Here is a 113352-nt window from a genome sequence, read left to right as displayed (position 1 = left end):
AACCTAGAGAAGAGGCCAAGGTGGCACGTGCACGCTCCCAGCGCCGGCGAACAGGCTGGCCCCTGAGAAGGCACCACTGTGGGTTGGTTGGTTACCATGAATTAAGGGCACACTCTGAGAAGTTACAAGCGAACTTGTTCATTTGTGTCCAGCAGGAAAGGACGTCGGCCCCAAAGTGGCTATTTGTTGCTCTGGAAGACGCTCAACGGGCGTCAGAGGCAGCAGCAGGCTGAGTCCAGGCACACTGGCTTCAGGTCCCGGAATGTTCTGGGAACCGGCCTCAGCACTGGATGAGATCGAATAGAACCTTTGACCCCTGTTCATCCTATAGTAAGATGCGTGTTTTTAGCTTCTGAATATTACACTTTGGCACTACCTACTCCCCACCTGCACCCCGGAGACTTGCAGAGGATGACACAGGGTCTCAGCGGTCGAAAGCCATGGCCTCAAAGCTCAACGTGCCCAGATCACGTGAGGATCGTGTTAAAATGCTACTCTGGGGGATCCCTGGGTCGCTCAGCGGTTTAGTGCCGCCTTCAGCCCAGGGAATGATCCTGGAGACCCGGGATCGAGTCCCACGTCGGGCTCCAGGCATGGAGCCTGCTTCTCCCTCTGCCTGTGTCTCTGCCTCTCTCTCTCTTTCTCTCTCTCTCTCTCTCTCTCTCTCTCTCTCTCTCTCTCGGTGTGTGTCTCTCATGAATAAATAAATAAAATATTTTAAAAAAATGGGACTCTGACTCAGAAGTTCTCGGAGGGGGGGACCTAGCCTCTGCAATCCCAAATCGTCCCCAGGTGCTGTCGATGCTGCCACCCGAGGACCACACTTTGGGTGGCAAGGGCCCCGGCAACCTCTCAGCGTTGTGTGCAGGCCCCTCCCCTCACCATCCCGACAGGTTGGAATAAGATCAGGGGAGAGCCTAACCTACAGCAGGGGGCTCCTCCTGGTGGGATTTCAGGCACAGTGGCAGGCCGCTGGGGGTACCGGGGAGCTCCCCATGCTCTCGGCTGTGTGCACGAGCTAGGGGCCACGGTACGACTTGGGAGGGGGGGAGGACCACGGTGAGGAAGATGTCCTCCTGCTTGTCGGTCCCCTGGTGAGACACAAGGGCCTGAAGCCTGAGCAATCTGGAGTATTCTAGGAAAAGCGGAAGCGCGTGTCCCCGGAGTGCGGGGGAGGAGTTAGGAGCCTCAAGCTAGAGCCCGGACGCAGGGAAGAAAACAGGCTTGAGGACCATGACAAGGACTTGGCTTTCATGCTGAAGTGCCATGGAGAAAGCTGCAGAACTTGGCCAGAGGAGTGGCTTAGGATTGAAAAGGACCTTCTGGGGGTGCCTGGGTGGCTGAGACAGTTAAGAGTCTGACTCTTGGTTTTGGCTCGGGTTGTGATCTCAGGGTTGTGATCTCAGGTTGGTGAGATCGAACCTTGCATTGGGCTCTGCGCTCATCGAGTCGGCTTGAGATTCTCCCCCTGCGCCTCCCCCTTATGCTCTCTCTCTAAATACATAAATAATAAAAAAAATTAAAATAAAAAAATAAGAGGACCCTCTGGGCGCAATGCAGGAGAGAGAAATACTCTTCAAGGTGGGCTCTGCTTCGAGTCTGGCGTACCAGGGCTCAGGTGGGCCTGGGAACCTCTATTCTAAAATACCCAAGTAATGGACTCTCTGTGGGGTCCAGAGACCCAGCGCCACCCCTCACACAACTAACTCCAGGGGCCCATTCACATTGTTCTCTAGGTAACTGGTGCCAATCAGCTGGAGCGCATGGTGAGCAACATCCTGGTGGGCAGCGCAGTGCGGCAGCCCCGCAAAGGCCACCCTTGAGGGTGCCCCCACTTCAGGTGCTTCCAGTCTCCAGGAATGAGGGTGCCCGGGTCCCTTGGCTGTAAGAATTTGGGCGTACACACGTGGTGCTTCATGAGCCCAGGTTGGCCCCAAGCCAAGGCCTGGAGGGCCTCATCATCCCCAGTCATTTGGTGTCCTCAGAGGCCTGCAGCGGAGCTTGAGAGATCCCCAAACTATGAAGACAGAGTGAGCGGGGTGAGGGGGTGGGGGGGTGATGGTCAGTGTCCCACCAGCACCCAGATGTGCTCCAGGCCTGTGCGACAAACAGGGCGGCACCCAGTGCCCCCATCCACAAGAGGTTCTTGGGAGTAAGGGCTGTGCTCACACCAGGCGGGTGTGCCAAATGGGCGTGATGCTGCTCACCGAGGGCTGCTTACCTGCATCGTCTGCTGTTAACCCCCCTCTGGTATTAGGGAAGGCAGGCAGTGGTGGCGCCCATTCCATAGATGAGGAGAGTAAGGCTGAGGGTGAGCAACATGTGAGCTGGCGAAAGCCGTCGTTTCTCCTGTTTGAGCTGGCCTCTCGGTTGTGACCCCAGCTCTGCTCCTTCCAGGCCCCTGCTAACCATCCCTCCCCCCCAACCCCCAATAACCCTGTTTCCACATCTGCACAGCGGGGCACTGCTAACAGTAAAGAGAAATCTACACCTGCCTGCCCAGTGCTGCTCAACAGCAGGAGCTCAGTGGAACGTTCTTGCTCGGTCCTAAAGCAGCTGGGCTCATGGCCCTTTTCTGAGGAAGGGGTCCGGCCCACCTGGCCCTGAGACACAGGTCCGCAGCCTGGCCTGGCTGCTCCTGGGCCCCGAGTCACGTGCTGTTCCAGGCCTGCCCTTCTGACCTGGTATTTCTCAGAGACTGAGAACCAATACCCCCTGTGCATGGTGAGGGACGGTAACCAGACTTCCTGGGGTGCTCTTTTCACAGTACACGCATGCACTGAATCACTCTCTTAGACACTTGAAGAGCTGAAGCTAATATAATGTCATGTCAATTATATCTCAATAATCATTAAAAAAAAACCCAACCCTCTGCTCCCACACTGCACACTGTCTACACTGCTAACACTTGGTTATATCCTCGTCTTCTTCAGCGTAAGGGCACCATTCCAAAAAACTCTCGCCCAGGAAGTAATAAAAGTTGTAAATACCTTTATTGTTCATTCTGGGTGCTTTGAGAATCATTTAAAGGAAAAAAATGGCTCAGCTCTTTAGAAAATACCTTCAAAAGAGAGTGTATAGCTTAAGACTTCGAATTCCTTGCCTCAAAATGCCCCCAGGCTGCACCCACCCATCCTAAACCAGAGGATAGGGATCCCCGGGTGGCTCAGCGGTTTAGCACCTGCCTTTGGTCCAGGGTGTGATTCTGGGGTCCCGGGATCGAGTCCCGTGTCAGGCTCCCTGCATGGAGCCTGCTTCTCCCTCTGCCTGTGTCTCTGCACCGCACCCCCGTGTCTCTCACAAATGAATAAATATCTTTTTTTTATTGGAGTTCAATTTGCCAACATATAGCATAACACCCAGTGCTTATCCCATCAAGTGCCCCCGTCAGTGCCTGTCACCCAGTCACCCCCAGCCCCCAAATAAATAAAATTCCTTAAAAAAAATAAAAATAAACCAGAGGATAACCTTCATCCAGTCTTGGTGAAGGCGTCCATCCTCCACTGCACTGAAAGCCCACGCAACCACACCCAGATATTTAGCTACTGTGACTCCGTCCTCCCACAGGGACACGCTATTCGGACTCTCTGGAGGCAGGGCTTCCTTTGCCATGAGGAATCTCGAGTTCTGTCTTAATGGGCCAACGTGGTGCTATTTTGGAGAGCCAGGGTTTGACCAGAAGAAACAGAGTCCTGTGCCTGAGCTTTGGGGTGAGGGTGAACAGCCTGCGTCCAGGCTAATCCGCAGGGGCAGTTACAGCAGGGCCCCAGATTCGAGAGACAGGGGTCTTCGGGGTTCTTCTGGTGCAGCCCCTTCACAGACAGGAAACGGCCCGAAGAGGGAAAGGGATTTGTCTAACTCAGCACTAGCTAGGGTTGTTCCAAGATTAAAGGAGTTAAGCTGTGCCACAGGCCTAGGCACTGCCTGGTGCCCACTAAACTGTTCGGTACACGAAGATAATGGAGTGTGTGGCCTAAAACCTAAGACAAACTCGGCTGGCCCTTCAGATGGAGAAAACCAAACCTGACTTAAACTCCGAACTCGAGCAGGCGTCGACCATCCAGAGTGCTGGTCCCACCCGGTGTCTGATTCTGCAGAGCTGGGCTGGGACGGGGAATTTGCACGGCTGACCAGTTCTCTAGGTGCTCCGCGGCTGCTGGTCCAGAGACGTCTGCCTGAGAACCACAGACCCTGAGGAATCCATTGCTAAGGTGTAATTTCTGGCTGCCCTGCAACGGCAGGGTTCTAGGGCATGCAGCACTTTACCTGCAGCCCACCTGCGAATATTCTGAGTATCACCCCAGAGGGTGCCTTTTGACCTCAAGCTTTCAATAAGAGAGGCAGCCCCTCAGGTGTGACCCCCAGGCTCCTGGAGGTCTGTGTGGAAAGAATGAATCGAACACCAAGCAGGCAGATGAAACCAATGCGTTCTTTATTGCAGACTGAAGCTAAGGGCTCATTTACACGGTGGGCTCCGATCTGGGGGCTTCTCTCACTGCCCAAGCTTCCCCAGACAGGCAAGGGAAAACTCCCCAAGCAGAGTAGAAAACAACTTCCAGAAGCAACCCCTTCAGAGAGCCTCACGTGAGGACCTGGGGAAGCAGGAGCTGGGTGTGCAGAAGGTAACCAGAGAGCCAGTGTCCCGAGGGCCAGGCAAAGCCAACCCTCATCTGGTGACTTCAGGTCACTCCCTTCACTGCAAGAGTCCTGCAGACTCTGAAAAGATTTAAGAGACCCAGGGTGTCCTGGGGCTGGTTTAGGGAGAGGGGTCTGGAGTAGCAGGGGGAGGGCTGAGAACCTCCATCCTCTACTCCAAGGATATCACCTGGGTCAGCCCTAGGCCCTGGCTTCTCAAATGGTAAAGTGCTTCTAGGAATTACCCAGGGATCTTGTTGAAATGCAGGTTCTGATTCTGGAGGTCTAAGGTGGGTCCTGGATTCTGCATTTCTAACAAGTTCCCATGGATGCCAGTGCCACACTTTGAGTTGCAGGGCTCTGGCCATACAGTGCCTTTGTGCAAGAAAAGTGCACCTATTCTTTGACAAGGAGTAACCCCACTCCGGGACACCGGGTGGGTGGGGCCAGGCCAGCCTGGACTGGGCCATGGTTCCCACTTGTCCACAGCTGAGCCCTGGAGCACTGAAGATCCATCCTGACCTCCCTGCCCTGCAAAGCCCTTTCCCAGAGCTTGGTGAGCCAGGCCTTATGACACAAGAGAGTAAACACAGCATCTCTTGGGGCACTGAGCACTCAGTGATGGGCCAACCAATGGTCCAACCTGTCGGTCCTTGCCAAGAGACAAGGCGTCTGGGCAGGGGCAGGCTCCAGGGCTGGGGAGGAGAGAAGGAACACAGAATTCTGATAAGGGTCTGGGCTAGGAGAGGCTTAACCCTGGGAGTAGAAGAGTGGCTACTGGTGCATGGATGTAGGGTTGGGTGGCCTGGCCTGTCCCATGTCCTGGGGCCTCAGGTATCTCCCACAGACCAAGACGAAGGTCCAGGCCAGGTGGGTTCTAGGCTCTGAGTCCGCTTGCTCCACAGATGAGAAGGTGGGAGGTGGATACTTGGAGGGATCAAGAAGTCAGGAGTTCTCCAAACCCACAGATATTATCAGAAAGCAATAACCCTAGGCCCTTTCCTCATAGGAAACCAGTTGTCCCAGTTTGCCAGGTACTGTCCCAGTGGGAGCACTGAGGTCCCATGTCCTGGGAAACCCTCAGTCGTCCCAGTTGAACGGGGATGGTTGGTAGCCCCATGGCCTGGCCACATCCCAGACTTCAGATGGAGGGCCCAGAAATGACTAGGTCATCAGGGCTTTGGGTGGAGGCTTGGGAGCTGGCCAGCCACAAATCCAATGGTCCAAAGTGCCCCCAGCTGGACCAATAAGGAGGCAGCCAGGCTGCGGCCAATCACCTGTCCCAGAGCCACAGGCACAGTCGGCTTTGCTTCTCTTGGGCCACCTCTCCCTCGGCTCAAGGGGTGATGCAGGCACACCTGGTCTGTCCTGAGGCGCACTCAGAACTCTTTACCCCGCTGATATCTTCATCTTGAGGAAGGACAGAGCCGACCTGATTTGCTCCTCTGGTTTCCTGGCCTGATGGGCCTTGGGCTCCTCTATAAACCTTCTCAGCCCTGGCTAGAGCACAGGGCCACACTCTCTCCACAGCTTTCCCACAACTGCTGGTTCAGGCTCCTGCCAATCCAGAGACCCACAGGGCCGAGGATGGGGCCCCGTAGAAGGCCTCATGCGGGTCAATTCTCAGGAAGCAATAAACAGATGGAGGTTATCTTCTATTCCTCTCAGGCCAGTGGCTGGCTTTCGGCACCAGAAACAAGGCCTCGAACCCCACAGTGGCCCAGAAAGCGCTTGGCAATGGCCATCTGTGAGCTCAGATGGTGCCTGATGGTTTGAAGGTAACTTGAAGGCATGTGTTGCCCAAAAAGCCTCCAAGGAGCTCAAAGGAGGCAAAGCCCCCCCGCCCCCACTGCCCCTTTCCCCAAATAACAAGGCTCGGAGAGGGTGGGGGTCTGCCCAAATGTGCACAGAAACTGTGCGTGCCCAGCATCCGGGCTCTGGCCCCACCTGGCCCCCTCCTCCTGGGCCCCCTACTGCTCTAAGCTATCTATCTCGGACCAGCTGCACCCCCTACCACCACGTGTGCTCTTTGGCCCACCCACCCCCAGCCACCCCCCCAGGCTTGGCCTCCCATGGGCCCGTGGGATGCCCTCCCCTCAGGGTGCCAGCTCAGGTGGCCTCTGTCCCTTGCTGGGTGGGCATGAGGAGGGAGGCCTAAGGTGGGGGGGCCCGGGCGCCCTCAGGAGACATGAGCATGTCAAACTTGATGAGCGGCGGAGCGATGACGCGCACCTCAGCGCTCAGGGGGTTGAAGCGGAGATTGATGCTGCGCAAGGCGGGCATGGCAGCCAGCTTCTCCACGGGCACATCTGTGGGGGAGAGAGGGCAGGTTGGGGGGCCAGCAGGCAGAGCAGGACAGGGAACAGGAAGACGCTGCTACAGCTCCCCACTGCCCACTGCATGTGGGGCTTCGCTGCAGGCACCCAGCCCCGGGTGGGGGGGCCCTGGGGACCACTGCACCACTATAACCACATTCAGGGAAGCATCCCCCCAAATACAGCTAACCGTGGGGATTGCCATTTATCCCAGCACGGCCACTCCTGGGTAGAATTGGAACAAGGGAAAACAGGTTCTGGAAGACTTGGGCACAAACATCCCCCACAGCGCTACTCCCAGCAGCCACATGTCCAGCCACAGGTAAGCGGATAAACTCAGTGTGGTTCTAGCCAAACAGCAGAGTATTATTCAGCCAGGAAAGGGAATGAAGCCTTGGTACGTGCCCTGGATCCCAAAAACATTATGCTGAATGAAAGAAGCCAGATCCAAAAGTTAACACAGCGTAGGATTCCATTTGTAGGAAACGTCCAGAACGGGCCACTCCATGAGGCAGAGGGTAGATGAGCGGTTGCTGGGGCCTGGGGAATGGGGGTGGGGTCCCCCTTGGGGTGAGGAAAGTACTTTGGAACTAGGTAAGGCGATGGCTGCAGAACACTGTGAATGCACTAAATCCCATTGAACTGTACACTTTAAAATGGCTGGTTTTATGTTACATGAGTTTTGCCTCCATTAAAAGAAAAAAAAAAAAGAAAAAAGAAAAAAAAACAGAACAAGGCAGCAGCTGCGTGAGGTCTTGCTAACACTGTACAGCATCTCATACCTAAACTTTAGGATCACTCAGTCTTTGGGTCAGGTCCCTCTAGGTCACAGTAACCACTGTGAGCCTAAAGCAAATTCCTAACCTTCATCATCTTACAGGCTAGATCTACCTCACAGGGTTGCTCAAGGATGAATGGGAGAGTATAGGCACCCTGCACAGTACTCCGTGGCCATCGGATACGACGACTGAAGGGAACCGAGGCCAGAGAAGTTAAATAACTTGCTTAAGGCCCCAAACTCATAATGAGCAGAGCCCAGGTTGGAATCCAAGTTTTCAAAAAGAGTGCAAGAGTCCACGGGGGGAAGGGGCCAGGCTGGACACAGAGGGGGCAGCTGGGCTAGGGTTTGAAGGGTGGGCGGGATTGAATGAGGGGAGAGGGCACTTGTGGCTGGAGGGAAGTAGAGGCCAAAGAGTAGGGACAGGATGCCAGACCAAGAGCTGGGGGCAGCAGGAGAACTGGAAGGTTCTGTCAATGGCATCTAGAATGGCGCCGTCCAGGCCCAGATCCTGAGGGCGCAGTCGTCTTTTTTTTTTTTTTAAGATTTTATTTATTTATTTATGAGAGACACAGAAAGAAAGAGTGGCAGAGACATAGGCAGTAGGAGAAGCAGGCTCCATGCAAGGAGCCTGATGTGGGACTTGATCCTGGGACTCTAGGATCACGCCCTGGGCCAAAGGCAGGTGCTCAACCGCTGAGCCACTCAGGTGATCCCCATGAGGGTGCAGTCTTGCAGGGAGTTTAGAACACCAAAGCCTGGAGGACCTCTCAGCCCATCTGGGCCCGGGGAGACCTGTGGGACAACCAAGCTGTGCTTCTGTTCCCCACTTTGGACCACCGTGTGGCGGAGTCTCTACTTAGGAGTGTGCATGTTGTGGTTTAGAGTGTTCTGGGCCACCTGGATTCAGATCCCAGTTCTGGCATTTTCTCGCTGTGCATCCTTGGGCAAATTAATCCAACTTTCTGTGACTCAGTTTTGTCATCTGTGGAATGGGGGAGGTAATACCACCTATCTAATGGGGATATTGTAAGGCTCAGAGGAGTTAATTCAAGGCTCTCAGAGCAACGGCTGGACACAAGAGCAGACGCCAACAACCAGGAGCCAATGCCATGACACAGAGGCTCAGGGATCAGCTGCCCTGGATGCAAACATCCCCTGCACCTTGATCCAACTCTGCGAGCAGCCCATACAGCATGTGACCTCCCACCCCACCCCAGTCCAGGACAGGGCCAGGGCTTCACCCCTGAGTCCTGCACAACCTCCAGCCATCAGTAATGGCAAGAACAACTCCTTCCTCTTTTGGATGCCTTGCATTGGGAAGATGGAGGGTTTTCTGTTTTTGTGCTTGTTTTGTTTTTAATTTTTGACCACTTTGGCATGTTATATGCATATTTTTAACTTAGGTAAATGGTACTGTGTTATAGATCTCATTCTGTTTTTTTTTGTTGTTGTTTGTTTGTTTTATTTAATAAGCACTGAAAGAAAATTTTTTTTTTGAGATATACGTACAGCAACATGCCTCAAATAGGTAAATTACAAATAGATAATACAGATAGGTAAATACTCCGGTGACCAGATCAGGCTATGATACACTTCAAGGATTCCCCTAGGGCTCTCTTGTGCCTCTTTCTCGTTAATCCCTCCTTGGTTTTTCTCACCACTGATTCACTTGCCTGTTCTTGAACTTAATACAAGTGGAAACTACTTGTATGTCTCGCTTTAGACCTTTAGTTTAACAATTTTACACTTGGGGACATTTTAAATATAATTTTCTCAAGTTACTCTTTTTACCTTTTTACTTGGAAATAATGTCTTATAAAAAGCTGCAAAGGTAAAACTCGTACAGAGAACACCACAAAACCTTTCACCAAGATTCACCAATTGTTAGCATTTTACCCTCTTTGCTTTATCATTTGTACCTGCTGCGCCTTCTCTGGACACAGACACACAGACACAATTTTTTCCTGAATTATCTGAGGGTAATATACATATGTCATGGCCCTTCATCCTTATTTCACTGTGTATTTCCTTTTTTTTTTTTTTTTTTTTTTAAGATTTTATTTACTTATTCATGACAGACAGAGAGAGAGAGAGAGAGAGAGGCAGAGACACAGGCAGAGGAAGAAGCAGGCTCCATGCAGGGAGCTGGACATGGGACTCGATCCCAGGTCTCCAGGATCAGGCCCTGGGCTGAAGGCGGCACTAAACCCCTGAGCCACCAGGGCTGCCCTCACTGTGTATTTCCTAAGAATAAAGACATTCTCTGCTGTAACAACCACAGCTATGGATTTTTAAGTTGATAGAACCCTTACCTAACATATGGCACATATTTCAGTTTTCTCAGGTGGCCTAATCATGTCTTTTCTAGCAACCCCCTCCAGTACAGGATCCAGCGGTCACATGTTGTCCTGTCTCTTTGTACTCCTTTCTGTCTTTTGTGACACTGACATTTTGGAAGAATATCAGGACCATCATCTCTGTCTTTTTAATAGAGTCTCATGTTTTGGGACGCTTGGCTGGCTCAGTTGGTACAGCAAATGACTCGTGATCTCAGGGTTGTGAGTTTAAGCCCCAAGTTGGACGTGGAGCCTACTTAAAAAAAAAAATCCTACGGGCAGCCCAGGTGGCTCAGCGGTTTAGCGCCACCTTCAGTCCAGGGCATGATCCTGGAGTCCCGGGATCGAGTTCCACGTTGGGCTCCCTGCATGGAGCCTGCTTCTCTGTCTCTCATGAATAAATAAAATCTTAAAAAAATAAAAAATAAAAAAAAAGAGCCCCACATTCTGTGGTTGTCGGGAGCTTCCCCATGATGAAAGACTGCCGAGGTGGTAGGTCTAGGGGTATCACACCCGAGGCACACAGTATCCCATCCCTGTCCCTCCTCATACGTGATGTTAACTGTCATCACCCAGTCCAGGCATTAATTTCTCCACTGTGTAATTACTGTTTTGTTTTTTTCCTCCTTTGTAACGTAAAAGAAGTCTGTGGGGACACACTTCAAGAGCGTGTAACTATCTTGCTCCCGTCAAAATTAAAATCCAACACCCCTAGATTTAACTCCTGCTGATTTTTGTCTAATCTGCTGCAAATTGACCTTCCAACTCCTGCAGCACCTTAGCATTTTACTGTAGGCAAGAGCCTTCTCTTCTCTCCCATTTATCTAATGGACTCTCATATTTCTAGCGGCTTATAGTTCCTTGCTGTATTTCATCATTTTAGTGCTCAAATTGCCCCTGATCCAGCTAGCAGGAGGCCCTCTAATCTGGCTCCAGGGTCTTGTGATGAACCCCGCTTCCCCCCACTTTAGATGCACTTCCTGACTTTGCAATAAGGCTCATCTCAAAGCTTTGCTGCCCCAGCCCCTAGCATCAGCCATCAGGAAGTCCTGCTTCCTCTAAGTGAGAAGGGTATAGGGCCAATACTAACAGTGCTGGTGACCAAACCGTGTTTTACAAGCCACCCACGAGGCCCCAGTGTACATCTGATCTACCTGCTTTGGACTGCTGCCTAGAACACCATCCTGTGTCCTCCCACACTCTCCCTCTCTACTGTGCCAGTGATGGACAGCCAGGTGGCCTCTGTCCTTAAGGGTTGGTGTGACAATGTCTTTGGGTGTATGCCCAGTAGCAGAGTTGATTGCTCTGTCAAAGGATATGCTTCATCTAATTGATCTCTAGAGGGACACCTGGATGGCTCAGTGGTTAAGCTCTGCTTTTGGCTTAGGGCATGAGCCTGGAGTTCAGGGATCGAGTCCCACATCGGGCTCCCTGAGGGGAGCCTGCTTCTTCCTCTGCCTATGTCTCTCTCTCTTGCTCTCTCTCTGTGGGTCTCTCATGAATAAATACATTTTAAAAAAATTGCTCTCTAGAAACCATGCTGAGTCTATGAGGAGCTCTAGCCGCCCTAGTTTCAAAACTTTCAAATGAGGCTGCCCCAGGTCTGCCAGCCCCAACCTCCAGGCTGATGAGTCCTTGATCTTCAGCAAGAGTTCCGTGTGTTCTCTTCCCATTGCCCTGGAGTTGCCCAGTGAGGGGTGGGCAGTACCTGGGGCTCTACGGCCCAGGGAGAGGGTGAGCAGGACCCACATTGGGCTCTGCTGCCCCCCCCTTTGGAAAGCTAAAGTGCTTCCACAATGGAATCCTCTGAAGACATCTATTCCCCTCCTTTGTGGACTTGGTGACTGGGACATGGCTACCTCCTTGCTCTTCCAGGAGAAAGGAACGGGAGGCCTGTCACTCAAGTTTACAAAGCACTTCCATATTTGATCCTTCCCAGAGCCATGGAGTGGAGCACCACAGGGGCTCCTCAACCTACTTTACAGATGAGGCAACTGATGCCCCGGGGCTGCTTGCTCATTCACAGCATCCCCCCAGCACTTAGAGTCCAAATGGAGCATCAGCTGTTGTGGGAGGGGAGAAAGCAACTCAGAGGCCTTAAACCTGCATCAGTTGGTGATAGGGTACCCATGGTGGCGGGGGGGGGGGGGTGGGGGGGGGGTGGGGGGGGTGGGTGGGTGGGGGGGTGGGGGCTCTTCCCTCCAAAGCCATCTGCCCAAGGTGCTCCTAGCAAAGTGGGAGTTTGCAGCCATTTGGGATCTCTGCCAGTGGGTCAGTGGTTTTTGTTTAACCAGTGAGCATTGAGGGCTTGGTGACCTAAGCTCTTTAAGTTTCTAGATCCTCACAGCAGTCCTGTAGCTGAGTACCATCTTCTCCCCATTCTATAGATGAGGAAAATTGTGGAGAGGTTAGGTAGCCTGGTCGTGGTCACACCCATGGAAAGTGCTAGAGCTAGGATATGAAGACAGGGCCGGCTGGCTTGAGTCTGTGCTTCTCATGCACCCTCCCACTGAGTTAGGGACAAATGGAGCTAGGCAGGGCTAGGTAGGGGGCCACGGAATCAGGCTCACGACAATCCCAAAAATGTGGAGATGAAAGGAAACCAGAGATAAATAAACCAGACCATCCTGTCCCAGGTGCCAGAGGTAGGAGGTAGGGTCTTGTTACAACAGCTACTTGTGACCAACAAAGAATTACCCAAAAAGGACCTTAAAAAGGAAGTAAGCCATTAAAGGTGTTATCATTAGTCCTTACTCAATGGTGATATCAATAGATATGTTAAAAGTTTAGGTTCCCTGGTTGGCTTTCAATAGAAGACCAACCGTACAAGCCCTCAGTGGCAACCCTGTTAGGACCCATCTCACTTCTGAGAGCTTTCTCTCTATCTTTGCTTAATAAAGTTCTATTGCTTTATTCAATCTCCTTTGTCAGCGAGATTCATTCTTCACCTCTGTGAGAGAAGAACCAAGCTCTCCTGTATCACCACCTGGCCCTCCAGCCTGGAATCCCATCCCCCCAGACCCCCACCAGCCAGGAGAACCCTCCAGATTCCCTTAGTAACAGAAGACAGAAAACAGCCTTCCTGCAGGGCTCCCGGGGCTCCAGCAGGAGTGGGTGGCTTTCCGATCCGGGGCACGTCACCCACAGCTCTCGGGGCCACCCAGCCAGGAGCAGCTCCCTCCCACAGCCCAGGGGAAGCCAGGGGCACAGAATTTCTGAGCTCCCTAAGGCCCCCTTGGCAGGTGTGGCATTTTTGCTGACCTGCCCTGAGAGAAAGGGCTTCCTGGAGATTTCTCGGATTCATTCCAGAATCTTCCACGCCTCCTTGTTCTGCTCTGGGTCACAGTGCAGAACAAACCTGTCCCTTCTCGTTCATGATGACGTTTCTGAAACTTGTTGCCCAAAATGTCTTTTGGGGTGAATGCAACCCCAGAGCCTTTACTTCATGTGGTTAAGTGTCGGGGGGCGGGGGCAGTTGGGGTAGGTGGTGGTTAGGATGCTGAACAGAGCTTTGGCATCAGAAAGAGAACTTTCCCGGTGCCTGATGGTTGCCCCAGGTGGGATCTCTGAATCTGGGCTATCTCACCTGTGAAATGCAGGGAGACCGTGAAGGCGAGGGGATGACGAGGGGGTGACGCGATGCCCTGCACAGTGCCCTGGCCGCCCTTGCTCCCTCTCACGGGTCTGGTCCCTGCACTGAGCCCCGCAGCCCAGCACCACCTCCGTGCCCTGGGACAAGCACCCCGGCTTCGGCTTCGGGCCCGAGGGCTGAGCTTGGCCAGCCTGGCCAGCAGGGTCGCGGAGCTCACCAGATGGCAATGGATGGAAGACCCAGTGCCGCAGAGGTGCTGAGCCCCAGACCTCCCTGCCGGCCCCACGCTCCCCGAGCCCCTCACTGATCTGGGAAACAAAGGCAGAAGGAAATGCAGATAAAACTAAATGTTCAGATAACCTGCAGCCCATTGACAAACACTTGAGGCCAGCAGAGTAGCCGTTCCTCCAGGAAGCTCCTGTCTGCTGTTAATGCCTTGCCAGAGGGAAAAAGAACCTGGGCTTGACAATAGCCAGGCCTCAGCTTTCCCCAGAATCTTCTCTAGCATATGAAGATCCTTTTGAAACGTCCCTTATCTTTACTTCCTCAACCCCCAAGTATGTAGACTCCTCACAACCCTGGGGCTGCAGCTCCTTCTGCCACAGGTCCTGTCTCTCTGCTTTAATAAAACCACCTTTGTACAGCGAAGACGTCTCAAGCATTCTTCCTTGGCGCCTCCGGACCCCACTGACTTCACCGACAACCCCAAACGACATCCCCCACCACTACTCAGAAAAGGTCAGAAGCCCAGGACATGGCCTCCGTGGAGAAAATCAACCTGAAAGGCCCTCAGGTACTTCCTCCTTTTCACGGCTTGCTGGTCTGGGGCTGCACAGATTATGGCAGAGGGGCATTCAGGGCTGGGCGGCAGCCAGCAACTGAGGCACAGTGGGGGGGACAAGTTTGACCCAGGCCCTGGGTGGCCGGGCTGACGCGGAGACTGAGGCCTGCTTGGTACGCAAGGGAGGCACCTGCAGGAGTCCTGGGGCTGGAACAGGGGGCCCACCCTCATTGGCACTTTGGGGGACCAGGCTCAGAGCTCCCTGAGGCTCAGCTTGCTTTTTTTCTGGGGTTCAGGAAGGCAGGGGCTCTTCTCTGTCCTTGAATTCCTGGGGCGGCGGGCAGGGGCTGGTCAGCACAGACCGGGAAGGAGGTGGTGCCAGGGACCCGGAGCCCAACCACACCGAAGGGTCTGGTGGAGAAGGAAGTAAAGCCAGGCTTTTCCAGAACTCAGGGTTGGGAGCCGACTTCCTCCAGGGAGGGGAGCAAACGATGCACCGACCCCAGTCCCCACCTGCCACCCAGTGCTCTCCCCTGTGCTTTACTGTCTGCTGATGTCACGGTCCCCCCTGCCAGCAGCCTCCTCCCTACTGCTCAGTGGGCTCAGTGGGCCGGGCACGGCAGGAGGGGGGCTCGAGGGGCTGCCCGCCGCACTTTAGGGCTTCCACGTGAGCTGGGCCCCCATTTCTCCTGCCCCACAGCTGGGAACAAAGGGGCTCCTTAATTGGAAGCTGTACCGTCTACACTAATTGGCAGCAGCTCTGTAAAGGTCATGGCCACCAACACAGCCAGCAATGGGGGTAGGGGGGTGGGGGAGGTGACACCAGGCTTTCTGCCCCAGATCACTCAGATAAGAAAACCCCTTTGCATTGGGTTTTGAAGAGCTAAAGTCACTTCACAGGGTATTGTAACCCGCATGTGACACAGAAGGGCATCAAGGCCCAGGGGGGTGGAGCACCTTGTTTCTAACAAAAACCCATTTTGTAGATAAGAAAACAGGCTCCGATTCTTGGCGCTGACAAGGATTCTCTAGCTCTACTCCAGCTCCCCTGAGTTTTTCAATTCAAAAGAAAAGCCTGACTTGGGCTTCTATGTTCGACTCTCATGGTCTTGTTTAGAATCCTGCTAAATGGTTTAGCCGGAACCCTCCACCCTTGATATCTGATTGGGTTCTTCGCGCTCCACCGTCCCCCAGGTGATGTCCGCTTACCCCAGCCTCCTGCTGCAAGAAGCCTGTGAGGTCGGTTCAGCCTCACTCACCCCCCTTTGTAATTTCCATCCACTGCCGCCCATGCTGCCTTTGGGATTGAGCCCGGTTCTGCACTGAGGTCTCTTCTCCTCTGCTGTCTTGCTTTTACAGCTTTCCCTACTGCCCAGCTCTGTTTTTTCTTTGACAGGTCACCAAGACCGTGAGTGGTGAAGGCCGGACAGTTCCTGATCCCAGAGTCCTTGTGCTTCATCCTACAACACTGAGGGGCAAGGCCAAGGCCAGAGCTAGTCTCCATCCAGTGGCCCCTCCTCACCCCACAAAGGTAATCACGATGGGCAGGTTTTGCTGAGCAACTCACTAGGGCTGGACCCCGGGCTGAGGGTGACATAATCTCAACTGTCAATACAGCCTCAATTCAGAGATGGGGGCTGAGGCTCAGAGCTACTGTCACCTCATCTCACCTGCCACTGGGGACAACTGGTCCTGACTCAGTTTTTCCAGAGGGGGTTGGACTAGGACATTTCTCTCTCTGGACTCCTGACTCCCCCATCCCCAAGGGGGAGAGTGGCCAGTGACCTACAGAGTGGCCAGGGAGGCCAGTGGCCTACAGAGTTGCTGGTGTTCATGAGAGCAGCTGGGAAGGGGCGGGGGGTGATCTTTCTGTGAGGTCCCTGCAGTAGGTCTGCTGGATGTGACATGAAGACCAGGTGCGGCCCTGCCTTGGAGCAAGTCCCCACGACTCCAGGCTTAGAGACAGCAGTGCTACCTGAGTTCCCAGCTGTCATTCCCAAATCTACTACCAGGCGGGCCTCTCCAGGGTCTGCAATGCTCTCCAAACCACTCTGCCACAGACAGTGACGGCTTCTCGGGTACAGACCTGGGAGTAGGTGTAGCTCTTTGCCCTGATGTAACTGCTCAAGTCACAGACACAGCTCGGAGGAAGAAGCAATGGGGCCACCAGGCTGTCAAAACCAGTGGACTCAGTGAACTGGAGCAACCAAGCTAGCAAGCATAAGCCCAAGAGGCCAAATAGAAGTTTCTGGATAAGGCTTAAAAGCACAAAATTTACACTCACAGCATCCTGATGAGAGAGAGATGGCTGGAGGGTGGAGGTGGACATGAAATGACCTGCATTTTGTGGATAGGGAAGCTGAGGCTGGAAAGGTTAAGTAAGCTTCCCAAGGCCACAAGACACATCAGCAGCATGAAAGTAATAGAAGCTAATCTTTGGACTTTGGCACATGTGGAGAAGAACAGGGCCTCCAATCTCCCTTCTCCCGAGGGCTACACCCCAGTTACCATCCTTATCACCCTCATATTCTAGCACTAAGGCTGCCTCCTCCATCATTCCCTGTGGTCCCCAACCAAATGCCCAGAACACTTTACACCAGACACGCATCATGCATCGTGCTCTGTGCCGTCAGTGTGCTTGTTCACCCTGTAAATGCAACACCTAGTGCAGTGCCTACAGGGGGCTCAATAACTCTGTTGGGTGGATGAATGAATGAATGTTTTGGCTCCTAAACTAGATTATAAGCTCCTTCAGGCTTGGCACCACTTGCCTAAGCAACTCTGACCACAGCACATTCAAGAGTTGGGGCCCTTGCCCCAGCCTGACTCGCTCTGTGCCCATCTGCCAGTCGGAACCAGGTGTCTGTGCACCAAGGTTGTGATAGGTCACAGGCCCATTAGCACCAGTCAGTCAATTCAGAAAATGAGAAAACACTGATGTGCAAAACCAAAACCACCCATGTCCCACCATCTAGAATCAACCACTGGTAGTGTGCTGGCATATGGTCTTCCCGACTTAGCAATCTGCATGTGTGCCTTGGTCCATCTAGATTTGAAAAATGGCCTCCTTGATTCTATGCCATCATGGGCTTTTCTCAGTGATGTATCATAAATATCTTTTCAGGCTGGAAGTCCAACATTTTCATGACTGGGTCGTAGCCCATGGTATCCAGAGGAACATTCAGGTTTCCAATTTTCACTATGACAGATGATGAGGGGCGGAGTCCACCAGGCTCTGGGGTCACTTCATCTCTCAGCCTGTGACTGGAGAATGTAGGATGGGAACTTCTAGAATCCTTTAATGAAGCCAGAGTAATGCTCCTCCAACTTTCTCAGGGCCCCAACTGCATGATTATGATGATGATGAACTTCCACAGTGAGGCCACACAGAAGCCCATGGTAGAGAAGAAGACCTCCCCCAACCTGAGCTGGACACCATGAATGCAGGACGGATGGGGGCACAGTCCCCTGCATCATCCTGTCACCTCGAGGCTGCAGCTGGGGACCCCATACCCTGCCTGACCCCTCCTCACACTGCAGACAGCCAGCCCAGGCTCTTGCCTATGTCTGGAAGCTTCAAGTAATCAATAATAGAATCAGAGTGGGCAGTATTTAGAGGAAATTACTTCCCTGAGGTCAGCTTGACCTTATCTACCTCACTTGTCATTAGCACTACTGCCTAGCAAACCTGTTTTGTGCCAGTGGGATCTCTGGAGACAGGATGATCAAACGATCACTCCAGAGAGCTAGTATTCACATGTGGTGCCCATGGTCTAAAAAGACCCTGAGAAGAGGAGGGGTCTGGGCCCAGGGAAGTGGTAAAGGAGACTGAGGGAGCCTCCCAGCACAGAAGACAGCAGAGACCAGCCCTCTGATTTCTGCTTTGGGTGGGGCCAAGCCCCATGACCTCTAAGGTCCCTTCTGGAATTAGGGTCTGAGGCTCCCCACGCCCAGGATGCAAGTTGTCTGGCTTCCCTGGCAACACCATGGCTCCCCATACCCTGCTGCAGGCTGGAGTGCACTAGAGAGTTTCCACGCAGCTGGCTGTCCCACCTCTGACCTGGGCAATCTCCTGTGGCCAGAATTCTTGGTTTTGCAGGACTCCGGGGAGTGTGGAATCTGAACCTTTGGGACACCTCACAATGGCACCTGGAGTGCTGGATAACGATGCAGGGGTAGCGCCCCAGGCCTGCTTCCTGAGGTTTGTGGACCTCTCCAGGTGACTGGACACGCAGTCGAGAATCCAGGCTGTCCCCATTCCTCAGGCTTGATGCAACACTTGATGCCTGGAAACCTAACCAGCCAAGATCAAGGATGCTGTGCTAAGCTGAGCCGAGCTTCACGTCACCACTCAAAATGCCACAAGAGACAAGCAGACAAACTATGGTAACCTAGCAGGACAGAGAATCATGCCTATAATAGGAAAGCTCCTGGGGCACACTCATTCACATCCCTCACTCATGGTTGGGTCTGTCACTCTCGAAGGCTTGGAAGGAGCCAGGCGGGGGCAGTGGCTGAGCCTCCCCTACCCCACGGAGCCCCGCACTGGGGGTGTGAGGTGGGAAGGGTGGGGCAGGAAGGACATGGAAGTAGCCCTTGCTTTTGGGAGGCACAGAGGACAAGGCATGCCCCTTATAATCCTGCAAGCTGAGTCCCACGGCCCTCAGGGAAGACTGGATCAGCAAGCCCCCTACTGAAAGAGAGTCCATGGGGGTGGGGGGAGCAGACAGGGTAAAGACCCGGTCCTTAACCTCTGATCTGCCATTTCAAGTTGTACAATCTAGGGGCACCTGGGTGGCTCAGTGGTTGAGCATCTGCCTTTGGCTCAGGTCATGATCCCAGGGTCCTGGGATCGAGTCCTGCATTGGGCTCCCTGCAGGAAGTCTGCTTCTCCCTCTGCCTCTGTCTCTCTGTGTCTCATGAAAAAAAAAAAAAAAAGTTGTGCAACCTCAGGCAGGCCCCTTAACCTCCCTGGAGCTCCACCTTTCATCTTTCAAGGGGTCCTCTGCCTCATGGAGACACAGGGGCCATTATGGAGGGGCCGTGAGGTGCACCCCTAAGGAGGACGGGGTTACCAAGCTATGGAGAGTGCAGCGGGCGCCCCAGTGAGAGGACAGGGAGTGCAGAGTGTTAAGAATCCACAACTGGAACAGCAGATGGTGGCTACCCTGGTGGTGGTGAGCACAGTGTAACATGTAGATGTATGCATTCGCTATGTTGTACACCTGGAACTAAGGTCCTATAGTGCGTCAACCGTACTCCAAAAAAAAGAAAGAAAAAAAGAAAATCCGTTAATGAACCTAGAGACACTTTTTTCCGCCCTTCAAGCTTCCAGGAAAGGGACGCCCGGGTGGCTCTGAGGTTGAGTGCCCGCCTTGGGCCCAGGGTGTGACCCCAGGGACCTGGGATCGAGTCCCGCATCCGGCTCCCTGAATGGAGCCTGCTTCTCCCTCCGCCTGTGTCTCTGCCTCTCTGTGTGTCTCTCATGAATAAATAAAAATCTTAAAAAGAAAAATTAAAAAAAAAAAAAGCTTCCAGGAAAGAAGAACAAAGGAGGAGAAAAGTGCCTGCCGAGAGCCCTCCTTGCCATGTCCGGCTTGGCCAGCAAAGGTGGGTTGCCAGGCGCCTCCTGCCGCGTGTCCTCAGGCCAGGCTGATGGACAGTCAAAGACGATCATAATAATTTTCTTCATAAATGACTCAGCCTCGCTGGCCGCTCCGGAGACAGCTAAAGAAGTAAATGAAATTGCCTGGCCCTTGCCTGGCATTTATCTTCCCAGTGATTTCCGGTGGTCTCTGCACCCCCCCTCCATCCCCGTGCCTATCCTTCCTCCCTGCTGAAGTCCCTGCTCTTCCCCCCACGGCCCCCTCACTGGGCCCCTGGAAGGCGCCTCCTGAGCCTCCACTTGGCCCCCAGCGAGGTCTGGGGCGTGGGGGTGGGTCATGGGACTTGCAGATGGAAAAGTGATCACCTCCCCTAAAGGTTCTTCTCCCTGGGGTGGGGGACAGAAGTGAGAGTGGCACCTTGGAAAATCCTTCTCTGTGCCTACAAACTGAGGTTGCCAGGCCTAACTCTACAAAACTTTCTGCTCAGATTTCCGACCACTGTCAGAACTAAGACTTCCCTTACTGTTGGAAAAATAAGAAGCAAGGCTCTGAAGATAACCACCAGGTAGGAATGAGCTCCGCAGCCTCCCCTACCCCCGCCCCCAGGGAAACCAGCTTCTGGGAAACAAAACTTGGGTTGAAGGTGGTAGTTGGGGCAGCCCGGGTGGCTCAGTACTTTAGCGCCGCCTTCAGCCCAGGGTGTGATCCTAGAGACCAGGGATCGAGTCCCGCGTCGGGCTCCCTGCATGGAGCCTGCTTTTCCCTCTGCCTGTATCTGCCCCTCTCTCTCTCTGTGTCTCTCATGAATACATAAATAAAATATTTTTTTAAAAAAAGAAGGTGGGAGTTGGAGAGAGTGGTCAAGATGCTAATGACAGCAAGGAGGTGGAGAGAGCTGAGCCAGCGGCATGCAGCCTAACAGCTCACAATCTACTCCCCGAGGAGGAAAATACCCCACATATCCCATGTGTAGCATCTGCCGATGCTTTGTGGTGCAAATACTCCCACCAGGGCCAATTTCCAGCTACTAACCTGACTGAGCACCCCAGCAGGCCAGGGGGGAGCCGAGCTGAGTAGCCCACCCCAGCAGGACTGCAGGCTCCTGCATGAAAGGTGCTGGTGCTCAGTCCAATTCCACACTTAAACTAGGATTCTCTGGCATAAACTTGTGCTCTGGGAACCAGCCCACTGTTTTATCACCCCTATGTTCTCAGTTGCCTTTGGCTTCTAGAAGTTCCTTGAGAAAATGTTAAGTAAGCTTGCTGTGCAACAGGGAAGAAAGGATTTTGTGGGCACTTGGCAGCAGAGCACCATGCCCAGGGTCCAGTATGGTCAGTGTAGAAGGGGAGCCCCAAGGGAAAGATGCAAGTCCACAGAGCTCACTCCTGCCACCCTTCCAGCCAAGCGTCAGCTGTCATGGCCAGGCTGTTGCTTTTCTCATCCTGATAAAGCTACAGACACACATAGCAGACAGACGCTGGGAAGAAGAGGAAAGTTACAGCTTCTTCAGGATGGAATGCTGGTGTTGCTGGAAGGTCTGGGTCTAGCTTAATGGTTCTTTTCTTTTTTAAGATTTTATTTATTTATTTGACAGAGACAGCACAAGCAGAGAGAGTGACAGGCAGAGGGAGAGGGAGAAGCAGACTCCCTGTGGATCAGGGAGCCCAGTGTGGGACTGGATCCCAGGACCCTGAGATCATGATCTGAGCTAAAGGCAGACACTGAACCAACTGAGCCACTTAGGCGCCACTAGCTCAATGGTTCTATCACGCCTGCTCTTTCGAACCATCTGGGGAGTTTAAAAAATCAAAACCTACCATCAGAGATTCTGATTTAATTGGCATGGAGTGTCGTCTGGACATGAGGGCTTTTAAAAGCTCTCCAAATGATTTGAATGTACAGCTAGCTTGAGCACTGTCGGTCTTCCCAATGTTGTTTAATGGGAGAATTTGGCAAAAATATGCACATAGCACTTCCATCCTGGGATGCTGCCCACCTGTTCTGCTCTGTGAGGGAGAGCTGTCAGGAGCGAGGCAGATGGCCCACGTGGCCTAGGGAATCCTGCCTCACTACCTAATACCCTTCTCTCACCCCAAGGGAGCTTCCTTCCAACTAAAGTTATTTGCTTCCACTGTGACTTCACTGTGGCTTTTTTTTTTTAAGATTTATTTATTTATTTATTCATGAGAGACACACACACACACACAGAGGCAGAGACACAGGCAGAGGGAGAAGCAGGCTCCATGCAGGGAGCCCAATGTGGGACTCGATTCTGGGACTCCAGGATCATGCCCTGAGCCAAAGGCAGATGCTCAACCGCTGAGCCACTCGGGTGTCCCTCACTGTGGCTTTCTATCTCTCTACAGCTCTATGCAAAAATCTCTCCCTACACAAAGCCCTGTCCCAAAGAGCTGGAGTTCTGGAGCAAGACTGTTTGGGCCTGAACCCTGGCTCTGCCTAGGAAGCGACCTAGACCCATGGCCTTGGCCAAGTCACTCAACTTCCCTGCGCCTCTGTTTCCTTACCTGGGGAGGAGGCCAATACCTGTCTTCCAAGGTTGTCATGAGGACTAAACAGGAGCACACTTGAAAAATGCTTAGAGAAGATCAGATGTGAAGTAAATGGTCACTGAGTATCAGCTAGTATTAACGGACCATGCCACAAGCTCCAGGACCCCAGAGAACGTGCTTTGTACATCTCTGTCTCCAGCACAGCGCTTGGCACACAGCAAGCTGTTCAATCAAATGAACCACTGGTGAATGAACGCACATTTCCAATGCCTCGATTTGTTCCAATGCCTGCAAGCCTTGTTCCCTGAGTAAGGCACCTGGCAAGGCTGAGCTCTGAGGTTCAGAGCCTAGGGGCTGCTCTCCAGCACTCTGGACAGGGACAGGAGACTGGCTGGAGACTGGCCGGCTGGCCAATGGAGCGTGCAAGTGTTTTATTTTAAACAAACGTCAAATAACTTCTTTCTTGCTGTTTCCCTGTGTGCTACCAACAGAATGCCAAGAGCATCCTGGATAATTGGAGGTTCCGAGTAATCAAGGCTTTACCACACAGTGGTTGGCACAGAGAATGTCATTCCATTTGGGCAGAGACCAAGTGTGTGAGAGGTCTTCTGCCCAGAGACTCACTTGCTCACTCCCTGTGGGCAGACACACATGAGCTCCTTTCCTCCCATGTCAAAGGGGGGCATGTCTAACTTGCACTAATTGCTATTAAAGCCTGTTTGTTTACTGCCAGCCTCTCCGTCATCCAGGCTCCGCGGGCGGTCAGTGCTCCCCGTGTTGTGTGTCTGGTAATTACCTCCCAAGCCGCCTGCCAGCTCGAGGGATGCCTGCACCGACTGCTTGCTACCCATGGCACAGCATGGTACTCTGTTGTGCTGGACAAGGGCATGCCGGGAGACAGCATGCATCTGCTGTGGCACTCTGGCAGCTGCCACGTGGAGGGCAAGTCATTCTCCCCTGGGTCCTGTGACAGGGCAAGGCTCAGACTGCTACAGGTGGCCGTGCTCAAGAGAAATCCAAACCCAGTGCCCAAGGAGGGGACTGGCTCTGTTTCTCCCCAGATAGGTTTGGAGCTCCAGGTCTAGACTCAGGAGAAAGGTGCCAGGGGTGTGACTTTGGCCTCCCAAACCTGCCAGCCTAGTCAAATTCTTGCCAGGCTTAAAGCTACACATGGTGATTGCTCCCTTTTCTCAGCTACTAAGTACCTGTCTCAAATATCTTCCTCACCAGAAGCAAGAGTGGTACTGGGAATGGTATAGCAACCTGCTTCAGGGTGCTGGTGGGGGTAAGTGGAGTGGATTTCAAGGGACCTGGCTGGGTGCCACAATTCTGCAGGGGCTGGCCACTCAGAATCCTCTGGAAGGACGATTTGGGCAAACCTTCCTTGGCTAGTTGAGCCCTGTCCTGGATGCTGTGGCCCACTCTGTAGTCTCTATCCAATTCTTTAGCTAGGTCCCTTGGCTCCTCTGTCCTGGTCCCTGGGTAAGTGCAAGTGGCCCAGCAGGTAGCATGTGGTCAGGACCCCAGGCTGGCTGAATGGCAGGAGGACAAGCAACTGGTGGGGAGCGACCGCAGTGAACCCAGTCAACCCAAAGGGTGGAGCCGTCCTCCCCAGCAGGGATGAAACGGGTGCACAGAAGTGAGGCGACTTGCTTATGCTAATGATATAAGTGGGGCTTCGGGCCTATGCCTTTCCTGCTAAAAACAGACTCTGCTTTTGCTATCACCACGGGGGGCTCCCCTTCTGTCCAGAGTGAAGACAGGCAGGCAGGCCTGGGAAATTCTAAGAAGCCTTCCCTGCTTGTGGTTCAAGCTGCCTCTTGGGCCCAGAGGAAGTTCGGAAGGCAGCTGGTGAACAGTCCCACTATGCCCCTGCCTGGTCTAAGAGGAGGCAGGGCCTTGCGTCCAGAAGCATTTGCTTTGGCCGAGATTCTCCACTTGCTGCTTCCTCACCCTACTGAGCATTGGTGGGTCTGCAGGGTGGGCAGCAAGCCTGACTTCTCAAAGCCCTTGAGGCCTTGACACAGCCTCTTCCTAGCCTGGCAATTCAGATCACCCAGGATCAGAGCCTAGCTAAACCCCAAGTGGTACATGGTGGAAAATGGAGGAGCTCAAAAGATACAGCCAGCTGATTCCACAGGTTACTTTTACAGCTCTGGACACAGGCCGCTGACTGACGGAGCAGTATGTTGGCATTGGAGGGTTCAAAGCACACCATTTACTCAACCGTGGTCAGGTTAGACCAGCCTCTCCCCAAGCAGAGCCTGGAAGCCTCATGGCGAAGGGTGAGGAGGGCAAGAGGCCGGCTTCTCAGCTCTGACCTGTCTTAGGGGCTGACAGGCCTGTCACAGCAGGCAGCGAGCTACAGGAGGTCTGTCTACTAACCAGCCTCTATCGAGCCACCAGCAAATGAGGCCTTGCAGCGTGCCCTCTCCCGGAGGAGCTTTCTCTGCAGCTTCAGGGCTCTTTCAAGGGCTGGGCAAGGCTAGTGGGCAAAAGCTATCGCTTTGTAACCTGCCAACTTATTGATGGGTGCCTACCAGACAGGTGGCACCTGCACCTGTCACTTCATGTAGCTCTCCCATCAAAGAAGCATGGGATAGGCTCGGGGACACTGAAGATATATAGGCTTGGATGACCAGAGACCTGGGTTAAAATCCTGATTCTATCACGTCCTCGTGCAGGCTGCTTGACCTCTGTGAGCCTCTCTTCTCAGCTGTCAAGTGGTGATCATGCTTCCTATCCAGAAGGGACGCTTGGGCAGGTTAAACAAGATCATGGCAGGAGAGCTATGCTAGGCACCTACAGCAATCAGGTTTTGAAAAGTCTCTGCACTTCTATCTTTTTAGGTCAAATAGGGTATCATTTCCACCTCTGCTTGTCCAGTTTTCTCTGTTTAAAACAACATTTTCTGGGCCCTAGTGAAAGAACTAGGGAGACTCCCCTCCCATTCCACCAGAGGGACAAAGGGCTGTGCTGTGGAGAAGGACCAGTCCCACCCATTCTGCCTCCTCCAGGAAGTCCTCCTAGGCCTACCTCCAGGTATGCTACTCCAAGACGCAGAACTCAGTGCATCAGCCTTCTCGCCACACAGGTGAGTTCTGAGAGCACCCAGAGCCTGCAGAACCTCTCACTATGGGTAGAACCCCCAAAGAGAAACAAAGCTGCATTCCCTCTGCCCCTGTGACACTGATCAATTCATTCTGTGGTACCAGGTGAGGCTGGAACAGCCATGTGAACATCCCAGGAGGGCTATATGAGGTCCTGGCATCTGTGCCCTCAGGCTAGGACAGTGGAGGCTGCATTCTGGTGGATCTCTTCTCTTGACAGAGGCCAGAGTGAAGCTGCGGTTCCCTGGAAGGATCTGCCCTACCTTGCCTGCTGGAGAAGGGCGAGGATGGTACGATAACAGGGCCCAGGCACCCTGTGATACACTGGGTCATGGCAGGAGTGTAGGGGACCCCTGGGCCAGCCATGCTCCCTCCAAGTCCCCACGGTGCCCCCATTCCCATCTTTGTATTGCAGGGACAAGGGTCCTGTACTGACGGATAAGGGCTGGCGCCACGGCCCAGGTAAACTATACCAAAAGACTGAAGCCCGGGGTGAGGGTCTAACACAGATTCTCAATCAGCACACTGCTGTCTCTGCCTAGGTCGCTTGTTAGAAAGGTAGGTTCCTGGGCCCATCCGCAGAGGTTCTGATTCCATTAGGTCTGAAAAGAGAACCTGGGAGGCTTCCTCTCTAGCCAGCACTCCCAGGGGATTGGGATGTGGGATCTACGGCCTGTACCCTGTGGCATTCTGTGAGGCTTATAGAGCAGTTGTGCTTGGGCGGGAGGGGTGGGACAAGAGAGAAGAGAGTAGCCTGCAGCCCGGAGATGCACCTGGTTATTTAGGAAAAGCCCCCACCCACCCCCACACACCTCACCAGCACTTCCCAGCCTGCAGTGTGCACAGAAATCACCTGGGGACCTTGCTCAGTTGCAGATTCTGACCCTGGAGGACAGAGGGTAGAGTCTATGGCTCTGCATTTCTAACAAGCTCCCAGGCGATGCCCATGCTGCTGGTCTGTGGATGAAGCTTTGAGAAGCCATAGCCTCGGCGGGGGCTTCAGCATGGAGCCGTATCACCGGTGGGGGCAGCTTGTTAAAACAAATCGCCTCCTCCCAATTTCTAACTGAGGAAGGGCCTAGGAATGTGCATTTCTTTCTTTCTTTCTTTCACCCAGCATGGAGCCCAAGTCAGGGCCCTGAACTCAGGACCCTAAAATCAAGACCTGAGCTGAGATCGGAGTCGGACACTTAACCAACCAAGCCAGCAGGGTGCCCTGTGAGAATACATTTCTAACAAGTTCTCAGGTGCTGCCCCTGAGGCCCCACTTGAGGAGATACGGCCTTTCATGGTAAGAGGCGAAACAGTACGGAGCAGGATGAAATAGCATCCCCATGTGACTTAGCTTTTTCAAAGTGCTATTATCTATTAAATTCTTAGCAAGAGCTTGTTTTCCTATGATCTCTGGCTCCCTCTGGAACACTGGGAAAAACCCTGGTGAGTTGAGGGTTATGGAAAATTAATTCTAGATTAACTGAAAGAGTCCCCTGCTTAGCAAAATGAAGTCTCCTAAGTACTTAATTTTCTCCTCACCCCCCACACATTCTGGGATACGGTGAAAGACCATGCAGGATCGAGTTCTAATGAGAACTTCATGTGGCTCCTGCTCAACCTCCTTCAAGTCACATGTGGCAGCTGCCAGGGTGAGAGACCTGGCTTCTGGGTTTTTTCAGAAGACGGGTGATCCAGCATATTGTCATTGTCATTCAGACCAAATACCTCCACCTCCTCTGAAACCCCTCCTGGGCTCTCCTGGGAACCCCACCTCACAGGGACACATGGCCAACCACAACTGTGTCCTGGTAGCTTGTCCCCAGGACGCCTTCCACAGAGGAAGAGGCAGAGGAGTGAGACGCCTTGATCTGTGCTACTTCCCGTTCACCTGAACCTGGCCCAGACCCACAGACTGTGGGGCGGGGGCCAGGTGTGTGTGTGTGTGTGTGTGGCCATAGGCAGAGAAAACGGTGAGACACAAGGAAGGACTTTCAGACTGCGCATGCAGGCTGGCAGCATGGGTGAGGTGGGATGGGCAGGGATAAACAGGTGGCACTGACCCTGTCGTCTACCTGATTCTATAGTCAGGTGGGTGGCAAGCCTCCCCTCAGCCAAGGCCTCCCTGCCTGTCCTCACTCCACCCCCACCAGTTACCAGGAAGGTGCCGAAGGTTGTGGCCATGGATGGAGAAGAGAGGAGGGAAGGATGTATTGTGTGGCTGGCAGTGTGAGCTGGGGGAAGGGGGGGCTAAGGAGCTAGGCTGGCCATGAAAAGACCCCTCATCTCTTCAGGGCATCTTAAGGGAGTGGCTTCTGATACTTCTTCATGGTGACCCACCGTAAGAAATACGTTTTTACATCACAAACCAGTACGTACAGCTGCGCATGTACATAAACCTGAAACGAAAGTCACAAAGCACTAGTACCATGCTACAGGTGTACTTCATCACACACTGGCCTCAACCTTCACACCTGACTTTGTGACTCATGAGTGGGTCACAGCCGGCAACTGGAAACAATCCGCTGTATTGTGTGTCAGTCATTTCAGAGGGCCTTTGGCGCTTAGGAACTTCTGCTTCACTCAGGTCTCTGAAGCACCCGAGGATGTGCTGTGGGGCAGACAGCACGCTAGGTGCTGGGTGGAAGCAGGGAGCAGGGTGGCTCCTGGGATGAGGCTATAGAGATCATGCGCGTGGACCGGACTGTCTATACCAGGAATGGCAATGAGGCCACCAGGGCCACCCGGACACACGACCTGAGGACATTCAGCTATGAGTGAGCACCGGGGTCCAGCAGCAGCACCACCACCTGCTGACAGCTGGCATCACAGTGCAGACCAAGCATCCCCAGCTCTGTCAGCCTACGTACCCTATTGAGGGCCCCCTCCTCCGTGAACTGGAGCCCCACTGTGGCCCAGAGTGGAGGAAGATTGGGTGCAGCACTGCTGAGAAGGCAAAAGATGACAGAGCTGTCCTTGCTCTCCCCCCCACCCCCCGCAGGATGCTTCCTGGGGCCAGGCTGGGGGCATCCTTAGGGGCTGTCCCTTCAGACTGAGACTCCTTCTGACTTGGGGGCTTGCTTTGGAGCTACCTGTTGTCTTCTTGCTGAACTAAAGCTTTAGAGCAACTCATGCATCTCAGATTTATTTCTCAGAAAAAAGAAAAATGTTTCCAACACCTTCTGTGGGCTCTGAAGGGGAAAAATTAGCCACTCTTAAGACATCCTAAGCTCCTACTACAATTTTCCTAATGAGATTCTACAGGAGATGAGAGCTACAGCTGGCGACAGGTGCAGAGCTACTTCCATAATGAAGAATGACGCAGTCCTCACCTTCCTCACCATGATCACAGCCCCCTCCGTGCAGCTGGGCTATGAAGGTGAGGGCCCGACCTGCCATGGCCTCGGGAGTTAGAGGTGATCCAAGTAAGCAGGATGGATCAGGAGAGGCAGAGAATGGAAGACAGGAGACTCCAGCAAGGGAACAGGTGCTGCCTCCACGTGCCCCTTCTGTCCACGTGGGGCATGTGGGAGAACAGAAAGGAGTCCCCAGTGTCCTCGGAAAGCCCTCGTGCAGTGGCGCAGGCCCTGAGATCAATGGGCACTTCTGGGAGCCTCTGTGCACTTGGCAGAAAGCAGGTGCCTCTGCTGCACAGGAGTGGCCCCCGCATCCTGGGATCCCCTGTGCCTGGCCCCTCAGGCTGGCACCAGGAGGCTCTGCTACAGGTGGAACTGGCTGGGAAATAGCCCGGGGGTTGACTGACATCTCTTTCCTGGCTCACCTGGCCAGGTGCACAGCAGACACTTGGCCATGAAGGTGAAGGGAAATCCCTTAGAGCCTAAGTTTCTACAGCTATCAAATGGGCCTTGGGCCTGTGCATGAGCATTCTTGATAAACTGTAAGAGGCTCCCATGTGTCGTTATTGCTGTCCCTCAACAGAAAGGAAGAGATATCTATACAACAGAATGAGTCAAAACAGCGGATGCCTGGGTGGCTCAGTGGTTGAGCGTCTGCCTTCGGCTCAGGGTAAGATCCTGGGGTCCTGGGATCGAGTCCCTCATTGGGTTCCCTGTGAGGGGCCTGCTTCTCCCTCTGCCTATGTCTCTGCCTCTGTGTCTCTCATGAATAAATAAATAAAATCTTTTTTCAAAAAAGCTGATCTTTATTTTGGGAACTGTTGCTGTGAAGGGATGTTGTTGGCCTTGGGGAGGGGAGGGATTGGGGGATCTGTACCCCCTTGTATGCCCCACTTTGTACTGCAGCCAGCACGGAGGCCCACACACCCTGTTCCCCTGCTGGGGGCAAAGCTCCCTTCCCGGGTGGGGGTTGGGGGAGAACCCCTGTTTAAAAACTGAGAAGGAGCTGGGGCTCAGACAGGTGACGTGAGTCTCCTGAGGCTGCAGTGGGGAGGTGGGGAAGCCAATGGCCGACACTCCTCCTGACCTGCCTGCCCGCAGTTACATGCCCAGCTCTGGTCTCGGTGTCAGCACGTAGTAGCCCCTGCTTGGGAACCGCCCCGTTCGGATAGGCGGCAGGAGGAACTGGCTGCATCAGTAATGGTCTCAAGAATAAGAGGCAGGGGAGGGAGGGCGCAGCAAGGAGGGCCTGGTGGAGAATGAAGGGCTCAGGGCAAGACCCCAGATAGTGAGGGCAGCATGGGAGAGCCTCCGGGTGAAAAGGCACTTCCCGGCGTGCCTCTTCCAGCTGAAGACAGCACGAGGGCTCAGGTGACAGAAGGGCCAACCCAGGGGCGAGGCACACAGTGATCCTGGGTCAGACAAGGAACCTCATCCGAGGCACCGGCCCAAGTTTGAGAGTCCTGGACGCTTCTATCATCTCCCTGTGCAACCTGATGCATTCTCCTGACCTCTCTGAGCCTTAGTTTACTCATCTGTAAAGAAGTGGATCTCAAGCCTCAGGGGTAAACTGATCTCACGCCCCCTCAGCCAGGGCCAGAGTCCTGCTGGCAGCACTGCTGACAGACAGGATACTCAGCACCCCATGCAGAAGGCAGGCTACTCTCCATCTAGCTCCAAACCACTGGAGAGCCATTGCTTTTAGTCAAATTGCATAATGGCTGTGAAAGCAATTACAAAAATAAAAGCGGCACTGAAGGGGGTTATTATTGGCACTGCCAACATCAGAGGCAACGTGAGGGGGCACCAAACAGGGCTGAAGATGTGCTTCTGAGGGAGCCAAGGCAGCTGGAGGAGGGGGCCGAGGATGAGGGGCACAGCGGGGCCCTGCTGAGAGCTGGTTTTCTCTGGGGAGATCCCTCGGCAGCTGGAGAGGATGCTCATGTGGAACTGCCTCAGGAGGAGGAGAGGACCACTCCCTGGGCCTGCCCTTTGCAGAAGGCACTCTGAGCCCGCGGTGGGAGACCCCCAGGTTCCCCGGGGGGAGCGTATCTGTGCACTGTGAAGCATGAAGAGGCTGCTCTGGACACGTCTGCCTAGCAGTGCCTAAGTACTAACGGTGAAGGGCTCATGGTGAAGGCCAGGGAGGGAGATGGGGTTTGCGGGGGGACTTAGGTGGAAGCAGACATATACTGGGTCCAAACTGGAGAGTCTGGGAGGCAGCCCGGACTGGCAAACAGAGATGCAAGACAGAGCTTGTAAGCCACGGTGGTCTGCTGGCTCAGGGCAGGCGGTGAGGACACTGGGGCCTCCTACCTGCCAGGTGAAGGCAGCTGTCCAGCCCAGCCTGCAGCAGGTGGCAGGGCCTCATAATGGCTCCCCTTCCAGGCCCAGTGGCCTGAGGCTCCCCTTCCAGGCCCAGTGGCCTGAGCTCCAAGGTATCTGACCTTGCCAGCATGTCTGTGAAAGTCTGACTGCAGAGCCCCACGTGTGGGCCCCGGGAGACCAGAGGGAGGAATGGCAGATGGCAGGAGGCACGGGGGCCAGAGGGCTGGGGCCACTCACCCACGATGTTGTTCTCTTCCAGGTTGATGGTCTCCAGTGCTGGCAGGGTGGTGAGCTGCTCAGGGAAGTCACGGAACTGGTTCCGGGAGAGGTCGATGGCCTGGAGGTGCCGCAGGGTGCTGACCTCGTTGGGGAGGCGGTGCAGGAAGTTCCCTTCCAGGTGGAGCTCTGCCATATGGGGGGGAAGAGAAAAAGGGCTGAGAGGAGGCAACTGACAGATCACAGGGACAGTAGTGCCTGGGCCAGGAAGGCAGCAAGGTCACCCCAGTCATAGGCAGTTCCCCACCTAGGGACGCGCTCCATGTATATGCAGGAGGGGGGCCTGCCCCACTATGTCAGCAGGGCTCCCTGCTTTGGGCTCTCCTGCAGAAGCGTGGCCTAGACAAAGGGTCGGAGAGCCTGGCTCCTCCCTCAGACAGGGCTTTGACTCTGGGCCTCAATAGGACAGGTCAGGGCGGGCAGTCCCTGGACTCCCCACACCTGCTGCTCAGCTGAGGGTCCTGCTTTCTAGCACCCTCCCTGCTCCTTCTGGGTCACATGTCCCTGCTCCCCTGCTGAACCCCAGCTGGCCGGATGAGCGTGGGGTCACGCCCTATGGCAGGTGGCTGCTCTGAAAGCCGACTAGACCAGCGACAGAGCTCAGGGGAGAAGGTGAGCTGGGCCCAGTAGTCCCTCTGCTGGGCATGGTGGAAGCTAAGCTGAAATGCTGTGTTCTGCAAAGAGAAGCCAGGGAGCTCTGGGAGGCAGGCAGGAGGGTGGGGGTGGGAGCCCTGGGCAGGGAGAAGAATGGGGGGCAGAAACCAAGAGTCAAGGGGGAGGTAGCGTAAAGCAGGGTTGAATAGGAAGGGGAGCCATTATGAGGCCCTGCCACCTGCTGCATCTGAGGCCCCCACTGCCTGCTTCAAACCCCAGCCGTGCTGCCTCAAAGCTGTTCCCTCAGTTATTTAACTGTGTTCATCTCAATTTCCCCATCTGCAAACAGAGACTAATAATACTACTACCTGCCTTGTAGTGCTTGTGGCTGGAGCGGTCACTGTGTCGGCAAGGGTAAAGCACATGGTGCGGTGCCCAGCACACAGTAAGCATTCATGCACGCTGCTGTTACCACCACAGCACGGGGCTGTGAACATCAGGGCTATGCAATGTGCTTATTAGCCCGTGTCTTGCACACAGTCGGTGCTCAGAAACACTGGGGAAGAACGTAAGGCAGCAGAGGAAGCCAGCTGGCAGCAGCAGAACGGGAAAGCCCGAGATAAAGAGGCTGGGCCAGCAGAGGCCTTGATTCCTGCTGCTTTCCTGGCCCCCATCCACATGCGACCTTGCAGACGTCCTTCGCTACATGACGCAGGGGCACCTGGTCACCCTGTCTGACCTGAAGGAAACTGAAGCCCAGAAGTGCCAAGGGACTTGAACAATGACCGGGGCCTGCTTCATGGGCCTGCAACCGGTGCAGTCACATGGGGTCCGAGGCTCAGAAGGGTCCCACACTGGAGACTGAATGTTCTATGCTCCCATTTTAAAAGTCTTAATTCTATCCCGGAATCTGTGTTTTATAAATAGAGCTGGAGTCATGGAGTGTCAGGTCCCGCCTGGTCCTGCCTCCCACTGCCTCCCCAGGACACGTTCTCAGCAGCCTGCTCTCCTGCCCCTGACACTCCAAGACAGGCTGGCCTCCTTCTCTGGAGCTGTGGCAGCTCTCCATCCCCAGCAGGGGCCCAGGTATGAGCATCCATTGGCCACACATGCCCATGGCATCTCAGGTGGAGCATGGTGCCAGCAGTCCCCCCACACTCCCTGCCCTTGGGCTGGCATCACCAAAGTCTGTCTAGTGGGTGGTGCCTGGAGGCTGAATCTAGGCAATCTCATCTACTCCGACCCAGGTTAGGGCATGTCCTGAGATAGAGGCTTAAAGATCCTTGAGAGATGCCTGGGTGGTTCAGTCAGTTAAGTATCCAACTTTTTTAAAAAAAATATTTTATTTATTTATTCATGAGAGAGAGAGAGAGAGAGAGAGAGAGAAAGAGAGAGAGAGAGAGAGAGGCAGAGACACAGGCAGGGGGAGAAGCAGGCTCCATGCAGAGAGCCGGACGTGGGACTCAATCCCGGGTCTCCAGGATCAGGCCCTGGGCTGAAGGTGGCGCTAAACTGCTGAGGCACCTGGGCTGCCCAGCATCCAACTTTTGATTTCAGCTCAGGTTGTGATCTTGGAGTTATGGGATCAAGCCCTGCTGTGTCTGGCTCTGAGCTCAGCAGGGAGTCTGCTTGAGGTTCTCTCCTCTCTCTCTCTCTCTGCTTCCACCCCTGCTCACACATACTCTAAAATAAACAAATCTTAAAAAAAAAAAAAAATCCTTGAGCTGCCTGCTGCATCTCCCCAGATCCTATCCCTCCCTGGCCAGAGCTGAGTACAGAGCTGTCAGACCTGAAGGTTCATGTGTGTGTGCCCTCCATCATGGGGACAGAGAAACCCTAGGACTTCTGAGAAGCTGCACTTCCTCCCTTCCCTCTGTCCAACCTTCACGAGCCTGGCTTGAATTTGTCCCGGCCCACTCAAGGCACCCTCGAGAAGCAGGCCGCAAAACACAAATTGTGTAATTTCTTAATACAAATGAGTTAAATGCCCTGATACTTGCATCTCAAGCTGGCCTGGTATGGTATAAAGATGCAAGGTAAAATTCACACTAACAATTTTTTTTAACACTAATAATTTAAAATAAAGTGTTAATTTCTCCTTACTTGGAAAGACCTTAAATAGCAAATGTAAAGTACCATGACACCCTGAGAGCGACCTCGAGGGAAAAAGGGAAACACTTATGTCCCTTTAATGGCACTGTTCTCCTGTTTTTTTTTAAAGATTTTATTTATTTATTCATGAGAGACAGAGGCAGAGGTAGAAGCAGGCTCTGTGCAGGGAGCCCGATGTGGGACTCGATCCTAGGACCCCAGGATCACGTCCTGGGCCGAAGGCAGGCACTAAACCGCTGAGCCACCAAGGGATCCCCTGTTCTCCTGGTTTTTGAATGAAGATCCTGCATTTTCATTCTGCGCTGGCTGGCCCTGCTCCTCCCTTGGGCCCTCCAGGATGCAGCCCTGAGCTGCAGGAGGTGAGCTGCTCTCAGGTGAGACAGGGTTCAGCAGGGAAGGTAGACCTGCCCCTATGTACTCTCTCTACCCATATGCCTGGGTGCCAACCACACCTGGGCCCCTGTTCCACCATGCTGGGGCTCTGGTGGGACAGGAACTGCATCTGACTGACTTGTTCCCAACAGCCACCCCTCCAGCAAACACTGGATGAATAGTGACTCTTCCCACCCCACCACCCAGGAGGCAAACAGATAATGTGTGTGTGCAGGGGCTGGCTTGTCTGCCTCTCATTCTCCCACCTTCAGGGACATCCTGAACCCAAAGCTCCATCAGCAGAACCACCACTTGTTCCCCCGCCAAACCCACCCCCCCCACCCCCCAGCAGCCAGGTTCTTAGATAGCCATGCCTTAAACCAGGAACTGTCCCCATCCAGATCACACTTATAAGGGCACCATATTGGAAGGGATGCTGGCCAGCATTCAGTCCGGTGCTTCCCAGGTATGACTTTGCCAGAAACCCTGAGCGTGCTGCTGCCTCAGAGTCTTTGCATTTGGAGTTCTCTCTTTCTAGCACGCTCTTGACCAGTATATTTCTAGTGAGTGTCCTTGCTCAAATGTCACCCTGTCTAACCTAACACGCAGGCCCGTTTGGAAACCAGCTGTCTCTCCCATGACTGTGGGGGATTCGCTCTGCCATGGAAAGGTGCCCACAGCACGGTACACGCAGAGGATTGATTCAGTATTGGATGAGACTGTGAATAAATAAACGAATGAATCTGAGTATCACCCTCACAGTTTTGCCAAACTTCTGTTCCACATATACACTGTTTTTCCTTAAATTAGGTTGTTCTTTTTTATTACATAAAAATGGAAAAAGTTACTACTTTCCATAAGAATAATATTCAATTTTCACTGGACGCTGTTGCCAGATGAGGAATCTGGGCCCCAGGTGCATTTACACAGCGGATGGAGGTGTAGAGGGCACATTCCAGGCAGGAGGCTCCTCCTGGAGGCTCTCAGAAGCCACTTGCCTAGAATGGACATTTGTTCTCAGATGAAAATTGGCCCAATTTTCCTGGCTGTTCAGTTCCTATTTGGTACATTTCCCTGAGCCCTCGTTTTCTTTCTTTCCTATTTATTTATTTATTTATTTATTGGAGAGAAAGAGAAATTGAGATGGAGTGCACAAGTAGGAGAGGGAAAAGCAGACTCCTTGCTGAGCAGGGAGCCTGACATGGGGCTCAATCACAGGACCCCAAGATCATGACCTGAGCTGAAGGCAGACACTTAACTGACTAGGCCATTCAGGTGCCTCCTCTCATTTTCTAACAATGTGCCTGCTGTGTTCTGTGTGGTCTGGCTGCTGCCACACCCCCAAATCCTCAGTTCACAGGCCATCTGCCAGTGGGGCTTGCAATGGGCCACTTAGGGAGCCAGTCTGGCCTCCACGGGGCAGCTGCTGGTGATTAACAGGGCAGTTCTGAGGGTACAACTCCATCTGCTGAGCTTTGTGGCAGGTGCCAGATGGTGTTATGGACAGGGAGGTAGCCAACATCCTCAACTGTCCTCAGGTTTGTTTTCATTCCCAAAGTCAAGAATGTCAACTCTGGGAAGGCTTCCTCACACTTGGGTGCTGGATCCTCCCCTCCTGAGACCTGCCACATTCCCCCCAGCAGATCTCGCCTGCTGGGTTACACAGATGAGATTGGGGTAACGCCCCACATAGACGGGGAGGCCCCTCAGCAACCCCCCCGCCCCCCACCATGGCTTGGGGTGAGAGACCATTTGGTACGGGTGTGACAAAGCCAGGTTCTGGGGCCTGGTATCTGCAGATTCAGAGTCAGACCTGCCACTTCCTGACTATGTGACCTTGGGCAAATTGTTCATCTTTGCCTCAGTTTCTTCATCTGTTAAGGTGAAGATAGTACTAGACTCTTCTATAGGATGGCTGTGGATTTCAGTGCATTAATACTTGAAAAAGGCTTTGAACAGCACTAGCCACACAGTAAGTACTGTATAAGTACGTGAGGTAGACAGAAGGACAGGCAGACAGATACAGCAAACCAGGTCAGGCACCCGGTAAATGCAGGAATCCAGATAGGAAGGAGTTGGCTGCTAGGTTTGTATTTTTAACCACTTTAACTTGGGCTTAGAAGAAAATGTTCTTTGCCTGAAGCTACAGTGAACACAAGACCGTCCTCTACTGCTTTGGATAGCCTCGCGGAATCCTGAGGCCTTTGCGGAGCAGGTGTTTGCAGCAACGAGCAGTGGAGAGCCGAGAAGCAAGGCCCCAGCATCACAGTGGCATAGCACGTGAGCTTGCTGACCTTGCTGCCACCTGCTGACCCTATCCCCTGACACCCCAGGGCCAGAACCCACAGTGGGGGGGGGGGTGGCGACTGGGGTAACTGGTGCAGGGTGTGGGGAAGAGAATCTCCCCTTCTTGGTTTTGTTATCCTCAATTTTTGACATGTTTTAAATCACTATATATATATAATTTTTTTTAAAGAACCTTTTATGAAACCATTTTAGGCCTGAGTCTAATGACAGTCCCAAAGTGGTTCAGAACTGCAAAAGCATCCAGTGTGACAGACAACTTCTGAGAGCCTCTGAGGAGCTTGCCTCTATGTGCAGCCTGAATAGTCAGGGCCAATGGGATCACGAAAGCTGACAGGAGGGTGCTCCCTGGGAGGCGGGTGTCTCAGAGGCCTGCTCCGAGCATAGGGGGCTCTGAGGGAGCATCCCTGACTAGCAGGAGCCTCACCTGCTTGCCGTTTCTGCTGCTCAGGGCAGGAACAACCTGCCATCAGTCAGCTCAGGGATGGTGGAGTCAGGCCATCTAGTCTGGGAAAGTGAGCTGCAAGAAGGCTTTGCCCAGTGCCCTGAACACAAAACCCGAGGGTCATGGCCAGTCTGGGAAGCCCTCAGCATCATTCCCCCTGCTCAGGGTAGCAGATTAGATGTCATTCCTGAGGCTGGTGTAGGGGCCATGACATCCTTGAACAGAGATACCCAGAATGACCAGAAGGGCCTTCTTTCCTGTACCTCAAATAGGCTTGCCTTGTAGGCTGTTGGCACCTGCTGCTTACATACAGGGTGGGGGTGATCACACTGAGGATGGGGAGTGGGTGCATGTGTGGCCTGGCTCCAAAGTCTCACAGATACAGTCCAGACCAACGGGGCACTGCTTTTATACTGTGGGTAACCAGGTACCACTGGGTCAGAAAGAGAGGGCAGGGGCCAAGGAACAGCAAATGGGGAACCAGGCAGAGCTGGCCATGGAGGCATGAGAACTCCAGGCAGCAGGTGGGCAGCGTTCGGAAGACCCAGTGACAAGGACAGTGATGCTCTGGGGAAGGTCCATGAAACGTGTTAGAACAGGTCCCAGCTGAGCTCCAAGGAAAAAGACTGAAGCCAAGTTACCAAACTAGGACAAGGCCAGACCAGAACCCTTTAGGGTTTGGATCAGTGAGGTTCATCCTTGTATCCCACCCGGGTGCCCAGCACAAGGCCTGACACAGAGAGGGCGCTGGGGAAAGCCTTGACAAATAAGGAACCAGTGGATTGCCATAGGCTAATGTGACCACAAATGCCCCAAATTCTTCCCGCTGCTCCCAGCCTGGCATGGGCTAACCCTGCATTATGCGTGGGGTGCATGAATGTGACCAATTAGTCTCTGATTTGATAGAAATGAGTGTTGCCCTTTCCCAGAATGGGGTCCAACCAAATGGAGTCAAAATGGAAAGTCACGAGGGTTAAAAGAGCTTAGGAAGAAGAGCCTGCTGTTGAGTGGTTCTTGAGCAAACCTTTCTGGAGGCAGGAATGCCCTGCTGGACTTTTACTTTTTAATTAACTATGCTGGGTGACAGAGCAGTCTTGGCCTTCTGATACCTGGGGCCTCGACATGTAGGGACTTGGCATTTTGTAAATCTTGTAAGAGTAAGCTTTTCCCGGGTCTGTCAGGCTTTGAGACTCTCCAATCTCAGAGCAACCACGCTCTGCAATAGATTCTGCTTATGAATCCTTCGCCCACCCTTTTGGAGACAGCCCATGGTGTTTTGGAGCTAGACAGATCCAGTATCAGATTTTAGCTGCCCCACTTTGCTAGCTGTGTTTCGTTGGGCAAATCACTGAACCTGAGTCCTTTCTTTCATCTTGAGAGAGAGAGAGAGAGATGAGGGGCACCTGGGTGGCTCAGTTAAGTGACTGCTTTTGGCTAAGGTCATGATCCCCAGGTCCTGGGATAGATCCCCACATTGGGCTCCCTGCTCAGTGGGGAGTCTGCTTCGGCATCTCCCTCTATCTCTCCCCTCTGCTCATGTGCTTGCTCTCTTACTCTCTCTCAAATAAATAAATAAAGAAAGAAATATCTTTTTAAAAATAATGAATTAAAAAAAGAGCTGATAAAACTCACCTCTGATGTGCTAGGAAAATTGAAGGAGATGATATGTCTACTGTGCCTGGCATATAGTAGGTGTTCAAATATTTAACTCTGTCCTTTCCAAAGGTATAGGAAAGAAAAATGACATAAATCATTTCACAGTCAAGTAAACCTTCATCGTAGAAGCGTGGTAGCCTGTTGCCCTGGGTGACCAGGAACTGGAGAAAGCAGGGGTTGGATTAGGGGCAGGTCTTAGCATTCACTGAGCCATAAGCACTGTTGGGTAGTTCCAGGCTCGGCTCAAGGAACGTGTATTGAGCATTACGAGAAGAGGGGGGCTCCTGTCCTCCTATTCCTCCCCCAGCCCGAAGAGGAGTGGCTGTGATCCTGCAAAAGCCTCTGGATGGTGTTCATTCCAAGAGCATGTGAGGGAAGGAGATATGCAGAGCCCTTGAGTCATAGCTGGAGAAAGACTGAGATATAGAGAAAAGCTACTGAACAGCAGGAAAGGGACCTGGCAGGACACACTGAGCATATATTAAAACAACATCAATCAGATGAAAAGCTTTCCAGCTCCCCAGCTCTGGAGCAGCCCCTGGTTGATCCTGACACGGCTCCCCAGCAGAGTGGTTCACGCTGCTCTTCTGTCCTGAGGATGTGCCAACTGAGCTTCCCACAGAAGTGTCTTCAGCCTTCCTCGGACTCTGCTCCCCCAGTCCTGGCCCCATCTTGGTATCTGGATGTGTCCCCACCCCACCCACCTTCCCTGAGGAAAGGAAAGGTCCCCCTTCCCTTATCTGTGAATCGGAAGGAACGCAGGGAGCATGTGTACATAGACACTGTCTGTGCTACTGTGGAAGCTGTATGCTCAAGACAAGTCATGGTCCAGTCCTTGATCTTCCTGAAGGTGGCAGGTAGCCTAGCATTGGGCAGTGCTGATAACTATCACAAAAACCAAATGTGATCCCAACTGGCTTATCCTGACTGATATGGTTTAACCCCAAATGCATTTTCTGCTTATGAAAGCAGTGCATGCTCATTGTAAAAATATAGACATCCCAAAAATGTGGAACAGAGAAAAATGAAAATCTCATGTACTTCTACCCCTAGACAGCACCAGAGTTGTTTGCTATTCTTCTTCGGTATTTCTCCATGTACATACTCACGGATGGATGGATAGATGGGCAGACAGATGGATAGACAGGTATTGTTCTATTTTTTAAAAAGATTTCATTTATTTATTTGAGAGAGAGAGAGACAGAGAGAGCATGCACAAGCAGAGGGGGAGCAGCAGAGGGAGAGGGAGAAGCAGGCTCTCTGCTGAGCAGGGAGCCTGATGCAAGGCTCAATTCCAGGACCCCAGGATCATGATCTAAATAGATGGCAGACGCTTGACCAACTGAGCCAGCCGGTGCCCCACAGGTATTGTTTTAAAAAAACAAAAATGCAGGGGTACCTGGGACTCTTGGTTTTGACTCCGGTCATGATCTCCCAGGAGATGGAGCCCCATGAGAGCAGGAAGTCTGCTTCCCATCTCCCTCTGCCCTCCCCGGTCCCACCCCTGCCTCTGAAATCAATCAATCTTAAAAACAAAAAACAAAAAACAAATGCAACTACAGATTATAGACTCTTTTGAGACCTGCCTTTTTCACTCCACAGGGCTGAGGCAGTTTTCAAGTTATTGCTTGGTGCCTCCTCTGGAGATCACTGCTCTAAAGATTAAGAAACTTGTAAATACGAAATCACCCCTGGCCCCAGCTTCCTGTGCCCCGGGGAAGGCTGCTCTCTGAAGTCTGGCCTTCTTTTAGCGAGGCAGGCTCTGAGGGAAGGCTCAGCTACTAGGAGGAGGGGATGGATCTGCCTGGAAAGTGGCCTCTCCCACAGCTCCCAAAGCTTCTTCAGAAGCTTTTCTGAAAAGCAAAAGGTGCTGAGGGAGTAGTGGCTGGGCTGGCTGGGCTTGCTGGGCTTGCTGGGCTTGCTCCCTCAGCGGTCCAGTCCTTCACTGCATTAGGGTCATCACAGGGGCTGCATGGAGGCTGGATAGAAGGGGAGGCTTTCCACCACTGAGCTTCAACGGGGTTCACTGGCAAGGCAGTGTCCGCCCACTCGGGTGACTCAGGCTCCACTATGTCGGCTAAGTGTGGAGGTGCTAGACTTGAGTTGGGGAGGATTCCAGGAAAGGGCTCTTCTGCTGGACACGGGGTCTGGGGCTGGTTAACAAAAAAGCAGTAAGACCAGCCAGCAGCTCTTGGGCATTGCTAGGCTCCAGGTGCTTGTTCTTGGGGTGCGCCTGCAGTTAGCATTTTAATTTTCTCCTAACCCATTAGCCCCAGTTTGCAGAAACATAAAGTAACTCATCCCAGGTCACATTTCAACCTCTCCTCCAGATATTTGACTTTCCTCCCCAACTCCCAAACCTGGGTTTGAACCCCAGCCAGATTCCCCGAGAGAAGTGGGCCACTCGGGGTACCCAGCTTTCTCCAGTGTGGCTTCCCTAACCCTGAAGTACCTATTCTCAGAGTAGATACTCAGCAAATCCCTGCTTCTGACCTGCTTCTGGTCCATCTCCTCTTGTGTCGTGGGCCCCCCACCCTGTGATCGGCCCCCTGAGGAGGTAGGTCTTCCCTGCCTAAGTACAGCAGGGCTGTGAGGATGCCCTGACAGAGTGCTGTGATTGGCAGACGTGCTGCATGATGAAGATCATTTCTCAAGCACCCCCTGGATGCTCAGCCCTCCACTTGGACATGAAAAGGATACTCTCTGAAAAGTAAAAGCACTCAATCGATGGAATTCTTTCTGTTAGGGAGGTACAAGAGCCATGAGACTTAATTCTTGGATTCTGGAGGCTTTTCTGGAAACAAAACTGAAAGCTAACATTACAGAGGAATTGAAAGGGAAAATAAGAGAAGGTGAATGTAGCCTGGACACATGACTTACGGCAAAGTCACTGAGACACAGTGACTCGAGAACAGCTTGCACTCCCTCGCTCAACCCACGCTCACTGGGCGCCTGCCATGGGGCAACTGCTGTGTGACTTCGGGGAATACTAGTGCCTCCCCCTAACAAGCTTACACATGAGAGCGGGGGTGGAGGGAGAGAGACAAATAAATAAGTGAGATTATTTCAGATTGCTAGGAAGGCACTTAAGATTAGAGCAAAGGATGAGAAGCTATCAGGAAATCATGAGTACAAGGCCCAGTAGTAGGAAAGATGTAACACATCCAAGGAACACGGAAGGGTCAATGTGCCAGGACAGGGGAGTGAAAGAAGAACATTAGTAGAGGTGAGGCCGGAACCAGGTTAGGCAGGGCCTCAGAGACCTCTGGAAGAGAGTGGATTTACTCTACGTGAAAGAGGAAGCCAGGGGCAGCATTTCGAGAATGAGTGTGCATGTTTTGTTGATTTTGCATCCCTGGGAACTTGCTGAACTCGATGGGTTCTAGGAGGGTTTGGTTTTTGTTTTTTTTTATAGATTCCTTGGAGTCTTCTATGCAGACAATCATTTCGTGTGCAAGGAGGGGCAGTTAAAAAAAAAGATTTTATTTATTTATTTGAGAGAGAGAGAGAGAAAGAGAGCGCGAGCAGGGGGAGGGGCAGAGGAAGAGGGAGAAGCAGACTCCCCGCTGAGTAGGGAGCCTCACCTGGGACTTGATTCTAGGACCCTGAGACCATGACCCGAGCTGAAGGCAGATGCTTAACTGACTAAGCCACCCAGATGCCCCAAATAGGGGCAGTTTTATTTTTCTTCATTTCCAATCTATATGCCTTCCTTTCTTTTTCTTGTCCTTCTGCAATAGTTAAGACTTTCAGGATGAGGGCAGATATCATGACCTTGTTCTCAACTTTACAGGGAAAAGATTTCATCATTAAGTGTGATGTTAGCTATAGGAATTTTTTTTTAAGATTTTTAATTTATTTATTCATGAGAGAGAGAAAGAGAGAGAGAGAGAGAGGCAGAGACAGGCAGAGGAAGAAGCAGGCTCCATGCAGGAAGCCCCATGTCAGACTTGATCCCAGGATTCCAGGATCACACTGGGCTGAAGGTGGTGCTAAACCGCTGAGCCACCAGGGCTGCCCAGCTATACGATTTTTATAGATATTCTTTACCAATTAACAGCACTTCTCTTGTATTCCTAGTCAACAGATAGGATCGTATGATTCTTCTTCTTTAACCTTTGATATGATAGAAAACATCGATTTTTCAAGCGCTTTGCAAATGTTGAGCCAAACTTGCACATCTGGAAAAATTAGTAAATCCCACTTGGTCATGGCGTAGAATTCTTTTTATCCTTTGCTGTATTTGATCACTGACAATTTTTGTCTTACTTAGTTTATGAGAGACATTGGCCTATAGTTTTCTTCTCCTATCATCTTTATCTAAATTTGAAATCAAAGCACTACTGGCTGTATATCACAGGTTGGAAAGCAAGCTCTTCACTTTTTTGGAAAAATCTATATAAAATAGATGCTAATTTTTGTTTAAATGTTTGATAGAATTCTCCAGTGAAATCATCTGGGCCTAGAGAATTTATGTGAAGTTAATGAGTGCAACTTGTTTACAATAGACTTGGTAAGTTTTGAGTGGGAACCAAACCACGGAACAGCAGCCTTCAGGCCCCCCTCATGAGGGGAGGGCAAAGAGCACAGGTTTCTTGGGATCAAATCCACCATACCTGTCCAAGTCCTAGTCCCGTCTAGCTCCAACACTTTCTGTGGCCCCACCCTGGGTGCCTGAGCTTATCTCTGTTGTCTCCACTTCAGAGGAAGAACAGAAGTATGGCAAGAGCCAAGCCACCTGATGGGCTGGTGTGCTAAGCTTCCAAAAACCCACAGCAGCAGCCACGGCTAGCCCTACTTCTCACCCCTGGGGCCACGGCACACTCTTATACATGTGGTGTCACAACAATGCCCAGGCCTCCCCAGCCTCTCTCTTGGGACACAGAGGGCTGTGGTCTTCTGGTGCCAGGGGGCTGCGTCAGTGGGGGCTGGCCCCATGTGTTTCTTTCTGCTCTCTTATGCCACAGTTCAGTTGAACAACCTAGGCTCCCAGGATGGACAGGGGCTCTGGGAGGAGACCTTGTTCCATCCGGCTCCCACGGTTGTCCACAGCCTGAGAACAGCCCATCATGACATTCCCTTATTTATTAACCCTACTGAAGTGTGGTTTCCGGTGTCTGTTTAATGGACCTCTCCTTCCCCAAGTTCTTCTTATTATTTCCGCATCAACCTCATCTTGGGCAACTGCCAGGTCTGACTCAGAGGCCTTGGCTTGACCTCAGCGGACAGAGGAAGCCTGCTGATTCCATGAAAGCACAGATGAGGCCGGTCTGCAGTAATTATGTAGCCAGACAGCGAGGGAATGTGCCAGCTCCAAAAATACCTGCCCGCTGAGGATCCACCAGCATCTCAGCCGTGACCCTGCGTCAATGAGCAATCAATCATGTTGCTGCCTGCAAGGGGCCCCCACACAGGGCAGCCAGTCATTGGGGTGAGGCAAATAGGTGTCCTTCCCTTGGCCCATGCTGAGCACAAAGACGGCTGCCGTCCACAGCAGACAGAGGGGCGAAGAGACAAGAGTGAAGTTTCCAAAAGCCATATCTACATGGACACAAGGAAAGGTCGAGAAAACTCTAACTGGGTCTAGAAGTAATTAAAGCAAACCGCTAACCGTCTGCCTCATGAAAAGAACAAGGTGACTCTCATTGTACCAACATGTGCCACTTGCTAAAATATATTGCTCAGTGGGAGAGACAAGTTACAGAGCAGGGCACACACTCTACAAAGGGGCCTGGCTGTGGACCTGCTGTCCTGACCCCTTCTTTCTCGCTGTGGGGCCCTGGGAAAGTTCCAGATCCCCTCTCTGCCTCAGGTTCCTCATCTGAAACGTGACGAGAACACTACTGACCTCGCAGGGTTGCACAGATTTAAATGATTTTATACTGGCAAGGTGCTCTATCAGCGCTGGCCCATTGTAATATACTGTGACCAACATTAGGTACATTTAGGTTCACATTGGCATGGATTACCTCTAGGACTGGGAAGTAGCTGCCTCTGGGTGGAAGAAATGGCTATCTGGGGACAGGGATCAGAGGGAGACTTATTTTTTCCTATGTCCCTCTCTGACCCTTGGAATATTGTACTGTGTGCATCCATTGCCCACTCAAAACATATAACGGGAACCTCGAATGAAGCCTTAGAGTCTTGTAACGACTAGAGGAATGTATGGGAAGAGGGTAAGAAGGGCAGAGTGGGGACGGACACTTCTAAATCTCAGAGCCAGGCTGTACAGGGATGAACTCAGTCAATCTTCCAAGGAGCTCTAGGAGGTAGAGCCTTCACCCTTATTACCTCACAACACCAAGGGGGAAACTGAGGCACAGAGCAGCTCAACAACCTGCCCATTCCTACAGAGCTAACAAGTGGCAAAGAGCGGTCAGGGTGCCAACCAGAAACAGATGGCACACTCAAATTAGGATAACCATGGAGGGTTTATTTGCAATGAGCTGTTTACAAAGGTATAGGGAGCTGTGGGGGTACCTCAAGAGATCATGTAGGAGCCCTAGGTTCAGAGCAGGGAGCTGTCACCACCCACAGGAACCCTGGGATGAGAGAGTCGTGTGGAGGCTGCCTAGAGGGAGGTGACCTCGGGACGAGGGGCACAGCCCTCGAGGTGGACCTCATAGGGAGGTGGCCAAGGAGGTATATTCACTGCGTCTCTTCTCTCTCTTCTCTAATCCCCATTGGCCACATCCAGCCACAGCCAGAGGGCTAGAGTAGGATCAAGGGAAACACAAGGCAGCACGCCTCAGAACTGGTGTCTGTACCTTGCACAACAAACAGCCCAGCCTCCCATCTTGCAGGTCCTGGTACAGCCTGACAACAAGGCGGGCTGCTCCTCACCGTGCTGGGTCCCAGGCTCAGGGTGACGTCAGGGCTTGACGACCTCCTAGGAGAGACCAACAGCCTTAAAATGCTGGCCTTGGTGCTTCTACTTCTGCAATTCCATCCTAAGGATGCTAAAACCCATAACACTTCGGATTCCTTTAATTCTCTGCTAGGGAGGGCTGACCTACTGCCCTTAAGCGTGCACACAGAGGTCACTAAGAGCTTGGCATTTGGCTCACTGAGCTCGGCTCCCTAGAGGACAGGCATACTTGAAGACCAATGGCAAAAACTGATGCAAAAGGCCACAATCTGATCACTAACACGGTATCAGGTAGGAGCTCTTGATCGTCAGCAGCTGTGAATGACTCAGGAGAGACAGACCCTCCTGGCCCCCACTGTTCCAGGGGTGGGCTGTGCAGAGGGAGCAGAGGATGTGCACCCAACAGAGTAGACATGCCTGATCCTAGACTAAAACCAAGACGCTAGCACGCAATTGACCACTGCAAGGCTTCAGTTCTGCCCTGCTTTCCCAGCACACCTTCAGATGCCCTTTTCTCTCTCTCTTCATCTATCAGCTAAAGTGCCATCAGCTAAAAAAAAAAAAAGGTAAGCCAGTGGGTCCGGGGCAAAGCAGGAAGCAGAAGGAGACACACCCACCTCCGCCTTGTCTACTGCTGCTTTTGGGTCACTTGCCCGGGCTCCCTCCTGGCGGACTCTCTGAGGACCGCTCACTCGCTCGGGCCAGTCGCTGACGTCACACCATATCCCCCTGCTTTCTAACAGTCTTGTAATGTTTTTATTTTTGTCTATTTCCCAAGCACACTTCCCATCTTCCTGAAAGATGCCATGGCAGTTCCCCCTTTCTGACCCTTCTAGGCCGTTTTCCCTGGAGGTTCCTGACTCCCCAGTATTTTGGGCTGCATGATGTCCAATGCCCCAAATTCTTATATTGAAGCCCTAGCCCCCAGAACCTCACAGGGGTGGCTGTGTTTGGAGGTGAGGTCTTTAAAGAGGTGCTCAAGTTCAAGTGAGGCTGTCAGGGTGGCCCTAATCCAATCTGACCAGGGTCCTCCCAAGAACATGAAGTGAAGACTTACAGAGACTGTGGGAACACACGTGCATGGGATGGCCACACGAGGACACTGTGAGAAAGTGGCCACCCCCAAGCTGGAGAGAGAGGCCAGAGGAGAAACCAAGCCTGCCTCCACCCTGATGTCTGACGTACACGCACCCACCCAGGGGCAGACTCAACTTCCACATGTCCACCAGACTTTGAGCAAACAACTGCTGTGTCGCCCCTCCCGTGCGTTAAGGTGGGTGTCTGCTTGGACACCTGCCTCCCCTGAGAGACTGGAGACTCCTCAGGGACTGTGTCTAGGTCCTTGTTGTTCTACCTACCCTAAAGAGCCAGGACTAGGAGGGTTAACAGAGATGACACATGTCAGGCCCTCTGAGTGAAGCTTTGAGGGCTAAGTGCCCCACAAATTCGGACCCTCAGGTTATTACTCATCTGTCCGTGCCCACAGCAGGGCCACAACAGGTGCTCCTGCGGAGCTGCTGAATTGAGTTGAAAGGCAGGCTGTGAGTGACTGGATAGACATGCAGACAATGGCCAGGCCAAATATAAAAACAGAACTCCGGCCCACAACCTGCAGCACCTTGCCCGGGGAACCAACCCATCAGCGGTGGGGACCGGCCAGGAAGCCAGTCTGCTCTAGGCCACGCTTGCAGGGACTCAGATGGCCAGCCATCTCCACTGACAGTCCAGGAAGCCAAATGATGCTCCCGTAACAATCAGCCCCAGGTAGCCTGGCCTTGATTGTCAACTGACAGTTTCTCTAATTTTTCTTCCAACTTCCAACTGTGGGTCACCTGGAAAAAGCCAAAATGCACCCTAACCAATCCCATAGGATACCTGCTGGGAGCTGGCCCGCATCAAGCTCCCCCTCCACCAAAGGCCTCCGATCTGGGGCACAGGCTTCCCTTTTATCCCCCACCTCTGCCTGCCTTGAGTCTCTGCCAAATGCCTGTGACAGATGCTGGCTCCTCCGCTAGAGCCAGTTCTGAATAAACAGCCTCTGCTTCTCATCTGCGTGGTCTTTGTTGACTTCCACAGGTGTGTCTCACACACCTGGGGCCTGGTAGGCCCAAGATACAATCAATAAAAAGGGTTCAATGACTGGTATCAGGAGGAAGTGTGGAGATAGGGACATAGGAGAAGAGAGGACAGGAGAGCTAGAGTCAGACAATGAAATCCACACTACGGGACACACCTGCCCTATGGACAGATCCCATTTGTGCCACAGGCTTTCTCAGGTTTTGTTTTTTTGTCTATAAAATAGGTGAAGGGTATAAGGGGATGGAATAATTTTAAGATGACCCAACTCTGCAGGGGCCATAAACCCAGTAGAAGATAGTCCCCAGGGCACCCACAGGACACAATGAGGCATGTGGGAAGTAGGCAGATGGCTTTCTCCCCAGCATCAAGGCAGTCCACCTCCTCGGCAAGAAGCAAGAAGAGGAAGCTGGCAAGCCAGCAAAGCCTATTTAAGCTTCTCCTTCGCACATAAAAGGAGAGAGTTTTTCTATTTGAAAGAGAAACCATAAATAAAGGCTGGGGCCCAGAGCCATCTCTTTGGGAGCCAGGTGCAGCTCTCAGCACTAGCGCCTCCCCGCCCCTAGTCACCAGCTCTTGGATCTGCTGCCGCCATCACCACATCTGCAAAGTCCAATTACCACGCACAGCACAGCTTTCCTTTTGTAATCCAGGCCGGTGCGGGGGAGTCAGGAGATGCCAGCTGCACGGAGGGAGTTCAAACTGCATCCTTCAATGGACTTCTGACCGGAAGGGTATTATGATAAAGACATTTCCATAGCTAAGGCACACAGGCCTGGGGGCTCTGGGCACATTTCTCTAGCATGTGTCACTGTGTCCCTTGGAGGAGGCCTCTTTATTCATCCCCCAAGGCACTGCCAAATGTCAAGTCCTTTGAAAGTCTTTGCTTCCGTGCCCACCCGCTGCCCAGGCCACTCGCAGGGAGCATGAAGCTTTCTTCCCAGCGGTCTCAGCATGTTGTCCACACCGGCATCAGGGGACTTGGGGTTGTTAACAATTCTGTTCTGCAACCCTGGGCTCCTTTAGGGAGAGACCTGGTCTACTGGTCTCTGTTCCCCAGCCTCTAAACACGGGTCTGGATTACAGCAGGTCCTCAAGGGAAAGCTAAATGAAGGGAACACAAATGAACGCTCTGCTTACCCAAAGGCAGCTCATTACCTGACTGCCCTTCCTAGGGGTCTGAGCTACCCCCCCCCCCCCCCACTATCCATTTTCCATCTTTCTGCCCTTCTCTGGGAAGCAAATATTTCTAGAGGGCCCTTGAGCTGATGTGAGTGGACTGGAAAGGCAGCTCTGGCCTGCACAGTGGATGATGTGGGCGTGCTGCTCTGAGATGCCTGACGAGCCTTCTCTCCCCAACATTCCTTGTCCATCCATGAAAGGACATGACAGAGACAGCTCTAATATATTATGGGAGATTGATGGCCCATGGGCTAAATCTACTGTGCAAGTGTGTTTTATTAGGTTCCATGTTATATAAAAATTGGTAAGATCCACATAACCCCCACCCCCCCTCTAGTTTCTATCGAATAAAGCAGAACACTCTCAGGGCTCCTCTGGCAGAAGCTGAGCCTGGCACGTTCTAGTTTGCCACAGTCCCCACCACTCTCATGCCCAGACGCTCATCACTGACATGCTAATCTCTTAGGTATTTGCATGTATAACCCCTGGGCCATGGCCTCGACCTCCACACTTCAGGATGAATAGAACAGGCTTTCCAAGACATGCGCAAGGCCCAGGCCCATACTTAGACATTCTGACTCAACGGTCGTGGGGTAGAGCCAAGGTAACTATGTTTGTAGAAAAGTTCCTCACATGATTCTAATTTCTGCCAGGGCTGAGAGCTGTGGTCCACAGGGCCTGCTGGCCATGAGGCCCCACCTCATCTGTGCAGAGCAGCAGCCACCAGAAAAGGAAGAATGGGTAAAGTTAACCCGGTCAAAAGTGCCCACGGGGCTTCCAGGAGCCAAGTGTTGCCCAGGATCCTCCACCTCCCAGAGGTTTAGGCACAGACGGAGTGAGTCCTGAGCGCATCTCAGAAACAACTACACAGATCAATCCGTCCTCTTTGGCCCCTGTGCTTGCAGCTAGTCGGTGGCCTTTGCAGGCCCTGCCTGTAGCTTGCGCCTGAGCACTATACAAGCTGTTTCTTGTCCCTGGGCTGCGTTTGTCAATTCATGCCTCCCGCGCCCCTCTGGGCTCTGCCTGAGGCCCTTGCCTCCTCTAGGAGGCCTCAGATCGGCTGAGTGAGGTCTGCTGGCTCATGTCTCTCCTGCTCCATCAGCATTTCATTTACTGGTTTCTCCAAGCAGGCCCGGAGACCCGTTCCATGCCTCTACCAAAGAGAATTCCAGAAGACAGGAATCACCTCCCCCAAGCCCCCTGTGCCCTCCCCAATTCTCCCACCCTATGGCTCACTGAGCGGCAGTGGATTCTCGTGGAAGGATAGAGGGGCTGCTCTATGGAGCCGGGAGTGGGCACCGCAGCAGCCACCGCGTCCTGCTTGCCCATCTGGAGGGGCCGTTTCAAGAGAATCCACAATGCCCACCTTCCGGCCTCCTGCCCATCTCCCTGCCAAGCACCCTTGTCCACTTGCTGTGTGTGTGCCCGGTATAGGATACACCAACATCCATCACTCCTGAACCAAGCCTGCAGCACAGGAAACCAGTGTTAGGGTGGCAGGGTAGGAAAGGGGCTTGCTCACGTCTACTGAGCAGTAACTATTTGGGATGCCTGGGTGGCTCAGCGGTTGAGTGTCTGCCTTCGGTTCAGGGCATGATCCCGGGACCCTGGGATCCAGTTCCACATCAGGCTCCCTACAGGGAGTCTGCTTCTCCCTCTGCCTGTGTCTCTGCCTCTCTCTCTGTCTGTCATGAACAAATAAATAAAATCTTTTTTTAAAAAAAGGTAACTACTTGTGGGGCTCAGGACCCCACACGATTTGCTGCTCTCTTCTAAACAAGACAATCACTCCTGGACCCACACCCTTGCCACGATGGATCTAATTCATAGCCAGCTAGAGGTAGGAGCGTCACTTAGAGACTTCCCGGCTGTAGGGAGCACACAGGTCCAGCCGTGAAGTCTCCCTCAGGAATGATTTCCTGAGTGTCGCCAACCAGACGCTGGCCCCAGCGGACACTGTGTGGACTGGGCTGGGGCCTGAAGGACCAGGACTGGCCATGCCCTCCCGGCCCGCGCTGGTCGGGGCCTACCTCGGAGCTGACAAAATGTGGTCATAAACTTGCTGGTGAGGGACTTGAGCTCGTTGTTAGCCAGCGTGATGAGGTGGATCTGGTCGGTGACGTTCCGCAAGACCTTGTAGATGCCAATGGGGAAGGAAACCAGCTTGCACTCGGCCAGGTCTGCAACCAAAGAACAGAGAGCAGAGTTAGCCACAGTCACTTAGGGACTTACCCCAAACCACACAGCCCCCGACCCAGCTCTCCTCTCCATCCCTTTCTCTCTCACCCGTCTCCCCTGTGCCAGGCTCGAAACCCTGCCCTCCCTCTCCCGAGAGCCGTCATCACCATGGGTCACACTTGCCACTCTCTCGCGCCCTGAACCTTTGGGTTTAGTGCAGCACCTCACTAGTAGCACGGCCTGTGAGCTGACGTGCAGAGGGAGCTGCTCTGCAGGCACAGGACTGACCGGCACTCACGGCAGCGTCCTGGGGCTCCTGCAGTAATCGCCCTCTGCAACAGCCAAAGGCTCAACGGTGAAGCCGTCTTAACACTGCTTTTTAAAATTTATTTATTTATTTATTTTATTTTTTTTAACACTGCTTTTTAACAGTTGACTTTGAAAACAGGCGATTCACAGACTTTGTGGTCTGACCTCCTTCCCAGCCCTGTCACTTGAAGGCAAGCCTGTGCAAGAGACAGCTGGGAGGCCGCCGCGGAGCACAGTCTGGCAGTTTCCCAAATGGTTAAGCCTGTTGTTACCACATGACCCAGCAATTTCACCCCTAGGTATACACCAGAGAAAACTGTCAACACGTGTCCACGCAGAAACACATCACACAGGACAATAGCTCCAAAGTACAAACGACCCAGATGTCTATCCACAGACTGAGTGGAGAAGCAAAATGTGGTATCACTCATAAAAAAGAATGTTATTTGGCCATAAAAAGAATCTAAGTACCAATACATGCTACAATGTGGATAAACCTTGAAAACAAGATGCTCAGTGATGGAAGTGACCCACAAACGACCACATATTTTATGAGATCATTTATATGAAATGTCCAGGCAAATGTATAGACACAGAAAGTAGAGTAGTGGTTGCCTAGAGCCAGGGGGGCTGGGGGTTGGCAACTAACAGGTGGGGCTCTAAAACCTGATTGTGATGATAGCTGCACAACTCTGGGAATCTACAAAAACCACTGAATTGTACACTTCGAGTGAACTGTATGATATGTGAATTCTATTTCTTTTTTATTTTATTTATTTTTATTTTGTAAAGGTTTTATTTATTTATTCATGATAGAGAGACAGAGAGACAGAGACACAGGCAGAGGACGAAGCAGGCTCCCCATGGGGAGCCTGATGTGGGACTCGGTCCCAGGACCCTGGGATCACGACCTGAGCCAAAGGCAGATGCTCAACCACTGAACCACCTGGGTGCTTGTTAATTATATTCCAATAAAGCAATTTTTTTTCTGTACATATGGTAGCAGGGAGGCACTGAAAGCCTGGAAGCTCAGAAATTAGGCTCTCCAGCTGCTCTAAGACATTTAAATTCACTGAGCCTCAGTTTCCTTATCTGCAAAACAGGGGTATTATTATCTACCTGAGCAGAACTGTCATGGAAATTAAATATGAAAAGTACTAAATGTGCTAACAAAGTGTCTGGCAGGTGCACAGGGGGGATGTTGTTTCTCTCTGTCTACTCCACTTTACCCTTCCCTTCCCACTCTACCCAAATTCTCTCTATGCCTCAAAGCAGCTCCCATTCCACCTTGTTGGAAATCTGCCTGGATCATCCCCGTTATTGGTGGTCACCCTCCAATCCCTGAACCCCAGGAGCACTAACCAATCAAACAACAGTATCTCATTTCTCTACAAACTCTTCTTTTCCCCAAAGAGGCCAGACTCCCCTAAGTCCCTAAGCCTTTAAAGATTGCTCCAAAATAACTATGTAAAATTCAATTAATATTCCTACATGCCAGTAATAATAAATCATTTTTAAAGATCCAATTCTGAAAAGCAACAATAATGCAAAGTCCATCAAAATAATCATAATTGAAGCCCTTCTTCATCTGCCTCATAGAATTCCTACTCTTGCTCTAAGACCAGCTCAAATGTCACCTCCTCTAAAAGCCTCCTCTGACTGCTCTAAGTAGTTAGTCGCTCTGATTTCTGAGTCTCATACAGTACGAATGAGACTTCATCCAGCACTGTGTTAACCTCTTTTTGTGTCTGCTTTCCCACTGGACTGGGAACACCTCCAGAGCACAGGGTCAGCAGAGCTCCAGCAGGCTCAGAGGGCAAGGCAGGGGTATGGTAACCTCACAGAGCAGGTCTGAGAAAAGAAAGGGGACAGGTGGGGCTAGTACAGATGACTGAGGATCCACAGGTCTTGTGCAGGGCAACCTGTTAAGAAGTGTCTTGGGGTGCCTGGGTGGCTCTGTCCATTAAGCATCTGGCTCTTGATTTCAGCTTGGATCATGGTCTCGGGGTTGTGGGGCTGGGCTCTACATCAGGCTGTGTGCTCAGTGGGGAGTCCACTTGAGATTCTGAGATTCTCTCCCTCCCTCTCCCCACTCACGCATATTCTCTCTCCCTCCCACCCTTCTCATATAAGTAAATACATCTTAAGAAAAAAAAAGTATCTTTACTGCTTCCCCTGGTCCAGGGCTGTGCTAGGTGACTCTAGCCCTGCCACTGTCCCATGTCAGGCACTGGTTCTGTCAGCCAGTAGGGCTAGCAGAAGATAGCACGAGGTCATGCCACGGAGGAATGACTCCAGAAGTCAGTCTTTTAGTAAAGGGAGATCAAGGATCTGGAAATGGACTAGCTAGCCCTGTAGGCTCAAAGTTTGGGGCAGGCTGGGGATTCTAGAAAAACAAACATGGGGTGCTGGGTGGCTCAGTTGGTTAAGCATCTGCCTTCGGCTAGGTCATGATCCTGGAGTCCTGGGATGGAGGCCCACATCGGGCTCCCTGCTCAGCAAGGAGCCTGCTTTCCCTCTCTCTCTGCTGTTTCCCCTGCTTGTGCTCCCTTGCTCTGTCAAATAAATAAATAAATAAATAAATAAATAAATAAATAAATAAATAAAAAAGAAAGAAAGAAAGAAAGAAAGAAGAAAGAAAAGAAAAGAAAAGAAAAGAAAAGAAAGAAAAGAAAAGAAAAGAAAAGAAAAGAAAAGAAAAGAAAAGAAAAGAAAAGAGCAAATGCTTCCAATTAGTCTCCTAGTGCTTTGTGCCAGATGGGCTAGGGCTAGAAAGGAATCTTTGTTGTGGTTGTAAATCATAATGGTCCCTTTGGGTAAAATTGGCAGATCTCATTCAAGGTAGAAGCAACATCAAGGAAAACATCAGAAGCTTTCCCTTTAAAGCAAAGAGCAAAATAAGGGTGCCTTCCATCACCAGTACCCCTGAATATGGTCTGGGAGGTTCTGGCCAAAGAAACAGAAAACGTAAACACTAGAAACAGAATGATGATTAAGTGCACATGAAATGCCTGCATAACCTTGAAAAACCAAAGTAGTCATCTGACAAACTATGCAAATCAAAAAGGTCTCAGCAATGTGGCTAATCAAAATGCATACACAAAATTCAGTAATATTCCCAAATGTCAGCAATAATATATAATTTTTAAAGATCCTATTTCAAACAGCAACAATAATATAAAACATAATCAGAATGGAAATTGTGTCTGACCAATATTAAGTAGAAAAGTTCACAAAGCTGTCTTTGGAAGTACAGAGTATTATGCTAAGCGACATAAGTCAGAGAAAGACAAATATACGATTTCACTCATGTGTGGAATTTAAGAAGCAAGACAGAGGAGCATAGGGGAAGGAAGGGAAAAATAAAAAAAGACAAAATCAGAGAGAGGGACAAACCTTATGAGATTCTTAATCATAGGAAACAAATTGAGAGTCACTGGAGGTGTGGAGGTGGGGGGACGGGGTAACTAGGTGATGTAATGAGCACTGGGTGTTATATGCAACTGGAGAATCACTAGACTCTACCCCTGAAACTAATAATACACTATATGTTAACTAAATTAAATTTCAAAAATATTTTTAGAATTAAGGAATACAAAAAAAAAAATAGATTTGTAAGTGAAGATATAGAACCTGCTCATTCATGATAAGTCAAAAGACTAAAATGATAGTGATTTTTTTCAGAAATTGGTTTATAGATTGTTTAATGTAATTCCTTACTTTCATTCAGAAAGTTCTTTTTAACTTTAAAATCCAAAACTGGGCAGCCCCGGTGGTGCAGCGGTTTAGTGCCGCCTGCAGCCCAGTGCGTGATCCTGGGGACCCTGGATCAAGTCCCACATCAGGCTCTCTGTATGATGCCTGCTTTTCCCTCTGCCTGTGTCTCTGCTTCTCTCTCTATGAATAAATAAATAAAATCTCTATGAATAAATAAATAAAATCTTTAAAAAAAATCCAAAACTATTTTTGAAATGGTTTTAAATTTCAGCTAGGGGATTAAGTAAGCAAGGCTCCCTCAAAAGAGCAGAAGATAGGGTGATAACCAATATTCTAAGACTACAATAATTAGGGATCCCTGGGTGGCTCAGTGGTTTAGTGTCTGCCTTCGGCCCAGGGTGTGACCCTGGGGTCCCGGGATCGAGTTCCACATGGGGCTCCCTGCATGGAGCCTACTCCTCCTCTGCCTCCGTCTCTGCCCGCGTCTCTGCCTGCCCCCTCTGTGTCTCTCATGAATGAATAAATAAAATCTTAAAAAAAAAAAGACTATAATAATTAAAACAGAGTACAACAGGAAAAATAGATTATAGAAAGAAAACAGTCTAGGAAATGTAGTTGATAAAGAACATATCATAATTTAATAAATGCCCAAAGAGGTCTCACAAATAAATTGGGGAAGGGAAGGATTAATAACTGATATCAGAATAGCCAATTAATTCTGGGAAAATAAGAGAGACTCTTAATTAACCTAAGAATCAAAGTAAACTCAGGACACTTGGGTGGCTCAGTCAGTTAAGTGTCCAACTCTTGATTTCAGTTCAGGCCATGATCTCAGGGTCATTGAGACAGAGCCCCACGTTCAGCTCCAGGCAGGGCAGGGGAACCTGCTTCAGGATTCTCTCTCTCCCTTTCCCTCTGCCCCTCCCCTTTCCTCTCTTAAAAAAAAAAAAGAAAAAAAAAGAAAAAAAGGAAAAAAAGAAAGTAAACTCTAGAGAGAATTACACTTGAAATATTTTTGAAATCAAACAACAAAAAAATCAGAAGCAGGGGCGCCTGGGTGGCTCAGTTGGTTAAGTGCCTGCCATCGGCTTGGGTTGTGATCCTGGAATCATGGGATCGAGCCCTGTGTCGGGCTCCTTGCTCAGTGGGGAGCCTTCTTCTCCCCCACCCTCTGCTGCTCCCCCTGCTTGTGCTCTCTCTTCTTTTCACTCACCCTCTCTCTCTCAAATAAATAAAATCTTTAAAAAAATCAGAAGTAAACAGAATTCAATATTTATACAACCTCTTAAGCGAAGATGACTTTCTAAACCTAGGAGCAATAAAAGAATCACAAAGAACAGATCAACAAACCTACCATATAAACCATATAGAACACCTGGATGTTTAAAAAAATAGGGCTATAGATTGTGAAAAGGGTATGTAAATAGGATGATAAGTTATCTTTAGGGGAGCCTGACTAACTTAGTTGGTGGAGCACGCAACTCTTCTTGATCATCACAGGGTCATGAGTTTGAGACCATGTTGGGTATAAAGATTACTTAACTAAAAAACTTTAAAAAAATTATCTTTGGGGTGCCTGGATGGCTCAGTTGGTTAAGCCTCTGACTCTTGGGTTTCGCTCAGGTTGTGATCTCAGAGTCATGAGATCAAGCCCCCACTGGGTTCTGTGTTCAGTATGGAGTCCGCTTGAGATTCTCTCTCCCTCTCCCTCTGCCCCTCCTGCTCATGCTCACTCTTTCTCTTACATAAATAAGATCTTTTTAAAGAGCTATCCTTATTTATTTAACAGTCTCAATATAATTCAAATAAAAAAATTAAGACCACCAGTGGAGAGACGAGAAAAGAACATAAAGATGTTCACAATGGGGAAAACCAGTAAACAAATAAACATGGTTCCTGAAATGTACTGCCAAACTGCTTTCCAGAGAATTTATGTCACTTACCATACATTTTGCCCAGTAAGTAACAGGATCATTAAAAAAAAGATCTTTGCTAATATGATCAGGGGAAATGGCATTCCTTGCTTTTAATCCACAAGCCTTTCAATAATGAGATGGATTATCATTCATGGGTAATCAACCATTTTTGTTTCCCTGGTGGCAAATCCTGTTCACATCTCTGGCTGTTCTTCTATTTGGAGTTCTGGCATTTCTCTCCACCCCTCCCAATGTTGGTAGACCTTCGTAAATAGTATTATCGACCTATGTCCATTGTTTCTCTTGTTTAATAATGCAAGTTATAGCATTTTTTAAAGCACAATTAATAAAAAGTATATGCACTCTGTAATACTGTAAAACTAGGTAAAAAAGTGCATATGCCTGGGAAAGAAGATCAAAAGGAAAATAAGCACATTGAATAGTTATTACAAAGGATTTGAGAATTTAGTACTACTTATGGTTCTGATGTTTATTTTATATAAAATAGGCAAAGTACCACTGCATATTTAAACAAAAATATTTCTGAGGCATATATGGTGATACTTTACTTTTAAAATAGAAAAATTAGGGCACCCCAGGTAGCTCAGTGGTTTAGCGCCACCTTTGGCCCAGGGTGTGGTCCTGGAGACCTGGGATCGAGTCCCACGTCGGGCTCCCTGCATGGAGTCTGCTTCTCACTCTGCCTGTGTCTCTGCCTCTCTCTCTCTTTCTCTCTCTCTCTCTGTGTCTCTCATGAATAAATAAATACAATCTTAAAAAAAATAAAATAAAATAGAAAAATTAATTTATCACAGAAACAGCTTTTTTTTTTTTTAAGATTTATTTATTTATTCATGAGAGACACAGAGACAAAGAGAGGCAGAGACACAGGCAGAGGGAGAAGCAGGACCCCCACAGAGAGCCTGATGTGGGACTTGATCCCGTATCCTGGGATCACGACCCGAGCCAAAGGCAGGTGCTCAACCTCTGAGCCACCCAGGCATCCCCCAAAACAGTTTTTATTGGAAAAAATAAACCTGGCAGATTCAAGTATAACCTGAGGGCAGCCAGCTCTTCGTCAATAAGAGAAACAAAGAAACAAAAAAGACCCATAAAAGAAAGAAACCCTGGTGTACTCGGGTGGAGCAAAAGCTAGGAGATGGACCTTTCAGGACTCAAGCACCAAGAATCAATCGTGCAATGCACCCGCACTCCTCATGGTGGGGAGAGAAAGTGCTCACAATAGAGGCAGAAGAGACATAAAGCCATAAAGCCATTCCGGTTGTTTCCAAGGGTCCTCAAAGCAGCCGTCTTCCCGGAGTACATCAGCCCAGACACTCCCAGCCCACAACCTCTGTCCAGCCACCTGGGCCACCCCACACACCATCCCAACTGTACATTCTCCCCTTTCCCAGTCTCCCATTCAAGCAACACAGGCCGAAGTCACAGAAGCACGTGCACCGCCCCCGCCCCAACATCTGAAGGGTGCTGAGCGCTTGGAATGTATTCATGCCTGCTGCTCTCCTTCATTCTCCATAATAGCCCTACTGTGTGCCACGCAATGTTCCCCACTGTGCCTAGCGACTTCCCTAGGATTGTTGTTGTTGTTCTTAGCAATGCCATCTGTTCCACCTATCTTTTGACCCCAGAACGACCTCTTAGAGCCTGGTGTGCGTGTGGGAGGGGTAGAGCCCAAAGCTCCCACAGAGCACAATCTGGCTGCCACTGATGGTAAAGGCCTCTGCTGGGATGTGAGGCAAACGACCAGGCCTCATCACCAGCCACTAACACTGCACAGGGACTCCAATCCCTGCTGAGAGGACAGGTCCATGATCTCCAAAATAGTTTTCCAAGGTCCCTGGAACAAGAATATGGAGATCCAGGTACCCAGACATGTGGGAACAGATCTCAGCCCTGTCCCATCTTCTCCCAGCCTGTGCCCTAGGAACAATGTAGCTCACATTCATTCCTTGTGGGATGGGGGGTAATAATAACCATAAATAATACCACTTCCTATTTCACATGTGCTAGGTTGTAAGAGCTATCCTCTCTGTACACATAAGGAAACTGCAATGCAGTGACTTGCCCAAGGTCATACAGCTAAAAGTAGGGGAGTTAAGATTGAGATGGTTAAGCTGTTCAGGAAGCCATGGGTCCTAACCATTGTACTATCCTCCCCCCTTGAGTTAAGAAGTACCTAGATGCCTGTCTCTAGGCCAAGCCAGAGAAAGGGGAGTCTGCAGAACATCTCAAAGGGAAACCAGGGCCGTGGCTAAAAAATCCTTTTTACTAGGCCTTTCTATCTAGTTCAGAGTATGTGATTCTGGGGAAGAGGCCTTTTGTTCTCAGGAAATTCTTCTCAGATCTAATTCAGAGGATGGGCACCATTTATACCTGCTACACCCGTCTACAGTAGAGAAAAGCCTCCTACACTGAGCTAAGATCAATGCTGGGCCCTGGGGCTTACAGGAGCACTATTTATGGCTAGGAGACAGGTCTCACTGGTGGAGGGGGTATCCCACCCAGGTAAGAGAAGCCCCAGACTGGAGACAGGTGAGTCCTCCTCAAGGAGCCAGGGGATGTCTTCAAGATAAGGATCCCATTCTCTATGCAACAGTTGATAGTACAGAGAATCATTCAGCCAGCCATACAGGAAGGGCTCCCACCCAAGGAGGTGAGGGCCACATTGTGGGGGGTGATCTAGCGGTCACCACCCAAAGGATTCACAAACCACATGGAGGCCAGCCGACCTCAAAGTTCTCCCTCAACTCAACCAAACAAACATAGCTAACATCACTGAGTATTCGGTATGGGCCGGGCATGGTAATAGGCACTTTTTATATAGTAACTCATTAAATTCCCATAGCAACCACGAGTTACCCTCACAGGTACAAAGTGAGGCCTGCATCGATAGGTAAACTGTCCAAGGTCATATTGGCAAGATGATAAAGGGCAAAGAATCTGAATGCAAAGATCCCACTAGAGTGACCAACCTGTGCTGGTTTGCTCAGAACGTTCCCCATTTTGGCACTGCAAGTCCTGGGGGACCGCTCCTCAGTCCCGGGAAATTCCGGAGACTTAGTCCTCCTTGATTCGGGCTAGATGCTGATGGGTGAGAGGTTATACTAGAGGTTATACTAGAGTGGGGGGAGAGAGGGAAGGGAAACCCAGATGCAGGCCATGGCACAAGCAAAGGCCCCGAAGACCTTCATTCCTGCCAGGAGCTACAATTTCCTAGAGCCCGGCCCTCACTCAGCAAGTCCTCACAAGGGAGGGTCTGGCAGGGACCATTTCATGCTACGGGGTGGTGCATGCAGGCCCAGAGACCCCAAGTGGGGCTCGGGGGTACTACCACCAGGAGACAACATCTGGACAGCATCTGGACAGCAGTGGGACACCAGGATGCCTTTCCCCAGTGTCCTCCCCCACAGAGGCAGAGACCTGAGCTGCAGCAGAGAACAGAGAATCCTGCAGGAAGGCTTGGTAATAAACACAAGGCAAAATAATTCTCATCATTGTAACCATTATTGCAAGAAGGCCAAACTGCTCCTCCCTAAAATTCTAATTAGGACAGTACCTTATGTTAATAAAGCAGCTTTTATGCACAATGCACAGGTCTTTCATTAAAGGTCATCTTGTTAATTCTAGTAAATGCCTAATGAAAAGTAGCTGGTGGGCAGCTCCAGGGCAAAACAAGCAAAATCCAAGAAGTAAACCAAATGTACTGAGGGGAGTCAGGAGGGCTGGGTCAAACTCATGTGTTTCAGAGAAACACAGAATTGTGCCCCCTGCTCAGTCCCTGCTGAGAGCTGGGCCTGGTGGTGACGGGGCCCTACAGGGGGAGGCAGAGAGGGTGGCACAGCCCTGGCCGACTCAGTTCCAGGCCAAAAGGAGACAGTGTTAGGGACTCCGCTGGCATGCACACCGGCTCTGTGGCCTGGCCAAGAAGCAGGACTCCCAAGGCTGCAGGAGTGTGACCTGATCCTGCCCAGAATGTCTTGTTTCCAAATAACCTTTTTTTCCCACAGAATCTCAGAGTTAGAAGAAGAATGGAGGTCATTTGGTCCATGTTTTCCAAACTTCCCAGTAAGAATCATGTGAAGAGGCAAATCCTAGATCCCTTACCCCTGAAATTCTGCTTCAGTGTCTGCCATGACCACTGGAATGTTTTTAACAAATATTCTCAGGTGATTCTTAGCAATAAGCGAACTTGGGAAATACTAAGTAATGTAGCCTCTAATCTCAGACCCGAAATTCTCTTAATATCTCCACCAGAGGGCATAAAGTTCTCGAGTACCTCTGGTGATGGGGAGCTCACCCTCCCTTCTATAGAATGGTTTTAACTGTTAGAGACTTCTTTCATGAACTATGTGATAACTGCTACTCTGCCCTCTTGGATCACACATAGTATATCTGCCCTGGCATGGCAATCTCTTACATCAATGAGGATGAGGGACATTATAAGGTTTTCTCTGGACAAAAACATCCCAGGAACCTTGAAGCCCCATGGTTTTAGATGCTCCCTCTAGGGAGCCAGGACTGGCTCAACTCAGATCCTGCCTCAGCCAGAACTTACTGTCATTCAGGCTTTCAGTCTACAACACAGAGCCGCAGCCACTATCCACAGATGCCAGCCGTGTGCAGGAAACTGTGTTTGGGGCCTCAGACTTACAATTTCCCCTATTCTTCACAACCACCCCGTAAGGTCAGTTCTCTGCTTGCCTCACTTAACAAAGGAGGAATCTGAGTCACAGAGAAGTTAAAGGACTGGACTGCACAAGATCACGTGACTTATCCAAGGTCACCCCGTTAATGAAATAATAATTAACATTTATGAAGGGCTCCCCCGTGTGCAAGTCACTGATCTTGGCATGGTCCCATTAACCCTTAGTCCTCCCCACAGCTCCATGGATGAGTACTATTATCACTGTCCCCGTTGTTAGAGGAAGAATCCGAGGCACGAAGCCACCGGCCTTGGTTACTAAGTGGCAGAGCTGGCCTTCAGTGCATGCCAATGATCACTATGCACACTGCCTGCCTAAAATGGACAACTCACTCAGCACAGACATCTGCTCTGCAATACAACAGGAGACTGTTTTCCAACGAGCAGACCAATCTCCCAAGGTGTGATGGATTCCCGGGGACACTGGTCTATTAATAGCAGCTGCCACGGAGCTATTAGAGACTAAAGAGACTTAGAATTGAAAGAGCTGGTAAAAGAATTATCTGGCATCAGGAGCTTGGGATGTGTCACCGCCGTGGAACCTCAGGCAGGCGGCTGTGGCCCTTACTGCTCTGGTTTGCATCTCAGTCAAATGCCAGGTCCTTCTGGCATTTCCTCTCTGGGAATCCTCTCTGGAACTTCTGGTCCCTGAGATGCCTCCTGACTGCCACTGTGGACTCTAGCTGGTGGTTTTCAGACTTGGCCACACTGGAATCACCTGGGGAGCTTTACAGACTCTTGATTGTCGAGTCTTACTCCCAGAGACTCTGACTTAATTAGTGGGAGCTGGAGCTTGGGAATCAGGGGGTTCCAAAGCTCTCTGGGTGATTCTACTCTGAAGCCACAGTGGGGAACTCTGCACTGTACTATTGCTTCTCAAACCACACCATGCACACAGATGGCTGGGGATCCTGCTAGGCAAGGCTTCTGGGGTGGGGCCTGAGATTCTGCATTTCTCCCAGGCAGGTCCCAGGACCATGCTCAGTAGTAAGGGCCAGGCTCACACAGTGGTTCTCAAAGTGAGAACCCTGGACCTACAGCATGGCATCAGTAACACCCCAGAACTTGCTAAAAATGCACATTGTCAGGCCCCACCCAGACCTGTAGAATCAGAAGCTCTGGGAGCAGGTCCCACCCATCTGTGTTTTAACAAGCCCTCTACCTCTGGTGTGCAGCCGTGTTCGAAAGTCACTGGCACAGGGCCTGCCATCAGCTGTGGCTACTTGGCTTTGAGGACAATAATGGTGGCAGTAATGACAGTAACGCACATTTACTAAGGGCTGGCTGGTCCGGGCCTGTGCAGGGGGCTTAGGTTTGCCTTGCCCACCTCTTGTTTCCCCTCAGACAAGGCTATTTCAAAACAGAGCCACTGTCTTTCATTCTTCTCACTGGCCTGGTTTGTGTTTCCGGCTCTGGAAGGGGCACAGGCGACCCTCGATGTGGAAGCAGCAGTGGGTGAGGCTCTGGAGATCCCCGTTCTCATCCTGGCCCCTGTTCTAACAGCCATGGGGTCTCAGGACCTGGTCTCTCCTCTTCTGTAAAATGAGGGCTGGAACCATGGGGATTTGGGGTGTCTCAACCAGGCTGGACATTCTGTGAATCCATGATTTTCTAGACAAAGGCTCTTTGGCCAATGCTCCCATCAAAGAGGAGAGGCTGCAAGTTGCAGTCAAATGCTTCTAAGCTGTCTGCCTCAGAACATGCTAGAATGCAGACTATCATGGGGAGATCAGAAGCTTCTTGAAGTTGGCTACCCATGCTCACGACTATAGAGCTGGGATTAGAACCCAGAGTAACCCAACTCCACAGCTCATGATCTTTCTGTGACAGTCTACACTATGCTATGCTCACTCTTCTTACCATGGTCAGAAGACAGTCCTAAAAACAAAAAATATTAATAGCTTTTTACCCTTACGTGGTCCTTCCTCTGTACCATATGTATCCATGCACCTGACACAATTTGTCTAATTTGACAATCCATGAAATAGGTATTATTATGTTCGTCCCCATTTTACCACCATGGAACCTAGGCACAGAGTGTAAATAGAAGAGCTGTGACCCAAACCCAGCTCCCCTATCCTGTGGGATTGTGTGAGGGCTTTGGAACAGAAGTCCTGTGAGGCATGGGGCTCCCATTCAGGAGGCTGATGGAGAGAAAAGAGATTTTTCTGGAACGTGAAAATGAAAACTTAGGCTGGTGCCTGCACCCCTTCCAGAAGATCAAATTCCCAGCACCTCCAGGTATGGCACCCTGGAACAAGAGGCAACCCCATAGATAGCCGGGCCTCTCTGACTTGGCTGCCCATCTCTGAAATGCCACCTGGTCTCCAAAGCTGGGAGGTGCGGGATACCCAGAGCAAGCAAAACACACCAGTCATCAAGGACTAGCACCAATGCACCACTGTGCACAATTCGCCAGGATTTTAGCAGAGTTACTTGTGCACAGTGTTTACTGAGCTAACTAGCTCTAGAAGACTGAAGACAAAAAGGCGGCCTGGCACTACTTCCTCTTCACAAATCTCCTTCCCCACAGACGACTGCTTCCAGGTCTTTTCAGGGATTTTGCTGGTGTTCAAATTCCCATCTCTAGAGCAGAGTTCCCTAGTTGGTCCAGGTGTCATGCCACCTGGAGAGAAAAGGTCACAGGAGGAGGAGCTCACCAAGGACCGCAGAAGTCCAGAAAGTTCCACCACGATGGCATTTATACTGGGGCCCGGCCAGTAGTTAGGGAAGAGGAGAAAGGCATTTGAGAAGGGGGAAATGGGTAGGGTGCCTTCTGGGAATGTGGGGAGACCATTTAACTTGAATGTGGCTGTGGGTCTGGGAGAGTTGTTTCTTTCACCTCCTACTTTATGGATCTCTGTATTGTCTAATATTTTTATAACAAGCACTCATTGTTTCTTACTAATAACCTCGATTTCAAGAGAGTGACATCCTTACCATCCAGCTACCTACCCATGAGAATGTCTTCCCTCAAGTGCAGTGCTGGGCCAGTGGAGATCATCTTGATGGGGACAAAGGGATGGGCTACAAACCCATCAGGATCAAGCTCAGAGGAGCTAACCGCAGAACCGAGCCGAAATCCCGTGATAGATCCCACACGCACATGAATCCAGACGTGCTTCCTCACTGACTACTGCAGGAGTCCCAGCCTCTCTGGGAAATGACACGACTGCAGGGTGTCTGCCTCAGAGAACAAAGCCGAACTCTGGTCCCCCAGCCAGTGGCCATCACACCTAAAGGTCAGAACATGCTCTAATCACATGAGAGCTAGAGGCCTAAAAAGGAAGAGGTGGCTGCAGTGGGGCCTGCGAGCTTGTTCTTCCTCAGGATCCAAACTGAGCCTTTCCTTGTGCCAGGGCCTTCCTGCTATGTGATCTGAAGCAAGTTACTTGATCCCAGCCTTGGTTTCCCCTTTGATAAAATGAGAACAAGAATTCATGTAAAAACCTACAGGTGCACGTTCATAGCAGCACTATTCACAATAGCCAGAAAGTAGAAATAGCTCAAATGCCTATCAGTGGAGGGACAAACAAAATGTGCTATCTCCATACAATGGAACACTATGTGGTCGTGAAAAGACAGGAAGTACTGATACAACATGGATGAACCTGAAAGAAGTCAGTCACAAAGACCACATAGTATATAATTCCATGATATAAGATGTCTAGAATATGCAAATCTGTAGAGACAGAAAGGAGACTGCCAGGGGCTGGGAGAGATGGGAAAAAGAGGGAATGACTGCTTAAACGGTACAGTGTTTCTTTTGGGGATGATGAATTTTTTTTTTTTAAGACTTAATTATTTGAGATAGAGTGCAGAAGTGAGCATGAGCATAGCGGGGGCGGGGGGGGGGGGGTGTAGGCAGAGGGAGAGAGAGAACTGACACCGGGCTCGATCCCAGAACCCTGGGATCATGACCTGAGCCAAAGGCAGATGCTTAATTGCCTGGGCCACCAAGGTACCCGAAAATGTTCTTAGATGGATTGTGGTAATGGCTACACAACCCTGTGGATATGGTGAAAAACCACAGAACACTGCACTTTAAAATGGAGAATTTTACAGATATGAATTAGTCCTTAATTTAAAAGAAAATGGGAATAAGACGATCCAATTAATTGTTCTGAGCATGAAATAAACTGTCCTCGAGGAGCTCCGTGCAAGAGGTGGCAGACGGTGTCACTCAGGGAAGAGGAGGTGCTGCTTCGGGGATGTAGACATTGTTTCTAGGTGAGAATTTATTACAAGGATGAGCTCCAGCTCCGTGGCTGGCTGAAGGAGGAAGACGACCCCTGGCACTCACCCACTTTAAGAGCCTCACAGCAAGGAGACAAGTGTGCATGGTATTGTAGGGTCTGGGACGTGCCAAAACAATCTTCATGTCCTCCTAGCAAGCGAGCTATTCAACAAAAACCTATTTAATTAAAATCAAAAGTAAATAAATCCCACGCAGAATTCAACCAAATGACACATAGTTCCCATTTGAGATATTAAATTATTTTAATTTGATAGATGACTCATTGCTAACATATTGGGACAAAAAGGAATAGACGTAGCAGCCATAAAGATGCCGACAGTGTGGCCACCAACACCTCAGAGGCAACCAACACTGGTCCAGGAGGAGGCCACAGGCTGAGCCAGACCCAGAGAAGACAAGACAGGCCCTGAGGTCTTCTACAAAGATAAGCACAGCGATGGAGCATCTTCCCTAGATAATCCTGAGTACATCCTCTGAGGAAGGGCATTATATTATCTGTATCCTTTTGCAGATAAGAAAACTAAGGCTCAGAGAGGTTAAAAATTTGTTCGAGGTCACACAGTAAGTAAAGATGGGGTGGAGCCTGACTTCCTCTGAGGATGCTGCCCTGCACAGTGAGTCTGGAGACCTGGATTCTGAAATGCTGTTGCCCTTAACTCATGGGCAGGTCACTCTTGAACCTTAGGCTCCTCATGTGTAAAATACAAAAAATGAACTTGGCCCATCTCTCTTCAAGTGTGGAACACACACACTGGTGACTATGGACCAGACTTCCCAAAACATGATGTACCCATGAGTCACCCCAAGGTATTGTTAGAATGCAGGTTCTGATTCAGCAGGTCTGGGATGGGACCTGGGAATCTGTCCTTCTAATGAGCTTCCTGGTGATGCTAATGTTGACCACACTTTGAGAAGCAGGACATGGATGGTAATCACTATACAAGTGGCAACGTGCCACATGGTGAAAAACGCCTATTTCAAACTCCCATCCGGACCTGGTCCCGTCCGGACCTGGCCATCACCTCTCTCATCTTTGCTCTACCCTCTTTCTAAGGGGGGAGGAGATTTAAGCCCAACATATATACCTAAGATTTCCTGATGGTGCTTTGTTTTCTTTCTTTTTTTAAAGATTTATTTATTTTATTAGAGATCAGCGAGAGAGACGGAGAGAACGAGAAGAGAGCATGAGAAGGGAGGAGAGGGAAAAGCAGACTCCCCATTGAGCAGGGAACCCGACGTGGGGCCCAATCCCAGGACCCTGGAATCACAACCTGAGCCAAAGGCAGACCCTTAACTGGCTGAGCCACGAGGCGCCTCCCAATGGTGCTTTGTTTTCATATTTACTTTTTTTTTTTCACATTTACTTTTATGGCTACCAGTTATTGATTTTCCATTTATAGTAATGATATAAAGTCATTTTAAATTTTACTTAAGTGCATTTCATTTCAAGAAAAACGTTAAGTAACAATAATTGCAATACTTTTATAGCACTGAGTATATGCTGGCCACCCTTCTAAATATAACACAATTTTCATCCTTCCAATTCCAGAAAGTGAGGACCTTTTAGACATGAGAAAATGGAAACCTAACTCAGATCAGAACTTAACTTGATCAGAGAGATCAAGTAACTTGTCCAGTCACCCAAGCAACAAGCGGCAGAGCCAGGCTTCAAATCAGGGTAGCCCGACTTTAGGGTCGACCATGTTATTCCATTGATGAATGAGTACAGCTGGCCCTGTGATGTGGCAAAAACTTGTGAACGTTACCTACGCGTGGTCAAAGGGAGGCAAACACTTGTTTCTTGCTGGCAAGAATAGTGTCTATACACCCCTCATCATCCCCAACATCTGTAGTGCCCAGTGCAATGCCTCATCCATAGTAGGGGCCAATGCATGTTCCAGAGTAAATCTCCTTGGCCTGACTTGTTGGGCCCAGGAGAAGCCTTGAGTCTCACCTATGCTTGCCGTGGCTGAGGCGCTGGCCACAGAGCAGGAGCCCACGTGTATGCACATGTGGACATCTCTGGGGGTGATGAGATTGCAGACAACTCAGCTCGCCTGGAGCCCACCTCTGAGCAGGGCAGACGGTGAGCGGGCTGCGGCTGACAGCGGGGAGGGCACGCTTACAACAAAGGCAGGGCCCTGGGCACCACAGAGCTGCAAGCTTAATCCCTGACTAAATTTTCACCTTTTCTCCTCCAAGAATCGATCAGGGTTTGAAACAGTGAGGAATCCAGGCCTGTAAGGAATTCATTCTCTGAGCAGTAACTGGGCTTCCTGAGGTCACAGCTCAATGAAGGGACCAGGGAACAGCAGCAAACACCTCTAGAGAGCATCTGCTCTCAGCATCTGACTTAGTCAAACACCAGTGCTGGGCCATCAGCCTGCACACCCTGTCTCGTCCACCTGCCAGTTGTTGAGCTCACTCACCACCTGGACTGGGTCCATGCCATTCCCACAGTCCAGAACACCCCTCAGCCCCCACAAATCCTCTGGCTGGACAGTCCCAACTCCCCCCAGGAAGGGTGACCAACTCCAGGACACCTGCCTTACTACTTGTCCTGGATCATCCTCTCCCAGCTGCTAAAGATCTACAGACTTGTGTCTGGGATGCATGAGTGGTGAACTTGACAGGAGACATGTGCATCCTGCTGAAGACCCCTCAGGCCTGGCACTCAGCTAGCCAAACACTTCTGAACTTAACTATACTCTGCACCACTGAGAAGCTTTGTCTTGGGATTCCCCCTTTGTAAAACGGGGGCACATAGGCCCTTTTGGGAATGAGGAAAACAATAAGCTAATATCTGTCTAAGGTTTGAGTTCGCAGCAAGAATCAAGCCTTCTATGGCCAAGATGTGAAGATTCCAACTAGTGAGATCTTTTTTTTTTCAAGATTTCATTTATTTATTTGACAGAGAGGAAGCACAAGTAGTGTGAGCGGCAGGCAGAGGGAGAGGGAGAAGCAGGCTTCCTGCAGAGCAAGGAGCCTGACGTGGGGCTCGATTCCAGGACCCCAGGATCATGACCTGAGCCAAAGGCAGGCATTTAACAGACTAAGCCACCCAGGTGCCCCCCCGCCAACTAATGTGGGCTTGTTACCTGAAACCAGCTTTATAATCCTGGAATCCACCTTGACAATGACTGTGGCTGGTCCTTTACTAAGGAATCCTTTTCCCTGGCTCTGCACCCTGCCTCCACCCTTCCATTCTCACCCTCTGCCCCCCAATACCCTTGGCTCCTTGGAGAACCTCCAGGATGCCTCACATCACATGAGCGGAGCCCATCCTCTGCAGCCCTGCATTTCCAACGAGGAGTCTGGGTGCCCCTCCCCACCCTGGCCAAGCCAGACTGCTCAGTGCTCCCTGCAAACTCCCTTTACTTTCCCACCTCTGTATTTTTGCTGGCGCTATTCCCTTAGCCTCAAAAACATCCCTCATCAGCACCATATTAGGACGCCTCTGAAGGCTGCCTTTCCTTTTTTTTTTTTAAAGATGTATTTATTTATTTATTTATTTATTTATTTATTTATTTATTTATTTATGAGAGAGAGAGAGAGAGAGAGAGAGGCAGAGACACAGGAGGAGGGAGAAGCAGGCTCCATGCTGGGAGCCTGATGTGGGACTCGATCCCGGGACTCCAGGATCGCGCCCTGGGCCAAAGGCAGGAGCCAAACCACTGAGCCACCCAGGGATCCCCTGAAGGCTGCCTTTCCAAGAAGTCTTTGCTCATGTCTTCTGCCCTCCAGGTCCCTTAACGCATCTGCCCCCTCTGTCAGGGTGCTCACCCTGTATGCGTGTCTTTGTCTCACCCTCCCTGGCTGGGCGGAGAGCTCCCCTGGGGATCGGTCCCACTGAGGCGAGTGGCAGGTTACAGGGGGCATGGGAGCCAGACAGACTCAAGTGCGAAGTCCAACACAAGATTTGCTGGCTGTGAAAATCCTGGCAAACCATGGATGCTCACAGAGCCTCAGTTTCCCCTTCTATGAGTGATGTGAAGACACCACCCATCCAGGGCTGTTGAGAAGATCAGATGCAGTCATTCACTTGACAAAGTCTCTTGAGCCCTTGCTCCATGCTAGCACTGGCCGGGCAGATGGTGGTGAGCAAGACAGAGTCCCTGACCTCAAGGAGCTTACACCATAGTGCAGGGAGAAGAGTAGTTAAGTACAGACGAATACCTAAGGGAATGTCAAGCGGCGGTACTACTCTCAAGACCATGTGATGGTAGACCAGATGACTGAGACGGACGCAGGGGCAACCCTTACTAGGGTGGTCAGGGAGTGCTTCTTGGAAGAAGTGGCACTTAGCTGAGACAAGAGTAGGAAGGAGCAGGGCATGCAAAGATCTAGACAAGGGTAACCCAGGCAGAAACACAAGCGCCAGCACGCACACAGTGTAAAGGGACCCCAGGCAGGGCTCAGTAGTCAGCTCCCTCCTCCTTCCCACACCTTCCTATCCTCCGCAGAGCCTTCCAGAGCCTGACACAGCACACAGCGAGTAAAGGTCTGCTGAAATGAACTTGACAGACTAAGAAATCCTGGGGATAAATTGGTACATGAGAAAAATAGGCACCTTAGCAAAACAGTCCACCAAGACGAGGCAGGCGCCAATGACAAGTCTATTGAATCCAGCCTCATCTTCAAAGATAATGACCTTCTGCTGCACTTGTCTCTCTGAATGAACCACATTTCCTAGCCTGCAGCGGAAGGCAGAGACCACTCGTTTCACTCAGTCACCACCTTCTCGGCGTGGGGTTTGCTGGAGCCCCACAGCCAGGCCCCCTCCATTGTGTACTCTGCCCCCAGTGCCCACCGTCTCGGCAGCCAGAGGCACGGAGGTGTTTCTGGAAATATTTGATTTTCATAAACTCCCCAGTCTCACTAAATCACCTTCCCAAGGCTAACACTTTCCTACTTGAGCAACACCAGCCCTGGATACCACAACAGGCTCTGTGTGGTTCTCTCTCCGAGACAGAACATTTTCAAGCATCTGCCAACATGTATCTTTTGAGGCTGCATAATTATCCAAGTGATTTCAGTATTTCTCTTCACCTTCAAAAAACAAAACAAAACAAAACAATGCTGCTTTGAGCACCTGTGACACGAGGGCAGCCAGGTGGCCAGGTGTCTGTGCTGGAGAGGTGAAGGATATGCTCTGGGGGTGGGCAGTGCCCCCCACAATGAGGGTGGGGGCTGAGACAGCACTGCTCCCAGGCAGCAGCACTTCCATAGAAATCTCCACTTCTCTCTGGCTGTGCTAATATTTCCAGTGTCCATGCCATGCACTTCTTCAGGGACATGTCCCCTAAGGACCCCAACTCATCATAATCCATTTATCTACCCCAAACGGCCCAGATTTCCCTCTTTCTGTTATGGCATCACTAGGCTTCAGACTGCATGCTCCTGCAAGCAATCAGCTGCCCACCCCCACACACAGCTTTCTTCGCCTGTCTCCCCTGGACCCTGGGCCCTACTCAGGACAAAGCCACACCAGCACAGGCCTGGTCCACAGAAGATGCCTCTCCCCTGGTTTCCCCTCCCGCTGTGCTTATATCCATCCTCTGCCTAGTGGTGATCCTCCTAAATATCACCTGGATCATGTCACTCCCTGCTCAGAAACTGCCAAATTGGGGCGACTAGGGAGCTCAGTGGTTGAGCATCTGCCTTTGGCTCAGGGTGTGATCCCGGGGTACTGGTATCGAGTCCCACATCAGACTCCCCACAGGGAGTCTGTTTCTTCCTCTGCCTGTGTCTCTGCCTGCCTCTCTCTCTCTCTCTCTCTGATGAATAAATAAATAAAATCTTTAAAAAAAAAAGAAAGAAGGAAATAAACTGCTAGATTAAGCATGGCAGAGATACTCAGGTCCCAATGAACTCACTGGCCTCAGATGCTGAGCGTGACTAGCATCTGATGGGATGTCTTTCCCTACATGGATCTGCTGTCCACAGTCAGTGACTTCCCCTGATTGCCAGCCATCAAAGCGGACTATCCCATGCTGTTGGCTAACCCAGCAGTAAGAACACGGACTGTGCAGCTAGAGTGATGGATTCGAATCCCCTCCCTTGGAGAAGCAAGTGGCTTAGCCTTTCTAAGCCGGTTCCCTCTTCTGAAAGTTGAGAGTTAACAGCAGCTCCCTCACAAGGCTAAATGATGAACAGATCACAGGGTTGCAGTGAGGATGGAATGAGACATATATAAAACAGCTGGGAGACACCCAGGTGGCTCAGCAGTTGGGCGTCTGTCTGCCTTTGGCTCAGGGCATGATCCTGGGATCTGGGATCGAGTCCCACATTGGGCTCTCTGCGTGGAGCCTGCTTCTCCCTCTATGTCTCTGCCTCTCTCTGTCTCTCATGGATAAAGAAATCAATCTTGAAAAAAAAAAGCAGTTGGGACAGTTTAGCACATAGCGGGTTGTAAATTAAGTGTGAGCTCATTATAATTCATGGGTCATTTTGACTCAAGGTTTTTTTTTTTTAATATTTTTATTTATTTGAGAGAAAGAGACAGAGAGAAAAAGAGAGAGAGAGAGAGAGAGCACAAGCAGGGAGCAGAGAGCCTGATGCAGGGCTTGATCCCAGGACCCTGAGATCATGACCTGAGCTGAAGGCAGGTACCTAACCAACAGAGCCACTCAGGTGCCCCTGACTCTAGGTGATTTTCTGTCTTTAGAACCTGTCTTTAGAACCTAAAACCTGGATACAAAGTGATGAGAGAAAAACTCTAAAGGCCTGATATACAAAGGAATCCATTTTTTATTTCTAAGTCAACATGACTGTGTTCTGACTTTGTTCAAAAGCTGGGCTGACAGCCTGCCACGCGTACACTGTACATTTGCTTTGTGACTGAGCAGCTTCAAGAAAAACCATCCCGACCTGGAGATAGCGATCAGTACTCCTCCTCCCTGCGTTCCTTCAAAACTTGTGACTATATGTAAACCTCCAATCTTTTGAGATTTTGCAAGATGTAAAAATTATATAACCCTATAATAAAAACCACTCATTCTCTGGAGCACTTTCTTCCCTGCAAAGGCCGTGCTTCCTGGGCAGCTGTCCTAACCTGGGCTCTAATAAAACTCTCTTCCTTGCTTTTAGAGATTTTAAGAGGGGCAGCCCGGGTGGCTCAGCCTTCCGCCCAGGGCGTGATCCTGGAGTCCCGGGATCAAGTCCCACGTCAGGCTCCCTGCACGGAGCCTACTTCTCCCTCTCTCTCTGTGTGTGTGTCTCCCATGAATGAATGAATGAATAAATAAATAAATAAATAAATAAATATTTTTTTTTTAAAGAGAGATTTTAAGAGGTTTGTTCATTTTGCATTGACAACAGGACTTTGCTATAGGCACTACTGCAGGTGACACTTGAGGGCCTTAGAGCCTTCCTTCCTCTCTGGGTCACCCCCACAGGAGCCTGCCTGCATACAGCCATGCCTTTGCCCACAGAGACACCCTCTCCTAGAACAGCCTTCCCCTCATGCCTCACCCACACCCTCAAACCTGCTCTATCCTCAGGGGCTCGGCTGCAGTACCCCCTTTTCCGTGCCACGCCCTCAGCACGGGCACTCAAACAATGCCTGAGATATGTAGAACCCAAGACAGTAAAGGCAGACTCATCCATGTGGTTCATTTTCCATCCTGCAAGTATTTGACACCCAGCTAATGGCCTCCTCGCTGTGCAGGGCTCTCTGCCTCCCACAGGACCTCCCTGGAGACCACTCAGGGTTGGGCCAGTTCTCACAGCTGAGCAATTTCCTTCCTGCAGACAGAAGAACGAGGGGGGACGGCTAATGCCTTAAGTGGTCTGAGGGTACCTGTCCATCCACTTGGCAGATGCCTTCTGAACACTGCTACATGGGGCAGCATTGCAGTGACCAGGAACCCAAGATACAGGTTGGCCATGCTGGAAGTCGCCCAGCACTGACTCCCACCTCCACCTCCCCCCATCTCCCACCCAGAAGTCTAAAGTCCACATCGGGGCTCCAGGAGGGGCAGGTGGGACTCGTGGTCAATGGAGCTCTCAAAGCTCCAGGAGGGGATTCAGGGAATCCCAGTAGAGAGACCTGGGCCATATCTGTTGGGCTTTGGCGTCCTCTCCCACCACTGCTAGAAAGAGTCCTGGAAAAACTTCAGGACACCAGCTATCTTCACCCCTAGCAATTCCAGAGCTTGCCAGTCTAGCCCCAACAGGGCCTTATAACTAACCCTCTGCTTCCACAAGACACTATGCCAGGGACAAGGGGCCAGGGCACAGAGGACAGGGCAGGAGGAAGCCTGGCTTCCCACTATTTATCCTCTGAGTCTCATGCTTTGTATTCTTGGGTGCATGTAATACCTACCAAGTTATTGTTTTTCTTTTTAAAAGATTTTATTGATTTATTCATGAGAGACACAAACAGAGAGAGGCAGAGACATAGGCAGAAGGAGAAGCAGGCTCCATGCAGGGAGCCCGATGCGATCCCCATCTGGGGATCACACCCTGAGCCGAAGGCAGACTCTCAACTGCTGAGCCACCTTGGCATCACTTTGTTTGTTTTTTTATTTATTCATGAGAGACACACAGAGAGAGAGAAAAGCAGAGACACAGGCAGAGGGAGAAGCGGGCTCCATGCAGGGAGCCTGACGCAGGACTTGATCCTGGGTCTCCAGGATCGGTGGTGCCAAACCGCTGAGCCACCCAGGCTGCCTCTTTTTTTTTTTTTTTTTTTAAATCAAATGTTTATAGCTACAGCAGCCTGCCTTCCCAATTGAAAGGCAGGAAGCTAAGGACAGCATATCAGAGGCTTCCAGCCCTCATGGTGAACAGGTGGCCCTGGGCGGCCTGAGGGCTGCCCTGTGAGGACCCACTCCCTCTTCTGCACATTCAGAGCTGACCTGAGCCTGGCTGACCCTCAGGACTTCCCAGGCCAGGATACATCCGAGCAATGGCATACCCGTCATTGCCACCAGCACCAGCCTCCTGGGCTCAGGGCCAGGAACTGCATGCAGGCCCCTGCCTAGGACCAAGAAAAACTGCTTCCACCACAGCCCCTGGTTGCTCCCCTCCCTGACATGTGCCTGAGAGAGTCCGTGTCTGTCTGCCTCCCCCTCCAGACTGGGCACTCCTGGGGCACTTCCTCTAAGTGAGGTATACAAAGGAGGGGCTCAATGTAGTTACTTCTTGAAAAGGGACCGTGTCTGGCCCAAGGGAAGATATTACTCTGATTTAGTGAGTATATATAGATACATTACGTGCTTCTTGAATACTGAGCTTCCTGAATACCCTTGCTCAAGAAAGGGGCTACAAAGTCAGATTGCCATGGGAGTCAGCTAGGAATGTGAATACAGGAGGTGAGGACGTGGGACGTGGGCATTCATGCCTGCCTAGCAACAGTGTGGTCAAGACCCGGTCTCAGCTGCCTGTCACGTAGTGACAGGGCACCATCTGCTGGTGAGAGTTGGAGGAGACAAGCAGTCACCCCAGCAAAGTGGGGATAAGCCTGGGAGAGAGGGTAAGTTGCAAAGGGGAGATGCATCTCTTCTCTCACTAGCTCTGGTCTGCCCACCTGACTATCTCACAGCTCCTGGCCCAGCTGCTCAGTTCACTGAGGATGGATCACACCCACGTTCACATTCATTCTGTCTCTCTCTGTCTCTGTCTCTCTCTCTCACACAGACGCATATAAACACACAGAGACCTGCCCAGACAACACCCTTCCCTACCCAGCTCCCCAGAACCCACCAGGAGAAGGAAGTTCCAGACTGTAAATCATAAGCCAGTAGTTTATTCAAGACAGCGAAGAATCATACAAGTTCATGTTCAAATGCAGACCACCATGCCCATGCTGGGATTTCACCTTTAAAGCCCTAGAATGGGCTCCATGAATCTGTCTGTAATCAGAAGCAGCTCACGGCGGCTGTTCTCACCACCACCTGAGACATCTTGACCAGGCAGGTATCAGCCTCTGGTAATTCTCCTCCTTGTCAAGGAACAGGGTAGAGCCGACTGTGGTTCTGACACGGCACGAGCAGAGAGGCAAGCATGAGGGGGAGCAGGGGCTCCAAGTTCTCATCTCCTCCCCTGGCCCTCAGTGGGAAAGGCCACCCGGCGCTGGGACGGAACTGGCTCCACCTCTCGATACCTGTGTCACATCCTCAGCCTTAGCTCCAGCTTCTAGAAAACAGGGACTCTACTTCAAAAGCAACACGGCAGAGGAGACAAGCTGAACGCCCTAGTGCCACCAAACACTTAGAAACTCTGGATTAAGAAAGCTCTGTGCCTTGGTTTTTTCATCTGTGAAATGGGGGGATTAAGATCACCCCTGTCACACAGTCACTGCGAGGATTCAATGAGGCAACACCAGCCAAGTGCTGACAACACCGCCTGGCATTTAATGAGAGCGAGCTGCAGGCGTCCAAAGTAGAGAGGAGCGCCAAGATACGGCGACAGGCAGCTACAGACGCTCGGCCCACCACGTCTGCTGTGAATCCGGGTTATCGGGGGCCCGGGCTGAATGGTCTAGAAGGGTGAGGAATGCAGTGCTGGGCCTGACTGAGGGATGCTGAAGCTGAGACCCCGTGGAGCTGGAGTTCTGAAGGACTACCTTCAGAGGAAGAGCGCACTAGGGATAAGACGCGCTTCTTCATAATTGGAGTGCTGCTTTGTCTGCCTGGGTGCTGAATTAAAAAAGAAAACAAGTTCCCTGTAAGGTTCTGAAATCACAGGTTCTGAAACCACCACCCTCACGACAGGGGTAGGGTTTGAAGAGTCCTTTCCCCTAAGGCCCAGAAGCCCCTAGGGCTGAGTTGTTTTTTTTTTTTTTTTAAGATTTTATTTATTTATTTATGACACACACACACACACACACACACACACACACACAGAGGCAGACATAGGCAGAGGGAGAAGCAGGCTCCCTGCAAGGAGCGCGATGTGGGACTCGATCCCAGGACTCGGGGATCATGCTCTGGGCCAAAAGCAGGCGCTCAACCACTGAGCCACCCAGGCGTCCCAGAAAGAGTGTTTCTAATAAAACAGGTGTCTAACCTGGTTGCAGGCAGGTATCTGCTGGAAGCAACCACAGCCCTTCTGGAGGATAGCCCCTTGACCCAGGGTCACACAGACGAGGCTCTACCAGGCATAGGGCTTAAAATGACATCAAATTCACCCAGAACAACCCACTGTGAGCTAGAGTCAAGAGGAACAGCAGACGTGGGCTGCTGAGAACGCCCTGTGATAGAGGTAGTACAAAAGATTAAAAAAAAAAAAAACGATTAAAGAAATTACAAGCAGATTTAAACACATAAGAAAGGAACAAGATATTATTCCCTAAAATAGGATTTTTTTTTTTTAGTAAAAGGTAAAAGATTTATCAGATCTAAAGAGAAATCAGAGTATATAAAGTCAGATTTCTTAAAAGAACTAAAACAGAACTTTTTTTAAAAGTAGGCTCCACACCTAGCATGGATCCCAACATGGGGCTTGAATTCACAACTCTGAGTTCAAGACCTGAGCTAAGATCAAGCGTCAATCACTTCATTGGCTGAGTTCTGATCCCCCAGAACTTTTTTTTTTCTTTTTGATCCCCCAGAACTTTTGAAAACTAACTAACTAACTAACTAAAGTATGTAGCCTTAAAACTCAACAATGGGTTCAGGAGCAGATTGAACACAAATGGAGAAGCAAACAGTGAAATGGCAGATGGATCTAGAATGTACTGGAGAGATGATGATAAAGGAAATACACTAGAGCGACGAATGCACAGGATGGAAGCCCCAAGAGAAATTCGAGGCAAAAGAAACCCAAGGGAAGGGGGGAAGGCAATGTGCCTAGAGCTATTGATTCAGAATTTACTTGAAATGAACACAGACAGGAATCCTCTGGCAGGAAGTACAAAAGACCACAGAAAGAATGAAAAGAGGACTCAAACATCTGTGCTCAGCATGCAGCAGGCCCTGGGAAATGCTGGATCCTTCCTCTGTAGCTCTTACTGGGTGCTCCTTCCCACCAGCTTTGCCAGACTTTGTCCCAGCCAGCCACACTCTCCCAGACCTTTCCAAGTCCTGCTCCTCAGCAATCATGATCAGTTTTTACAAGTCATCCGCAAAGGCCTGGGAGTCTCTCCCCTGGAGAGGAGTGGGGTGCAGGACGGCCTGGCCTGCCGATCCACTGGCCAGGAGGAACGGTAAGGTCAGACAGAGGGCCCCAGGGATCTGAGGACCCAGGAAGCCCAGATGGGTCTGAGATCTTTACAAAGATAAAGAACTAATTTGGGGACACAAGGAGAGGAGGGTGAGGAAAGCCTGAGGATGGTGCAGAGTTCCCAACTCTGTGCAAGCTCATTCAAAAAGGCTGAGGAGGGGTGAGGGGCTGGGGAAAGTGGCTTCAGCTCGGGCTGAGGGGCAGACCAGGGGCCAGGGGGGATGAAGAGGCCTGGTGTGGGAAGACCAGGGCTTTGGGAGTCACAGCTCAGGTTGCAGGAGGAGCAAGCCTGGCTCCAGAGGGCACCCGCAAGCACCTGGGGGAGTGCGCGTGATGCTTACCTAAGTAAGGTGAGAGCCTGTAACTGAGCTCTCCCAGCCCAGTCTGGATCTTCCGCCCTGCGGCAAGACGCCTGAGTCTTCTGAGCAGCCATCCTAGAGCTGCACCCTGGGCCTGCACCCAGGTAGGCAGGGAGGGGAAGCCAGCAGATGGGGAGAAGCCAGAGAAGCCTGGCCCACACCCCAGGGCTGAGAAGGAGGTAGCCCCAAAACTCTCCTCTGCTGTTGGCAAGAGTTATTTCCACCTCCTATAGCGGCAGGTGGTCCTTTCTCCAAAATCTAGACTTCTCTACTTATTTTATTTTATTTTATTTTATTTTTTTAAGATTTTATTTATTCATGAGAGAGACACACACAGAAAGAGGCAGAGACACAGGCAGAGGGAGAAGCAGGTTCCCCACATGGAGCCCGATGCGGGACTTGATCCCAGGACTCTGGGATCATGACCCGAGCCAAAGGCAGGCACCCAAACACTGAGCCACCCAGGCGTCCCTAGACTTCTCTACTTAAAAGAGTAATATGTTTATCACAGGACATTCAGAAAGTGCACAATGGTATTTTCTAACATCCATTTGTATCTTGTTTTATTTTGTTTCAATTAGTTCCCCTATAGACACATGTTTAACTGGCATCGTGCTGCCTATACAGTTTGGGATCTTTACTTTTTTTCCAATTCATGTTATATAGAACAAGCTGCCAGTCTTCATTCAAGCATGTAATGAAATTTTATGCGCCACTTTTAATAGCTACATAAATTGCATTGTACAGCTCTAACAAAACCTATTTAAGCAATTTTCTGGTCCTGGTTTTTTTAGGCTGCTTCAGATTGCTTGCTGTTTTACATGAGAATCATAGTGGGTTACTTCGCCCATCTTTCAAGACCCATTTCAATTCCCACCTCCTCCAGAATGCCTTTAATACCCGTAACATTTCCTACCTCTGAACTCCGACCACCTGCAGTGTATCCCACATGGCTCAGCATGGAAACCTTGTGTCACTCACTGCTCTGTATCCCACAGTGGTAGGCTGGTCTCACATCCAGAACTCTATTGCACATAGCCCAAGGGAGCCCCCCAGCACCTTGCACACACCAGATGCTCAGTACAGACAACTCAGACTCCCAGACCCCTCAGATTGCATAAGCTCAGTAAACTCCACTTGCCAAAGGGTCAGGACTACAGGTGCCCGTAGTGGCATGGTCTGGCATTTTGCTTCTTCACTGGGCACTGAAGAGGTAGGTAGGCCCCCATCAATGTGCTCTAACTTTAAAGACCTCCCTGTGAAAGTTTCGAGCTCTAATCAAGACATCCAGGACTAAAAGGATGAATTCCTCTCCAAAGCTGGCTAAAGCTTTGCAGTGCTCACAACCCTGGGGCTTGGCAACCATCCGTGCCCCCACCCCAGGACAGCGTGCGTGATGTGGAAAGGGCCTGCCTGGGCCCTGGTGCCGGACAGCCAGGGTTCCAATCCTAGTACAGCAGTGGCCAGGCAGGATGACAGAGGCCTGCCTTTGGGTTCTTCAGTGGGCACAGCCCTGGGCACAACAAAGGAACTGGTCACAGCACACCCCACCTTAGACCCCTTACACACTGCACCCCAGCAGCAGGGCAGCCCTGCTTCAGTTCCAGAAATTCCCCACCTGGCCTGGAGAGAACTCTAATCTCCGGTCCACAGACATTTAAGTCTAGACTCCATGCAGCTTTCCAGGTTCCCTACCTGCTGCGTGCCATCCCCCATTCCCCCATCCCCTTCTCCATGTCACAGTGGCAACTGCGCAGCTTCCTGGGGCCCCAGCCTCCTCACTACTGCCTCCTAGAGTCCTTTATCTAGCAACACCAGCCCCAGGAGGTAAAAATGTTGCTCCTCCATCCTTGCCCCCATGAGACATGTGGATGAGCTGTGCTGCACATGTGTCTTCCTCCCTGCAACATTTTAAGGCAAGGGTATGTTATACCCTGCAGAGACTTGTTGATTTGCACTGAGCTCCCCATTTGAAAACAACATGAAGAGATCCAGCCAGGTGGCCAGCTGACCCTGGAGGGGGTATGTTTGTGGCAGAGCAGGACTTCGGTGCCACCCCCAGCCCCTGGAGGTGAGACAGTAACAGCTGCCATTCACTGAACTGGGAAGACCAGTGCCTTACAGACACCCCCATTCTCTGAACCACCTTGATGAGATAGGCACAGTTACCATCCCCATTACAGACACAGAGAACCCAGGTTCAGTTAGAAGTTAAGCTACCTGCTGAGATAGTGGCCTAGTGCAGAGTGGGGATTCGAATCCAGGCCATATGAGTGGTAGAGAGCTCTGAACACTGGGCTAAGCATGAAAACATCAGTACCAGCACAAGATTCCAGTTCTTTTCCTGAGGGTCCATGACCATTCGCTCACCAGCTGAAGGCATCCCCCAGAAACTTCCCTCCAAAACCAAAGACAACCTTCAAGTTTGTCTGCTGGCAGAGGAAGATGCTTCTCTCGCTTTAGCCCACCCAGTTCACCAAATGCTATGTGCTTACAAAGTACCTAACACAGCTCTTGGGGTGGGGTGGGGGGCAAAAGTCCCTGCCTTCTAGGGACACCGAGTGAATGTTACATAGAGAAGGAAAGGAGCGAGGGGTGAATGGTGTAGAGCTGAGGGCTTCCTGAAAGAGGTGGTGACCAAGCTCATCTTGAAGGCTGAGTGCCCCTCCACTTTCTGGGCCACCCCCCCCTGCCCAGCAGCCCCAGACACACCTGACCAATAGCCGTTCACAGAGATACTCTATCTTCCCAGTCTCTGGATCTTTGGTCAGGCAATAAGCTCCATGGAAATGCTCCTTGGAGAGACAGACACAAATGCACACGGGCACACACACACATCCCTACCCCCCTGTGGAATTCCTCTCTGTGTGCCAAAGGCCCCATTCAAATCCCACCCTATCTACGCAATCATCCCCAAGGTGAGATGGTGCTCCCCTCACTCTGGGTTCCCACAACATGCTAATGGTTCTAAGGGGGTACACACATTCCAGCGGGTGAGACACACGTACACACGCAATCCTTGCACATGTGAATGGTCAATAAGTATCTGTTGAATTCAATTAAATAGGATGGTTTGCTCAGATGCTTGAAGGCTTGGCATAGCTGTATGGGCTAAAATGCTACGACCAAGTCAAAGCAAAAAACATACGGGATGCAATTCAAGGAAAGCAATGTAGTGAAAAGGGGCCTCCAGGCTGGGTGACCTGGAAAAAGCCCACTTTGCCTCTGACCCTCCATCGCCTCATCTGAAGATCAAGGTTAGTCATGCTTGGTGGGTCTCCTCCATCACGAGGCCACGCTGAAGATTCAATATGACAACACTCACGAGGCACCTACACAGGGCCTGGTACCTGGGGCTACTTGGCAGTGCCAGCTTTTGTCACCTGGACCGAGGGCACACACACTCAGAGTCAGTGGCAGTGCAGACAGGCTCCCAGCAGATGGAAGCCCTCGCTCAATGTTTTTCAAACCTCTCTGATTGTGACCCATAATAAGAAATAGGTCTTACGTGGCCTATTTTGGTTTCGCCTATTTTCTTAGGCGAAAACCAAGCACAAGTGCGATAAAACTCCATAAAACACTTCTCCTGGTGTGGAGGGGACACACCGACACTCTACTCTTCTCTTTCAATCCACATCGACACTGATATCACATGCTGCCTAAGGGGCGCCCTGCCCTTACTCACCCAGGGTATCAGAGCCGCTCTCCACGGTCTCGTTGACCTTCCTTGCAACTCTGGCCACGGCCTCACCCATCTTCTTCAGCATGCAGGCGAGGGGGTCCTGCTGCCAGCCACCAGGCTGGTCTGCTGCTCACAAGGGGGCCTGTGCCTGGGGAAGACACAGGGCCATGAAGCGCCCACCCGCCAGCCAGAGAAATGCCCCTGAATCTGTCCTCCCCAGGGACCCAGGCTGCAGGAAGCCTGCAGGGAGAGCCCCAAGCCACTCACTTTCTCCCAAGAGGCCCAGAGACCAGGCCACGTACAGCTTGGCCTTTGGAGCAGCCAATCTGCCCATCAGAGGGTCGGGGCAGCCCAGCCTAACCACTTTCCTGGGTGATCCACTCGTGACTTCACCAGACTCAGGACAAGCACTTCAAACAGCGGCCAGGTGTGTGCCGCCTGTGACTCACTTAACAGGTGGAGCAGCGGGGAAGAGGCAGAGAACAGCCAACCGCAGGGGGGAGATGCGTGTCCCTCCATCCTACAGCCTCTGGGCGGCTGCCCTGTCCATACATACACGGACAAGTCCTCCAGCCCCGGTTCATCTCACCCACCTCTGCCAGGCACCTTCTGTGTGCTGGGAAGTGGGGGCACAGAGACAAATCCAGCCAGCCTGCCAGGTCAGAGCTCACAGGCAAGGGGTGGGATAGGGGTGTGGGGTCTCTAAGAATTCCCTTCCTACCTGTCAACATGGAGGGAAGGCTACAGGTTGATTAGTTTTAGGCCGCAGACCTGACGATCAGCCTGGTGCAGAGTTTATCTGCCAGACCCAGAGGGAGAAGGGGGCGGGGGCAGGGCAAGGAAAGGAGAGAAGGGAAATTGGATCCCTGGGGGAGAAAAGGCTTCAAGACAGGTGAGGAACACAATCAAAGTTATTTGGTGTTAAAGACATGAGGGACTCTAGAAATGTCTCCAACTCCCTGTTTATTACAGAGAAGGAAACTGAGGCACAGAGAGGGACTAGATGACCTGGCCAAGGTCAAAGTGAGTCACTGGCAACAATGTTAACAGCCCAGCTCCATATCCAGCCATCACCTCTTTACGAGAGTCGCCCACAAGGCCGCAGCACCCCAGGGACAGAATGAACTTGGGGCCAAGGTCAGGACTCTTTTTTGCCTCTGGATCCCAATCCCAGCTTCAAAAATGGCTCAGGGAGCTCTAATGCGCTCATTCTGAGGGTCAGAGGCCAAAGAACGGGAGGACAGAAAGAAGGGGGTGAGGGTAGTACTCGGTGCTGCTAATAGATACCACGTAGAAGTCCAAACGTGCTCAACGACACAGGTGGGGCAGACAAGGCTGCCCCGGCTAGTCAAGCCCACCCATGTGCTGAGCATGTTAGCGGTGAATATGTGGGTGCCCCATGTAGGCTGACACTGAAAATTTGAGACACTCAGTGCGGTGGAAACAGACTGGGTTTTTGAAGAGAAGCCTAGTGCCCAACTCTGCCATTTGCTAGTTCAGGAGCCTGGGAAAGCTTTTTAACTACTCTGAGCTGTAGTCTCTTCATCTGAGTGGAGGTCTAGTAATATCCATCTCACTGAATTCACATGAGGGTTGAACAAAAATATTTATATCTTTCCAGGCCAGGGCCCAGGACATGTAGGTCTCAACAGATTCTAGTCGAGGATAAAACAGGGGGCACCCGGGTGGCTCAGCAGTTGAGCATCTGCCCTCAGCTCAGGGTGTGATCCTGGGGTCCTGGAATTGAGTCCTGCATCAGGCTCCCCACAGGGAGCCTGCTTCTTCCTCTGCCTCTCATTCTTTCTCATGAATAAATAAATAAAATATTAAAAAAAAAAAAGAAAAAAAGGAGGATAAAACGGTACACATGCAGACAGGACACTGGCCCCTGAACCCAGTTTCTTTCTTTTTTTTTTTTTTGGTAGAACCCAGTTTCATACCCATGTGACTTCAAACAAATCACTCAGTGGAACATGTACTCATCTTTAAGGAATGACTAGGATTTCCTTTGCCATCTCCAGAAAGTCTTCCCTGATTGCCTCATCTCTCAGTGTTTTATCCTCCCTCTGAGTTTCAGCACCAATTACAGACTTAGTACAAGCCACTTGGGTTGTTTATGAGCTTTTTAAAATAAATATACTTGTCTCCCTAATTGGCCTGTGGGCAGCTTGGCACAGGGAGCGGATCTATACTGTGCTTTCTCCCAGCACTTTACACCATAAGCTGAATATAAATGCCTAGTTAGGATACCGCAATGGTGATGATGATCAACAGCCATCATTTGGGTTTCAAATCTAAATACACGTCAATGTGGACTCTCATAATAAATCTAAGATACTGTTTAAATGAGAAGGGTCATATAGTCAAATGCCTAATGGTGTTAAGTAGACAACTTGTATGAGGTAGGCCAGGGTAAGAAAGTAGGGAATAGTGATGATTATGGCAAACTAAACCCAATACCTCCACCATGCTGTTCTTAGGACCATCCCCAAAGTCTAGGGCACAGCAATGTTGCTGGGATCTTGGTGGCTTATCCCTGTGAATGGGAAAACTGAACCCCAAGAAGGGAGATAAATGAGCTTAGATGGGAAACAAAACCCTGGGTCTCCTAACTCCTAGCCTAGTCTTCTTCCTACTACACCATGCTCCTTCCTTGCCCTATCTCCATTACTTATCAATAACAACAAACATGTACTGAGCAGCTACTAGGCATAGGGCATATAAGAATGAAGAGGACAGAAACACAGGAAAAAGCTCTGACTTGTGATTCCAATGGACAGCTTTTTAGGAAACATCACTGAGGCAATCCTGTCCTCCCTGCACAAGGGAAAGAGATAGATCTCCAAGCTGCCCAGGGTCTGTTTTAATAACCCTGAGTGGGACTGTCTGGGCTGATGACTTTCAGCCAGGCACTATGCTTACAATTCTACTAGCTGTCACCAGGTTGGGGGGTGGGGGGAGCAGGGCAGGAGGATCGTAGGGATAGAGCCCACTGATGATAACTAATCAAATTAAAAATCTCACCCCTGGTGGCAAGCAAAGACACTCTACGGTGTGGGTCAGAGAATGGACATCAGAGCAGGAACAGGAGCAATCTGACAGCCAGACTAGGACTTAAATCCCAGAGGATGCTCTGGGTACCTCACAGATGGTCCCTAGACCCCCAAGAACTACCTTCTGCCTAAAATCGCCACCCTCACTAATTGGCCAGGACACCACCTCACTTCACCTAACACTACTCCTTCCCTCCCAAGGGAGAATTCCTTCCTACAGTCCAGCTGGCTGTCCCTCTCTGAGGTCAGACAACAAAGGCTGGTCACTCTGGCACAGTCAGGGCTGTGAGAGAGGAGCATGGCAGGGCCGCATGGGGTAGAAGGCCCAAGATGGGGTAAGGGGGCGCCAGACTGAGGGAAGAACAAACAGGATGACAGGAGTCTGGATTGGGTCCCTGAAAGAGCCCTCCTGGTACCAGAAGCCACCTACAGGGCCCCAGGGTAACACCACAGACGCAAGTGTTGGGCTCCTTGAGGCATCTGGCCAAACCCACAGGCAGAGTCCATAGCAGAAGAAAGTCAGAGAATGTCCCCCAAGGGACTGCAGGGAAGCCTTAGCTAATTTCAAAGCAAGTGCTCCAAATCCTAGAGATCCTTCAGCACAGGATCCAAAGCCATATTCACACTGCTGCTGCCCCAGCAACACATCCCTCTCTATACATCCCCAACTCCCCTTTCCTCAGAGTGGACATCATAGCCTCAGGAAATGTTTAAATCCAACAAACATCTCCTGGGCACCTTCTAGAAGGGCCACCCAGGGGAGCAGAGTTACAGAGATGGGGCATGAGCCAGAATGAGGTTCCCCCAACCAGGAGAAACTTAGTGACAAGACAAAGAATGAGCTAGATGCTAGTAGGGCTGTGATGCCAACTGGAAGGAGCGTGTATTCCCTCTCTATAAAGGGAGAGAGATGACATATCTGAGCAGAGGGACCCAAAGAGATGAGAGAAAGAGGCAGGCAGGTAGCCAATCTGTCCCCAGGTTACTGGGGGAGGGGGCCGTAGGCACTCCCCTAACTCTGTCCTCTGTTTCTCTGCAGGTAGCTAGGGAAAGTTTTCGGAGGGCAGCAGCCTAAGGCCAGTTTGGAAAGTTATCCAGGTGTTTGTGAGCAGCGCCCTCTGTAAAATGGAAATACCACCTACCTTGTTGAGTTGTTCTGACAAGTAAATGATATAGAACTTTTGAGCAGGGTCTTTGCAAATGTTAAGCACTTCCCACAAAATGCATGGGTGACCGGTACAGACAGTAAGTTAGGATATCATCAGCTGAATGCCAGAAAAGCTGCCTTCCTTTGTGGGAGCTGGCGATAGGCCCTTCTGGATCTATAACCTAGTTTCATCCGGAAACGAGGCTGGAGTTGGGGTGATTTCTGCCTAAACCCTGACTGCAGCCCCCTGCTGGAGCTCCTGTCCACCTTATCTGGAGCCTCGAGATCTGTGCAAAGGAGCTGCTGCGACACCCCGTCCACACCAGCTGCTCCTATATTTAGTTACTGGTGTGGTCACTTGGGAACTTTAGAGCCTGGCAGCCGCTCCGAAGGGCAACTCGAGCCTGCCGAGCCATGTGTGCAAGCTCCCCGACCGCTGGCTCCCGCGGGTCCTTCAGGCCAGGCCAGGTCGGGGGAGCAGGTGGGGAAGGGGAGCGGCGGAAGCTGGATGGTATCCAAGTAGCCCCGAAAGCCCTCGAGACCTGGGCAGAGCTGACCCACTTTTTCACCCCAGGGAGGGCAGCCGCTGGGGCGCGAGCGGACGGGCTGGCGCCTGGGTTTTGGGCCTTGGGGTTCGCAGCGCCGCGCGCCCCGCTCCCTCCGCTCCAGGCGCCCGGCAGCGCCTCCCGGGAAGGCGCGGCGGGGCGGGGCGGGGGCGGGCCGGGCCAGGGTCTCCGCGCCGCGCGCAAGGGGCCCGCCTCCCGCGTCTACCCCACCCCCGAGCCCGCAGCCAATGGCTCCGCGCCGCCGGGCCTCCGCTCGCGCGGCAGGCGGGGACTGGGGGCAATAAAGCGGGGAGAGGGGCGAACGCGGGCAGCGCGGAGGGCCGGGGCACGTGCTCCCGGGGCGGGAGCGAGCCCGGACGGCGCTGCCTCGGCGGCACCTCCCGCGGGGGCGGAGGCGGAGGCGGAGGCCCGGCCCGCGTCCCCGGGCTCCCCACTCCCTGCCGCCGCCGCGCCCACCCCGCGGGCCGGCCGGGTCCAGCGGCAGTGGACGCGAGCAGGAGCCGGCGCGGCCCCGGGCGCCGGGCCCCGGGGCGCTGCGGAAGCCGCGGCTGACTCACCGCTGCCCTTTCCACCCGGTGACCTGGGGGAGGGGAGGGGCCGCTGCAGGACCGGGGGCGCTGCCATCCCCGCGCCCCCGGCCCTCCAGCGCTCGGCCTCAGCCTGCGGCTACTTTGCGGGGCGCGCAGCGTGGGCCCCGATGCTGGCCGCTTGCGGCTCCACTTACAGCGACAATGCCTCCCAGCGCGCTGCGCAGCGCACTCGCGCTCCCTCCGCCGCCGGCGGCGCCCCATGCAACAGCCGCGCGCCCGGGCGGGGCGGGGCGGGGCGGGGCGGGGCGGGGCGGGGCGCGCGGGGCCGCTCGGCCAATCGCCGCGCCGGCACCGGGCCGGGGCCGCGCGCAGCCAATCAGCGCGCCGGGCCTCCCGCCGCGCCCGGGAGCTGCCCGCGCGGAGAAGCGGACCGCGCGCTCTCGTGCGCAGGGTGGATCCGCTTTGTGTGCGGCTGCCGGAGGGACGCGGCTCGGGAGGGCGGACGTGTAGACCCGAACGCGCCGCACAGATCCCGGGGGCAGTAGGACTGAGTGGGGCTCCAGGTTCTCAAGGGAAGAGAGCCGAATTAGCCAGATCAGGGGTACTCTGGGAAATGTGAAGGTGGGGGTGGGGAACTTCATGGGATGCCTTCGGGCGCCAGTTCAGGTTTAGAGTTCTCTCGCCTCCCTAAGTCCCACCATTCTCCACTATAAAAGAGGAGTGACAACGCCTGAATACTCTACAGGAGTCATTGCGAGGACTACTGCAGGGAATGTTTCGCACAGTCTGAGAGCACGTCCGCTTATGGAAGGGGGGCTGCTTCGAGGGCTTGCCTCATTGATGAAGAGCTCACCATCTACCCTTTCCAAGGCACTTTGGAGAGCTCAAAAGAGGCGAGGCCCCGGGCTCAGCCCGTGACGATGAGCATGTCTAATGCTCTAATAAACAGAAGCGTGTCTTAAATACGCGGGAGTCCTAATTCTGTCTCTGGGTATTAGGGCAGTCGGATAAGGAACACACATTCCCCTGGGTCCTGAGGGATGTTATGGGTTGAATGGTCTCCCCTACAAGAGGTATCTCGAACTCTTAACCCCCAGTACCTAAGAACGTGACCTTATTTGGAAATACGGTCATTGCAGAGAGAAGCTCATACCAGGGACACTTGGGTCTGCTCAGGCAGAGCATCTGCCTTCCGCTCAGGGTGTGATCCCAGGTCCTGGGATCGAGTCCTGCATTGGGCTCCCCAAGGGGAGCTTGTTTCTTCCTCTGCCTCTCTCTCTCTGTGTCTTGTGAATAAACACATTTTAAAAATCTTTAAAAAAAAGAGATAAGTTCATGCTGGAGTAGGATGTACGTGGTGTTCTGATGAGAAAAGACACAGACACACAAGGAGAAGGGATTCAGAAGACAGAGGCAAGAGATGATAGTGATGTGCCTATTAGCCACAAGGAATCCCAAGGACTGTGTAGGCAAGGACCCAAAGCTAGGAAGAGACAAGAAAGGAAACAACTCCGCAAACACCTTGGTTTTGGACTTCCAGCCTCCAGAACTATGAGAAAATATATTTCTTTTAAGTGACACAGTGTGTGGCAATTTGTTATCACAGCCCTAGGGAACTAATATGATGGTAAGTAGGAATACAGGGAAGGGGATGAAAACTGCCTCCAAGAAAGTCTTTAAACCTGAATGCCTAGTTTATGCAACGTCCCGTGTCTTGGGGTATTCCAAGATCAATTAGACACAGACCCTGCCCTCAAGGGGTTACCACTCAGGCGGATGTCTGAGCATCCATGTTTTCTGACTCCTTCCCAGGAAGACCATCAATGGAAGCCTTTCCCTAACCTCATCATCGCTCTATCCCTGCCACATATATACCAGGTACCAGATATAAATAACAGACAGATCAAACCCTATTCTGCCCAAGCCAAGATCCTTCTCTGGACAAAGTGGACCCTGCCACTTTGTTTCACTTAAACCCACCCTTACTGAGTGCCTGGTTGGCTCGGTCAGTACAGCATGTGACTCTTAATCAATCACTGGGCTGTGAGTTCCAGCCCCATGTTGGAAGTAGAGCTTACTTAAAAAAAAAAAAAAAGGAAAAAGAAATAGCCTTATATCTCTGTCCAATTTCCACAGATGGATGACTTCTCTTCCCCACCGGGCCATACGCAGACTTGAGATCGCCAGTCCAATGCTTCTGTACATGTAGTAAGGGCTCAGTAAAGACCACTGACTGACGGCCCCACCCTGAAGCATCTCACATTCACACCTTATCATACCCAGTCCTCTCTCCCAGGAATTTCCTCCTGGATTCCCCACCTCCACATAGACAGGACTCCTGCCCAGCTCAGGTGCCACATCTTCTGTTGCTAGTGTGTTTGCTTCTCCAGAACACTTATTGCACCGTGCCCATTACTATGCCATCTCTGCACGTGTCTTTTCTCCCAAGACTCTGCCTCTTTTCAGATTAACCACAGCTTGGCACATAGTAAGCACCTTCTTTTCCTGCATCATGAAACACCCCAAAGTGCATAAATTTATTTATTTATTTATTTATTTATTTATTTATTTATTTATTTATTTATTTATTTATTTTAGGGCCTGAGGGAGGAGTAGAGGGAGAGAGAATATTTTAAGTTGGTTCCATACCCAGCCCAGAGCCCAATGTGGGGCTTGATCTCATGACCCTGAGATCATGACCTGAGCCAAAATCAACAGACGCTTAACCAACTGAGCCACCCAGGCACCCCAGAAGTGTCTTAAAATAATAGATATTTATTTAGCTTATGATTTTATGGGTCAGTATTTTAGGTTGGGCTCAGCTGGGCAGTTCTTCTGGTCTCAGCTGGACACCCTCATACACCTGGCATCAGTAGCTAGGCAGCCAGAAGCCACTGCTTCTGGGGAGATGGATAGCTGCCAACTGAGGTAACAGGGTTACATGTCTCTCTTCCACCAGCAGGCTAGCCCGGGCTGGTTCACATGGAGCTGTGCGGTTCCAAGAGCAAGACTGGAATCATACAAAGTCTCTAAAGGTCTGGGCTCAAAACTGGCACTACATCACTTCCATAGTCATGACTAAACCAAGTCACAAGTCCAACCCAGGTCCAAGGGTGGGGAAATAGACTCCATCTTCTGATGATAGGAGCAGCAAAGTCATATCGCAAGGAACATGAATACAGGGATGAGTAGCGAGAATCAAGGCTAGTTTTGCAACCAACTGCAGTGCTCAATAAGTATTCCCAAGACACCCGGCACATAGTGGACGCTCAGTCAATATTTAACATGGTGCTAAGATTTTCAATCGTGATATTTCCTGATCTCATTCAACATAGTCAACAAGCAAAATTCTCTCACTCACAAGATATCCATTGCCACCTTCATTTTCGGAATAACAAATAAGAGGATCAGGAGGACAGGGCTGTGCAAGAGAAAACCCCACTGAAGCTTCTCAGTGAAGAAGCTCTGTGGGCTCCACACAGGCTCCTGCTCCTAAACAGAGCATCTTTGGAGGCCTGGTCACATGAGATGGAAGTCATACACCTTCACCTATAAACAGAGAGAAGCTTATTTGCCAGAGCTTGAACACAGCCCCTGTTGATTTCCTGAAAGCCTTGCAGCTGCCTGCAGAATAGGAAAACCTTTGTGCCATGGCAACTTGTTATCTGGCTACTTCCTGAGGGTCTGCCCCTTGCCAAGCAGGATAAATTCTCAGGGTACTTGTGGAAGGGGCAGTATCCTGTGGTCAAAGCCAGCAGCTCAACTCCACTGACTAAGAGCCCGAATGGGGTCTACTTCCCATAAAAAATGACTAGAATCAGAGGCGCCTGGGTGGCTCAGATGGTTAAGCATTTGCCTTTGGCTCAGGTCATGAACCCAGCATCCTGGGGTCAGCCCTGCATCAGGCTCCCTGCTCAGCGGTGAGTCTGCTTCTCTCTCTCCCTCTGTCCCTTCCCCTGCTGATGCTCCTTCTGTCTGTCAATTTCAAATGAATGAAAAAAAAAATTACTGGAATCAGTCTCAAGGCCTATGTGTGTTGACTTATATCCCCCAATAAAGGTATGTTAGAGTCCCAACCCCTAGGATCCCACACTGTGATCTTATTTCAAGATAGGGTCTTTACAGAGGTAATCAAATTAAAAAGACATCATTAAGGTGGATTCTAGTCCAATATGACTAGTGTCCTTGTAAAAAGGGGAAATTTAGACACAGATAAATATGAGTAAAGGGAAGTGTGAAGAGACACACAGAGAAGAGGGTCATCTACAAGCCAAGGACTGAGGCCTAGAACAGATCCTCCCTCAGCCTCAGAAGGAACCAGTCCTGCCAGCACCTTGATTTCAGACTTCCAGCTCCCAGAACTGTGAGACATTTGTGGCACTTGGTTAGAGCAGCCCTAGAAAACTAATACAAGGCCTTAAATCTCTCCTTTTTTTTCTTTTTTTTTTTTTTTTAAGATTTATTTATTTATTCAGAGAGAGAAAGAGAGGCAGAGACACAGGCAGAGGGAGAAGCAAGCTCCATGCAGGGAGCCCAACGTGGGACTCGATCCTGGGTCTCCAGGATCATGCCTTGAGCCAAAGGCAGAGCTAAACCACTGCGCCACCAGGGCTGCCCAAATCTCTCCTTTTCTATTCTAGTCTCCTCGTATTTGTCCTTATTGTACACCCCTTGATGGAAAAGTACATTCGGGTAGAAACAAAATATGAAGTCCTATTGACATGCATGAGCCGGATCCTATGCATCAACCTGTGTCCTCCTGAGTCTTCCGCCTGGAGCTGTGACTCTGTCTGGAGCTGAGTAAGCAACAGGCAGGAACTCAAAGTCACTCCAAGTCACTGTCATCCTATGCAGAAGAGCAATTCACTCAGTCTCTCTTCCAGATTTTCAGCCTGGTCACAGGTACCCACTGTAGGGATCTCTCCAGTACTGCAAGGTTCGCAAAGAGGAACAGGAAGCAGGCAATACCTTCAAGACGCAAAAGCACTCTGCTATGACAAAGAAGATTCACACAAAAAGTGACTTTAATACATGTTTCTCAAGCTTCAGTCATTGCTGACATCTGCTGTACCTGAGCCCACCTGGTGATGAGCTTGAGCTGTCTGTGCAGACTCAGAGAGCTCATTCTACACACTTCCCAGCTCTGCATTCAGTGGCGCCACCTTGACCACTGGAAATAGCAAAGTTAGAAGGTTGATACTATAGAAATCAGCCCACGCTCTAAATCAGGACTTTTTTTGGACAGTTTACCAGCACATGATACTATCATTTACTTTGTTTTCCTTTAAATTGATTCATGGTTTAACTTAAAAATATTTACTTTTAAAAAAACTTTAGGGGCACCTGGGCAGCTCAGTCAGTTAAGCGTCCAACTCTTCATTTTGGCTCAGGTCATGATCTCAGGGTGGTGAGATAGAACCCCACATAGGGCTCCATGCTGGGTGTGGAGTCTGCTTGGGATTCACTCTGCCCCTGTACACCCTCCTTTCTTAAAAAAAAAGAAGAAGAAAAATAAAATTTCATATCCTAACTACAAATGGGAAGTAATATCATTTGGTATAGATAGAAAGTAACCTGAAATATAAATATTGTATGTCAATTATATCCCAATAGAACCGGAATAACATTTGAATATAATTAAGTGAATAAAATGAAACAACATTATTGTTGCCTGCTAAAGGCCTGCTCCTGAGGCTGTTCTCTGTTTTTTTTTTTTAAGATTTATTTATTTATTTTTTTATTTATGATAGAGAGAGAGAGAGAGAGAGGCAGAGACACAGGAAGAGAGAGAAGCAGTCTCCATGCCGGGAGCCCGATGTGGGACTCAATTCCGGGACTCCAGGATCACGCCCTGGGCCAAAGGCAGACGCTAAACTGCTGAGCCACCCAGGGATCCCTGAAGCTGTTCTCTTTGTAATAAAAGGAGGCTAGGGGCTCCTGGGTGGCTCAGTAGATTAGGTGTCTACCTTTGACTCAGGTTATGGTCCCAGGGTCCTGGGATTGAGCCCTCAGCCGGGCTCCCTGCTCAGTGGAGAGTCTACTTTTCCCTCTCCCACTGCCCCTCCCCTCCTCGTGCTCTCTCTCTCTCTCTCTCTCAAATAAGATCTTTTTTTAAAAAAAGGAGGCTAGCAAGTGCTACCCAGATAGTAAAGACATGGCAGTGCCTTGGTTAATTTAAAACACTTGGAAGAAATTAAAAAGGGAATCACACTCTCAAAACAGTGCTCTTGGACCTCCAAGAATATAGGTCCCACTCTGGGAAAAAATGTCTCAAGACAACAGAGAACTAGGAGTTCAGCAATATCAAGTGAAAGGTTTCAAGGATGGGCTGCTCCTGATTGGCCCACCAACCACTTGAAGAAGTCTTCAAGGATCAGTTGAATTGAAATAGGCACAGAAGACCAAGAAGGACATGAGAGAGGGAAAGAAGTAGGGAAGGAAAGAGCACTCCCAGAGTGAGGCCCAAATTGAGCACGGGTTTAGCAGCCAGAAAGCATAAAGCATTCCTGGGAACAGCCAAGTGCTCACCTCTGGCTGCGGCCTAGGGGATGAGGAGCCATGGGAATGGTAGGCAAAGGTACATTGAGCCATCGTGAGAGCCTTTACTGTGGGGATGACAAGGTAGTACTTGACTTCTTGGGTATTTCAGTTAGCTTTTGCTTTGCAACAAACCACCCTGAAATTTAGCAGCTTACAGCAACAAATGTGTGTTATTTCTCACAATTCTGTAGGTCAGCTGGGCAGTTCTGGTCTGAACTGGCTGGGCTGAGCTCTGCAGTCAGCTGGCACCCAGCTGGGGCCGGATGGTCTAGAACAACCTCACTCCTGCATCTGGCAGTCAGCAGGCTGTTGGCAGAGGGGCCTCAGTGGGGAAAAGACTGGGACCTCTGCTCCAAATGGTCTCTTACCTCCCGGGAGACTGGCCCAGTCTAAAAGGCAAGCCCATAGTGAAAGCACTTTTCCAGCCCCAGCTAGTGGTACAAACATTCTGTTGGCAAAATGTGGCCAACCCCAGATACAACATGGAAGGGCCACTGAGAGAGTAGACACAGGGAGGAGTAAACATACTGGGCAAGGAAGTGACCTGATGAGAAAAACACTCTGGAAGGAAGGAACAGAGCACAGGATGGTTGGAAATATATCAATAACAGAAACAATAATGGATCATGCCTAAAATGTCACTTTTTCTACCACATGCTTTATATTATCTAGTCCATCTTTCCACACACTCAACTGCTAGTCCATCTTTACATACACTCAACTGCCAGCAGCCTCATTTTAAAGATTAGGAAATGAAGGCACACAGAAGTTAGAGTTTGTCAAAGGTCACGTAGCTTCTAAGTGGTAGAGTTAGAATTCAACCTCAGGTAGCCCAATTCCACAGCCTACGTGTATCATGGCCAAATTCTGGAAGGTCCCATGCAAAGCCCTGTTGGTGGGCAACATGAGGAAGACAAGGATTTAAGGTAGCTGTAAAGAGAACAGAAAAGGGGGTAGCCCGGGTGGCTCAGCGGTTTAGCGCCACCTTCAGCCCAGGGCGTGATTCTGGAGACCTGGGATCAAGTCCCATGTCAGGCTCCCCGCATGGAGCCTGCTTCTCCCTCTGCCTGTGTCTCTGCCTCTCTCTCTCTCTCTCTCTCTCTCTCTCTCTGTGTGTGTGTGTGTGTGTGTGATGAATAAATAAAATCTTTAAAAAAAGAGAGATAACAGAAAAGGAACAGATGCAAGAGATACTTCCAGAATAGACAGGACAGCACTTGGAATAATGTGGAGATGAAGGAGAAAACTGCGTGGAAGAGGGATCAGTGCAGGGGAGTGGCCTGTGCCCTGTATGGAACAAAGGACATAGGGGTCTAGGGGTGACTAAAGAACAGGAGAATTTAGGGTTGAGCAGATAGTTAAGGGCACATCTACTGGGAGCCATCCAACAAGGTCTTGGATGTAGAGTCAGGAGCTTCAGAGATAGACCAGGGCTGGAGCTCAGGTGGCAGTGTCACCAGTCCCCAGCCCTGGTTGAAAGCATGTGATAGGAGAATAACCCTCATAGACAAAGAGGGCAGCCACAATGAAGCTATGGCTACTGGCAGTCCTAGACTAGGGGGTGGTACCAGAGGCTCTCAGGGTGCAAAATTTAAGGAGCCACTGTCTGCTGCCAATCCCATACCCGCATAGCCTAAGAGTGCCTCTTTAGTTCTTGTCTTGCCCTAGGCCTGCCCCTAGCTCCTGTCTCCTCCTGAAAAACTGGAAGCCAGAGACAGGCCTGCTATGGGACTTGGAAACAAAGCATTTGGAAGAAATGTCACAGTGGAGAGTATTCCTCCCCTGACAGCGTTGGAGATCACTATGTATGCAAGTACACATGGGACACCTCTACTCTATTCTCAGGGAGTATATCAACTAGCACACAGTGAGCCCACTGTAAAAAAGACCCGAAAATACTTCAACTTAAATAAAATAATTTCGTTCCCTCTCTCCTGAAACAGGTGACCTAGGGAAGGTTGACAGCTCTGTTCTGAAAACATCATCTAAAAACCAAGCTGGCCAGTTCCCATGTCATCTTCAATATGCTTCTTCCACCTCTGGGGCCCAGGCCACTCCTGAAGTTATATAATTTCTGAATTGGAGAAAAGGAAACATCCAGAGCAAGCCACTTTGCCTTTAAGGGGATGACCCAAATATTGCCTGCATCCCTCTCCTTCAAAAGCCACAGCCCCAACTTGGTCAGGTGACCATACCTAACTTGGAGGAGGCTGGGACTATAATCTATGGCTGCGTGATCAACTGCGTGATCAGTTAAAACTTGTGAATTTTATTATGAAAGAGAAGAAGATGGAAATGGATCCTAGGGAATAATTCGCATATCTGCCTGAGGGAAGGATTTGGGGTAGAGTTTCCTACAGTTCAGTACGTGGGGACTAAGCCAAAGAAATAAACCTTGTTTCTCATGCTCAGACTCCTGGGGCCCAGGAAAATATGATTCATTAATACAGATCTTATGTCTGCAGTCTACTTATGAGCTGCTTGAGGGAAGGGCAGAGATTGAGAGCGGAAGGAGCCCCTACCTGGCACGGGGCTGGAGACTCTACATGCTTAGGGAGTGCTTGTTAACAAACTGTTTATTTATCAGCGGGCCAGGGAATTATTAATGCATCCATTCTCTTCACCCTTTCTCGTAGATCGGTTTTTCCGGTTCCTGACTTTGCAGGATATTGGCAGATGCTACTCGTGGCCATTCCAATATCCATTCCCTTCCCTTTTCTCATCAACAGACTCCAATTTTGTTTGGGGCAGCCATATGGCAATGAAGTACCTGCTTTCCTTGCCTCCCTTGAAACCAGAGGAAGCTATGTGTCATGGTTTGCTCGTTTGTGTCCTAGGGCTGCCATAACAAGGTACCACAGACTGGATCACTTGAACAATGGGCATTTATTGTCACACAGTTCTGCAGTTTGGCAGGACTGGTTCCTTCTGGGGGCTGCGAGGGGAGGCTCTGCTCCAGCCCTCTCTCCTTGGCCTGTAGATGGCCACCTTCTTCCACTGTTCCTTTACATCGCCTTCCCTCCCTGCCTGTCTGGCTCTGTCCAAATTTCCCTGTTTTACTCGGACACGGTCATATGGGGTTAGAACCCACCCTAATGACCTCTTTTTACTTTGACCACCTCTTTAAAGATATAGTCTCCAAATAAGGTCACATTCTGAGCTACTGGTGCTCAGGACTTCAACCCATCTGTTTTGGAAGGACACCCATGACAGAAGTGAAATAAAAACAGAACTCAGCTGGGGGTATTTGGACACGTGTTTACTTTCCTGATAAAACGAGACCACTTTCTTTCTGCCTTGAATGTGACTATGATCGTTGTAGCCTCAGCTGCCATCTCTGACTGTGACAGAGGCCTTGAACCAACTCCAGTAACCTCAGGACTCCGAACATCTTGTCACATGGCTTTTATTCAGGATTTTGAGGAGATGTTTCTCTTATCTGCAGCCGAAAGCACTCCTAACCAGTCCAGCATCTCCCCAGATGGTTGTTCGTTCCCCTGCACCTGTTAGTGGACATTCAGAACTTCATGTAAGGACTTCCTCACTCATTTATCTTCCAACGTCTCATTCCGAGAGCCATGTAACTTCCAGAACAATGGCGAAGCACAGGCATACATCCTCTACCAAAGTGCCTGAGGAGGCTGGGCTTTGAAGAGATGCAATATTGGAGCTGAGAAGGCCACAGAGGACTGAAGACCCGAACCAGAAGAGTTTTTGGAACAGGGGACAAGTAGGGTGGACAGGAAAGGGAAGTGGGGGGTAGAGGCAAAAAGCGGACAGGTCCAGTAACACTTGTTACTGTGAAGACGAGGGAAAGGGGATTTTCTAGGATTAGCAACATGGCAGGGCTTGGAGGAAATCCTAAGGGAACTTCCTCCATTGCTGAAATACGATAGTGCAAAATCACAGGCTGGATGCAAACTGGAGAATATCTAGTTCAGGTTTAGCAAACTCAGATGCTTCCAGGGTCCTGGCAGTAGCATGAGTGAGCAAATCTGCAAGTGAACACTGTGGAGAACCATCCACTGGTGCAGCAGCTGGAAGTCAGCTTCCAGTCTTGATCCTGCGCATGCTGGGCTCAGAACTGCTAAATCTGATTTTTCCAGAAAAGCTAGAAATCCATTTTCTTATGTTGAAATCTCCAGGCTTGTATTTATTTTTTTTAATGTTTTATTTATTTATTCATGAGAGACAGAGAGAGGCAGAGACACAGGCAGAGGGAGAAGCAGGCTCCATGCAGGGAACCCAATGTGGGACTTGATCTCATGTCTCCAGGATCAGGCCCTAGGCTGAAGGCAGTACTAAACTGCTGAGCCACCCGGGCTGCCCAAAATCTCCAGGCTTTTATTTTTTTTTTTTTTCTCCAGGCTTTTATTTTTTTTTTTTTTCTCCAGGCTTTTAATGTTGGAAACTCATCAAACAATTTTGAACTATGTATGAGCCACACAGAATGCCTCTGTGAGCTAGTCGTGGTCACCAGCCCCACATCACGTCCAAAGCAGGAGACCACATTCCAGCCCCTCCACTGCAGACCTTGCCTTGAGCCCCTCCAGTGACTCAGATTTCATTAAAAAAATCCACTGAACCCTGCACCTACAGACATCAATCCACTTTTCTCCAGTAGCTCTAGAAGAGCAAAAGACTATTTCCTTGGTACACCCATTGTAGCTTTTCCTTTGCCTGTTAAAATCATTCCCATACAGAGGCAACAGCCAAATCAGTATCTTTTAGGCTCTCTATATGGAATAAGAGGCAGAGGAGATGGGTGCATATAAATATTTAGGAAGCCAAGAAGGCAGGTCACTGTGACTGGCTAGAGCTAAGAAGTGAGGAAAAGAGGAACGGAGGCTGACCTTTATTTTATTTATTTTATTTATTCATGAGAGATACAAAGAGAGAGGCAGAGACATAGGCAGAGGGAGAAGCAGGCTCCCTGTGGGAAGCCCGATGCAGGACTCAATCCCAGGATCCCAGGATCATGACCTGAGCCAAAGGAAGACACTCAACCACTGAGCCATCCAGGTGCCCCTGGAGGTTGACCTTTAGCCTCTGATGGTGCCACGTTCTAGGAAAGGGCATGCAGGGGGGAAAGGGGGCAGCATTGTGTGCTGACTCACAGGATGTATAGTTAGATGTGCTTGAGGGACATCCAGGCAGCAACAAGGAACCTGGGCTGAAGATATGGGTTTGGGAGCCCTGAGCAGATGCTGGAGCAAAAGGAGTGGGAAAGCTTAGTGGACAGAGATGTGGGGTGAGAAGGGAAGGGGACCAAAGGCAAAACTCAGAGAATGTCAACATTTCCATGAGGGGCTCTAGGGTTAGCAGGGGGCATATGAAGACCAGCAAGGAGATCCCAGGAAGAGACAAAAGTATGCAGAAGAGAGCAGTGTCCAGAAACTCAAAGGATGAGAAAGGGCTGAGAAAAAGTGAGCAGTCAGATGAGGACCAAGTGTCTGCTGGATGTGACATCAAAGTAGCTTCTGAGCTACTGCAGGGTGGAGGCCCAGCTGAAGGGATTGAAGAATGAATAAATGGAAGCGAGAGCATGATACATCAGCAAGTGTAGATGCCAGAAGCATGGCTGGAAAGTAGGGAAGAAAACATGGCCATAGCTAGGAAGGATGTTGGGATCCAGAGAGGGATGTTTAAAGCTGTAGAGACTTGGGCATGTTTAAACTCTGATGCCTAAATAAATAAATAATTAATAAAATAAAATAAAATCAGAAGAGACAGGAAAAGTCCAGTTGAAGAGACAGGAAAATATAAGCCTAAACTCTGAGGTTCCTAAACCTTATTTTTATAGCATAAAATGCCTTCTAGATAACCCCATATCTTAATCTTCTCAGGCTTCCAAAACAAAAATACCATAGGTTGGGTGACTTAAACAGTAGAAATGTATTGTCTTATAGTCCTGGAGGCTCGGAAGTTCAAGAGGAAGGTGCCAGTTAATTTGGTTTCTGGTGAGATCTCTTTTCCTGGCAGTAAACGACTACCTTCTTACTGCATCTTCATGTGGCAGAGAGAGCTCTGGTATCTCTTCCTTCCCTTTTTTAAAAAAAATATTTTATTAATTTATTCATGAGAGACACACAGAGAGAGGCAGAGACACAGGCAGAGGGAGAAGCAGGCTCCATGCAGGAAGCCCGATGTGGGACTCAGTCCCAGGACTCCGGGATCACGCCCTGAGCCAAAGGCAGATGCTCAACCACTAAGCCACCCAGGCGTCCCTCTCTTCCTCCTCTTATAAAGGCACCAGCCTTATGGATTAAAGCCTTATTCTTATGACTTTTTTTTAACCTTAATTACCTCCTTATAGGTTCCATATCCAAATACAGTCACCCCATCTCTAAATACAATCTCTGTATTGTATTTGGTTAGAACTTCAACACATGGATTAGAACTTCAACACCTGGATCGGAGGAGAGCAGATACAATCCAGGTCCTAGCACCATGTACTCACCTACTTATTATGGGGACAAGCTATTTGGCATTTTGTGGGCCTTCTTGGAACTGCCAAGCTGGAGCTCCCTTTACCCTTACTCACCCTTCCTTTCTCCCCCTGCATTTTCTGTCCTCAAAGTAGAAACTCAAAGGGAGGACATTGCTAAGAGAGTTGCCTGGTGATCAAAATACAAGATGTTCTCCTGAAAGGAGGAAGGACTCTGGAGCTTCCAAGAGAAACCCACTCATTCCAAGCCCTGAGTCTGGCTCAGTGTGACTGCTGTATAGACACATTATTCCCACCAAGGATGCCCCCAATACATTCTCAGCTTCAGTTGTTCAGTTATGTCATGATAAAAGTGAGTTCTTAGGACTATAGAAACCACTTTCTCCCAAGTCTAATCGCTGAACAACTCTGTCTCTCACTACACTCATCCTGAGTCCACCCGCTAAGTTACTTATTTATTCACCAAATAGTACTGAACACACTCATGTGCCAGGCACTGCACTAGTCCCTGGGGTAAAGCAGGCTGCTTTTATGGACCTTACAGTCTAGAGAAGGGCCAGATAGTAATTAATCATACAACTATGCCTGGACAAGTCATATGCATGTGAGGCACACGGTGACCTGGGAGCCTCTAACAGGAGACTGAGCCCTGTTAGATAGGGAAGGGAAGGCTGCCCTGAGAAAATGCATCTGAGTGGGGATAGGGATAAGGAATGAGTAGAAGTCGACTAGGTGACTATGAGAGAATATATTGGTTTTCTATGCTGCATATAGAAAATAGTAACACATTTATACAGCTTTCGTTTTTTGAACAAAAACTTAGTGACTTAAAACAAGACATCGATTATCTCACAGTTTCTATGGGTCAAGAATAATGGCATGGCTTAGCTGGATCCTCTGCAAAGCTGAGATCGAGGTATGATACAAGGCTGCATTTTTCACATGGAGGCTAGACTGGGGAAGGATCCACTTCCAAGCTCATTCAGGCTTGGAAGTGGATTTTTTTTTTTTTTTTTTTTGTGACAACAGGATTCATGGCAGCGTGTTTCTTTAAAGCCAGTGAGAGCAAGAGCAAGACCAGCTGGGGTAGGGGAGGACTCTAAAGTAAGTGTGCTAGCAAGATGGAGTCCTACAAACACAATCACAGCAGTGACATTCCATCACCCTTGCCATAATCTGTTGGTTAGAAACAAGTCACAGTTCCCCTTACATCAAGGGTGTGAATGCCAGGAGAGGAGTGTCATGGCAGTCACTTTAAAATCTCTTCACCACAGAGAACAATCAGGCAAAGGGAATGGCACATGCAAAGGCCTTGTGATGGGAGACGGTGTGGTCCATGTGAAGAACAGGAGCACAGATAATGAGAAGGAGAAACAGAGAAGCTGAGGCCAGACCATGCAGGGCCTTACTCAAGATTCTGTGGGAAGCCATGGAAGAGAGAGTGGCGACATAATCCAATTTGCACTTCCGGTCAGTACTATCCCAGGGCTTCTGAGCTGAATTCAGAGTGGATGGATGAATAACCCCACCCAAATCCAGCCAGAAGACCTGGATACAAGGAATTGTCACCAAGGCAGGTAAGTCCCATAGCTAGAAGCTCCATGAGGTCTGTTCTTGTTCACTCCTGAACCCAGAGTTGGGGCTATACTAGCATCTGAACAGATATTTCTGAATGAATTTGTTGATGGAGAGATAGAAGCCAGGTATCTTGTTTAGAGTCTGCATGGAGAATGAGATCCCGGGAGTCAAGAGTTTTTCACCCTGAATCTCACAGCACCTACCTAGTCATCATAAAAGGATTCTCACTGAGAGAAAAAAAAAAAAAAAAAAAAGATTCTCATTGAAAACCCTGGGCTCCACCCAAGAGAGAGTAGAAGCTCCCTGGGGCAGAGTACCTCTTGCTTCAGTGTGGCAAGCCCCCACTCTTGGCTCTTGGCCCTGAGGCTCTGTAGACTGTGTGCTTTGCCTTTGGGCTGTGGCTAGCACAGGGCATGCACACCACTCACTGTTTGGATGACAGGACATTTCCATTTCAAAAGTGCTCTCTCTGGTTGGAGGTCAAGCTATCAAAACCAGAACATCCCACTGGATGTGGTGTGGCATTAAGTGTACTGCCCACTTTCTCCCTGCAGGCCAGGGGTAATACAGGGAAGATTGTATCATGAAGAATCTTCTCCTTAATACTGGGATAGACAAGGAGAAAGACAGATGTTGAATTGTAGTAAACAGGCAGATGATAAACTGGCTTCAATGGAGGACTTTATTATGCCAAAGTAACCTTGAACAAACCAAACCTCATTTTCTGAAGTCAACTACAGACTTCTGTTGGCATCACCCAACAAAAGCTCCAAAAGAGGAAATGCTGAGGCTGAAGCATGGCCCCTCTGGCATACTCAACAGTCACACATGCTGCTACGCCACCTGCTCTTCTCCCAGCCTCATGGCCCCTGGCACCTTCTTGGATCTGGATTGGTGCCTAATCACCATTCTTGTTGGCCAAACCTTGGCTGGGCCTGACATGTCATCCTTAGAAGAGCACTCTGTGTATGAGGGGTTTGCCTTCCCATTTCTCAGAGGACAGAATAGCTTCAAAGCTCATGGTCATACATCAAGCAGGTGGGAAAGCCAGCATTTGAACCAAGGAATGTCAAAGCCTATACACAGTAGACTGTTCCCAACCACAGCAAGAGGCTAGAGAATTTCTAGAGATATAGCAGGTGACCTTGGGCAAGCTAGTTTCTCTAAGGCTGCTCCCTCACCTGTAAAACAGGCATAATAATACCTATCTTGTATAGCAGCTGGGAATATACAGATAAGATCTCTAGAAGCCTCATACAACACCTGACTCAGTCTGGATGCCTATAAAAGTTATCTATGATTGTTATCACCTTCTGAACACAATCTGTCTCTTGTATTTCAGGCGCTCTGGAAATGGATGCTGTTCATTGCCCAATGTATTCAGAAATGTGATGATAAAGAATCGGTACCCAAGGGGCGCCTTCACCTAAGATGAAGGAGAAAATGTACAAGATGGCCAGCCAGAAGCAGGAACACTGGTCCTAGCTCCATGGGTCCTGGCTGCATGGTTTCAGTGAAGTCATAACCTCTTTGAACCTCAGTTTCTTTATCTGTGAGATGTAGATGAGAATAATAATAATCACTTCTCAGCCTTTTGGCTAAGATCAAGTGGAGAATAATAAGCAGCCTCCGTCATAGGGCTGTGGCTCAGCTTATGTGAGATAATGGTCCGAAAGTGCTTTGTAAAGTAGAAAAGTGTTATCCAAAGGTAAGGGGTGATTATCCTTATGATGATACAGATTTTGCATGGATGGCCTCATTACAGAGGGTGGGGCCAGCCTCTCGTTGCCCCTGAGGAAGACAGAGACAGAGGGCACACAGGCACCTGATAAATGCAGGGAGAAGGAATGAGTTTTAGAAGGCCTAGGTGGCCAATCCCTGAAATATTAGGCAATAGCGGGACACCTATGTGCTCAGTCAGTTAAGTGGCTACCTTTGGTTCAGGTCATGATCCCAGAGTTCTGGGATCAAGCCCCGCATCCTTGCTCAGCAGGGAGCCCGCTTCTCCCTCTTCCCCTGCCCCTCTCCCCATTTGTGTGTGTACACACTCTCTCTCAAATAAATAAACAAAAATCTTAAAAAAAAGATTATAGGAAGGGCATCCCTGGGTCGGGCACCCCCAGGCCACTTCCATTTTTTGCAACTCCAATTATATCAATAAATGTTTAATTTTCCAAGGAAGGGCTGCCCAAATGTGGTGTGTTTTGCATATTCAATCCATACTTTGCATGTTCAATGGCGGGACATCAGGTATGGACCTCGGGGTGTGTGTCTGTGGGGTCACAATTGCCCTGGCAGCTTCCCAATCGCCAACTACCTAGATAAACTTATTATGAGATAATACCCAAATAGTATATTTGAGGCCACATGAGGCCCTCCTTGTTCCTCATGGTAGGCTCTGGGAGAGGAGGCAGAGATATCTTTAAATTTTCATCTGACAGATAGACTGTGGTATATCCATAAATGGACTACTACTCAGTCATAAAAAGGAATGGACTACTCATACAAGCAAAATGGTATGCTGCATGACATATTAAACAATACATATGGTATGATTCCATTTATATAAAGTTTTAGAACAGATAAAGTGAATCAGTTGTGATTAAAAGCAAATCAATGATTCTTGCCTGGGGTTTGGGCTTTGATGTGGGGGGGTTTGATTACAAAAAGGTTCGGGGGACTTCTGGTGTGATAAAATGTCCTTTATCTTGACTATGGTGGTATTTGCAAGAATGGAGACATCTGTCAAAACTCATAGGCAAGCACACTTGAGAGGAGTGCATGCCAATTACACCAGAACCCAACTGAGAAACAAAAATTCTCATCTGAATAGGGAGGGCCTACACCAGACCAATCTGCCTGCAACTGTGTCTCCTGTTTATATCTCAGCTTCCACAAAAGCTTTATAAAGTCAGTTCGGCACGTACAGACCACAGGCTGGTTCTGAGCCAGGCCCCATGGGATGGGAGGCAAGGAAGTCCTTGTCCTTGTAGAGTTAGCAGTCCTGCAGGGGACCAGATGCAAAAGCAAACAATGCTCCTGCACAAGGTGGGTACAAGTGACCTCAGTGTACACAGGGCACTGCGGGAGCTCAGAGGGAGGGAACCAACCCTGGTTGGGGAAATGAAAGTCAAGGAAGGTCAACCTAAACGGAGTATTAAGTAAGAGTGTGGGCTAGGCAAGGAAGTGGGGGAGGAGACCATCAGTCCAGGTGGGATGTTCATTCACTCCATGGGATCTGGGGCGCCTCTGTCTTGTGTACTGCTATATCCCCTCCTCCAGAAAGTACCTGACACATAGTAGGTGTTCATCAGGATTTGTTAAAGGACAGTATGACCAATATGGGAGTCTGCAAACTATAGCCTGTGGGACAAATCCATCTGGCTGCCTGCTTTTGTTAAGAAAGTCTTACTGGGGGCTTCTGGGGGGCTCAGTCGGTTCAGCTTTTGTCTTTGGTTTAGGTCATGATCCCAGGGTCCTGCAATGGAGCCTCACATCAGGCTCCCTGCTTGGCGAGGAGCCTGCTTCTCCCTCTCCCTCTGTCGCTTCCCCTGCTTGTTCTCTCTCTGTCAGATACATAGATAAAATCTCTTTAAAAGAAAAAATGGAAGAAAGAAAGAAAGAAAAAAAGAAAGAAGAAAGAAAGAAAGAAAGAAAGAAAGAAAGAAAGAAAGAAAGAAAGAAAGAAAGAAAAAGAAAAGAAAGAAAAGAAAAGAAAAGAAAGAACAAACGAACGTCTTACTGGACCCATACTCATTTGTTCACACATTGTCTATGGCTTCCCTCTTGCTACAATAATGAAGTTGAATACTTGTGACAGAAACCATCTAGTCTGCAAATGGTAAAATATTTACCCTCTGATCTCTTATAGAAAGAGTTTGCTAACTCCTGACCAAAGGCAGGAGGGGATGCTTGTGGAGTTTAACCCTTAATTACAGACTAGGAGAAATGAAATTAAGTGAGGTGAGAACAGTGGGAATGAATGCTAGTGTTCAGTGACAAAATGTTTATATACATTTCCTTACTGTTTGTGGTGGATAGGTAGATTGGTGCACTCAACACCTTTTCTAACTTTCTCCTGCTGTGCCTTCTCACACTACAGAAGCTGGAAAACTAAAAAATGTCATTTTCACATTCCCTGAAAGCAAGCCCCCCAGATGTATTTCAGAGGTCAAGATTATATCAGCATATGCCTTCACGTAACACTTGAATTCAGAAGTGAGTTAGGTGGGGGTGGGGGGTGGGGTGCGGTGTTGTTTTAGGCACCACTATCTGGATGGATCCAGCAGGCTCTGCGTGGCTCTGAAGTCCCATCGGACAGCAGCTCTCTGATCCTTGATCGTGGCAAAGGTGGGGCGGGTGGCTGGGCCAGTAGCTGTTTACTCCCCAGCTTCCTGACTCTGGTCAGGGTAGCAGCTCTCCTAGGTCAGTTCTGCAGGGTTCTGAGGGTCATTCTTTGTTTTACGCACCTACTTCTCTGAATAAACCTTTTCTGTTATTAGAACTGCCTCCTAACTGAAAGGCTATTTAAAAACGTGTTGGGGCGGGCAGCCTGGGTGGCTTAGCGGTTTAGTGCCGCCTTTGGCCCAGGGTGTGATCCTGGAGACCCAGGATCGAGTCCCATGTCGGGCTCCCTGCATGGAGTCTGCTTCTCCCTCTGCCTGTGTCTCTCTGTCTCTCATGAATAAATAAGAAAAAATAAAATAAAAATGTGTTGGGGCACCTGAGTGGCTCAGCTGGTTAAGAGTCTGCCTTAGGTTCAGGTCATGATTCCAGCGTTCTGGGATCGAGCCCTGCATTGGGGTCCCTGCTCATCAGGGAGCCTGCTTCTCCCTCTCCCTCTGTCCCTCCCCTCTGCCTGTGCTCTTTCCCTCCCTGTCAAATAAATACATAAACAAACCATGTGTTATGTACTTTAAATAAAACCAGGTAAACATATATTTAGCTCTTTATGTGTTTTCACATTAGACAACCCCCCCCCCCCCCAAAGTGAGAGCCGATTTTTTTTTTTTAAGCATAAACCCATAAGGACTAAGAAGTCAGGAGAGGATATGGCACAGAACCAGTGATAGCAACAACATTCTGGAAGCTGGAAAGCAGAGAGACGCATGGTGACTGACTCCATAGAGTGGGAACAGTGGGGGCGGAGCAGCTAACAAGAGAAAGGCCAGTTTTTATCAGCACTCCAGGGAGGCTCACAGATCAGAGGTTCCAGGTACCTCTGCGATCAGGGGTGCAAGGTGTGGTTGGAGAGAGAAAGACTGGCTTAACGTCTTTAAAAGGAACAGCTGGAACCCACAAATCTCTTCCACTATCCTACCCAGCCAGCCACCTTTCCCTCTGTGACACCAGCAGGTGATGGGAGGTTTATCTTTGAGACAGGGTGAACAAGAGATACAGCAGGTTGGGGACCCCTTGGGCTTCAGAGACACACTCTGTAGCCTTAGGAAGGTGCTGTACTGAAAGAAAGTGAAAGTCTGCATTCTGAATAGAGAGTCCCTGCTCTCTGCCTGGCCCCAGCTTGGCCCCAGACTTGTACTCCCCAGGCAGGAGAATGTAGGCTGCTTTTTGGGGGGAACAATGATCAGCAGAAGATAAAATATTTATAGGTACTGACATTTGGGTGACCCCTAGTGAAATAGATGGTCTGGATCAGATGACCACACAGAGAATCTCATCCTGAGATTAGCCTCCCCTCCACCTCAGAGCTTCCTTTAAGTATTTCAGCCCCTCATGAATGGACAGCTGAAGATCATCAGGCACGTGAGGAATGCTTTTAACCTGAAAAAGGGAGCTTAAAAACAGAGAAAGCAAATACAAGGAAATAGAGACAATGCAAGTTGGAAAAGACAACTCCAAAAAGACTCCAATATTTCAAGGAGATGAAATGGAGTGTATTGTGTTAGACTGTTACATTGGCAGCCCCCAGTGAGCTCTAACTCCCAGTAAGTGGGCTCCTGTGTCCTTCACCATTACTTCTGGGCTTGGCAATGTGATTTGCTTTAGCCAAATGGACATTAACAAGTGTGGTGCAAGCAGAGATTTATCAGTGCTTGCACACTGTGCTTCTCCTGTTAAAACACTTGCAATCTTTGTGACCTTGGGTAAGTGTGGTGGTTTTAAAATATACAGCCCAGGTGGCTCAGTGGTTTATTTTTTTTTTAAGATTTTATTTATTTATTCATAGAGATGCAGAGAGAGAGAGAGAGAGAGAGAGAGAGAGGCAGAGACACAGGCAGAGGGAGAAGCAGGCTCCATGCAGACAGCCTGACGTAAGACTCGATCCAGGGTCTCCAGATCACACCCTGGGCTGCAGGCAGCGCTAAACCGCTGCGCCACTGGGGTTGCCCTGGCTCAATGGTTTAGCGCTGCCTTTAGCCCAGGGCATGATCCTGGAGACCTGGGATCGAGTCCCACATCGGGCTCCCTGTATGAAGCCTGCTTCTCCCTCTGCCTGTGTCTCTACCTCTCCTTCTCTCTGTGTCTCTCATGAATAAATAAATAAAATCTTAAAAAACAAAACAAAACAAAAGGTGGAGCCTAATTTCCTCCCTAGAAAATATTGGTCTTACTTAGTGACTCGATTCTAATAAACAGAATGTGGCAGATGTAACAACATGATAGGTGATTTCGATGGCCAGTTCGTAAGAGTCACTGTAGCTCATTCCTTGTTCCCTCTCACAGTGCAATCACTCAGGCAGAAGCCAGCAGCCATGTCACAAGGACATTCAGGTGGCTCTGGAGAGGTCCACATGGTGAAGAATTGGGGCCTCCTGTCCCCTGCTATGTGAGTGAGCTTGGAAGCAAATCCTCTGACCCCAGTCAAGCCTTCAGATGAGGACAGACCTGGCAAACATCTTCACTGCAACCTCGTGAGTAAAACTGGCTTTCACATTTCTGACCTTCAAAGATTGAGAGATAGTAACTATGTATGGTTTCAAGCCAGGAGTTTGGAGTGATTTGTTATGCAAGTCATTCACCTTCCTTGAGCCTCAGTTCCCCATCTGTAAAATGGTTATAATAATGGAGGCTACTGTACAGGGTTGTTGTCAGGAATATATAAATCGGTGGTATGCATAAATTATTTAAAAGAGTGAGACATTGGACATTAGTTGCTGTCATGGTTATTGCTCAGTTGCTTCTAAAAATACTCTGCTGACCTACATGGTCCCACTTCCTTAAATTCCTCATCTAGGAGTAGCTTTCCCCAGAGAATGTCACTTTAAGCAGCAAATTTTTGCCAAGACTATTCAATGGGGTGGGAAAACAGCCTTTTCAACAAATAGTGCCGGGTGACTGGTTAGCCACATGCAAAAGAATGAAGGTAAATCCCTACCTCACTCCATATACAAAAATTAACTTAAAATGGAACAAAGATCTAAAAGTAAGAGCTAAAATTATAAACTTAGAAACACAGGCATGAATTTCTGTAATCTTAGATTAAGTAATGGTTTCTTAGATATGATACCAAATGCACAAGCAACTAAAGGAAAAAAAATAGGACATTACTGAAATAAAAAACTTGTGTTTCAAAGATTACCATAGAAAAAGTGAAGATAATCCATAGAATGAGAGAAATTATTTGCAGGTCTTATATCTGATGAGGTTCCAGTTTTTGGAATATTAACAAAAAACACTTAAAACTCAATAAAAAACAACCCAGTTTTAAAATGGGCAAATTAGGGGGGATCCCTGGGTGGCTCAGTGGTTTAGTGCCTGCCTTTGGCCCAGGGCGTGACCTGGAGTCCCGGGATCGAGTCACACATCGGGCTCCCTGCGTGGAGCCTGCTTCTCCCTCTGCCTGTGTCTCTGCCCCTCTCTCTCTCTGTCTGTGTCTCTCATGAATAAATAAACAAAATCTTAAAAAAATAAAATGGGCAAATTATTTGAATAAACATTTCTCCAACAAGATACACTCTGGAACGCTGATGGGTGCATGAAAAGATGCGCAATACCATTAGTCATCAGGGAATGCAAATCAAAACCACAATGAGATACCTCTTTACATCCACAAGGGTGGCTATAATGAAGAAGACAGATAATAACAAGCATTGGCAAAGAACCTGTATACACCATTGGTGGCAATGTGAAACGGCACAGCCACTCTGAAAAACAGCCTGGGAGTTCCCCAAATGGTTAAATCTACATTTACAATTCTATCCCTAAGTGTACACCCAAGAGAATTGAAAACGTACTCACACAACACTTGTACACAAATGTTCATAGCAGTGCAATTTGTAATAGCCATTAAAAGGAACAAAGTAGGGCAGCCCGGGTGGCTCAGTGGTTTAGCGTGGTTTACTTTTAGTAAACCGCTTCAGCCCAGGGCGTGATCCTGGAGACCCAGGATTGAGTCCTACATCTGGCTCTCCCTGCATGGAGCCTGCTTCTCCCTCTGCCTGTGTCTTTGCCTCTCTCTCTGTGTGTGTTCTCATGAATAAATAAGTAAAATCTTAAAAAAATATATCTTTTTTTAAAAAAAGGAACAAAGTATTGACATGTGCTACTCATAGTTGAACTTTGAAAATGTGCGAAATGGAAGAGACCAGTTGCAAAATAAGGAAAGCTATATAACCAGAAAGTAGATTATTGGTTGCCTAGGGCTGAGGAGGTTGGAGGTAAATGTGAGCCACTGCTAGTGCATATTGGGTATCTTTTCAGGGTGAAAAAAATGTTCTGAAAGCAGATGGTGGTGATGACAGTTGAACGAGTTTGTGAATGACTAAAAAACCACTGAGTTGTATATTTTAAAAGGCTAAAATTTATGGTAAACTACTATATCCCAATAAAGCTGTCACACAAGTAAAGAACACGTTTTTAGAAAGAGCGTGAAAAAATTATTTGACTACGTTTTTGGTTTTTTTTTTTTTTTAGGGTAGTGTAGAGGTGATGAAATCCAGCCATACATGCACATACACAACCATGTGCATGCGTGCACATACACACACACATTTAATTCTAGGCCAGAAACCAGAACAGGTGACTATGATACCTTCTGTTTGGGGAAAGAAGACACACCAGAGCTCCTCAGACACACTGCTTGATATTCTCTCTCTCTCCCTCCTCCTCTGTCCTCTCCCCACTCATGTTTGCTCTAAAATAAATAAAATCTTTTTAAAAAAATAAAAATATTTATTTATTTATGTAATCTCTACACCCAACCTGGGGCTTGAATTTACAGCTCCAAGATCAAGATTTTTTAATTTTTAAAAAACAAAAATTCTAGACCTCCATTAATTTCAATATGACCTTCCTAGAAGATAATTATTTGTTAACTGTGGGGAATCCCTGGGTGGCTCAGCGGTTTAGCGTCTGCCTTTTGCCCAGGGTGTGATCCTGGAGTCCCAGGATCGAGTCCTGTGTCAGGCTCCCTGCGTGGACCCTGCTTCTCCCTCTGCCTGTGTCTCTGCCTCTCTCTCTCTCTGTCTTTCATGAATAAATAAATAAAAATCTTAAAAAAAATTATTTGTTAACTGTGTTAAACAGTTTATATGCTTCACTCACAGGACTACTCAGTGAGGTAATGGTGTTATGTCCATAATATGGATGAAGCTCAGAGAGTGTAAGTATCTTGCTTATGGTCACATAGCTGTTAACAGGAGAGCTCCTTTCTGTACTTCAGGCTGACTGTCAAAATGAATTTAAAAAACAGATGATACTTCCCTGTTTTTGTGATTTCAAAATTGTCAACCTTATTTAGTTTATTTCATTCCATATTCCAACCCAGTCTCTGGGCAGAAAGATCTCCCTGTTCTTCCCAGAACACCCCAAAATCCATAATCAAAGAGAGATCAAGAAGGGGAGCATGTTGTAATCATATACTTTGTAAGCTTTACACAGTTGTAAACTAGTATCTCACCTTTTCCTTCCTCTAGAAAGTGCCTCTTTCTTTCTTTTTTAATTTTAATTTTTTGAAATTTGAATTTTTAAATTTTTTAAAAGATTTTATTTATTTACTCATGAGACACACACACACACACACACACACAGAGAGAGAGAGAGAGAGAGAGAGAGAGAAGCAGACACAGGCAGAGGGAGAAGCAGGCCCCATGCAGGGAGCCCGATGTGGGACTTGATCCCGGGTCTCCAGGATCACACCCTGGGCCGAAGGCAGCACCAAACCTCTGAGCCACCAGGGTTGTCCCAATTTTTTGAATTTTTAAAAAAATATGTTATTCATTTATTCATGAGAGACACACAGAGAGACAGAGACATAGGCAGGGAGAAGCAGGCACCCTACTGGGAGCCTGATGTGGAACTCAATCCCAGGACCTCAGGATCACAACCTGAGCCATAGGCAGATGCTCAAATACTGAGGCACCCAGGAGCCCCTTCTCTCTCTCTCTCTTTCTCTTTTAATTTATTTAGGAGCATCTGAGTGGTTCAGTCCATTGAGTGGTTACCTCTTTGTTTCAGCTCAGGTAATGATATCTGGGTTCTGGAATTGAGCCCTGTGTTGGGCTCCAAGCTCAGTGTGGAATCTGCTTGATATTCTCTCTCTCTCCTTCCTCCTCTGTCCTCTCCTCACTCATGTTTGCTCTCTCTAAAATAAATAAAATCTTTAAAAAGATTTATTTATTTATGTAATCTCTACACCCAACCTGGGGCTTGAATTTACAGCTCCAAGATCAAGAGTTGCAAGCTCCACCACCTACTGAGCCAGCCAGGCGCCATATGCAAAGGACATATGCAAAGCCATGGAAACTTTCATGGTTGAGCTCAGGCTCCTCCAACTCTGGGGACCTCTATGGTGCAGGGCAGGAGGGGTTCTTCTTTCTGAATTCTTGGATGCTCATCACAAAATCAGTTCCACGTCATGCTCTGGCCCAACCTGACCACCAATAACAATGTTTGCTTCACTGTGTAAGTTTTCTTGCTTGTTTTCTTGCTTGCTTACTAAGCAATTGATTGGCGCTCTCAGTAGTGAGGACTAGTAGCTATTTTATTTGGGTTA

At 50.1% G+C, this 113352-nt stretch overlaps 1 protein-coding gene across 1 annotated transcript; it reads right to left on the bottom strand.

Annotated features, from left to right (window-relative positions):
* Positions 1 to 4411: 4411 nt before the first annotated feature.
* On the bottom strand, positions 4412 to 88115 carry LRRC20 (leucine rich repeat containing 20). Its single transcript, XM_041749853.1, has 5 exons — positions 88027 to 88115; positions 82540 to 82684; positions 51257 to 51406; positions 31579 to 31746; positions 4412 to 6944 (listed from the first exon to the last, which is right to left on the bottom strand). Exons 2-5 carry the CDS (start codon positions 82619 to 82621, stop codon positions 6790 to 6792), a joined length of 555 nt encoding a protein of 184 aa, XP_041605787.1. The 5' UTR covers positions 82622 to 82684; positions 88027 to 88115; the 3' UTR covers positions 4412 to 6789.
* Between the last annotated feature and the right edge of the window lie 25237 nt (positions 88116 to 113352).

This window comes from Vulpes lagopus, chromosome 3, assembly GCF_018345385.1.
Source record: "Vulpes lagopus strain Blue_001 chromosome 3, ASM1834538v1, whole genome shotgun sequence".
Taxonomy (NCBI): Eukaryota; Metazoa; Chordata; class Mammalia; order Carnivora; family Canidae; genus Vulpes; species Vulpes lagopus.
The sequence above is the reverse complement of the archived record's forward strand: the minus strand, read 5'-3'. Positions and strand labels throughout refer to the sequence as shown.

Excerpts from the sequence above, each read along its gene's own strand:
- LRRC20 (XM_041749853.1), bottom strand. The coding sequence starts at position 82,621 with ATGCTGAAGAAGATGGGTGAGGCCGTGGCCAGAGTTGCAAGGAAGGTC. Across the intron at positions 31,747-51,256 it reads CACATTTTGTCAGCTCCGAG|AGCTCCACCTGGAAGGGAAC; the intron begins GTAGGCCCCGAC and ends CCCATATGGCAG. Across the intron at positions 6,945-31,578 it reads GGAAGAGAACAACATCGTGG|ATGTGCCCGTGGAGAAGCTG; the intron begins GTGAGTGGCCCC and ends TCTCCCCCACAG.